A 144179-nucleotide genomic window follows, 5' to 3' on the forward strand; every position below is an offset into this window, starting at 1 on the left:
TTTTGGGCTCTAAATTTAGGGGTACACTAGTGAGACTCAGGCAAAAAAGCTCCTGACTGTCAGCGACTGATTCAAAACGCCACCAAAAAACTGTTAGCGATCGCAGGGATCAGGCCTGACTTTGCGAACGCTGCAGTTATGTGTGCTTAGTGTTTTGTAAGTGACAGTTATCGATCGATACTGCACTTGGGTGGGCTGGGCTGGGTTGGGCCGAGGAGCAAAACGCAGGTGCTAGGAGGTATCTGGGCTGATCCCGCTAACACTGCGTTTTTGGGAACCCTAAACTGCTGGGGAGTATAAATCTGATCGGATCAGATATCGATCCGTTCAGATACTAGAGCACTAAGGGAGGTGTATGCTGCGTGCGTGGGTTTTAGTGGTACTGGCTCTAACCTGACGCTGCCTGGGGCGACGCAGACCTTATCTGATCCTAAAAACGTAACTTATATCACCGCCGGGCAATTAGGGGGTTAAACCTTTATAAGGTAATTAACAGCGGGTGCCCTAAAACTATAATAAACTATAAAAAACTATAAAAAACAAACTAACTAACCAGCGTCACCCGTAACACTTATACGGTGATCACTGGTGAAAGGGTTAACTAGGGGGCAATCAAGGGGTTAAAACCTTTAGTAGGTAGCATATGGGGGTCCCTGTCGCTATAAAACACTGACAACAAACCTATTTACTTACCTCCCTAACTAGCGTCACTTGTGTCACTTATACAGCGATCAGAAAAACGATCGCTTAGCGACACTGGCGACGGGGGGTGACCACGGGGTTAACCTTTATTAGGGAGGGTTAGGGGGGTACCCTGGACCTAAAGGGGGGTACCCCAGACCTAAAGGGGGCTAACCTAACTGCCCTAACACTTATAACTGTCACAAACTGACACCAATGCAAAAAAAAAACAAACTGCTATTGGTGTCAGTGTGACAGGGGGTACAGGGGGGTGATCGGGGGTGAAGGGGGGTGACAAGTGTGCCTGGTGTGTTCTACTGTTAGTGTAGTGTTGTGCAGACTTACTTGATGTCTTCTCTCCTCGGTGCCGGATCGAAAAGACCGGCTCGAGGATGGATGACATCACTTCCTCTTCCTCTGTTTACATTACAGAGGGAGAGGAAGCATTTTCATTCGCCAGGAGCGATCGGGAGGGGGTGGCCAACAATGGATGGCCTCCCCCTCACCTCTTATCGCCCGCGAACTCGAGCCGACCGCCTCTGGCACCGGGGGGGGTCCGATCGGACCCCCAGCCCACGGGAAGGCAATCACGTACCAGGTACGTGATTTTGCCTGCCCGTGCCATTCTGCCGCAGTATATCTGCGTTAGGCGGTCGGCAACTGGTTAAAGACTTTGCTACTGCCTGCTCCAGTGTTTGACCCCGGCCTGTCTTGGACTCTCCCATTTTATTGATTCCTGTGTATGACCTTGGCTTGTTTAAACGGACTTCCTTCCTACCGGCTTGCTGTGTTTGACCCCCTGGCTTCTCTACATACTTTGTTCCAGTTGTCTACCTCAGGACCAAGGTGTTGGAGCCCCAGTCTGCTTCCTCTGCCGATCACCATCCGGGTGTACCCTGCACAGACTTACTACCAGACAGAAGTTCAACACGCAAGCCCCTACTAGTGCCTGGCGACCCGTGCCTCTCTGTGCCCGATACCCTCTGTGCCACCTCCGGGGTAAAGCGCACTCAGCTGCAAGGGGAGCCGCTCTCAGCATCTCGGCCCTGGTGAGTACCTTGACAGCGCCACATCCCTTATTTTTAAATAAAACATGGAAAAAAGGAATGGGGACTTATTGATGATTGCAACTTTGAAAAAATCTGTTCAAAAGTGATCAGTCTACATACACAGTGTTTATTGTAACAGAATCTCCTGAAGAAGCCGTAAAAGGCGAAACATGTAGAGATACAATTACATTACATAATTAATTTTGTTGGTATTTTTTACTGATCTATTGTGGAACTTTCATATTTATATTTATGAATTTTTAATTAAAATACATTTTCTATTTTTCTAAATTCGTTGTCTATGTATGCACTTGAAAAGTCCCAATTCCTTTAATCCATGTTTTACCATCTTGAACTAATATGCATAGCATGAATATTAACAGTTCATTTACATAAAATATAATAGGACAATATAATAATGTGCAAAAAATCTGACTGATAAAGCAGTTTGAAGCATAAAAGTCAAATGAGCATCCAACACATTCATAACATCATGTGGCAAAAGGAACATAAGCGCTCTTTTGTCCAGTGTTGTTTACCCATATGTGTATATTAAAGTAGAACTATAGGCAAAACTTTTTTTCCCATTTTGTATAGAGTAAGGGAGGTTTATAACCCCTGTCATATTTTTTTTTTCACCATCTTTGTCCCACTGCAGAGTTTTCCTCCACTTCCTGTCCCATAGCCAAACAGTAAGTGATAGAAAATCCCTGCAAATTAAGGGAATTGATTGGACCCCCCCAGGTCACCAGAACTAGTGTCCTTATTGGAAAATGTCCCCTCTATTTTTGGGGACAACCCAAAATGTGAGGTTTTTTTACTTACACTTTCAATGATAATGGTAAACAGGACAAATCTCCTTAACAAGACAGCAATGAAAACTGACAGGGGTTCTAATCCCTTATAATAATCCCTAATATATAACTAAAAAAAATGCCTTTAGTTATACTTTCCTTGTCAAAAGAAGTTTATTGAGTATACAATGTTATAAATATACATAAAGTAAGTTTACAAGGATCTATAAAGTAAGCTCATTGTTTTACAGTAGGGTTTATATAGGTAAATATCAAATATTAAACATTGGGTTCACGTAAACCAAAATTAAAGATATATATCATTTCCTTAGTTACTTTTGTAGGTATTTAAATGATTTATACCTACTATACATATTGTTTACAAGTAGAGTGTATATAGGTCAAATAAATTCTGATAATGAGCTTTAATCGTAAGGTGGAGAAAAGGAAAGAGAAAGAAGAAAAAGGGTTGAAAGGTAGAGGTATGGTCCACAAGGTTGTCCCGCTCGTCAGTTTATTATTCTTTTTAGTTCTCTTTGAAACCTTAGAATGGGTGTCTCTGTAAGTCATTTAATCTGTTACCATGGCAACAGGACAGAGTCATTGAAGTTTGACAGGAACTGTTGTTTTATCCAAGGATGCCAAAGTTTTTCAAATTTTGGAATTTGATTTTGATCGATAGCTACCATCTTAGCATGGGACATTGTATTATTCATTCTGTGAATTGTTTCTGCTAGTACCAATGTAGGAGATTTCCATGCCTTGGCCACTGTTTGTTTTGCAGCAGTTATTAGTTGGATCATAAGTTTGAATTGAGAGAGTGTTAACCATTCCGGTTTTAGATTAAGTAAAGTTAAATATGGATCTGGTTGTATTATTTTTTTAAATATTTTAGATGCAATCACGAAGACTTCCTTCCAGAAGGTTTGGATTACTGGGCATGTCCACCATATGTGTAAATATGTGCCTATTTCTGGGCATCCTCGAAAACAAAGATTTGAGGTATTAGGTGAATATTTTGCCACTCTAGCGGGTACAAGGTACCAGCGAGTTAGGACTTTATAATTTGTCTCCAGTGCTAAGATGTTGAGTGAAGATGACTTAGATGTGAGCCATATGTTAGACCAGTCCGTGTCTTCTAAAGTTTGTCCCAGGTCCTCCTCCCACCTCTGAACGTAAGAGGGTCTATTAAGATTTGCTACTCCATATAATTGATTATAAAGTGATGAAATTGTACCTTTAGCAAATGGATCTTTTGTACAGATTGATTCAAAAATGGATAATTGGGATAATGGTGTATCCCCCTTTAGGAATGGTGTATAGAAATTTTTGATTTGGAGATTTCTAAATATCTCAGAGTTTGGTAGATCATATTTTTCTCTAAGCGATGGGAATGAAAGGAATGATTTAGATGCTATGAAGTCATTTAGTGTCTGAATGCCTGATGTTGTCCAAGCTTTAAAAGAATTTGGATAGATCCATGCCGGATAAAAGGCCGGATTTCTGATAAAAGAAAGGAGAGGATTGTGTGGAGATTGTAACTGATATTTGCCTTTTAGTTTATCCCAGAGAGATAAGAAGTGTTTAGTTATGGGATTATGAATTTTAAAGCGGTCTTTAGGATCAAGCCATAATAAATTTGATATTAATAGAGGGTCATTTTCTGAAGCCTCTATAAATACCCATAATGGGATTTCCTGTTTTGCATGGTATTTGGACAGACTGGCCAAATGTGCTGCTCTGTAGTAGTTAGTAAAATTAGGGTATCCCAGGCCTCCTTTATTTTTGGGAAGATGTAGTGTGTGTATAGGTATACGTGGTTTAGAAGAGCCCCATATAAACGAAGTTGCTCTTTTTTGTACTATTCTCAAAAAATAGGAAGGAATTGGAATAGGGAGGACTCTGAATAGATAAAGCAATTTGGGTAGAATAGTCATTTTGATTGCATTAATCTTCCCTATCCAGGATAAAGGAAGTTGCGACCATTGTTTTATTAGATTTGTGATCTGTCTTAATACAGGAGGATAATTGGTTGAGAATAAGTCAGAATGAGATGCTGTTAAATGAATTCCAAGATATGGGATTGATTTTTCTGCCCATGTGAATGGGAGTGCAGCCCTAGCCGGGATCAATTCCATGTTTGTGAGTGAAATATTAAGCACTAGGCATTTCTTAGGATTAATCATAAGGCCGGATAGGGCTGCAAATCCATCAAGAGCTGGTATTAAGTTAGGACCAGAGACCTGTGGTGATGATAGAAAAAGTAATATATCGTCTGCAAATATACATAATTTGTGTGTAATACCTCCTACTTCAATGCCAGTTATAGTTTGGTTTGTTCTGATGTATTGGGCCATGGGTTCGAGTATAAGGGCAAATAATAAGGGAGATAATGGACAACCCTGTCGGGTACCTCTTTCGATATTAAAGGCTTCAGATTTGTATCCAGCATATTTTATATAGGCTTTGGGTTTATTATATAATGCCTTGATCCATGTTAAAAAGTGGGGTCCAAAACCCCATTTTTGTAATGAATATTGCATATATTGCCAGGATACTGTGTCAAATGCCCTCTTAATATCGAGAGATAAAAAACATAATGGGATTTTCCGTTTTTTAGCAATATGTGCCAATAACACTGCCCTGCGTATATTATCGCCTGCCTGTCTATTTGGCATGAAGCCTACTTGATCTCTATGTATTAATTTTCCTATAATGCTATTGAGGCGTTTTGCTATTATTTTTGCTAATAATTTAATATCGAGGTTTAACAGAGAGATAGGCCGATAATTCACACAGGAAGTATCATCAGAAAGGGGTTTTGGGATCATACAAACAATTGCCATTAGTGTTTCTTGCCGAAAAGAATGTCCATCTAGAAGTTTGTTAAAAGTTTCAGTGAGAATGGGAGAGATTATTTCTGAGAATGTTTTATAGTATAAAGCCGAGTAGCCGTCTGGGCCTGGTCTTTTGTTAAGTTTTAGGTCTTTTATGGCGTTAGCAACTTCATCTATAGTTATAGGCTCATCCAAACTGCTTTTTTGATTCTGAGATAACTCAGGTAAGGTTATTTTTGAGAAGAAGGATTCAGCTTCTGTAGGATTAAATTCATTGTTTGTCTTGTATAAAGTTGCGAGATGTGAGTGAAATTTATGGACTATTTTAACTGGATTACAAGTGTAAACATTTTTTGATAATTTCAAACGTATTGGTTTGAAAGATTTGTTAGTTGAATTTAATGCCCGAGCCAAATATGTACCTGGTTTGTTTGTATTCATGTAGAAATTGTGTTTGGAGCGTTTGAGGGATTTATCAACTGACTCAGTGAGAAATAGATCGTATTCCAATCTAGATTTTTCCAGTTGAGATTTTGTACTCTGAGATGGATTATCTTGAAATGATATGTAGGCTGCATTAAAATTGAGTTCTAGTTTTTTTGCTAGATTTTTGCGTTCCCGTTTAAATAGTGCCATTTGTCTTTGTATTGTACCACGCAAGACAGGTTTATGAGCTTCCCACAGTGTTATTGGGGAGATGTCTGTTGTAATATTAATTGATATGTATTCCTTTAAAGCTTGTTCAATGGCCATCTGATGTAGTGGGTGTTTGAGCATTATGTCCGGTAAGTACCACGTTGGGTCATGTGCTTTTGGTATGGCTGAGGCTATAGTAGTGTATACTGCATTATGGTCAGACCACGGAATCGGAATTATATCTGATGCAATAATTTCTGGTATCATTCCTATTGTTAGAAAAATATGATCTATTCTGGTGAAGGTTTGATGAGGGTGCGAGAAATAAGTGAATTTCTTTTTTATTGTGTTACTTTCTCTCCATGAATCTACCAGATTGTATTTGGAAAGAAGTTGAGAAAAAGGTAATCTAGAGGTTATTTTGGATGGTGTAAAAGGTGATTTATCTAGAAATGGGAGGAGGACCTGGTTCGAATCCCCACACATTATCACTGTTCCTATTTTGTGTGTATTAATCACTTGTAATATATGTGAGAGGAATGGTGTAGGTTGTTTGTTAGGAGCGTAGTAGGAAATCACCGTGATTGCTATATCCATTGTATAACCCATGAGTATCAGGTATCTACCTTCTGGGTCTTTAATTTCTGATGATAAGGTGAATGGTGTGGATCGGTGAAATGCAATTAGAGTTCCCCTTTGCTTGGTACAGGCAGAAGCCGTGTAAATTTGTTGATAAAAAGGAGAAATATATTTTGGAGTAGAATCTTTGGTGAAGTGTGTTTCTTGGAGGCATACTATGTGAGCCTTCTTGTTATGGAAAGTACGGAAGGCTTTGGTCCTTTTTTGAGGGACATTTATTCCCTGAACATTCAGGGAAAGTATATTCAGTGGTGCCATGGCAATAGATCAAATAGTTTTGACTTACTTTTTGTTATGCAGAGCTGACTGCGCAGATCAACCTGTGTGGACTGAAGAGATGAATAGATAGAAAAGAAACCAGTGAATTCTGGAGTAAAGAGTAAACAAAAAACATATGAGATTAGATGATACATTGTATAAATTATTTTTTGCAAGTAATCACAATTTACCCGTGAAAGAGAATAAATATCTCTCTCAGGGGAATAAGTGCCTTCGTCACACTCCCACATAATATGGTTGGGAGAATGAGGAGGGCTAATGGGGGTACAGGGATCTTCCGCTTACAGGGGAGAAGTGCTATGTCAAAAGACATTAAAATGATGTTTCATTAATTGGAGTGCAGAATATAGTTTTTGTTGAAATTATTTATTCCAGCGTGGTTGTATATGGTTAGTCTTGCCCTAGGCTAAATAATTCAGTTAGAAAGGTACTGTTAATAACTTTGGTATTGATGAAGATAGTTTGAATTATTTTGGGATTTTAACCCTTTTAGAGTAAACAATTACATATTTTATTCATATGTAACTGTTTAGATATGTTAACTCATAAAATTGAGGTTGTATTGCTTCAGATTAGAATAAACATAATTCTTGGAACTAGTTAGGTAATAATATATTTGTTTTAAGAAAAGAAAGAAAAAGCTTCCATTACTTCTGGATTATTGAACATATTTGTCCTAAAAAGTAATAAATCTATTGTTATTACCTGATAATATATAACTGAACAAGAATTTCCTTATTTCACTTATATATTCTAAGGCTATATGAATCAGAAGTAATAAGAAATATAACTGGAATGTAACATGATCCCACACAGTGTGTGACTATCAGAATACAGTTACATTCAGTTATAAATATAGGTTTTTTATAGAGAACCATCTCTTAGTATAATAAATGAAGAGATATCAGGAATTAGGATGTCAGTCCATTGAATCTTCTTGGTCCATGGATGATGTGGCATAACGGCCTCTTTTGTGAGAATGATGATTCCCATTTTGTTCTGAAATTTTCTGGGTGCTGCCTGAAGGTGAAGATGATACCATTCTTCTGCGTGTGGGAGAGTTGCTGCTTGTGGGTTCTGTCAGATTTAATTTTAAAAGGGTTTGTTGTAGTTCATCTGCTGATCTGCTTCTGTAAATTGTACCTTGGTAGTTAAATCTGACTGAAAAGGGGAAGCCCCATTGATACATAATGTTGTGGCGTTGCAGTTCCATTAGTTGGGGTTTCATGGATCGTCTTTTAGTAATAGTAAGTTGGGATAGGTCAGCAAAAATTTGATAATTGTGTCCTTGAAAATTAAGTTCCTTTTTTTCTCTTGCAGCAATTAGTATTTGTTCTTTCGTTCTGTAATAATGAAATTTTGTGATTATATCACGTGGGGGTCCATCTTTCTTTTTGGCTGTGAGGGCTCTGTGTACTCTGTCCAGTTCTAAACGTTCAATAGGGATATCTGGCTTTAGTTCTTGTAATAGAGCAGTAATAGTAGATTGCAGGTCTGTCACAGTTTCAGGTATTCCCCTTATGCGCAAGTTTGAACGTCTGGCTCTATTTTCGTAATCTTCGAGCTTAGTTTGAAGTATTAAATTCTCTTTTTTTAATTGTTCCAATTCTGTTATATTTTCTTGGGTTGTAATTTCAATTTCATCCATTTTTATTTCTAAGGCTGCGGTGCGGTTTCCCAGCTCTCTTATTTCTTTGGTTAGGCTTTTTGTTATTTGGTCTGAGGTTTGTTTTAAAGCCTTATGAAGCATCTTTTCAAATTGTAATAATATTACTGGGGATACTGAGGAGGCTTGTGGAGAAGTTTGTGAGAGGATTTGTTCTGTATCTGAGTCAAATGGAGAGTCTTGCTGTGACATTTTCTGTCTGTGAGAGCGCCCTGATGCTGTATCTTGTGAGGTGACTGGAGCTGCTTCAGCTGCAGTGAGTGCCTGTGAGCTCTTTGTGAGGTGATTTTTATTTCTGCCATGGTTTCCTCCCAGTACCATATTTCCTGCCCAAACTTTCACAGTTTGTTCCCTGGGGCAAAAAGGTTCAAATGGATACCTTTTGAGCCTGCAGGCTCCGCTTTGTCCTTCTCTTCTCTCCTCAGCGGTGTGGAGCTCTAACAATGCATGTCTGCTCTGCTAGGCTCCGCCTCCTGCCCTCGCCTTTAGTTATACTTTAAGCACTTAAGGACAAGAAGGATTTACCCCCTTAATGGCCAGACCATTCTTTATGATATGGCACTGCGTTGCTTTAACTGACAATTGTTCAGTTGTGCGACGTTGTAACCAAACAAAATTTATGCCCTTTGTTCCCCACAAATAGATCTTTTTCTTTTGGTAGCATTTGATCACCTCTGCGGTTTTTATTTTTTGCGCTATAAACAAGAAAAAAGAGCGACAATTTTGGAAAAAAAGCAATATTTTTTACTTTTCCATATAATAAATATCCCAAAAAAGATATATATAAAAAATATCTTCCTCAGTTTAGGCCAATATGTATTCTTCAACATATCTGTGTTAAATAAAAAAAAAAATTACAATAAGCGTATATTGATTGGTTTGCACAAAGGTTATAGTGTCTACAAAATAGGGGATAGATTTATGGCATTTTTATTATTTAATTTTTTTTTTTTACTTGTAATGGCGGTGATCAGGTATTTTTAGCAGAACTGCGACATTGCGGCGGACAGATCGGACACTTTTTTGGGACCAGTGACATTTATACAGAGATCAGTGCTATAAAAATGCACTGATTACTGTATACATGACACTGGCAGGGAAGGGGTTAACACTAGTGGTGATCAAGGGGTTAAATGTGTTCCCTGGGAGGTGTTTCCAACTGTGGGGAGAGTGTACAGACTGGAGGAGGAGAGAGATCGCTGTTTCTAATCACTAGGAACAGAAAATCTCTCTCTACTCCCCTGTCAGAACGGGGATCTGTTTGTTTACATTGACAGATCCCCGTTCTGGCTCTCTGTGGAGTGATCGCCGGTGGCTGGCGGACATCGCGGCCGCCGGTCACACGTTACAGCGATTAGCGCAATAGAGCCAACCTGTCGCAGTATAATGACGGCAGCTGGTCGGCAAGTGGTTAAGAGTAGATTAGATCCATAATACTAATGAACCATAGCAGGCCTAATGCAAGCAAAGTGTGGAGGTAGCAAATGCATCTATAAATATACTGTATGTGTAAAGCTGGCTACACATTATATAATTCTTTTGTTCAATTTCCTTTAGATGTACCTTCAACCAAAGTGTTTAGGATTGATCTCATATTATATGATTTTGGTAAATCTAAAGGAAAATTGTACAAAAAAAAAAAAAAATGTATGTATGGCCAGTGTCAGCAAAATACAGTGCCATGAAAAAGTAAAAATGTTACAACCACAAATGTAAATGTAATTTATCCAAAGTGGCACATAATTGTGAAGTGGAAGGAAAATTATAAATGGTTTTCATTTTTTTTACAAACAAATATCTGAAAAGTGTGGCGTGCATTTGTATTCAGCCCCCTTTACTCTGATACCCCTAACAAAAACCTAGTGGAACAAATTGCCTTCAGAAGTTACCTGATTAGTAAATAGAGTCCACCTGTCTGTAATTTAATCTCAGTATAAATATAGCTGTTCTCTGAAGCCCTCAAAGGTTTGTTAGAGAACCTTAGTGAACAAACAGCATCATGAAGGCCAAGGAACACACCAGATAGATCAGGGATAAAGTTGTGGAGAAGCTTAAAGCAGGGTTAGGTTATAGGTTTTACCGTGTTATTTACCTGTTATGTATACAGTTTGTTAATAAAAGGCTGCTATGACCATTTAATTCCAGATTGTGGTCATGTGGTTATTTATAAGGGATGAAGGGAGTTATGGTCTGAGCAGAATTGAGACAAATCATCTTTAATACCCTAGTCATGTGAGTCTGAGCTCACAACTAAAGCTCAGAACTGATGCTAGAATAGAACTAAAATTTTAAGCATCCCCAACTGCCATCAGCACATAGTTGGCAAAGCATTACTCATATCTTCTCTGGTCCAATCACAATTTAACCTCTTCAGATCCGCGCTATTGCCAAATGACGGCAACAGTGCGGATCTACATTGCCTGGACGACGTCTATTGACGTCGTCCCGTGCACGAGCGGCCTGCGCACGGCACGCTCGGTGATCAGCGAGTCTATGAGACTCGCCTGATCACAGATCAGAGTAAGGGGTCGGTCCCGACCCCTTACCACATGATCAGCTGTCAGCCAATGACAGCTGATCATGTGATGTAAACAGAGCCGGTAATCGGCTATTTTTCCTCCTCGCGCTGACAGCGTGAGGAGGAAAAAAAAACCCGATCACCGGTGGCCGTGAGAGGGACATCAGTCCCGATCACGGCGATCATCTGCCCCCTGCCAGTGACACAGCAATAGGCAGCAGTGCCGCCTACCAGTGCCCACCAGCATCACCTATCAGTGCCCACAGTGCCACCCATCAGTGCCCACAGTGCCACCCATCAGCACCCACATCAGTGCAACAACAGTGCTGCACATCAGTGCCACCTATCAGTGCCCATCAGTGTCACCTACCAGTGCCCATTAATGCCCATCAGTGCCGCCCATCACTGCCCATCACTGCCACCCATCAGTGCCCCCATCAGTGCCACCCATCAGTGTCCCCCATCAGTGGTACCTATCAGTGCCCATCAGTGCCACCTATCCGTGCCACCCATCCGTGCCACCCATCAGCGCCCATCAGTGGCCATCAGTGCAGCCTTATCTGTGCCCATCAGTACCGCCTTATCTGTCCCCAACTCCCCATCAGTGCTGCCTTAACTGTGCCTATCAGTGCCGCCTTAACTGTGCCTATCAGTGCCGCTTTAACTGTGCCTATCAGTGCCACCTTAACTGTGCCTATCCGTGCCCATCAGTGCAGCCTATTAGTGCCCACCAGTGCCGCCTCATCAGCGTATATCAATGAAGGAGAAAAATTACCTGTTTGCAAAATTTTATAACAAACAATTAAACATGATTTTTATTTTTTTCAAAAATTTCCATTTTTTTTTGTTTGTTTAGCAAAGAATAAAAATCCCAGCTTTGATTAAATACCACCAAAAGAAAGCTCTATTTGTGGGAAAAAAATGATAAAAATTTCATTTGGGTACAGTGTAGTATGACCGCGCAATTGTCATTCAAAGTGTGACAGCGCTGAAAGCTGAAAATTGGTCTGGGCAGGAGGGGGGTTTAAGTGCCCAGTAAGCAAGTGGTTAAAAGGTACCTTTATCCTAGAGTTCCACTTTAAGCTTTTATATGCATGGCTGCATAGCACAAATGCAAATTGACTAAGTTATTGACTAACGTGTCCTCTTGCTCATTAGTAAAGGGGAACAGGGAATTTTTTTGACTTTATGAATTTTATTATTATACAGGAGTTATATGGTACCAGCAGTTTACAACATGAGGGCAGACAGTACAGTTATAATACAATTCAATACAGAAAGAATCAGAGGGCCCTGCTCGTTAGAGCTTACAATCTATGATGCACTTGATGAAGGCCATTCCCATTGTGCATCATCCATGTTAGTTTTCAACTGCCAAATTTTCAGGTATAATAGGGCAATATTGAAAAATTAAGGCAGCAAGTAAACACAATAAATAAGCAGCTAATACTATTCAGAAAAAAATGCTCTCTTTTTGTATAATACACTGTAAATAGACTAAGATGGCTTTCTATAATGCACATCCAGCTCTTGTCAAGTGATTCCACTTTGTGTAGACTCTTCTTCTGAAAACTAGAGAGGGTGGTACCTGGAACATCATTTTATTTAAAACATAAGATATTGTCAGCTTTAAAGCGGTAGTCAACTGCTGGGTGTGATTTTTGTAACCTGAAAAGTAATGTCATAATGTGCTAGTATGCATCGCATTATGTTAAACATACCTGAAAACAAAGCCTTCTATTGCCGCACTGTCACCGCTGAAGGCGTTTCTATCTTCACCCGGACTTTCTTCCGGTTTCGTGGACTCCGGCTGAGCGAGTGACCGGACCCGTGATGACGCACATGTCGCCGTTTATGACAAAGGACTCTGAAGGAACAGCCTGGGTGACCGTTCCTTCAGAGCGCATGCACCGGTGATGTCCCCGCCTGCATGTACAGTAAATATCTCCTAAACGGTGCAGGTTTAGGAGATATTTACTGTACTTATAGGTAAGCCTTATAAAAGGCTTGCCTACAGGTAAAAGTCAGAGATGGGAGCTTACTCCTCACTTTTTACAAACTGGTTAGTCAGGTATACCTGATAAATGCATAGCTGCCAACTGTCCCGAATTTCCCGGGACATTCCCGGGACTTGGACTTCATTCCCGGATTTGTGTCGTCCCGGGAAATGTCCCGAAAAATTCGGTTCCGGTTTTTGAAACCGCCGCCGCCGCCGCCGCCGCTAGAGGTCGGCGGCCGGCGGAGACATTGTCTCCGCCGGCCGCCATTTTGTTGGAGTTCAGGAAGACGGCTGGGGGGGGGGCTAGACGAAGCTTCTGCGTCGCCGCCCACCCCCTGCCCCGCTCCGCCTCGGCCCGCCCCGCTCCGCCTCGGCCTGCCTCGGCCCGCCCCGCCTCGGCCCGCTCCGCCTCGCCCCGCCTCGGCCCGCCCCGCCTCGCCCCGCCTCGGCCCGCCCCGCTCCGCCTCGCCCCGCCTACCCCCCGCCCCGCTGCCAGTCTGTTATGGAAAGGGGCGGGGGTTCTAGGTGGGGGGTGAGCGCGCGCACCGCTGTGGGACACGATGTGAGTGGGGGGGGGCATTGGGGACACCTGATGTGAGTGGGGGGGGCACTGGGGACACCTGATGTGAGGGGGGGGGGCACTGGGGACACCTGATGTGAGGGGGGGACACCTGATGTGAGGGGGGGGCACTGGGGACACCTGATGTGAGTGGGGGGGCATTGGGGACACCTGATGTGAGTGGGGGGGGGCACTGGGGACACCTGATGTGAGTGGGGGGGGGCACTGGGGACACCTGATGTGAGGGGGGGGGCACTGGGGACACCTGATGTGAGGGGGGGACACCTGATGTGAGGGGGGGGGCACTGGGGACACCTGATGTGAGGGGGGGACACCTGATGTGAGGGGGGGGCACTGGGGACACCTGATGTGAGTGGGGGGGGCACTGGGGACACCTGATGTGAGGGGGGGAGGGCACTGGGGACACCTGATGTGAGGGGGGGACACCTGATGTGAGTGGGGGGGGGCACTGGGGACACCTGATGTGAGTGGGGGGGGCACTGGGGACACCTGATGTGAGTGGGGGACACCTGATGTGAGTGGGGGGGGCACTGGGGACACCTGATGTGAGGGGGGGACACCTGATGTGAGTGGGGGGGGCACTGGGGACACCTGATGTGAGGGGGGGGCACTGGGGACACCTGATGTGAGTGGGGGGGGCACTGGGGACACCTGATGTGAGGGGGGGCACTGGGGACACCTGATGTGAGTGGGGGGGCACTGGGGACACCTGATGTGAGGGGGGGGGCACTGGGGACACCTGATGTGAGGCGGGGGCACTGGGGACACCTGATGTGAGGGGGAGCTCCGCCGGGGACTCCTGATGTGAGGGGGGGCTCCGCCGGGGACTCCTGATGTGAGGGGGGGCTCCGCCGGGGACTCCTGATGTGAGGGGGGGCTCCGCCGGGGACTCCTGATGTGAGAGGGGGCTCCGCCGGGGACTCCTGGTGTGAGGGGGGCTCCGCTGGGGACTTCTGATGTGAGGGGAGCTCCACTGGGGACTTCTGATGTGAGGGGGGCTCCGCTGGGGACTCTTGATGTGAGGGGGGCTCCGCTGGGGACTTCTGATGTGAGGGGGGCTCCGCCGGGGACTCCTGGTGTGAGGGGGGGCTCCGCTGGGGGCACCTGATGCAAGGACGGACTCTGCTCGGACATCTGAAGCAAGGACGGACGGCTGGTGGCAGGCGACGTGGCAGGTGACACGCTCAGGGCTCCCACTGATTCTGCATTATGGTGAGTTGAATGATTTCATTTTATATTACAATGTAATAATAGAAATAATGCGCTTCAATCATCCTGACACCATAACAACCATGGTGCCGGGATGATTGAAGCATTAACACCAGGTGTTTGGAGTATCTTTATCTGCTGATTGTTAAACTTTCTAGAATACACATATTTCTATTGTGTAGGATCTGGGGCTGCTGTCCCGTCATTTCCCTCTCTCTCCCCCTCTCCCCCCCTCTCCATCCCTCATTCATTTCAGACTCTAACCACACCCTCTAGAGCCACGCCCATTTAAGCCACGCCCACAATTTCGCGTAAACCACGCCCATTTTTCGGCGCGGCGCGCTTCGCGCGCCGCACTTGTCTGTTTTTGATAGGCCACGCCTGCTGGTGAATGCCCCGCCCCCTAATTATTGGACAGCTCCGCCTACAGCCACAAAAGTGTCCCACATTTTTTTTTTTACAATGTTGGCAACTATGTAAATGTTAGGAATAACATTTTCATTTGAGAAAACGTGGAATAGACTCCGCAAAGGGTTGGTTCTGGCCAGATCAGAAGATTGTTTTAAGAAAGGCCTGGATTCATTCCTAGATACACATAATATAACTGGATACTAACATTTACAGGTTAAGTTGATCCAGGGAATATCTGATTGCTTCTCGGGGGATCAGGAAGGAATTTTTACTGGAGCAAATTGGATCATGCACAGGGATTAGTAGGGTTTCTGTACACGGACACTGGTGAATGTGAGCGGTCCTTGCAGGGTCCGCGGTCGCCCGTTTCATCTGTATTGCGTTGGGCTGCGGGGAGTTGGTCAGAGGAGCAGGACAGATGAATATGCTGATTGACAGTCACAGCATCCACTGATCCACCTCCCCTGCCGCTGCCCACAGGTTGGTAGAACCATCCTATCAACAAATCAGGTGCTTGAGATGCTAATTAATAGTCCTGTGAGCCTCCAGGTGGTTGACCAAATCAGGTCTCCAAAGGAGTGTATCTTACAAATGATCAGCTGCTAACGTTACGCATGTCTCATATACCATTCAAGATAATCAAATCAAGTTATAAAACGCTGCTCTATCAAAATGATAAATATAAATATATAATTAATAAAGTGGTATTGTGATCTCTCGTGAAATGTATAAAATGTCCAAAATACTATACATTAATGTGCAATAAACTTCAATAAATAAATGATCTAATAAGAGCGCTTCAATAAGCCTGTGAAAAATATATATAAATATTCCAAAATATTTGTGCAATATTCAAACAAATAATAAATAAATATTTCAAGAAAAAAATCATCCATGCGATTCAGTGTTGCATGCATGCAATGCAGTGCTGTATCTCTGTAATTCAGTGATAGTGCAATGTTCAAACAATATTAGATAAAAAATTCCAAGTGCGATTTGGTGCTGTGTAGCTTAGTGCTATGATCAAATTAACAGTCCATAAACATTCCAAAATCCATTCATGTGTTTCAGTGAACACAAACTAAAGTGCTGTGTGCTCATATAAGTGTTCCCCCCAGGTGATATCCCCTCACCTTAGGGCGTGTGACCTTGCGATTAAGCTTGGTCAAAATGCGCCTTAGAACCTCTATGGGTTCGGTATTGTATGCTGGATCCTGGATAGGTTACACTTTTGCCTCTGTTCCTCACGGCAGTCCAGTTTATACCTCGGTATATCAATATAAAGAGAACTTCATGGTGCAGTATGTATTACCTTTATTTAAAATCACAATAAAAACCCACAATGGGTACGCACAATGTCAAGGCGATTACAGTGCGCCACTCTAAAACAGCGGTAACGATCGGGTGACGGCGGCCGGTAATGGGGTGGCGTACTAATCACTCCCAACAGATGGTGTGCGTAGCGTTCCGTCCTGTCCCCTTCCCCTACCCGTGTCGATACAAGGGATATTTCGTATCTTCATCAGGGGGTGATTTAATTGGACGATGAACCTGTCAGTTAATATATCCCATCCGCTGCCATTTTGTTGTGGCCTGGAGACACTCTAGTGCACAACTCATGTAATGCTATGGAAGAAATGTCTATATGCAGAAATAGACGGATACAAATGGTGAAGGATAATAGTATTCCCCATTTTGCCTGTTACATATAATGAAAAACATTTAACGCTGACAGTGCTGCGTTAAACTACTCAGGACAAACGTGGGAAGATCAGACCGGCACTCCATACTTAAACTGGCAAACATGAGACATAGAACTATATAAGTATACAATATATCAATACATTTAGAAGTGAATATATTAAAAATATTAAAAATAGATAAATAAAAGATAAATACATAACATAGTTACCAAGAATATTGGTGTATGTGTATAAAATGACATAGTCATACATAAATATATATGCACTTAAAAACCACATCTAGGAACATAAAAAAAAATATATTACTAGCAAACCCTTACTTAAAATGTATTTACCCATAGAGCTTCTAAGGCGCATTTTGACCAAGCTTAATTGCAAGGTCACACGCCCTAAGGTGAGGGGATATCACCTGGGGGGGAGCACTTATATGAGCACACAGCACTTTAGTTTGTGTTCACTGAAACACATGGATAGATTTTGGAATGTTTATGGACTGTTTATTTGATCATAGCACTAAGCTACACAGCACTGAATCGCACAGATGCAACACTGAATTACATGGATGTAGCACTGAATCGCATGGATGATATTTCTTTGGAATTTTTTATCTAATATTGTTTGAACATTGCACTATCACTGAATTACAGAGATACAGCACTGCATTGCATGGATGCAACACTGAATCGCATGGATGATTTTTTTCTTGATATATTTATTTATTATTTGTTTGAATATTGCACAAATATTTTGGAATATTTATATATATTTTTCACAGGCTTATTGAAGCACTCTTATTAATTTGTTTATTTATTGAAGTTTATTGCACATTAATGTATAGTATTTTGGACATTTTATACATGTCACGAGAGATCACAATACCACTTTATTAAATATATATTTATATTATATATAATATATATCATTTTGATAGCACAGCGTTTTATAACTTGAACAAATCAGGTGCTTGCCCCTCCCCCAGGGCCTGACCTTCAGAGGAGGAGAACAGAACTTCCTCTAAACCTGCCCATGCCCGGTCTCAGTGCCCCGGCCCCCAGCTTCCTCGTGAGTCATAAATGTGTCCTATTCCTATAGCTCCACCAGAAGAATTGGATCATAATGTAGGGGTATCTATGGGGGACCCTGCTCTAAAGGGGGATTTATGGGGACCCTGGCCTGCTCTAAAGGGGGATCTATGGGGACCCTGCTGTAAAGGGGGATTTATGGTGACCCTGCTCTAAAGGGAGATCTATGGGGATCCTGCTTGATGGTTTTAATTTGAAATGTACCTTGGTGTCCTTCACTAAGGTCTGTACAGGGTGGCACAGTGGTGTAGTGGGTAGCACTCTCACCTAGCAGTAAGAAGGGTCGTTGGTTCGTATCCCAACCACGACACTACCTGCCTGGAGTTTGCATGTTCTCCCTGTGCCTGCGTGGGTTTCCTCCGGGTACTCCGGTTTCCTCCCACACTCCAAAGAAAGGCTGGTAGGTTAATTGGATCCTGTCCCTAGTATGTATGAATGTGAGTTAGGGACATTAGATTGTAAGCTCCTTGAGGGTAGGGACTGATGTGAATGTACAATATATATGTAAAGCGCTGCGTAAATAGACGGCGCTAGTAACATAAAATAAATACTTTGGAAAATGTCCACCACAGCCTTGGTCCCTACCTATCCCTGATCATGCTTTATTGTTTTTTTTTTTGCCTTCCTCTGGATCAGCTGAGGGTATAGTATTGTATATATAGGATTGTAATTTTTTTTCCCTTCTATTGGTTGAACTAGATGAACTTTTTTCAACCAGACTAACTATTTAACTATGAGGCACTCAGTCTACTGGAGTGTGTCTGTCATGTAGATATTGTACAGCTTTCCTTGCTTCTAATGCTTCTAATGCTCATGTTTGTAAAACCCTCTTTGGCCGCTATGCCATCTTTCTCATAAGCAGGTCAGCAGCCATGGTTCATTGAAATTGTTTAGATTGATTTGAGATAATAAAGATTATTAAAGTTGTGTTTTTTTCCGATGTATAGCTTTGGGAAAGTCCTTACTATATATACACTATAGTGTTTAAAGAATGAGGACAACCTGCATGCTTTTTTCTACAAGCTAGTTTTTCCATTTCCTAGTTTGCACAAATAGCTTCAGGAAGTAAACAAATGCAGTGACCCATGAGGAAAAGACAATTTTACACTTTGTATTTGTTGGTGACTGAACATGGTAACATATTGCACGCAATTACAAGCTGTTTAGGTAAACCAAATCGCATGCAATTATTGTTCTAAAAAAATATAATTTTTCCTAACAAGCTTTGCAATTTTGACTTTGCCTATATAGTACTGTATATGGCAACCTTTTCCTGAAGTCTCTTGGATTAGGAGAAGGCCCATAGAAAGCAATGTGGTTGGAAGTATAAAACTATTAGGGCTAATTAGCATGTGAGGTTGGGAAGGGTTAAAACCATGCAGAGGCAGTGGCCGGGGTGTACACATGCCACAATAGGAATGATCCCCCCCCCCCCCCATCACACTACTGCCTGCTGAATACAACCTATTCAAATGAATGGAGCCGCTCTGCAACCGCCCAAGAACCATGGCTTAACTGCCTGTTTTAATGGCCCCCCTTCTGCCTGTGTAAATTAAGCTATAAGAATTGGTAAACTGCAATATAATACAATTTTAGTTTTGGGTTTGTCACCACTAAATGTACAAATTTATGCATTTGAAGCTGGATATGAAGTTCTTTGAATTCTCTGGTATTTTAATTTGATAAATAGTACTTTAGCTTTAATGTGACACCAAACTCTTGCCTAAAAAACATTTATATTTAAGTATGTATTCTTAAAGCAGTATTAAACCCAAAAGCAAACATTTATCATATCTCACTTTACTAGTTCTTAGATTTGATTTCTGCATTCATTTTCTTTTATTTAGGCTTTCCTTCCTTTATTTTCACTTGGTGATCTAGTCAGTAAATCGGTTGTTTTTCAACAGAACAAGTTGTTCTGCAGATGTAGCAGGTACAGGCATATTTACCGTCATTTTAGCTGTGCTTTTTGGCTGCTAGCGGGGCACTTTTAACCCACGCTAGCGGTCAACAAAGGGTTAAAAGTGCAGACGCTTTGGCGGCGCTGCCCATTGATTTCAATGGGCAGGGGCACCTTAGGAGCAGTGTACACACCACTCCAAAAGTGCCTCAAAGATGCTGCTTGCAGGACTTTCTTTAGCATCCTGCCAGCGCACCGCTCCATTGTGAAAACACTCGGGCTTTCCCACTGGAGTGAGAGGAGAGACTCTTTACAGCTGCTATTTTAGGGCTGTAGCGCCTGTAAAGCGCCTCAGTGTGAAAGTAGCCTTAAGATAAAAAAACCTTTTGACTTTACAACCACTTTAAAGTGTTACTAAACCCACAACAGTAAAATCCGTCTGTATTGTGCAGCATAGCATGCTTGTTATACTCACTGTGAAACCTAAGGGGTTAATCCTTTGCATTGTGTATAAAGGCTGTTTGACCCTGTCTTCTCTGATCCTCCCCTTCTTCCACTGTCTCCAAAAAAATAACCTGATATTTACAGAACCAGGGGACGGGCTGCACATGCTCAGTTTGTTGTGTATTGCTAGAGAGTTTTTTTTTCTTGGGAGCGTGCATGCGATCAGCACAGGGCCAATCAGCACTGTCCAGACAAAGGGTCAGGGGAGAATGAAAACTCCTACAAGCTTTACTAAGAACTGATATCAAAAGGCTGCTATATACTGCTGCTGAGAAAGAGTATTTATCAGTTTATATTTACTAAAATAATTGCATTTCCATGTTCTGTGTACTGTGGGAGACCAGATATAGTGAATGCAGGCTGCTGGGTTTGGTAACACTTTAAGTAGTGGATGTTACGATTTGATTTTTAAAAATAAGGATATTTTTTAGTGTCACTTTAAGGACACACCACTCACACGTTCCAGAAACGATTTATAGGAGGATGACAAGCTGAATGTAAATGGTAAATAAAGCTACACCTTCCACATCTGGCCTTCCTGAGAAGTGGGCTCCAGTCTAGCTCCTGGCCATCCTCGGGAACTGTCAATGCTGTAGTCCAGCCTATGCCTGTGCATGTTAGTTGCTTGTGTTCTCTGATGAATGTTATGACTTCTATAACATCATAACATTTTTTCCTTCGTGGCATAACTCGGGATAAATGACTTAGAAAGATGCTGGTATTTGTATATCTCTGAAATTTATGATGTTATCTGTTCTGCTAAGTTTATCCTGATCTCACGCACAGCCGCCTCTGTCATCTCCCTCCCCCTTCTCCCGGCCGTAATTAAGATGAGCAATTACTTTTTGAGAAATGACTCCCTCCACCAGCCACTGGGATTCCTTGACTTAGCAATTCATATATTTAGTAGGAACTATTATCACATATCCTGCATTACAGATTTGATTTACGATTGATTTCTTTTAAACGTTCCAAGCACCTAAGGCGAAAGGCCTGTGTTATTTCAGTTACAAATTTGGACTAAATGCATTGCTTGATTTTTTCTTCTTTTCTTTGTAACTACTTTAGTTATAGAAAACTATTTTCCAGAAGATGAGATTGGTTAATTTTAGCAGTGTTGTATGAAGTATGAATGGTGACATTGTCTAAACCAGGTGTCTCCACATTTTCTAAACAAAGAGCCAGTTTACTGACATAGACAATGTCTCAGGATTGGTGGTCAGTAGGAGTAACAAAATGACATCGTGTCTGTGGCCAGTAGGAGGAGGTATAGTGTCCCATCATTGGTATTAGTGGGTGGAATAGTGCTCCATCGTTGGTATTAGTGGGAGGAATGGGGCCCCATCGTTGGTATTAGTGGGAGGAATAGTGCCCCATCATCGGTATTAGTGGGAGGAATAGTGCTCCATCGTTGGTATTAATGGGAGGAATGGGGCCCCATCGTTGGTATTAGTGGGAGGAATAGTGCCCCATGATCGGTATTAGTGGGAGGAATAGTGCTCCATTGTTGGTATTAGTGGGAGGAATAGTGCTCCATTGTTGGTATTAGTGGGAGGAATAGTGCCCCATCATCGGTATTAGGGGGAGGAATAGTGCCCCATCATTGGTATTAGTGGGAGGAATAGTACCCCATCATTGGTATTAGTGGGAGGAATAGTGCCCCATCATCGGTATTAGGGGGGAGGAATAGTGCCCCATCATTGGTATTAGTGGGAGGAATAGTGCTCCATTTTTGGTATTAGTGGGAGGAATAGTGCCACATTATCGGTATTAGGGGGAGGAATAGTGCTCCATTGTTGGTATTAGTGGGAGGAATAGTGCTCCATTATCAGTATTAGGGGGAGGAATAGTGCTCTATCGTTGGTATTAGTGGGAGGAATAGTGCCCCATCATCGGTATTGGGGGGGGGAATAATGCTCCATCGTTCATATTAGTGGGAGGAATAGTGCCCCATTATTGGTATTAGGGGGAGGAATAGTGCTCCATCGTTGGTATTAGTGGGAGGAATAGTGCCCCATCATCGGTATTGGGAGGGGGAATAATGCTCCATCGTTAATATTAGTGGAAGGAATAGTGCCCCATCATTGGTATTAGTGAGAGGAATAGTGCTCCATTGTTGGTATTAGTGGGAGGAATAGTGCTCCATTGTTGGTATTAGTGAGAGGAATAGTGCTCCATTGTTGGTATTAGTGAGAGGAATAGTGCTCCATTGTTGGTATTAGTGGGAGGAATAGTGCCACATCATCGATATGAGCAGGGGTGATTAACTAAAACTGGAGAGTGCAAAATTTGGTGCAGCTGTGCATGGTAGCCAATCCGCTTCTAACTTAAGCTTGTTCAATTAGGCTTTGACAAGAAAAAACCTGGAAGCTGATTGGTTTCTAGGCAGAGCTGCACCAGATTTTGTATTCTCTAGTTTTAGTAACTCAACCCCTGTGTCTGTGAACAGTAGGAAGAGGAATAGTGCTCTGTCATCGATGTCAGTGGGAGGAACAGTGGCGTCGCTAAGGGGGAGCGGGGAGTGCGGGCCGCACACGGGTGAAACCCGTCAGAGGGGTGACACCCCTGGGTAGTGGCACCACTAACACTGCCCGCTGCCCTACACGTTCAGATCGCGCGGCTATGTCCCTCAGCGGAGTTGGCCGAAGCTGCCTCCTCCTCCTCCCACATCCACACAGGAGGAGGAGGGGACCGAGGGACACACACCGCTGTGTGTATCTGTCCGCACTGTTCTGAGGTCTGTACACTTTACTATGTGTAGTCTAGATGGACATGTGCGGGGGGGGGTGCTATGGAAGGGCAGAAGGGGTGTCTATACTGATGGGGGGGTCTGCATTGACGGGGGGTGTTTATACTGAGGGGGGGGTCTGCATTGATGGGGGGTGTTTATACTGAGGGGGGGTCTGCATTGATGGGGGGTGTTTATACTGAGGGGGGGTCTGCATTGATGGGGGGTGTTTATACTGAGGGGGGTCTGCATTGATGGGGGGTGTTTATACTGAGGGGGGTCTCCATTGAATTGGGGGGGTGTTTATACTGGTGGGGGGTCTGCATTGAGGGGCTATCTCAGTAGCATGACTAATGACCAAAATGAGATAAAGCTATGAACTGGCAAATCACAAAGCAGATAGAATGCAAAAGGCTCAATTTACAACAAGTAAAACAACTGGATATTTATTCTCAGCTAATGGGTTTAAAATTACAGTCACATAAAAAAGATATTTAGCTTTGTATAAAGCTTCATCAATTGAGTCTAAAGTATAAATTCTGTGTTTTGGTTCTGCTTTCCTTCTCTACCCAATAAGCACACCTATAATCATGGTGTGTAAGATTTACCTTTGGCTGGTGCGTGGTAAGTTACCCTGATCACATTTCTGATAAGCAGGGAAAAGGTTACTAAGAATTCATTGCTCACTGGAAACCCATAAAACTTAGGCGTATTTAATTAAAACAATTATAAAAACCATTAGTGTTAATAGATCGCTAATGCCTTAAAAATTACCAGAGCTTTGTTCAAAGGTTCGAATTCCCTACCACTTGTGCTTCCTTTAGTTTTTGTGTTTTGCAATAGAATAGTAAAACATTAGGGATGAGCCTCAAGTTTGGGTTCCACCCAAACTGAAGTCTTTTGCAGTTTGGGAATGGCAAACTAATAAGGCCATTCACTGCTATAACAACTAATTACCAATCATGCGCTTCCTGGCTTTGAACATTGGTTAGGTGGCTTAGAAGGGCAATAATGGGGGGTTTCATATTGGCCATCCCTCTTCTTATAAGGGACCTTTTATACCAGGTGTATTCAGCTGTGTTGATCAACATTAATTAATGCGTGTTTATCACAAGGGCACAAAGAAAACAATTCTCTAAATCACCTGTGTCAAACACAAGGCCCATGGGCCGAATCTGGCCCTCTAGGCCATTTCATGTGGACCTTGCACCCAGGAGGAAGGGTGGAAGTGAGATGTGAACAGCCTGTAAAAGAGAGCTGATTCTTGCACGCTGTGCATAGCAAAACCCTAAAACTCTGCACTTGTATGTAGCAAACTCCTCAACACTGCACTTGCCACCTGTATGGTTTTCTCCCAGACAGTCCGAATTTTGAATTCTGTGTTTGGGTTTACTCCTGCCCCAGACCCGGACACATCAGTCACATGGACTGCACCAAGAGTGACAAGTCTCCCCTCTCCCTGACAGCAGCTTGATTCGGCAGAGCAGAACACAGTGTCAGTGTATCAAAGCTCCTCCCCTTCTCCTTCTTCTCATTCTGTACACACACAGGAGGAGGCGGGAGCAGGGACAAGCTGATATCAGGCCTGTAGAAAGTTTTTATTATGCTCTGTAGATGGAGGAGGGAGGGGGAGAGAGCAGCTGGAAAGGAGGACAAGGTAGAAAATATGTGGAGTGATCAAGGGGTTAGGAGGATATGTGCTGGGGGGCTTTGGCAGGAGGAAGATATGCTAGAAGTGTGGATTGGATTTGAAATCTGACAACCCCTCTTAGCACTATCTCTCTTCCTTCCTAAAGGACCCCTCCAGCGCACATCCTACTCCCCTACCCATCCCTCTTGCACTGGTCCTCTTCTCTCACAAAGCACCCCAGCACATATCTGACCCCCCAAGCGTCCCCAGCACATATGGGCACAGGCTGCATATGATGGGCACAGAGGCTGTATGATTGGCACAGAGGCTGCATATGATGGGCACAGTGGCTGTATGATGGGCACAGATGCTGCATATGATGGGCACAGTGGCTGTATGATTGGCACAGAGGCTGCATATGTTGGGCACAGTGGCTGTATGATGAGCACAGGTTGCATATGATGGGAAAAGTGGCTGCATGATTGGCACAGAGGCTGCATATGATGGGCACAGTGGCTGTATGATGGGCACAGAGGCTGCATATGATGGGCACAGGCTGCATATGATGGGCACAGAGGCTGTATGATTGACACAGAGGCTGTATGATGGGCACAGGCTGCATATGATGGGCACAGAGGCTGCATATGATGGGCATAGGTTGCATATGATGGACACAGAGGCTGCATATGATGGGCACAGTGGCTGCATATGATGGGCACAGAGGCTGAATTTTTTGGGCACAGGGGCTGCATTTAATGGGGAACAGTGGCTGCATTTTGTGGGGCATAGTGAGGCAGCAATTGAACAGTGCCACGCGCACTGTTTGCTGCTGCGATCTATGTGCCACATTACTACTCTCTTTCAGGTCACCAAAAACGTCCCAGGTCTTTTACAATCGTATGACGCATACACACGATCGGATTTTCCAACAACAAATGTTCCATGGGAGCTTGTTGTAGGAAATTCCGACCGTGCGTAGGCTCCATCGGACATTTTTCGTTGGAATTTCCAACAAACAAAGTTTGAGATCTGGATCTCAAATTTTCCGACAACAAAATCTGTTCTCGTAAATTCCGATCCTGTGTACACAATTCGGACGCACAAAGTTCCACGCATACTCTGAATCAATTACGAGACGGAAGCGCTCGGTCTGGTAAAACTAGCGTTCGGAATGGAAATAACACATTCGTCATGCTGCAAATTTTTAAATCTTTTAATGCAGCACTTTCTCTTCTTCTTTATAATGCTAGAATAATGAAGTTGTTTTGCTGCTGATATTCACACAGAGTTCTGAAAAAATGATTTCTTTATTATTTCTTGTGATCTCATGAATAATATTAGTTTTTTTTTTAGTCAGATCTCCATAATAATGCTTTGTATTTATTTTTATAGTGTTTTTGCTTTTTTATCAAGATCTCCTGTTTTATTAATTTTTTTCTAGTGTTCTCCATAATATTTTTTTTCCTTTTGTGTGTCAAGTTACCACAACACCATTATTATCTTGTATTTTTTAACCTCAAGGAGGTTGGTTAGTGTCAGTTGTTAATTTGACATTGTATTATTGAAATGTACCTGCCTACTCATAAACAAACTGTCCTTTTTGAGGTAAAACACATAGGCAACTATTTAAAAAAAAATAAATAGCCATTTATTATGGGTCATAACAAAATAAAGAGTAAGGCAACACTGGATAAACTGGTGAAATTTGCAAAGCCTTTGTACCCCATGGCACACATCAAAACTATTTTACAGGCGAAATTAGTGGCCTGAGGAGTCCATATAATAGTGAGCACAATCTGGTCCAGGAGTCCAAGAGATCAGGAACAGCAGAAGATGACATATATGTCACCAGACTGAACCCAGGCCATCACAATTTTGTCTTCCTTAGAAGCTTCCTTATAGGCTGTGGCTCTGGTGTTGGAGTTGTGGCCGGAGGTGGAGGAGGACAATGGTCGACCTCCTGGCTGCCACTTACCCCCGTCAACTCCTGGCTGAGGCTTTCTGTGTATGAAAAAGGGACATAGTTTTAGTTTTTTGTTCATCAATCACACACAATTTTGAGCTCATGACTGTTGCAAATTGAATGGTAGCCTCCCTGACGGTATTAGCGGTAACCCCATGCCACACTCAGGATTGCATTGCAGGATCCTGGTGCGGTATACTTACCTTGTCCCCAGGATCCTGCGATGTCCCCACACGGTGTCTGCGGGCTCTGTCCTCCCCCCGAAGCCTCTCTGTGCCAGGCTCCGTTCCCTGCGTGCATCGCAATGCACAGCGGCGGAGCCTGGCGGCAAATTCAAAAAATTAAAAAATCATAACACATACAGTACTGTAATCTTACAGATTACAGCACAGTATGAAATCATTTCACGTCCCTTTTGTCCCCAGTGCTTTGTCCAATGCCCTGCATGCAGTTTTATATGATATATACTGTTCTTTCTGCCTGGAAACTGTAGATTGTCCATAGCAACCAAAAACTGTCCCTTTACATCAAAAGTGGCTTTAGACCAGCTAGAAAACAGCAATAGTAAATTAGAACACTTGCAGAATCGTGGGGAAATGTATTTTATTATTATAATTTTTTTTTTTTTTTAATTATTTATATTTATTTATTATATTATAATTTATGATTTTGTGTTTCAAACTTCATCATACCCGGTATATCTTGGTGGAAAGATTTAAGTGTTTTATTGTTAAGAATTACAGGCCTACAATATAAAATGCCAAATTTCCATGCAAAATAATTGTACCGCTTTCAGCACCTAAAATCTGAAATAATTATACCGCCAGGGAGGTTAACAAATATAAAAGACTATCGTTCTGAGCCCAGCATTTTTCATTCTTGTCCCAATCATTTTTGGCCACTACTGTCTATTAATATGTAAACCACTTTGTTAAATCAGCAATTAGTGATCAATAATAACATCTAGTTAACATCATTAATTTTACGACAAGAAATATTTTGAACAATGCTATACATGACTCGAGCTGGGCTCCTCCACATCTTCCTGGGTGGAAGGCCCAGGTTGAACATCGGAAGCCTCAGCTAAGGTGGAAGGAAGCCTTGAAGGAAGAGTGGAGAGTGCTGGCCTGGTTCACTCTGGTCTGACAGAAAATGCAGTCTGTCATAATACCACAGCCTGGGGACATAAACGTCATCTGCTGCTCCTGATCTCTGGGAATTCTGGACCTTCTTTCGCTCCCTAAGATAAGTACTCCTCATGCCACCAATTTTGGCCTTCAAATAGGTGATGTCTGCCGTGGGGATCAACAGCTTCACAAATTCAAGCAGTTTCTCCAGCACTGCCTTCTTCTTTCTTAGCTTATTAAGAAATCACAGATCATACGTACGATGCACGCGTGTTACGCATTATATATATGCATGCATGAAACTCCACCCGCCCCTGAAGTTCTTTCTAGTCTATTCCCCGCCCCTTGTATTTTGGTGCAGTGGGAGAGCACATGGAGGAGACAGAGCAAATGCATGAGGACAGCAGCTGCAGCAATGACGAAAGGCCGGAGCCATGAACGTCCCGATCCCGGAGGAGGTTTAAGGCTTCAAATATGTCCTTTATAGCAATGGTCGAGATGGTGGACATCTTGAAGAGGGACGACTATGATGGGAAGCATGGACCTTACCCAAACCCAAATGTGAGAAAGGCCAAGATCATGACTAAAGTTGTGAGAAGTCTGCACAGGAATTTTGGGGTAGGACGATCCAAGGATCAATTGAGGAAACGTTATCGGACCTGAAATTGAGGGAGCACGATTAGTACAGAAAGATCAAGAGAGTTCTTCAAAAAAGTAAGTAGTTGTCGTGTGTTCCTATTATTATTATTACTTGCATGCTGCTCCATGTGCTTTTCTTTAATGTTGTACAGTTTAAAATGGCAACTTTCAGGTTCGTGGGCACAGTAATCGTTCGTAGTAAACATTGTTCGTTCGCCCACTAATACAATGCTTTTGGCAGATACAGGTTAACTACATTTGGTCATGCCTATTTGTATTCAAAGAAGTTTAGTACATTGTTGTCTAGATGGGTTTGTAACTAGAATGAAATGCCAACTTGATTCAGTGGAAGGAGAGGACACCCAGCAGCTGTTTACACATCTGGACACAGGAGCACTAGTGTGGGACACCAGAACACCCTTTTTAGGGTGTCCCACACAGGTGCTCCAGTGGATACTAGGGGTGTCTCCATGTGTGAAAATTGGACAAAAAAGGTAAGTATTCCAGCTTTATAAAGGGAAAAAAATAATATCTTCAGCTTGGAACTCTGCCAAAAAAGACAATTGTAGGACACTTCCAAGCAATGTTTCATATTACTATTTCTCGCCTCAAATATCTGTGTGCTAAGTATACCTTTTTTTTATTCACATAGGGGAGAAAAGACTTGGGACATCTGAGGACACCAGAGACCCCCCCCCTCCTAAAGAAAAGGAAATCCCCACACCACAACCAGAAGATGTGGAGGAAGGAGAGGTTTATGAAGTGGGCGAAATAGTGACCACAACAGGTGAGTGTCTGAGACCACAGTTTCAGGTAATAGATGGATGCCTGCATATTTATAATACATGGTGTGTTTTTTTTATTTTAGGTGATGTGAATATTGTGGAAGAAGAATCTCATTTCACAAGTGCAAGTGCACACGTCCTCATCAGGGAGATCATGGTGTGCAATCGTGATTTACAGAAGATCAAGGAAGACATCAATGATGTGCAAAAAAGACTCAAAAACATATTGATGTTTTAGGCAGAATCTAAAACACCCCAAAAATTTTTCACACATTTTAAATATTTTTTAGAATGCCAAATTTTGAAGATGCACACAGTATGTCAACATGTGCTATCTGCCATCACCGGATATCAAGGTACGTGTCTTGGGGGTGCAACCCCTTCCTTGCAACTAAAGTAGATGAGAGGAAGGAGTTGCACCCCCGAAACATGTCCATTGATCCCCCATGATGGGAGCTAGCATATGTTGACATTAGGCATGGGATCAGGAGGGAAATCCCCATCTTGACTCTCAATTTGTGTGCATCTTCAAAATTTGGCTTTCACAGGGGTGACATCACCCCATCTGATGAAGGCAATATCAACATAGTTTGGACATACTAATGTCTGATATTGCCTTCACTTTGTTAAAGTTGAACTTTGTAAGTTCCTGAGTTGTGTATTGTTTTATGGTTTTAAACATGCCTGTTTTAACACAAAAAAGGCTATTTGTACTGTCAAAAACAAAAATGTTAATACTAAAATATGTTGGTTTGTTCAAAAACCCTTTTTCTAACGCACATGTGAATGTGCACAGAGTAAAACGTTTTCTACTCAACAATGTGTGGCTTCTTCTTTCAATGCTCAATATCATTTTTTGGACTAAGTTGGCGTTTACACTGAAATGGGGGTTATTTACTAAAGGCAAATCCACTTTGCACTTCAATTGCAGTTTCAAGTGCACTTTTGCAGTGCACTCAGAGGACAAAGTGGATTTTCCTTTAGTAAATAACTCCCACAGTACTTTATAATTTGCCACAATCGTGCCATTTTCGTGACTCACCAAAATTCATTCATGGTGCTGAAAATGATGTATATTTTTATCAGTAATGCATTACATACATTAACAACAAAAACAAAGTGTATGTGTAGCAGACCCACAACATAATAATAGTTTGATGAAGAAGAGATTGTCACCTCATGTACCAAATAAATTATGTAAAAAAAAAATCCCACTGGATAACCTAGGAGACAGCTATAAGAAACACAAGCAGTAAATCAAAGGAAATATTATTTCAGTTTAACTTAAAAAAATGTATTTTTAAAATGTTAATTAAACATTTTCTGGCATATCAATGGCCCCCCTACCCACAAAGTACTCCATATATTTTATACGGACCTCGCGTGCGCTTTGGGGGGGGCAAGCACTGAAAACCAGATACAAACCCACAAGCACAAACTGAAGAGCAGTAACGATCTGAAAAGCACGAGGCTGAAAAGCGTGAATCGTCTCCCACCAAACTTCTACTAACAGCACTGGCTATTGAACTTCCCTTTTCTAGTGCCATCGTACGTGTTGTACGTCACCATGTTCTTGATGTTCGGAAGTTCCGACAACATTTGTGTGACCGTGTGTATGCAAAACAAGTTTGGGCCAACATCTGTCGGAAAAAAAACATGGATTATGTTGTCGGAAAATGTGATCGCGTGTATGCGGTATAGTAGCGTATACCCCACAAAAAATACCGCTGCTAAAGTGTTCCCGTTTGGCTTGAAGAAAAGATGGCAACCCTAAGTGCACTCCTGAACTCTGCACTCTGTATGTAGTGCACTTCTGAACTCTACACTCTGTACGTAGTACACCTCTGTACTTTACACTCTGTATGTATTGCACCTCTGAACTCTGCACTCTGTATGTAGTATACACCTGAACACTGCACTCTGTATGTAGTACACCTCTGAACTCTGCACTCTGTATGTAGTACACACCTGAACTCTGCACTCTGTATGTAGTACACCTCTGAACTCTGCACTCTGTATGTAGTAGACCTCTGAACTCTGAACTCTGTATGTAGTACACCTTTGAACTCTGCACTCTGTATGTAGTACACCTCTGAACTCTACACTCTGTATGTAGTACACCTCTGAACTCTACACTCTGTATGTAGTACACCTCTGAACTCTACACTCTGTATGTAGTACACCTCTGAACTCTGCACTCTGTATGTAGTACACCTCTGAACTCTACACTCTCTGAGAAAAAAAACCCTGCATACATTTATATAGCCTTACAGATACAAGCCGCCCTTTGAGGACAACCATAATTCTGATACGGCCCCCAATGAAATTGAGTTGGACACCCCGGCTCTATATGAACAGTTCACACAATACATATGTGGTGGTGTGCTGCATTTTTTTGCAGCGCAACACACATCAGCACATGTCAATGCACTGCAGCACGTGCCTATATTAAGTAGCTTAAGGCAAATTAAGTGTTTTTATGTAACTATCGCTCAAATTAAAAAAAGGAAATAGAGGTACAATTGCAGTGTGGTGGGCTACATTGTTTTTACGCCCAATCCCCCTGTGTTCAGTGTTCTGTACATTGCACCATATCCTAGTCATTCTCCTAGAGGGTACCCTAGACTAGTTACAGTATTGGTATTAAAATTGCAGTTAATGCTTATATGCACTGTTTATTGTTGACTTTGTTGATTCATGATAATTTACCACTAAACGGTCTTGTGTCTATTTTCTGGTGCTAATTCACAGCCGAGTTAAAGGTATCTATGCTCGTGGTACCATCAAAGTACCATTAAAAGAGGCAACCAGAATAGTAAGCCACTGCTTACACCACTGCTGCCCTGCCATCATTACCAGCTCCTTCCACCACTCCTGGCCTGACACCTTTACCAGATCCTGTTACCTATGCTGGCATGCCACCATTGCCATCCTCTGCCACTGCTTCTGGCCTGCTGCCATTACCATCCCCTGCCACTGCTGCTGTCCTTTTACCATTATGAGTTTTTACCAGCACTGCTGATTACCATTTGCAGCTCTTGCAGCCTTTCCTGCATTTTTTTTGAAGCGTCAGTTCTGCATTGCCTACTCCGCTGCTTTGGCACTGTGCCATACATAATGTTTCTGCACCTGGGCCTCAGTTGCAAAAAAAAAAAAATTCTGCAGAGTTAATTTCGCGTTGTGCCTAAAAAGTCTGCAGCTTATTCCAGTAACTATGGACTTTAAGGGTCGGTTCCCACCACAGGAACACGGTCTGGGTGTATTCCTGCATGTGCACATGATTGGATGATAAAATCAGCAGAGCTTCCCCTCATTTCAGATCTTCCCCTCAGATCTACAGCGACTGCACTTCCAAGTGCAATTGAAGTGCACTTGTAGTGCAAAGTGGATTTGCCTTTAGTAAATCAACCCCACAGTGCACATCTCCACTGCGGTGAGGAAACTGAATGCTCTGCCTCCGTTCAGCACAGGGCAGAAAGGAGCAGCCGGAATGAAGAGCATTCAGCAGGAACAGTGATGCTGCTGAAGACTTTGGGGTTGAGTTACTAAAGACAAATTCACTTTGCACTACGAAGTGCACTTCAATTGCACTTGGAAGTGCAGTCGCTGTAGATCTGAGGGGAAGATCTGAAATGAGGGGAAGCGCTGCTGATTTTATCATCCAATCATGTACTAGCAAAAATGCTGTTTTTTATTTTCCTTGCATGTCCCCCTCAGATCTACAATGACTCCACGTCCAAGGATTTGCCTTTAGTAAATAAACCACCCTGAGTCCAGCTAGCTGCTCATTACTTCCTTCTGCTGCACTGAGGCAAATGGAATTTACTAAAACTCTAGCAGCCAGAATCTGGAACAGCCATGCATAGTAACCAATTAGCTCATAACTTCAGATTCTCCAGTTAAGCTTTGAAAATGAATGCTAGAAGCTGATTGGTTCTCATACACAGTTGCAGCAGACTCTGGCTGCTCCAGCCTTAGTAAATTCCATTAAGTGTGTGATGGCTGTCATTTCCTCCTGACTGCACTTTCCAGCACTGTTAATTCCTCATAAGCTGCTTAGTTTACACCCTTACACTACACTATATCCCACGCTGCCTCCAACCTTAGCGATCTCCCACATGCACTATCCCATACAACATAACACTGCCTGATCTTCCTATCTGCCTCCAACTCCTGTGTTCTCCCTCTGCAGCCACATTCCACACACAAATTCATGCGGCTCCCTGCTCCTTGCCTCCTATACAATGCTGCTTCCACTTCTACTACTACTTCTCACCCCCTCCATATACCACTGTTCTCCCCAGCTTCTCATTCTTCCATGGATGTTGCTGTGCCCCTGTTCCTCACCCAACATCAGATGGTGCCTCCACTCCACTCCTCATCCACCCATCAGCAACTGCTGCCCTCTTGCTCCTCACTCCCCCATCATATGCTGTCACCACCACATTCCTTATCCCAGATCAGACTCCTTTTTTCCCCAGCTTCTCACTCTCAGATGTTGCTCCTCTGCTCCTCATCCCACATCTGATGCCCCTGAACACCCGCTCCTCACCCTCCATCACCCTCCATCTGACACTGCTTCCCCCCTGCACCTCACCGCTCTTTTACATGCTGATGCCTTCCTACTTGCCTTCCTACTTCTCACCTCCCATCCTTGCCCCTGCATCCAACACAGCAGTCCAGTGCTTCCTTACCACCCCCATCCAAAACTGTGGTCCCTTGCTCCTCAGCACCCATCCAATGCTGCAGTCCCCTACTCATTATTTGCCACCCCCACCCTTCTCACACCCTATCCAATACAGCTCTTAACCCCCCACTCCCCAATCCTATGATCCTATTGAACAACCACTTCACTTCATCAAGCATGTGAAGGGGTCCTGTGTGGCTCCAAAACATTGCTATCCTTTGCTGTGACATGATTGTTCAATAAAACTTCAGACCCTTTTATGGTGTCCTTGGTGTGCTGGTGACATATTCCTTGCTCTGGGTTGTTCCGGTTTCCTGCCTGTAGTTGCTACAGCACCCACCTACTCCTCTGCCATTCTCAGGAATGTGGGCATAGGGAATATTCCTCTGAGCTTCATGAGGCTATATACACATACATGTTAAATGAACATGGTCATAAATGCCTTGTCTAACATACTACACTACATAATTTTGAGAGCTGTGGGGAGTATAAAGCTCTATAGTGGGATTTACACAGGGAGAGGGAGGGGGAGCAGATATACCACCCTGGCCTTTTCATACAGGGGTGAGCAGTCCCTGGGGACTGGGGGGCAGCCTCAGAGAGTCCAACATATCCACTGCCAGTCAGCCAGTTAATTTTTTTGTTTTTCCTGTCCAAGGACCTTAACATATGGAAGAAAGTGCAAACTGTACATTTACGGATGGTTGGCAACCCTGTCCTCTACTTTGGTCTAGAAATATAACAAACTATGTAATAAATGGTCACTAACATGTTGTATTGGGATAAAAGAGATCTGTGTGCCAAAAAAAAGCATACAGGTAAGGTGTTCCTGCAGCACACCATGTACTAGAAGTGTACAGAGCCATATAGCCTATTTTATGAAGCTTTGGCTTTGCTTTGGCTCATTCCAAAAGGCACATGAGCTGTGTAATTTATCCTCATTGATACAATAGTCCCTGTTCATTTACATATTTTTACTGGAACCTCTCCTGCCCAAGGTAAATTGTTACTTAGGTTGAAAAAAGAAAAATATGAATCAAATTTAGTCAAAGGGAAAAAAAAGTATACAGTTGATTCATAGGAATGCAAAAGAAAAACCCATAAATGTCCGTGAAATTTAACCAAAGAAAAAAAAAACCTAACCTTTAGTTGATCCAGGGGAAAGCCAAAAACTATTAGAAAATCCTGTCTGAACCACAAAAGGAATCTTTGCTAGAGAGAACCTTGGGCAAATTCCCCGGATGAACATTCTTCTGTGTTATTTCTTGAAATATCCGTATCCATTTGCATTTAAAAACAATTAGGGGCTTTTTGATGCAATCTATGATGTGCAGCATCTTCTCTTTCAAGTGGTGGATGTGCCTTACACATCTTACATCTACAGGTAGAAGGATGTATTGATTGTTTTCTGCAAAATTAATTGCTTAGAAAGGTAAGCTATATACAGTAATTATTAGCTTAAAAAATTATAAAAGTTATACCATCTTGAGCACGTCATCTCAGGGTTTTAGCTGCTCTACAATTTACTCTGCCATGGTATATTCCTAGGACAATTTTGGAATAAGCATGACTGAACCACTGATGTCCTGATCTAGCCAACATTTGCAAAACCCTCTACTACTCATTTCTGGTGTTCTCCTACTGTCCCGATCTACAGGGTGTGTTCATCAATACTCGGCAGTTATGGGTATGGGAGAACATGTGACACCTCACATCTAACAGTGCAATGCCCAGTGTCAATCAGGGCTACACACAGATTGAAATTCCACCGTTCCCTGCTGAACCAGACAAACTTTGATTTATGTGTACCTAGCTTAATTGTAGATGTTTTAGTATCCCTATAACTAGGGCAGAATTTACATCTCAGGAGCCTATAGGCAGAAACTTCTGAAGTGCCCCCCCCCCCCCCCCCGCAAAAAAGACAGTAAGGCCAACTTTTTTTTCTTTAAGAATAAATTACCGCAGAGGTCTAGCAAAAGCAAAATTTAATTAAAAAGCACACTAATGTGCTTATGTTTATGACTGGTTTCTGGAGGCCTCCTCTTCCTGCTCCACCGCTCTATTGAATGCTCTTAATGGCCCCAGGGCCTCACTAGTGGACACATTACACAGGTCCATGCCTCGACGTTGTTCTAGGGGCTCGCTGATTGAGGTGGGCTGACTAGCCTGGCATGAGGGTAATAAAGTAATCATTAACCAGATAGGGGTGTCCCCCAATGCTCCTCTATGGCATAATCCTAACTTTCCAGAGCTCCTGGGCCATCCACATTCTCAGTGGTGGATAAGACTTGGTATTACCCACGTCTCTCAGATCTACTCAAACGACTCTTTTTTCTCATTTGTGGATTTGAAGGCTAAGTGTGGTGTAACAAACAGGTTTTATTTTAGGTATCTTTCACTGCACCATGCCATCAGGGCACAATTTTCTGGTTTGTCCCTGGAGCTCACTGAATCACCTCTAGAGGTGCTATTGTCATATCCCGATATTGGGAAAATTGTTACTACTATATATTCTCGCCTTCAAGTGGCGGGGGTTAAACCCTTTCAGATTGCTCAGCGGAAATGGGAAAAGGAAATTCCCAGGTTGTCAGAGGAGGGGTGGGAGGAGGCCTCAGAGGTGTGCTTTCTGGACCTTATTGGATCAAATGACCAATATGTACAATATAAATTTATACATCAGATGCATTACACTCCTGCTAGGCTGGCCCGTATGGGATATGACTCTGCAGCCTCCTGTGTTAGGTGTGGCTTCTCAGAAGCTGGATGCATGCATATGTTTTGGTCCTGCCCTGTCCTGTCCACCTTTTGGAGGGACTTATTTTCCTTTTTTGAAAACACACTACAAATAAAGGTGCCCTGCACCCCGGAGGTTGCACTATTGGGTGTGCTGAACGATTTCATGCACAGGACTCATACGCGAACTCTTGTCCATATAATACTGTTTTATGCCAGAAAATTAATTTTGATGCAATGGAAGAATGCAACTGCCCCAGATATTCAAGTTTTGTATCGTATGATGAATAAAGTTATACCAATTTTTAAACTGGTTTATAAGGGTAGGGCCTGCCCAAAAAAATTTGCTAAGATCTGGCAGCCCTGGCTTGATATATCAGACTCCTTTTGGAAGGACACTCCGCTCTCACAACAATAACTATATCCGGCCTCCCCTTGATGGGTTTTTTTTTTTTCTATTTGTTTTTTTGTTTTGTTTGTTTTGACGTCTAGGGGAGGCTGTAACCTTTGGATGGTGGGTCGTTTGTATACCTGGAGGGACGGTGTGGTGGAGGCGGGGTGGGACAAGGCTTGCCTTTTTGTGTGAATGAGTATAGATGGGTGCATGTATGGTGTGGATGTTGTGTTCATGGAAATATCCCTGCTGTATATAGCATTGTGATTTTAGGTTGTGGTGCCCTACGAGGTCCACACTCATTACCCTTATGTGACCAGTGGTATACTTCATTCCTCCGTTGAGGAATTTGGTAAATATGATGTATAACTATAACAGTTGGCCCCCGTTGGGCTATTGCACTTTCTTTTATATTTTGTAAAAGAGATTTGTTTATGGATGCATTTGTACTATCTGAACCTGTAAACTACTTTCTATCAAAACAAATAAAAAAAACAATTTTGTAAAAAAAAAAAAAGCACACTAATGTGAATTTTAGGGCAAACAAACACAATAAACTATCCACATTTTTGGTAAAATATAAAAGACGAGGTTGAACCAAGTAAATAGATGCCCAACATGTCAAGCCTTAAATTTGTTGTGCCTGTGAAATGGTCACATACAATTGTTCTCAAAAGTTTGCCTACCCTGGCAGAAATTGTGAGTTTGTTAGCTCTCACATGGATGCACTAAGCAGGCTAGACACGAAGCCATGAGGAGGTAGAAAAGAACAGTCAAAAGACCTGCGTAACAGAGTAATGAAACTTTACAAAGATGGACAAGAATATAAAAAGATACCCAAAGCCTTGAATATGCCAGTCAGTACTGTTTAATACCGGGAAAAGCTTTTTCTGGCAACTTGACCATGCAGCTCTTTTTTGTTCAAGTATCATCATATTGTGCGCCTTAAAAACAACCACACTGTCTTTTTCCAGAGCAGCCTGTATTTCTCCTGAGGTTACCTGTGGAGTTTTTCTTTGTATCCCGAACAATTCCTGTTGCAGTTGTGGCTGAAATCTTTCTTGATCTACCTGACCTTGGCTTGGTATCAAGAGATACCCACATTTTCCACTTCTTATTAAATGATTGAACAGTACTGACTGGCAAATGCAAGGCTTTGGATATCTTTTTATATCCTTTTCCATCTTTGCATGTGAGAGCTAACAAATTCATTGACTATATTTATACACAGACACTAATTGCGATTTAAAAAGCCACAAATGTGGGAAATTAACCTTTAATTGCCATTTTAACCTGTGTGTGCCACCTTCTGTGTCTGTACCAAGGCCAAACATTCCAGGGTATGTATACTTTTGATCAGGGCCATTTGGGTGATTTCTGTTATCATTATGATTTTAAAAGGAGCCAAGAAACTATGTGATAATAAATGGCTTCATGTGATCACTATCCTCAAATAAAAGACAGTTTTTTGGCATGATTACTCATATTTTCACTATAAATGCCAAAATTTCACAATTTCTGCCAGGGTATGCAAACTTTTGAGCACAACTGTACTTCTGTACCCTATAATTTCTATAGGCAACGCTTCAAAAGCCCATATAGGTCATCAGTTTAGTGTTACAGAGGAGGTCTTATGCTAGAATTGTTGCTCTCCCTCTGGTGTGCGCGGTGATATGTAACATGTGTATCACAAAGAACGTTTTCACGTGTAGGCGCCCCTAATGTGTGCGTTTACGTTCGTTCGTGAGTAGATTTGGGGATGGGAGGGGCCTCAAAAAAAAATTTTTTGGGGGGGGGGGATTTTATTTGCTTGGGTGTAACTTTATTTTTTGGGGAAAAAAATATATATTTTGCTTAACCTTTTTTTTTCCCATCACATAAGGAACAAAAAGTTCCCAATGTAATGATTTTTAGGTGACAGGTTCTCTTTATTGAGACATGCTGGGTCTAAAAGACCCTGTATGTCTCCTCTAGGCTCCTCTGAATGTATTGGAATGCATTACAATGTCATACACGTCGCTTTCCAGGTCAAAGCAAAAAGGGCAGGAGAGCAGACATGTGTCTTCTCTTCTCCCTCCCCTCCACCCGCCGACATCGGTTCCCAGCCTGCAGATAGGCAAGTGGAGCCTGGAATACATGGCAGTAGTGCAGGGGGGGGCGGTGCCGGGGGTGTGTGGAATGCCAGTCAGTTTCACACACAATCCCGGTGGCTGCAGCAAAAGGGTTAAAAGAAAGAAAAAAAAAAAAACTTATACAGACAGGCGCCCCTCTAGGAAGGGCGCCTGTAGGCACATGTCTACAATTCCTATTGGGAAATCTGGCCCGGCCCAGACCACACCCAAATCACTTCTGTACTGCCTGAAAATCACATGTTGCAGCGAAAAATCCACAGTGGTCTGCAATACTTTTTTGATTGCACGGAAAGACACTGAGTATCTCCCTAAAATTGGCTTTTATTCTTACTATCCAAAATTCAGAAGCCATTTTGTGGTTAAAGAGAAACAAAACTTCTTCAATCAGCATTAACTATTTTTATCCTTATGCTGCTTTAGTAAATAGATAGGAAGGTTTAGTACAATGACTTGTTTCAAACTTTTTTTTTTGAACATTTCTTCAGTTGCTTCCTGGTTTCTGTCTTAGGCCAATATGATGTCATACATCCCAGGAGTCTTCATGGGCATTTTTTTTCTTTCATCTGGAGGAGAGGAGGGGCTTTCTCAGCTAAGCACACTACATAGCTCCCAACTGTCCCTGATTTGGAGGGACTGGCCCTGATCTGGAGCAATGTCCCTCTACCCCCTTCCCCCCTCATTTTGGTCTGATCCATATACTTGAATATAAAATGCACTTTTTATCTTTCAAAAAGTGTTTCCCAGCGCTAAACCATTCATCCAATTTCTAAATTGCTGCATTTGTACATTTTAAAAGCCAATATAAAGGAATAGTGGTGGTAAAAAAACAGTCCTTGTGGATTTAATTAACCTTTTTTTGTTAATTCTCCTTTAAAGGGGGTGTGTCCTATGCCTACATACATTTTGTTAGTAGGTGTCCCTCATTCTCATCTCAAAATGTTGGGAGGTATGACACTATCCTGTCTGCACGCCTGAGTTAAGGGCAGATGGATTCCATGAAGTAAATGCTACATGAATCATCTGCCCTTACTCAAGATGGCTGCAGCTATAAATGCTAGGGGGTTGTTTATCAATGTGATTTCTTCAAAATAAAGCATGAATGGAGAGCATGATTGAATGGGGAAGTTTGCTCTGAATATAAAAAAATGAATTAAATGGCATGTTCGGTTTGTGGTGCTCAGATATAGGTGAGTTCTGCTTTAAAAATCACTATTTTAGTCCAGGGTTTCTGATTACAGTGACATACCTCCCAACTCCCAAAAGTGTGCAGACATAGGACACACCCCTTGCCACGCCTCTTTAAAGGAGAATTGTACAAAAAAAACAAGATTGGTTAAACCTACAAGTACTTTTTTTTACCACTACTATTCCTTTATATTGGCTTTTGGAATTTATAAACGCAGCAATTTAGAAATCAGATGAAAGGTTTTGCACTGGGAAACATTTTTTATAGATAAAAAGTGCATTTTATATACATCTATATCGATCAGACCAAAATGAGGGACAAATGAGGGACAGAGGGACATTGCTCCAAATCAGGGACAGTCCCTCGAAATCAGGGACAGTTGGGAGCGATGCAGTGAGTTGTAGATTAGAATTGCAAGTTTTTTCCCCAAACTTTTCCTATTATTGTAATCTATCTTTCCTTAGGTCTGTATTATAGGTAAACAGAGAGGGCATGGTATCCTTTAAGGAGAATGATGGCCTATTGAGGAACACTGGTATGATACTTATAGATATTATGATAAAGTGGGTAATGGAACAGGGGAGGGAAAAGTATACGCCCTGGTTTCCCATGTCCTTATTTCGCCATATATTTTCATAAATTGTTTGCATCTCCCTATAGGCATTAACATTCTGTGTGTGATTGTGTTTCTTTTGTAGATTTTCTTCATAGAATATATAACAGAGTGAGATGAAAAGACATCTGTGGGAAAAAAAAGCGTTATCTATGAACGATCAGTATGTCAAGTAAGCTAGCTGTCAGCATTTATAGAACATATCAGTTAAAGCAATATTTTGCAACTTGTCCCCAGATGTTTTGAGATCTCTTCAAGCAACAATTTTTAATGGATCCAGCTAAATCATGTAAGGCAAATAATCACACTTATTCTGCGATTTAGACCACCATGATTTGCATAATTTTGCTGCTTAGTGTCTGCTTGTTCTGACATTAGAATGGGGTCCTTACCATCGCAAGCACCCGCCGCCCTCCTTGCCCCAGGAAGAAACGACTCTTCTAAGTGCATTAACCAGTCATTAGTGGAGAAATGCATGGTCACTCCTCTATAAAAAGCATTGGACTGCATTTTATGTGTGGAGTGGGAATAGGGTTTTGTAGCAGTGCGGCTGCTATAAGCAACAGGAACTGTATGCAATTTGGCATCACTTACACATAGGAATGTGGAATGCTGCTGTTGTCATGGTATATTTCTATAACTTACAAACAGTAGAGGGCAAGGCAAACAACGGCATGACATTCCACATCTGAGACTGCATGCAGGTGGTATTCTTAATCTGGAGCCAGGTATCTATATTCACACCAGTGGCATTCTGCTGGTGGCATTCAGCATCTAAGACTTCATACTGGTGGCATTCTGCATCTGAGTCCCCATGCCAATGACACAGATTATCTGAGACTACAGTAGGATGGCATTCTGCATCTTAGACTACATGCCAGCCGCATTCTGCATCTGAGACTACATGCCAGCTGCATTCTGCATCTTAGACTACGTGCCAGCTGCATTCTGCATCTGAGACTGCAGGTCAGTGGTATTCAGCATGTGAGACTACGTGCTGGTGGCATTTTGCATATGAGACTACACACTGGTCCCATTGTGCATCTGAGACTAAATGCTGGTGGTATTCTGCATCCGAGCCTACAACCAAGCATTTGGCATCTGAGACTACATGCTGGTGGAATTTTGCATCTAAGACTACATGCTGGTGGCATTCTGCATTTAAGACTACATGCTGGTGGCATTCCGCATCTGAAATTACATACTAATGGCTTTCTACACCTGTGACTTTACGCCATTGGCATTCTGCGCCTAAGACTACATGTTGGTGGCATTCTGCATCCGAGACTACATTCTGGTGGCATTCTGCATTTGAGACTACAAGCTGGTGGCATTCTGCATCTGAAACTATATGCCAGTGGTATTCTTCTTCAGAGACTACATGCTATTGGTAGTCTTCATCTGAGTCTTTACCTGTGGAATTCTGCATTTGCATACTAAACATCTATTTTGCACTGAACGTGGCAATAAATCCGATGAGGAGATGGCTGTCTGAATAGGGTAACCACATCATGGGGATGAGGAAGATAATGACTCAACAGAGGAGGAGGGTGAAGGCAGGTTGTACACTCCACCTAATTTTCCTTTTGAATTAGATTAGTGATGGCATTGGGCTTTGATGGTTTTGCCTTGTTACCAAAAAATCTCTCAACTTCTCCCTATAGGTAAGCCTATAATAAGGCTTACCTATAGGTACTGTAAATATCTCCTAAACTTGCACCATTTAGAAGATATTTACCGTATACTGAGCAATGATTTAATTTGGGCATGCGCTCTAAAGGAATGGCTGCCCATGCCATTTCATCAGAAGCCTGTGCTGTGACTGGCGGCTCCCGTGTGCATGTACGGGAGTGACGTCACACGTCTCTGGCCAGTGACATAGCCGGAGTCTGCGGACACAGAAGGCAGACGGGTGAAGATGGATGCGGCCTCCAATTGGGACAGAGCAGGCTTTGTTTGCAGGTAAGTGTCACATAATGTGCTAGTATGCGAAGGGAAGCTGATAATCTGATAAACTTGGTGTGTTCCACTTATGGTCTGTATTTTTGTTATGGCGTACAGTATTTAGTGAAAAATCTGGAGAATAAGATTACAAAGTAGAGTAGATCAGAGAACACTATGGTGAACCATGCTGCTATACTGTTGTTATGGTACTGAGCAGAAGCTGTACCTTGGAAGAGCAGTAAAAAGGTATTACATACAGTGCCTTGAAAAAGTATTCATACCCATTAAAATGTTCAATGTGTGATAGACCAACAGAGAGTGGCACATAATTGTGAAGTGGGAGGAAAATGATAAATGGTTTTCAACATTTTTTGCAAATAAATATGTGAAAAGTATTCAACCCTGTATTCAGCCCCCATTACTCTGATACCCCTAACTAAAATCTAGTGGGACCAATTGCCTTCAGAAGTCACCTAATTAGTAAATAGAGTTCCCCTGTATGTAATTTAATCTTAGTATAAATGCAGCTGTTCTGTGAAACCCTCATAGGTTTCTTAGAGAACTTTAGTGAACAAACAGCATCATGAAGGCCAAGGAACACACCAGACAGGTCAAGGATAAAGTTGTGGAGAAGTTTAAAGCAGGGTTAGGTTATAAAACAATATCCCAAGATCTGAAAATCTCACAGAGCACTGTTCAATCCATCATCCGAAAATGGAAAAAGTATGGCACAACTGCAAATCTACCAAGACATGGCCGTCCACCTAAACTGACAGGCCGGGCAAGGAGAGCATTAATCAGAAAAGTAGCCAAGAGGTCCATGGTAACTCTGGAGGAGCTGCAGAGATCCACAGCTCAGGTGAGAGAATCTGTCCACAGGACAACTATTAGTCGCGCACTCCACAAATCTGCCCTTTATGGAAGAGTGGCAAGAAGAAAGCCATTGTTGAAAAAAAAACATAAGAAGTCCAGTTTGCAGTTTGCGAGAAGCCATGTGGGGGACACAGCAAACATGTGGAAGAAGGTGCTCTGATCAGATGAGGCCAAAATATAACTTTTTGGCCTAAAAGCAAAACACTATGTGTGGGGGAAAACTATTATTATTATTATTATTATTATTATTCAGGATTTATATAGCGCCAACAGTTTACGCAGCGATTTACAATATAAAAGGGAGACAATACAGTTACATAGGATTAAGAGGGCCCTGCTCAGAAGAGCTTACAATCTAATAGGGTGGGGCAGGTGGTACAAAAGGTTGTAACTGTGGGGAATGAGCTGGTGGAAGTGGTAGGAGATTAGTTGGAGACGTGATAGGCTTTCCTGAAGAGATGAGTTTTCAGGGATTGCCTGAAGGTAGCAAGAGTAGGGGATAGCCGGATAGATGGAGGTAGCGAGTTCCAGAGGATGGGAGAGGCTCTGGAGAAATCCTGGAGACGAGCATGCAAGGAGGAGATGAGAGAGCTTGAAAGCAGGAGGTCTTGAGAAGAGCGGAGAGGACGATTTGGGTGATATTTGGAGACAAGACTAGTGATGTAGCTTGGGGCAGAGTTGTGAATGGCTTTGTATGTTGTGGTTAACTAACTAACACTGCACATCATCCTGAACTCACCACCCCCATTATGAAACATGCTGGGGGCAGCATCATGCTGTGGACATTCTTTTCTTCAGCAGGGACAGGGAAGCTGATCAGAGTTGATGGGAAGATGGATGGAGCCAAATACAGGGCAATCTTAGAAGACTGGGACTGGGGCGGAGGTTCACCGTCTAGCAGGACAACGACCCTAAACATACAACCAGAGTTACAATGGAATGGTTTATATCAAACCATATTCATGTGTTAGAATGACCCAGTCTAAGTCCAGACCTAAATCCAGTTGAGAATCTGTGGCAAGACTTAAAAATTGCTGTTCGCAGATGCTCTCCATCCAATCTGACAGAGCTTGAGCTATTTTGCAAAGAAGAATGGGCAAAAATGTCACTCTCTAGATGTGCAAAGCTGGTAGAGACATCCCCAAAAAGACTTGCAGCTGTAATTGCAGTGAAAGGAGGTTCTACAAAGTATTGACTCAGGGGGGCTGAATATAAATGTACGCCACACTTTTCACATATTTACAGGCAGACCCCAGGTTACAAACAAGATAGGGTCTGTAGGTTTGTTCTTATGTTTAATTTGTTTGTAAGTTGGAACTGGTACATTGTTTAAGTGTAGCTCCAGCCAAAACAATATTTTTTAAAGTTTTTTGGATAACATAGTGAAGGGTTAACACCCCGGTAACATTTGTTTTGCTGACTGTGTCCCTGTCCAGAAGATTTCACCTCACTTCCTGTTGTCTCATTTGTAAGTCGGATGTTTGTAACCCGGGGACTGCCTGTATTTGTAAAACATTTTGAAAACCATTTAGCATTTTCCTTCCACTTTACAATTATGTGGCACTTTGTGTTGGTCTATCACATAAAATCCCAATAAAATACATTTACATTTTTGGTTGTAACATGACAAAATGTGGAAAATGTCAAGGGGTATGAATACATTTTCAAGGCACTGTATGCCTTTTGGTTAGGCTCTTCTATGTTTGGTGGCTGTCCACATGCAGTTTAGCTCTTCATGCAGATCTGTGGAGAGAAGCGAAATCCACAAGATTTAAAGCATATCTAAACACAAAAGCAAATATAAAATATTTAGCAGTTTACCAATCCTTAAAGTGTTTCTAAGCCCACAACAGTAAAATCCGTCTATATATGCAGTAAAGCATGCTTGTTATACTCACTGTGGGACCTAAGGAGTTAACCCTGCGCATTGTGTAAAAAGTCTCTTTGATCCTGTCTTCTCTGATCCTTCTCTGATCCTCTTCTTCTTACAGTCCACAATCCGTCTCCTGATAGTACAGAGCCTTTGGAGGCACTCTGCACATGCTCAGTTTGGTGTGTATTGCTAGAGAGGTTTTTTTTTTTTTCTTTCATGGGAGGGTGCATGAGATCAGCACAGGGCCAATCAGCACTGTCCAGACAGAGAGTCAAGGGCCCTGCAGCCTCATAGGACAGTCAGAGTAGAATGAAAACTCCTCCTACAAACTTTAACCAGTCACTGATAGAAGTCACAAAGCTATATACTGCTGATGAAAAAAGGTATTTAGCAGTTTATATTTTCTAAAACAATTGCTTTTCCATGTTCTGTGTACTGCGGGAGACCAGATATAGTGAATGCAGGGCCCTGGGTTTAGTAACACTTTGAATGTGGTAACTGCATTATTTTCCTTTTTTTGGAATTTTCCCCCTTATTTTCACTTGGTGATCTGGCCAGCAAAGCCATTATTTCCATGGCAGCATATGTGTGGGTAGGCTCCGCCTCCATAACTACCCAATAGGACCCCTCTCCCATAAATCTTTGCTCTAGGCTGCTATCCATGTTCCTTTTTTGTCCTCCTCCGTAGGACCAGGTGTTGGTTCTCCTACCTGAAGATAATCCTCCCTACGATCGAATCAGCCGATTGCCAATTTTTCCTCCGATAGGCCCTGACTGTTAAGCAAGGTATGGAGTGTATAGCAGCAGAGTAGCGCTGAAGATTGGGCCGGCTCATCTATGTGCGCACGGTCTGTTTGCCTATTGTTCCAGGCGACCATTATCTGCTGCCAAGTCCGGTGTGTGTGTGTGTATGGCGGTTCCTCGGCCCAGGTGATCGTAGGTGGAGGGGTAAGTTTTCAAATTTATATACATGGCAGGTACCAAGTACCCGGCCACCTATTTTCCCTTTGGAAAAGAGTACCACTCCAGGAAGGGTATCGTATGGCTGGTCTTTTCATAAACTGCTTATTTCAGCGTGATATAGAGACACCATTAGAGCCTAGTACCCTTACCTAGTATTGTGTCATCCTGGTTCACTGGGACAATAACCCAGGTTATGAAACCACTGTTGGACTAATTTCCAGAATATGATCAAAGCATTAGTCTGTTCCGGGTCCCCATAAAACCATAAGGTGTCCAAGGTTGTTGGTACGGTTTCAAAACATTGTTATCCCTCTTTGAAATCAAAGGAGTGTAGCTTGAACAATTACCACACAGGACTTGTTTTTGTCAGCTATCAGGGAAATTCTTAGAACCGCCTTTCTTCTATCAAGTTCTGGTCTAATATACCCCACAGCAACTTTTTCCCCTTGATGCAATTTTTGTTCCATCATCAGTTCTTTAATACCGGCAACACAGAACTGACATTTTCTCCCTTCTTTTATTGGGGGTCATTTTCTATTTCCATGACCCCACTGGTTATCTTCGGTTCATTTGCATATCTTATCTTCCCTTCTTCTCTCTCCCTTTAGTACTTTATGGGCTCCAGTCTTCAGGGGACCTCCACATGGATACCCCTGCCTTATTTGCAGACTCATGCAATTTAACTATTAAACGACCATTTGTCGTGGCATAGATATCCGTGTATAGATCCTTGGCATCCAGACGATGGTTTATATGTTTTATGTGTAGTGTGTTTTGTTTTTTGTCTATATGTTGCCACATCTGGAGATTACATGACACTGGAATCTCTGGATGCTATCTAGTTGCATGTGTTCATACTGTTATCTCCCATTGAGGAGTGTTTTGTATTAATCTATTTAATAATAAATCTAAAACTTTTTTACTATCTTCACATTGTACGTTGTGACACTCATTTGGTCTTCTGGTTCTTGTCAGTCTTGACAAGGACAAACCAGGTTTTTTTTAGAGGCGAGAGAAGACCTGCAGCCGGGCACAGCGCTGGATAGATAGAGGACTCAAGTAAATGTTTAGGGGAGGAACGGGAGGAAGGACATTTTTACCTTTAAGCAGAGAATGCATTAATGTAAAAAAATTTACTTTAGAACCCCTTCAATACCGGGCACTTTTAACTCCTTCCTGCCCAGACCAATTTTCAGGTTTCAGCGCTGTCGCACTTTGAATGACAATTGCGCGGTCATACAACACTTTACCCATATGAAATTTCTATCATTAATTTCACACAAATAGAGCTTTCTTTTGGTGGTATATAATCACCACTGTTTAAAAAAAAAAATTTAAACAAACAAAAAAAGGCCAAAAAATGTTGAAAAAAAATGCTTTTTTCTTCCTTTCTGTTATAAAATTTGTAAAATAATAATCTTTCTTCATAAATTTAGGCCGATGGTATTCTGCTACATTTCTCTGGTGAAAATAGCCCAAATCAGTGTATATTATTTAGTCGGCAGGAAATTTATAGAGACCACAAACTATGGTACATATCTGAAAAGTAATCCCTCCAAATGTACTGAAGGCCTATCTAATTTCTCGAGGCCCGAAAATTCCAGGACCATAAAAATACTCCCCAAATGACCTTTTTGGAAAGTAGACAGTTTGAGGTATTTAATAAGAGGCATGGAACGTTTTTTGAAGTTTTAATTTTTTGGAAAATGAAGGAAAAAAAAAAAGTTTTTACGGGTATATCAGGAACTGAAAAAATACCACCATGTAAGCCATATAACTATGTTTACAACATCTTACGAATATATTGACGTGAAATGATTTGTACAAATTTTAACCTATGATTGTTTGTTTTAAGATATTTTTGTCTGTACCCTCACAATCAAATGGTCCTGAAGAAGCTATTGTTTAGCGAAACGTTTTGACCACCCTTTGGACAAGAGCATCTGGATGATATGTATCATATTTAGTGTAATGATTATCACCCTTGTCCATGATTTAGGTTTCTTTTCCCCTACTGGCAGGCTTTGCCTCAAAGCCTATTTTTTATTCATATGTTTTTACTGATGTTAAATAAAATTGAAATTTTATAGAAACTAGTGTGTATTTGTCTCATGTTGTGCCTCAAAAGTCCACCTTATACTCACAGGAATTTTCCATGTAAGAGAAGTTTGTTGTTAGTTGAATTAGGATGTTGGCACACTCTAGAAAGCTGATTTTTGTGGGTTTTTTTACTTTTTTTTTTACATACTGTCAATACAGTGTCATCATGTAATTGGTGTGGTGGTTACCAGGGACACTGACTGGTGACAGTATGTAAAAAAATATATTAATATTAATAATAATAGTTTTTTAAAATTTTTTTAAAAATTTCTTCTTTTTTCTTTTATTTTTTTATTTTGCATGTTGTTTTTTTTTTTTTTTTACATACTGTGACCAGAGCAATACTGTGTTACCATAGTAATATTTTACTGAATGGCAGTGTGTAGAGTTTGTCGATTGTTGTGATTAGCTGTGATTGGTCACAGCTAATCACATGGTAAAAATTGGCTGTGATTGGCCGTGTCTGTACCATGTGATCACTGTGGCCAATTACAGCTAGTAACACAATTGTATACAATGAATGCCATGAAAGGAAGCCATTCATTGTTTACAACTGTCATGTGATCTGCTGTGATTGGTCATAGCGATCACATGACACTGGCAGCGGGCTGGTATAGTGATCAGTCATCCGCTGTGTGCGGTGGACCCTTCGGGTGACAGAACACGGCGAAGTGCGGCCCGTTCTTGAAAATACGTCATATGATGTCCTCCCAGAACAATAGGGTTCCCGCCCACCTGTCAGTTTACAATGACGCGGGCGGGAAGCAGTTAAAGCAGTTTAATGGTCACAGTATACATTTTCATTCTATAACATTAGAATTATAACAGCAATACATACAATAGTTATATTTGAAAATCCAATATAAGCTTACTTCAAATATCTCCTTTGGTTCTGCCTGTCAGCACAAGTCCATATAAAGTGCAGTGCTATGAATTCAAGTAATTAATATGAACTGAAACTAATTTGGTTATGTCCACATGGCATGGCTACCATGGACATATGATAGTACGCTATGCCTGGTCCCTGGGAAGTGTGAGAGAACAAGAGAGACCAAAAAATATGGGATTTGATGGGCACCGTATCAATGAGTAGACATATGTAAAAATTAAATATAGTAATTTATTAAAGAATAATGTTAAGAACATCATAAAAACACCTAAAACATCAACAATAACAACCCAATGTTAGATGAGCATACCCACCCCCTAAACATAAGTAAATGTAAAGAGTGGTGAATCTGTAACATAATGACAAACATCACCAAACACTGGTAGTGAGCATATGGAGCTATATCTGTATTGTTGATGTTTTATGATGTTCTCAACATTATTCTTTAATAAATTACTATATTTAATTTTTACATATGTCTACTCATTGATATTATGCCCATAAAGTCCCATATTTTTTGGTCTAACTAATATGAACAAATAACGTAGTCCATAAAAATAGTCCATAAAAGTGCAGTGGTACTTTTAAAAAAAAATAGAAGCGGCCACTCACCAGATGAAGATGCTGTCTCAATCAAGAGAACAGCCCTCACACTTAATGCAATAACATGCAGATGTAATTCTTCATGTAAGTTCACGTCTGGTGTCAAATGTTGTCACTTCCTCCAGATCACATGCAATCAAATCCAACTATTATAAACAAAAAATGTTTTATAGTGTAGTATTTAGTGAATATTCAGTGGAACAGTGAAATAAAACACCCGTGATAATAACAAACACATGAATCCATTTGTCACTCTGCCTTCCCCACATGGAATAAAAACTCACCAGAAGGAGTATATAGCAGTATACAGGACTCTCAATCTGTTATCTTTTAGGGGACACACAGCCGCTCACACCAGCAAATGATACCAATAAGCAAAAGAAATAAGGTATCATAGTGTAGTAGTTTTTCTATTTAAGCAGCTTAAAATCACAATACCAGCCAGATAAAACGCTAGGGCACACAACTATAAAATAAAGCGCCTCTTGTAACTCACATACATACGCCGCAGCCAGTACAAGGTGCAGCAACATGATGCCACGTGGACAACTCCACCCAACGCATTTCCATTCTCCAATGCTCGTCTTCAGGGGCCAGATTGGAAACGCATTGGGTGGAGCTGTCCAAGTGACATCATGCCACTGCACCTTGTACTAGCCGCGGTGGCCTTTGTATATGAGTTACAAGAGGCACTTTATTTTATATGTATGTGCGCTAGAATTTTATCTGGCTGGTATTGTGATTTTAAGCTGCCTTAAATAGAAAAATGAGTACACTATGATATCATATTTCCTTTGCTTATTGGTATCATTTGGTGGTATGAGCGGCTGTGTGTCCCCTAAAAGATAACTGATTGAGAGTCCTGGACTTAGAGGATATCGGAGACTGACACTGTCTGGGTCCATTCATCTGCTTAACCTCCCTGGTGTTATGATTATGTCAGATTTTTGATGCTCAAAGCAGTACAATGGTTTGCATGGACTATAAATAATTATAACAAATAATAATATAATAATAATAAAAATTATTCAATAATGTAATCAAATCAAAAACACTGAAATTTGCTCAGTTGCAGAATTGTCTCTGTCATTACTTCCAGTGTTTGATGACGAATTTCCCCACAAATCACTATCGCTCAATTCTGCAAGTGATTCTAATTTACTATCGCTGTTTTCTAGCTGGTCTAAAACTGCTTTTAATGTAAAGGGACACTTTTTGGTTGCTATGGACAATCTCCAGTTTCCAGGCAGAAAGAACAGTATTTATAATATAAAACTGCATGCAGGGCTCTGGACAAAGCACTAGGGACAAAAGGGATGTGAAATAATGTGATACAGTAATGTAATCTGTAAGATTACAGTGTACTGTATGTATTGTGTGTTTTTAACTTTTTGAATATGGCGCTGTGCTCTGTCCCCGTGCGTTGCAACGCTCGCAGGGAACGGAGCTTGGCACTGTGATAGATCCGGCGGAGTACATGGCTCGTACACAGCGGGGAGACATCGCAGGATCCTGGGGACAAGGTAAATAACTTTGCCTGGATCCTGCAATGCGATCCAGAGTGTGGCTCGGGAGTGCCGCTTTTGGTACTGAAAACTCACCACGAGCCACACTCAGGAATACCGCTAGGGAGGTTAAAAGGGTTGTAAACCCTCCTGTTTTTTCACCTTAATGCATCCTATGCATTAAGGTGAAAAAACACCTGGCAGTGACCGGCCCCACAGCACCCCCATCTTACTTAGCTGATCCCTGGAATTTCCGACGGCGAAGATTCGCTGTCCCTCTGCCCGGTGTTCTCGGCTGTTGATTGGATAGATTGATAGCAGCGCAGCCATTGGCTCCTGCTGCTTTCAATCAAATCCAATGACGGGGGCCCAGGGGGGCGGGGCCATGTCATTCGCCGAATGATGGACTCGGGAGCGTGCCCGCAAGGTAACCCCCCCCGGGAGAGCGCTTTTCCTAGGGGGTTATCTGATAAGAGGAGGAGCCGCGAGAGCCACCGAGGGACCCCAGAAGGCGAGGTTCGGGGGCCACTATGTGCAAAACGAACTGCACAGCGGAGGTAAGTATGATATGTTTGTTATATAACATTGAAAAAAAGAAATCGAAGCTTTACAATCACTTTAAGTGGGCTGTATAATGCATGGCTATATACTCCCTCTGGTGAGTTTGCATTCTATGTGGGTAAGGCAGAGTGACACACGTATTTAGCAGTGTTTGTTATTATCATGGGTGTTTTATTTCACAGTTCCACTGAATATTCACTAAATACTACACTATAAGAATTTTTCTGTTTGGATTGGATTGCATATGATCTGAAAGAAGTGACAACATTTGACATCAGACGTGAACTTATATGAAGAAATACATCTGCATGTTATTGCCTTAAGTGTGGGGGCTGTTCTCTTGATTGAGACAGTATCTTCGTCTGGTGAGTGGCCACTTCTTCTATTTTTTTTAAAGTACAACTGTACTTTTATGGACTACTTTATTTGTTCATATTATTAACCACTTGCTGACGGGGTGGCGGCTCTCCTACATGAAATCATGTACAGGTACGTGATTTTGCTCTTCCGGGTCTGCGGCGCGCATGCACGTCACCGGCAACCAGCTCGGCGTTTGGACACAGCAGACCCGATGTCCGCCGGGACCCCAATGATTGTTCACGAGAGAGGCAGAACGGCGGTCTGCCTATCTAAACAAGGCAGATCGCCGTTCTGCTAGTAGGGGAGACAGAGATCCTGTTTTTCTGCTAAGCAGGAACACAGATCTCTGTCTTCTTACAGCCAAAGCAGCCCTCCATGACTTCATAGCACTGCACTTTATATGGATTGTATGGACTATTTGAAATTTTGTTTCTATGCTTATTTGAAGGTGGTGCATTTCCTCTATTGCTAGCAGCTATCTTTAGGGTGTAGCACTGATTATCTGTTTACAGTGGGGATGGAAAGTATTCAGACCCCCTTAAATTTTTCACTCTTTGTTATATTGCAGCCATTTGCTAAAATCATTTAAGTTCATTTTTTTTCCTCATTAATGTACACACAGCACCCCATATTGACAGAAAAACACAGAATTGTTGACATTTTTGCAGATTTATTAAAAAAAAAACTGAAATATCACATGGTCCTAAGTATTCAGACCCTTTGCTGTGACACTATATTTAACTCAGGTGCTGTCCATTTTTTCTGATCATCCTTGAGATGGTTCTACACCTTCATTTGAGTCCAGCTGTGTTTGATTATACTGACTGGACTTGATTAGGAAAGCCACACACCTGTCTATATAAGACCTTACAGCTCACAGTGCATGTCAGAGCAAATGAGAATCATGAGATCAAAGGAACTGCCTGAAGAGCTCAGAGACAGAATTGTGGCAAGGCACAGATCTGGCCAAGGTTACAAAAAAATTTCTGCTGCACTTAAGGTTCCTAAGAGCACAGTGGCCTCCAAAATCCTTCAATGGAAGAGGTTTGGGACGACCAGAACCCTTCCTAGAGCTGGCCGTCTGGCCAAACTGAGCTATCAGGGGAGAAGAGCCTTGGTGAGAGAGGTAAAGAAGAACCCAAAGATCACTGTGGATGAACTCTAGAGATGCAGTCGGGAGATGGGAGAAAGTTGTAGAAAGTCAACCATCACTGCAGCTCTCCACCAGTCGGGGCTTTATGGCAGAGTGGCCCGATGGAAGCCTCTCCTCAGTGCAAGACACATGAAAGCCCGCATGGAGTTTGCTAAAAAACACCTGAAGGACTCCAAGATGGTGAGAAATAAGATTCTTTGGTCTGATGAGACCAAAATAGAACTTTTTGGCCTTAATTTTAAGTGGTACGTGTGGAGAAAACCAGGCACTGCTCATCACCTGTCCAATACAGTCCCAACAGTGAAGCATGGTGGTGGCAGCATCATGCTGTGCGGGTGTTTTTCAGCTGCAGGGACAGGACGACTGGTTGCAATTGAGGGAAAGATGAATGCGGCCAAGTACAGGGATATCCTGGATGAAAACCTTCTCCAGAGTGCTCAAGACAATGACCCTAAGCACACAGCTAAAATAACGAAGGAGTGGCTTCACAACAACTCCGTGACTGTTCTTGAATGGCCCAGCCAGAGCCCTGACTTAAACCCAATTGAGCATCTCTGGAGAGACCTAAAAATGACTGTCCACCAACGTTTACCATCCAACCTGACAGAACTGGAGAGGATTTGCAAGGAGGAATGGCAGAGGATCCCCAAATCCAGGTGTGAAAAACTTGTTGCATCTTTCCCAAAAAGACTCATGGCTGTATTAGATCAAAAGGGTGCTTCTACTAAATACTGAGCAAAGGGTCTGAATACTTAGGACCATGTGATATTTCAGTTTTTCTTTTTTAATAAATCTGCAAAAATGTCAACAATTCTGTGTTTTTCTATCAATATGGGGTGCTGTGTGTACATTAATGAGGAAAAAGATGAACCTAAATGATTTTAGCAAATGGCTGCAATATAACAAAGAGTGAAAAATTTAAGAGGGTCTGAATGCTTTCCGTCCCCACTGTACTTTTATTCTACCTGTCTGCTGGCCGTCTCTTTCTACAACTTCCTGGATTCCTTACATGGATTGCAGCTTCTCCTCTGTTGCTTACTTTCCATTTCAAGTAGAGATCCCTTTACTGACTCCGCCTCCTGAAACTCCTCCTATCGGCACCTCTGTAGTTCAGAAGGCAGGTGTCAGAATCGGCGACCCGTCAGATTAGGTAATGAAGTGACGTTTCGTCAGCTGCACATGTGTTCCTCCACCGCTACCAGCTTTGCTAATCTGACAGAACACCTGCAGTCAGAAAAAGGCGGCAGCAAATATCTTAGTACACCCAGCTACGTCTTGAATTATACAGTCATTTAAGCAATAAAGTGAGCGTGTATAAATAAATACAGTATATTGACATCTGTGATACTGTTTTCATGTTAAATTTTGAAAGAAGCTGGATGCCGGTGTTTCATCAGATTTGGCGACCCGTGTGTGTAACAGAAGTGACGTTCCGTCGCCGCCATCTTGCTACACCCCGCACTCCTCCATAGTAAGGATACACTGAGAAGGGGGAAAGCGGACATCTTGTTACATCCACTGGAGTTTTGCATTTTACTCTTATTTTTAACAGTACTTAGAGTTCCGTCTGACTGGTTAGATGTTGAATTTTAAAAGCAGCACGCCTACTCATCTCATAGGTTTACTAATCTGACAGAAGTTCGCTGCTTTTAAAATTCAACATCTAACCAGTCAGATGGAGTTCTAAGTACTGTATTTCACTATATAAACTCACTTTACTGTTAAAAATAAGTGAAAAATGCAAAACTCCGGTGGGAGCAACAAGATTTCCACTTTTCCCCTTCTCAGTGTATCCTTACTATGGAGGAGTGCCGGGTGTAGCACAATGGCAGCGACGGAACGTCACTTCCGTTACACATTCTGTTAGGTCGCCTAATCTGATGAAACTCCAGCAGTAGGAAGGTGGCGGAGGCCATGTTGGTACACCCCGCACTGTTTACCGCTAAACCTTTAGGCTTTCAAAATTAAACAACCGAATAGCATCACAGATGTCAATATACTTTATTTATTTATATACGCTCACTTTATTGCTAAAATTATTGTGAAATTCAATACGTAGCTGGGTGTAATAAGATGTCCGCTGGAGCCTTCTGACTGCAGGTGTTCTGCCAGATTAGCAAACCTGGAAGCGGTGTGCGCATGCGCAGCTGACGCAACGTCACTTCCGTTACCTAATCTGACGAGTCACGGATTCTGACGGAACACAGGGTCTTTGACATGTGTGACACAACATAGTGACTAAGTGTCACAGAACTCAAGGAAGTAAATGTGTGGAGATCTTCACGAAGTAAGTTTACAGACTTCAAGATTGTTCAGATTAATAGGTGTAGGCTAGAAATAATTGAAATACAATGTGGGAATGAATATATGATTTTACATTTTTACCACAGATACCTTTTTAATCTGTGCCATCTCATTTTCTCTCCATCTCCTTGCTGTATCACCAGATTTCATCTTCCAAGGCAGTATTAAATGTGAGAGTGCCTGATAGAAACTTCTTAGTAATGACACTTTGATACATCTGGATTTCTGTATGTGGAAGACAACAAGGAACGTGCAGTGAGTGTTTGGAAATAATTTTGCAATCATACCCTGTTTCCCCGAAAATAAGACCTAGCGTGATTGTCAGTGATGGCTGCAATATAAGCCCTACCCCCCAAACAAGCCCTACCCTGAAAATAAGACCTACAAGGACTTTAACTAGGGCTGATTTAGGGGGTAGGGCTTATATTGCAGCCATCACTGAGGATCACGCTAGGTCTTATTTTCGGGGAAACAGGGTAGGAGGAAGGGATCAATAGATTAAAGTGGAACTTTACCCATAACAACTTGATAAAAAAGAATGTTCTTTAGCAAGAAACATACATTCCACATTAATAATTATGCTTCCAAAATTATTGTGTGCTGTAAATTGCTTCAGCATTGTTCCTGTTTCTTCTTGATGGAAGCTTCATCTTGATCCAGCAAAGTGCACAAGAGCCTCGGCTCTCCCAGGACTGTCCCTCCTCATTGGCTGAAAAGGAAGTGTCACCAGCACACCAGGATCTCCAAATGGGTCCAAAACTTTAATCACATAGTATCAAAAAGTAAAAGCGACGTTTCAGAGCCACGCAGGACCCCGTCATGACGGCACCCAATTTAAAATACAACCGTTTGTGCAGGAATGTATGTGTTGGGAGTATTGCATTGGATCCTCATTGGCTGATTCACAGCCAGTGAACCAATGAGGAGAGAGAGTGGGCGGGGCTGAGCTGCGGCTCTGTGTGTGAATGGACACACAGAGCCGTGGCTCAAGAACGAGCTTGTTTAGATGCCCCCATTTCAAGCTGCTTGCTATGGGGGCACTCGGAAGGAGGGATGGGCCAAGATCGCCAGCGAGGGACCCGAGAAGAGGAGGATGTGGGCTGCTGTGTGCAAAATCTCTGCATAGAGGAGGTACGTATAACGTGTCTGTGCGTTACTTTAACTGACAATTGCACGGTCGTGCGACGCTGCACCCAAATAAAATTGATGTCCTTTTTTCCCCACAAATAGAGCTTTCTTTTGGTGGTATTTGATCACCTTTGCGTTTTTGTTTTTTTTTGCTCTAGAAACAAAAAAAGGCCCATTTTTAAAAAAAAAAAACAATATTTTTTACTTTCTGCTATAAAACACATCCAATAAAAAATGTAAAAATTCAAATTTCAGCAGTATTATCAGTCTGAGTGAGGGCGTTAGATGTACTAGTAGATTTAGATGCACTATCAAATTGAAGCCAAACTCCAATTACTAGGTAGTTACAGCAACTTTTTTTTACCTTTTGGGTTAAAGGTTTTACATAAATAAATAAAGGTGACCATTGTAAGCAGAAAATACGGATAAAATTAATCTGAATCCAATTTAGTTAGATGATGAGAGGGCTCAACCAGTAGTAGAGTGTTACCGATTCGTCAGTTAGGACGGGATACCTCCAAAGCAAATAAATCACTGGAATATAGGAAAGGGGGGTTTGGATAAAGAGCTATCCCAAGAAAGCAATAAGGAGAATCCACCATGGTATATCATTGAAAATATAAAACAAGCTTTATTGATCTTTAAATAGTATGTTAAAACCCACTAAAAAATGACAACATTAATGTGGAGTAGTTTTCCCAAATACCCAACAATAAAAAGAAACACACACGTGCAAGTGGACAACGTTGTCACAAAGTGGCACCAGAACTTAAAACCCCATGCACACTGCACATGCACACCCAGTACACAATGGTATTCTATGGTGCTGCTTTAGTATTGAGCCAAAAATATCACATATATATATATATATATATATATATATATATATATATATATATATATATATGCATGTATCTCTCACATGTTTAAAATAGAGCCTGGATATGCTAATATGCTCATAGCTAGATATCCAGTAGCCTCCCTGACGGTATTCCCAAGTGTGGCTCGGGGTTAAATTTCAGCACCATTAGCAGTAACCCCGAGCCACACTCGGGATTCCATTGCTGAATCCTGGAGCGCTATACTTACCTTGTCCCCAGGATCCTGCGATGTCCCCCCGCTGTGTCCATGGGCTCTGTCCTCCTGCCGAAGCCTCTCTGTGCCAGGCTCCGTTCCCTGCGAGCGTCACAACGCACGGGGCGGAGCCTGGTGGCAAATTCAAAAAAATATAAAAATCATAACACATACAGTACACTGTAATCTTACAGATTACAGTACAGTATGAAATCATTTCACTTCACTTTTGTCCCCAATGCTTTGTCCAATGCCCTGCCTGCAGTTTTATATTATATATACTGTTCTTTCTGCCTGGAAACTTGAGATTGTCCATCACAACCAAACTTCATCATACCCGAGATGTCTACTAGGCTCTTGGTGGACAGATATAAGTGTGTTATTGCTAAGAATTACAGGCCTACAATATAAAACGCCAAATTTCTATGCAAAATAATCGTACCGCTTTGAAACGCAAAAATCTGAAATAATCATACCGCCAGGGAGGTTAAAGATTAAATATTGGGACCAGTGTCCGTTAGTTGATGGAATTGATGGACCATTGTAAGCACCCCTGTCAGTGGTTAAAGGTTTGTCTCAACTGCCACATCTGTAGGACAGCTTGTTCTGTTGAAGAACAACAGACTTACTGGCTAGAACACTAGGTGAAAATAAAATTAAAAAAGCCTAACAAAAAAAAAAAAAAAAAAAACGATTGCAGCTGTCACATCTAAGCAGTATTACATCAAATTAGTAAGCTGCCATATAATACATGTTTGTTTTTGGGTTTAATACACTTCAACCAAGGTTGTTTGAAGGGGCATGATACCAGGTTGCCAAATTCTGTTGGGCATACCAAAGTAATTTTTTTTTATATTTTTATTTTTTACAATAAAGCTTTTAGAATATATCCTGATGATATACATTGCATGATGCAGTGGCACTCTGCAAGGTATAGTTTGCTCACACAGTGGTGTATAGACTATGTAGAATGTGTACATGCATGTTACATTGCAAGCAGCATCCTTCCCATCAGAACAGCAAGGAAATGGTCTTCCATGCTTCTGAATCCCAAAGGAGCATCAAGAAAACCATGTTACATCGACTCACCGAGAGACAGTCCCCTCCTCTCTGCCTCTCCACCTCCCTCCTTTCACCATTAGACTGGTAGTTTAACATAAGCCTTCCTTAGTGTAATGTCTTTCACCAGCAGCCCAGCCCATTTTCTCTTGTCTCGTTCCCTTAATCATCTCTTCTTCCACCTGCTAGAAAAAGGCTTCATGTGAAGAGCACGTTGGCCGGTCACCCCATCACTCCTCCTGCAGCCTGACTACTTATCAGGGATAACGGAATCAACCCATTGCATGAAGCAGCATGTGACTGGTAAGATGCATTCCTGTTCCTTTAAATTCTCCTTCACGTCTAAGTGCCTTTGTGCAAAAAAGATTGTTAGCTCCGCCGTACACTGAATATCTTACTCAATTGCGTTAATAGGGCAAGAGCTTTGCTCATTTGCACAGGGCTGGCTCCTCTTTGAGATGCACAGCAGATTGTAGTAAGTCTGTGAACACATGACAACCACAATACATGCCAAGATTATCAGCTGTGCCTATAACCACATGATTGTTGTAAATTCTTCTAACTGTATCTGGATAATATTGGGTAGCAGACTGTTGCTGTTATGAGGTTTTATAGGTATGGCAAGCTAATGGTTAAAAATAATGAAAAATCATTTTGCATTTCAACTTTTCAATTTAAAGTAAGTGACTGCATCGTAGATACGCCTCATGTAATATATATAAGGAATATGGATTCCCTATGTTATAAAAGATTACAAAGAAGAAAGAGATATTCGTCTCATCCTGGGTTGGGCATCCTTTGGTATACCAGGTGTTACTCAACTGTATCTCCCATAATGCATAGCCAGTAGCATCCCAGAGGTTTCCCACAGAGGTAATTAAGTGGCTCGGCATACCTGTAGTTCATTGCTGCTATGTCTTTTTATAGTATAATATAAAATATATAGGTGCTATACTGAATTTGATGAAAACATTTTTTGAACGTACTTGAAAGCATTATTTAACGAGCAATGAGGTGCACTGCAACCAATTAGAGTGGACATGTTAATGAAGGCTGTTTTCTCAACGGTGTCATTAGTGAAGATTTTTGCATGAGTGAAGTTATTATAGGATCTGATGCCAATGTACAACAGTTGTATGGATTAAAATCTATGTCTAGCAACAATTATTGAATATATAAACCTCCACTGAAGCCAATTGTCTCCTGACACAGCAAAGTTCTCTGCCGACAGTAGGGTTGCCACCTCATCCCTTTAAACCTGAACACCTTTGAATTACACAGGTTCTGAGGCTAATTAAATGCAGATAAGGCACCAAGTGAGTTTTAATTACCACCTTCATCAGCCACAGAACCTGTGTAATTAATATTTTTTTCCGGTTTAAAGGGATGAGGTGGCAACCATAGCTGACAGGGCAAAGATAAGTCAGCACCACACAACAAGCCTAGTTGGGTCTTTGCTCCATGGTATCTATTGGATCTGCTAGTCAAGTAATAACTGGATTTTCGAAAAATCTGATCAGTTGTAACCAAGTCTTTTGCAAACCGAAGGTTTATCTATGTTAATATTCAGACCTCCAAGAATGATATCTAAAAAATTTTATTTTCAAAAAAATCTGATCAGTTGTCACCAAGTCTCTTGAGTAGCCCTTGCAAACTGAAGGTTTAACTATGTTAATATTCAGACCTCCAAGAATGATATTTTAAAAATGGAATATTCAAAAAATCTGATTGGTTGTAACCAAGCCCCTTGGGCAGTCTCTGTGAACCAAAACTTTACCTATGTTGATATTCAGACCTCCAAGAATGATATTTTAAATATGGAATATTCAAAAAATCTGATCAGTTGTGACCAAGTCTATTGAGTAGTCCTCGTCAACCAAGCCTTTACTTATGTTAATATTCAGACCTCCAAGAATGATATTTTAAGAATGGAATATTCAAAAAATCTGATTGGTTGTAACCAAGCCCCTTGGGCAGTCCTTGTGAACCAAAACTTTACCTATGTTGATTTTCAGACCTCCAAGAATGATATTTTAAAAATGGAATATTCAAAAAATCTGATTGGTTGTAACCAAGCCCCTTGGGCAGTCCTTGTGAACCAAAACTTTACCTATGTTGATTTTCAGACCTCCAAGAATTATATTTAAAAAATGGAATATTCAAAAAATCTGATCAGTTGTGACCAAGTCTCTTGAGTAGTCCTCGTCAACCAAGCCTTTACTAATTTTAATATTCAGACCTCCAAGAATGATATTTTGAAAATGGAATATTCAAAAATTCTGATTAGTTGTAACCAAGTCTCTTGAGTTGCCCTTGCTAACCAAAGCTCTTACCTATGTTAATATTCAGACCTCCAAGAATGATATTAAAAAAACTGTTTTTTTAAAGAATCTGATCCATTGTGAACTGAACCTTTACCTATGTTACTATTCAGACCTCCAGGGATATTTACTTATTTCCTTATTATTATTGTAATCCTTGTCATCTACCTGTCTCTTTGAATTTCTTTAAACTCCCATTCCCTGTAGTTCTTTATAAATCTGTGTAGCTCAACACAAGAGAATCCAATGTGATTGCTGAGCCATCAGATCACGCAAAGCAGGATTTCCTAACGGAGATAACGGGATCTCCTTTTGGTGTGAAAACGGCGTGAAAAGCTGAATGAATTTAATGAATGCTTTTAATATCTTGACTTACATGTAATACAGCAGATCCGTTGCTGGGGGATAGTCAAATAATGCTGTGGATGATTACAGAAAATAACACTGTGAAAATCACATTATCCTGTCCACTGGTATTATATGCTACGGTGGTCAAGGAAAGGGGGGATTCCTGTATTTTCAGCTGCAGTTTTAAAAGGCTGCGATTCTACAGCAGCTCCTGTGCTGTTCTCAGTGTCAGGTTTGGTAACCATGGAGAGAGCTGGAACAAAAACCAGAAGAGATGAGGGTGGGGTGTAGGATTCCAGAAGTCCTTTAAAAGCATATGCTGCTATTTCTACAAGCATCATGCTGACATGACTACTCGCATTCACCCCAAATGTGACCCTGTAACTGATCTCTTGCTGTGAGCTAAGGGACTCCTCATTATTGTCAGCTATTTTGTTTCTTTATAATAAGACATTTTATACTATGGAGTGCAGCGTGTGAAAAATAGGAATAACACGCAAAGCTTTTGCAATATTAATGAAAACATATCATTCTACATCTAGGTATTTGATTTAAACACCCGACTGACACCGTTTGTGGCACCTTTACAGATGGGAGTGCCAAAGCTTTTATGTTATAGCTGCAGTTTTATTGATGAACTTCCACTTTTTTTCTTGTTTAATTTCTTCATTAAAGGTTTTCAAAAAGTACAAAGGTTGCACAGATAAATTTTCGTATAGAAAATACATGGATAGTACCTTTTTTAAAGATATCAGATCAGTATAAATAACATACGGACATTAACACTACTGACGTATACTGTAACTCTTACATAAGGGTAGAAAAACAGTAGGACGGTTAAGCTGGCTATAGACTGATCGAAACTCAGCCAGTTTAGCTGGAATAAGACACATTTTATTTAGTGTTTAGCATTCCCTGCTCAACAGAAGTCAATTGTTTGGTCAACTTCTGTTGAAGGAGAATGTTGGAAATTTTTTCTCAATCAGTGGCTGCAGCCGGGAGGAAGGAATCATTTTTTTTTTTTTCATTCAGCCTGCTGGCAGAAAAAAAAAACTAACGATCTATGGTCAGCTTTAGAGATCCTGATATGTTGGGGTGAAGAGGGAGAAGGAAAGAGTGGGATGAGGAAGGGGAGAAAGGTTTGGCCAGGGGCAACTCTCAACAGTTATGTGCCACAGTAGTGATAAGTAATGTACCTCATCAAGATCAAGGAGGTGACAGTTAAAGTTGGCTGGTCATAAATGTGTGACCCAGGGTGCCCAGAACTTGTAAAATTTGGGCATTGTTCCTTGCAATTTTGCTCTCAATTTCTTACTGATTAATGTCCACTGTAGCCTGGATTTGACCTCTGCAAAGTACAGAGTAAAGATGAGCCACGCTTTTGCTTATTGTTTGTTTTGTGGTTGTGAAAGCGTGGATCAAGTTTAAACTGTTATTTGGAGATATTTGAGGGTTTCAGATTTAGTAGCACTTTATATGGGTTCATAGGGAATGATTGCTGAAAATGTACACATAAGGGAGGCGGAATGTAGCCAGTGAGAGTAGAAAATGCCCCAGCATCAATGGGAGTAAACCATGCCCCATCATTGGTGTCAGTGGGAGGAATAGTGCCCCATCATTGGTGTCAGTGGGAGAAATAGTGCCCCATCATTGGTGTCAGTTGGAGAAATAGTGCCCCATTGTTGGTGTCGGTGGGAGGAATAGTGGCCTAGCATTGGTGACAGCGGGAGAAATAGGGCCCCATTTTTGGTGTCAGTGGGAGGAATAGTTCCTCATTATTGGTGTCTTTTGTGTCTTTGGCAGAAATTATACCTCACTGTTTGTGTCAGTGGAAGGAATAGTGCCCCATTGTTGGTGTCAGTGGAAGGAATAGTGCCCTATCACTGGTGTCTGTGGGAAGAATAGTGCCACATTGTTGGTGTCAGTGGGAGGAATATTGCCCCATCATTGGTGTCAATGGGAGGAGTAGTGCCCCAAGGGCCAGATACTGGCAGGCAAAGGGCCACAGTTTGGAGACCAATGCCCTATACAGTCAAAGAAACGCTTTATAAGTAGTTTCCATGACAGCAGCATTTTGTGAGCAAGATTTAGTGGTATCCCAAATTTGGGCCCAATCATCAGGTTCTAGTGCTGTTCCTAAGTCTGATTCCTATGTTCACTTGTTTTTAAGAGGTATTAAGCCGCGTACACAAGATCGGACTTTCCGATGGGAAATGTTCGATGACAGGCTGTTAGCGGTAAATCCGACCGTGTGCATGCTCAAAAAAGAAAATATAAAAAAATGAAAATAAAAATAACGCTCCACATCCCTTAGAGCCCTTTCACACTGGGGCGGTTTGCAGGCGCTATTGCGCTAATAATAGCGCCTGCAAACCGACCCGAAAGTGCCGCTACTTTCATTCCAGTGTGAAAGCCCCGAGGGCTTTCACACTGGAGTGATGCGCTGGCAGGACGGTAAAAAAAGTCCTGCCAGTAGCATCTTCGGAGCGGTGAAGGAGCGGTGTGTATACCGCTCCTTTACCGCTCCTGCCCATTGAAATCAATGGGACGGCGCGGCTATACCGCCGGCAAAGCGCCTCTGTAGAGGCGCTTTGCGGTGGTATTTAACCCTTTCTCGGCCGCTAGCGGGGGGGTAAAACCGGCCCCTCTAGCGGCCGCATAGCGACGGTAAAACGCCGCTAATAATAGCGGCGTTTTACCGCCGACGCCGCCCCCGCCCCAGTGTAAAAGGGCTCTTACATAGAATAGCAAGGTCCACTCAAATACAGATAAAACTATAGCATTAATAATTGGAAATAAAACAGTTCAAGTCAAACTCTATATTAAGACCTGGGGGGCAAAAGATTGCATTTTGTATATTCAACAAGATTCTGCTTTACTGAGAGTAATAACTTTATTGCTTCCCCTCCAATGAGGTTTGTACTTTTCAATACCCCAAAAGGAGAGAGAGCTCGGGTTATTTCCATAACATTCTGCATAGTGTCTGGATACGCTATGTTTGGGATAGCCCGACTTTATATTTTGAACATGTTTCTTTAATCGTTTCCAGAGGGGTCTTTTTGTTCTACCTATGTACTGGAAATGGCATGGGCACTCCAAAACATAGACCACCCCTTCAGTTTTACATGACATGAAATCTCTGATGTTATATTTCTTTCCTGTGGTAGTAGCACTAAACTCTTCATCTTTTTTTTTTTTCTAAATGTAGTGTGTCGGCAGGCATAGCAATTTTTACATGGGTAAAAACCTTTTCCCTCAAAAAAGGTAAATCCCTTCCCTTCCATTTTTCGCTATCAAGTCTCTAAGTGTAGGAGCCCTTCTATATATAAAACTAGTTATACTCGTAATTCTCCATTACAAATGCTAGTTTACAAGACCAACCGATTCCGGCTCGTCCTTGCTTCCGAGCATGCGTGTTTGTACTTTGGACTTTTGTCCGACGGACTTGTGTACACACGCTCGTAAAATCCGACAGCACACATTTGTTTGAGGAAAATTTTAAAACATGCTAGCCAACATTTGTCTGCAGAAAATCCGACAACAATTGTCCGATGGAACATATACATGGTCGGGTTTACCGCCAACAGCCTGATATCACACATTTCCCATCGGAAAGTCCGATCGTGTGTACGAGGCTTTAGTCTCTTACCTGACAGGCCATTTTTTTTAAATGTAAAAGGTGTGCTCAAGCCTGCCTAAGGCTGCTTTCACACTGGGGCGGTAGGGGGCGTCGGCGGTAAAACAGCGCTATTTTTAGCGCTGCTTTACCGCGGTATTCGGCCGCTAGCGGTGCGGTTTTAACCCCCCGCTGGCGGACGTAAAAGGGTCAAAACAGCTCGTATAGCGCGGCTATAGCCGCGGTATTGCCGCGATATATCCGCGCTGTCCCATTGATTTCAATGGGCAGGAGCGATTTAGGAGCGGTGAATACGCCGCTCCTTCACCGCTCCAAAGATGCGGCTTGCAGGAATTTTTTTCTTCTCCTGCCAGCGCACCGCTTCAGTGTGAAAGCCCTCGGGCTTTCACACTGAACTAACAGCAGCGGCTGTTTTGGGTCGGTTTGCAGGCGGTATTTTTAGCGCAATAACTCCTGCAAACCGCCCCAGTGTGAAGGGGTATTGAACAGAACTGGAGGAAGTGAAGTGATGTTGGATTTTTTTTCTGATCTGCATCAGAAAACTCAATTGAATTTAATTGGTTCATGTAAGAAACACCTCTTCAGTTTCAATGCATTTTTTTTTTTGCTTTCAATAGGTCTTTATTAAAGTTTTGGAAGATACATGGTATAACCTGTACAAGTGTTCAAATGTAATCAACATTGTAAAAAAGAAAGTACCGAGTGCGGCTATGAGAGATATAAAACAGTAACAGCTTTGATGATGCAGATCAATAAGTATGGCGTGATATGAATTAGGTTTACAATACACTTACAATACATTTTTTTAATGAAAACGTTTCAGTAATAATACACAGATGCACATGGTAACTTCAAAATATGAAAGTACACAAGGGGGAGATTTTAATAAAGTTGGTGCACACAGAATCTGGTGCATCTGTACATAGTAACCAATCAGCTTCTAAAGTCAGCTTGTTCAATTAAGCTTTGACAATAAAATCTAGAAGCTGATTGGTTACTATGTACAGCTGCACCAGATTCTGTGTGCACCAGTTTTAGCAAATCTCCCATACTTCTGCATAGTAAACATAGGAGAAATCTAGATGCAAGTGCATTGAGTTATCATGCACTTGTTAGTGTGCCAGCCCCCTAGTGATGCATTGATGATAAGTACAGTGGTTAGGGAAAGGACAAATTGCTACCCAAACCGGGGTCTGCAAACAGCTGACTTAGTGCACCTCTGAAGAAGGACTGGGGGAAACTTCATAACAGTTGACCACTCTGAGGTCCTGTTTCTGGGCAAATAGAAAATATAGAAAGTTGGAGCCAGTCATTCTTTGACATCGCTACACAAGATAGCGCATCGACCCTCAGTATGAGTTAGGGTTAAATTGTCCATAAGGAGTTAGAGCTGCATGATTCTGGATAAAATGAGAATCACAATTTATTTGCTTAGAATAAAGATCACGATTCTCAGCGTAACATCTTTCGCATTATACAAAAAGAATTGGGATAACTTTACTGTTTAGTTTTTTTAATTTATTGAAGTGTGTTTTTTCCCAAAACATTGCACTTGGAAGACCGTTGCGCAAATACAGTGTGACATAAAATATCGCAACGCCATTTTATTCTCTAGGGTCTCTCCTAAAAATATATATAATGTTTGGGGGTTCTAAGTAATTTTCTAGCAAAAAATACTGATTTTTAACTTGTAAGTAACAAGTGTCAGAAAAAGGCTTATGCCGCGTACACACGAGCGGACTTTACGGCAGACTTTGTCCGGCCTACTTTTCGACGGACTTTCCGAATGAACGGACTTGCCTACACATAATCAACCAAAGTCCGACGGATTCGTACGAGATGACGTACGACCAGACTAAGACAAGGAAGTTGATAGCCAGTAGCCTTTAGCTGCCCTAGTGTCGGTTTTTGTCCGTCAGACTAGCATACAGATGAGCGGACTTTTCGACCAGACTCGAGTCCGTCGGACAGATTTGAAACATGTTTCATTTCTAGGTTCGTCAAACGTTTGAGAAAAAAAAGTCCTCTGGAGCCCACACACGATCGAATTGTCCGACGGACTCCGGTTCGCCGGACCAAGTATGCTGTAAGGTGCGGTCGTTTGTACGCGGCATTGGTCTTTAGGTGGTTAAACTGAAACTTAATCTTAAATGAACAGAAAGATATGTTTCTTTTTATCTCTTTCGGTGCTAAGCAATGTTGTTGATAAACCTTGCCGGCTGCTTTTTTTTTTTTTTTTTTTGACAGCTGTGAATAGGGAACTGCTCTGCACTTGTTACATGAATCGTGGAAATGCTGCATTAAGATTGTGTGGGGGGTTGAATCGAGATCGTGATTTTTTTAACGATTAATCGTGCAGCTCTATAAGGAGTCATTAAGATCTCCTGAGAAAAAATGAAAGATCCACAGGTTCCACATTTTTCTAAATTGTTTGACTTTGTCATGGAGAATTACATTTTCATTAAACAGATACTATAACATTTTTCGTTTACCCGTGTAACTGTCAGGGTACCAGACAACCCAGATCTGGCCAAGGTCTGCTTGGCAGCTGTACAAATGAAGATCAGGAGCCTAAATTAGTCGAGGGTGCAGTCTGCTGATTTAAGATTCAGTAGAGCTTCATAGGGATTCTTGGGGAACCTGGGGATTCTTGGGGAACTAACAGTATATACTAATTGGTAGACCCTGGTCCAAAAGCATTTGACTCTAGGGCAGTTTCACCATATATGCACTAAAGGGCCACCTACTTAACAACCCCAAAAACAATAGTCTGAGGACCCCCAAACTAATTTTGCCTTGGAAAGTGGAAACGCCTAATAGAGATGACACTCAGCGATAAAACCAGTCAAGGTAAGGAAAATAGAGGTGATGATAATAACAGTAAACCAGACTCCAAATGCTATTACATAAAGTAGAGCTTTAAAGTTATTCTCTACTCAGTAACTTTTTAGTTCATTCATTACCCCTCCCACTTGAAGAGCATGCCACCTTTTTTCTTTGCCTTTTTGTGGCCTCTGAGACATCTTTGTAGGGGCTCCCTGGGAGGATTATGGTGGGGGGTTGTTTTTCAGGGGTTGGGCTTGGCCTCTTAGTTACAGTGAAGGGAACACTTAAAGGAGTTGTAAAGGCAGAAGGTTTTTTATCCTAATGCATTCTATCTATTAAGATAAAAAGCCTTCTGTATGTAGCAGTCGCCCCTGCACCCCCTAATACTTACTTGAGCCACCTCTCTGTCCAGCGATGTCCATGAGTCCCCCAGCTGTCTGGGACTCTCTTCCTGATTGGCTGAGACACAGCAGCGGCGCCATTGGCTCCCGTGGCTGTCAATCAAAGTCAGTTAGCCAATCAGGGGAGGGGGCGAACGGCAGCTCTGTGTCTAAATGAGCACATGGAGCTGCAGCTCGGCTTGGGTGCCCCATAACAAGCTGCTTACTGTGGGGGCACTCGAAAGGAGGGAGGGTCTAGGAGCAGTGAAGAGGGACCCGAGAAGAGGAGGATCTGGGCTGCTCTGTGAAAAATCCCTGCAAGAGAGCAGGTGAGTTTAACTTTGTTTGTTTGTTTGTTTGTTTGTTTTTTTAAACAAGACTTTACAATCTCTTTAAGGCATCAGCATAACATTTTGGACAATTTCATGCTACCAACTTTGTGGGAACAGTTTAGGAATGGCCCCTTCCTGTTCCATCATGACTGTGCACCAGTGCACAAACAAGGTCTATAAAGACATGGATGTGCAAGTTTGGGGTGGAGGAACTTGACCGGCCTGCACAGAGTCCTGACCTCCACCTGATAGTACACCATTGGGATGAACTAGAGCAGAGACTGCGAGCCAGGCCTTCTCTCCAACATCAGTGCCTGACCTCACAAATGCACTTATGGAAGAATGGTCAAAACTTGCCCTAGACACACTCCTAAACCTTGTGGACAGCCTTCCCAGAAGAGTTGAAGCTGTTATACAGCAAAGGGTGGACCAACTCAATATTAAACATGGACTAAGACTAGGATGCCAGTAAAGTTCATGTGCGTGTAAAGGCAGGCGTCACAATACTTTTGGTAATATAGTGTATATCCACTGGGGTTTATTTACTAAAGGCAAATAGGTGGTTCACTTTGCAAGGAAGTTTCCACCTACCCTAGTAAATGTGGTGAAAATTCACTTTGCAATGAATACCCAATCACATGCAAGGAAAACTAAAAAAAACAAAAACAAAAACTGTATTTTACTTGCTTATGTTTAGATGATAGAAGTCAGCAGAGCTTCACCTCATTCATCAAAGAAAAGGCAAAATTCACAAGCAGAGTTCAAAGCCTATTTGTCTTCAGTAAAACAATCCCAATGTTTCCTCTTAGCAGTGAAAACCAAATGACCCAAATCCATGTGTTTTGTATAACGCACATCATATGCTCCTGAAGTCATGGTTATTCTTTAGTTTTATTCTTTTTTAGAAGCTAACTAGATTTTTTTCTATAACAGTAATCACTGGGCGATGTTCCATAGTTCCATAGCATTGCCTTGCTGTTCACTAGTTTAGTACACAGAGAGAACAGTAATACAGCAGGATAGGATTATGATACAATAATAATAATAATTCACATAGCCACAGCATCTTCCGTGGTGCTGTACGCAGCGATACAGCAAATCTAACAAATTCTCTGTGGAAGATCAATCTATCTAATGGAGAATTCCAACTTTGCCCCCCCCCCCCCCACACTTATTTCGAGTGTCTGCTGAGATTAAGATCATGTGTAAGGCCCATAGACACTCCCCAGTTTGGGCAAATTGCAAGTAGTGGGCACACCATTATGATGAATGAGAACAGAAGCAAGAAAAAATGGTAATAATATTTATACTATACTATACTATAATATACTATAATATTTATTTTGTTCTTGTTTAGTCATTTAGTAGATACAAGTCTTTATAGGCTCCTAGACTGTATCACACCAGGTCTGTCCGTCACCTTACATAGATCACATTCATTGCTCCAGTAATAGAGAACAGAATGATTCAATTCCGTAGAGGAAGATGTACTGATGGTTTTAGCTTATGATGTGAATTTTATTACACATAATTATATGGTTGCCTGAAGAGGTGACTTTTTGGCATCCATCTAAAATATAAAGCTGTATAATGAGCATTTGGTGACATTAGTATTGAAGCATCAGAGAATGGGTACAACACATGAGAAATCTGAAGGGCGTAAGAACTGGGCAAAATGAGAGCCAAAAGAGAGCCAATGGTCATTCAAGTGTGATTTTGAAGTTTGGGAAAATGAGATGAGAATGCATGGGGCATGCATTAAGGTGGCACCTTCCTGGTTTAGAACAAAGGAAGCTGCATACTAATGCATAATCCAGACTGCAATTTGAATTGACACGGTTAAATAACAAATGGCATCTCTAGAGCATAAGTGAGAAGAACTGGGAAAACTGAAATGAGAGCAAATGGGCAAACGTGAGTTGAGATTTGGGAAAATTAGAAGGTAACGCATGGAGCATGCATTAAAATAGAAGTATGGGGTTTGGCTTTTTGCAGAATCGTACTTGCCTAGCTGGATGCTGTATCGGTCCAATCTTTCCCAAGTCTGGACCGGCTCTGTGACGTCAGCTGACAACGGGCTTCAGCCTGCTGAAAACTGGTCACAGGAGTGCAGAATGAACTGCATTCCTGTGATCCACAGAGGAAGTAAAGGCAAACAAGCTTTGGCTGTACTTCTCCTTTAAGGCAGCACCTTTATGGTTTAGACCTAAAGCGGAGTTCTGGCCGAAATATAACTTTTTAGATAAAAAATACCCCTAAAATACTCATGCCTCGTGCAATGTAACAGATGTATGCTGTAAACTATGCCCAGTTTTCTATCTGCGCAGCATTGTTTTCTTACTTTGTGAAGTTTGTGCACAATGCGTCCATCTCCAGTGTGGGCATCTGAAGCCACAGTTTCCATCTTCCTGGATTCCGTGCATGCTGGCTACCCAACATTCACCTGCCGATCCCGCACATGTGCAGTGCGTTGCAATTAGGGTCAGCTTGGCATGGCAGAGCCATGCCAAGCTTACCAAGATTTTCCATAGATGCCAATGTTAAATGCTACTCGAGCCGTGCAATGCCAAGCTGGCCAAGAATTTCCATAGACGCCAATGTTACATGTTACCAGAGCCGTGCAATGCCAAGCTGGCCAAGAATTTCCATAGACGCCATGCCAAGCTGACCAAGATCTCCCAGGAGCCAATTCAAAGCAGGAAATGATGCACGGCGCCGCAGCCCCCTAGAGGAGGAAGTGAAATTAGATCAGGTAAGTGAACAGAAAAAAATAAATAAATTGCCAATTCATTTTAAGGATGCACATTAGTGCTGCATGGCGAGGAGTGAAAAACGTGCGTGAAACTCTGCTTTAAGGTTTTGATATTATTTTGTTACTGCCTAAATAAAAGAGGAAGCTACTTCTTTGTGGATAGACTCCCATGGCCCTTTTTATTTTCCTGTAATGGATTGGGGGAATAGAGCACCTCTATCTTTGATCACTTTATGTATTTCAGTGCTCCCCCTCGTTAACAGTTTCTGCTTTCGCCATTTTATATATGTGACCATTGTTTATACATTTTGCACTATATCTTGAATTTTGTCCATCCAATGTGTGCTTCGTTCCACTCTATTGTCTAAATGCTAGCTGCACATTTTTTTTTTTTTCATTAAAAAAACCTTTGAAAAGGAAAAAAGGAAACTACATATTCCAAGCTGCAATATGCACCGACATCAAGGCTGGAACAAAGGGAGGGTAAGAGGGGCGGTTGCCCCTGGCACAGTGAACTCATGTGAGGAAAGGGGGTGAGTTCCCACCCCTGTAGCATTTTAGGTCTGTAGGTTTCAGGGAAGGAGGGATGGTGAAAGTGTACTGGAGACACAATGAGGGGGGACTGGATTTTTGATGGGGGGGGGGCTGGACAGAGGTGTTTGACAGGCGGTGAAGGTGATTTGTGCTAGGAGGGGGAAGATTTGTGGTGGGATGGGTCTTTTGGGGAGGGGATAAAATTGTGTCAGGAGGGGGGATTTGGTAGGGATTTGTGCTAGAAAGGGACATTTGGAGGGGAGAGGATTTGTGATAGGAAGATTTTTAATTTGGGGGGGGGGATTTGTGTTAGGATGTTGGAATTGCGAGGGAATATTTGAATTGGGAGGAGGGGACAAGTTAGCATTTTTTTCATTTTTATTTGGGGAGGATACTGGCTTGCAAAGGGAATTTATGTTTGGGAAGGAGGAGGAGATCAGAGCTGGATTTCTTTTTTTTTTTTTGGGGGGGGGGACATGATGCTCAGGTTTTTCAGGGGGTGGGCAAACTTTGTCTTCTTTGCTCTGAGCACAAGATGACTTTGTCCCAACACTGACTGAGGTTTTTAGATATCAAGTGTTATGATAATAGTGGCTGCTAGATTAAGCTTTTTTTTTTTTTTTCTATCACGGTCATGCTGATCGTGCACCAAGTCCATGGTGTGACATAATGTTATGCATCATTCTATCAAAACTGACATTAAAAATTCACTAGCTGGTCTTTCAAGGGTTGAACAAAGCAAGCTAATCGTGTAATTTACAGTTTACAAGACAGCAGTATTACATTGTAATTTTATCATACCATCATAATCGTCATGATTGATATAACAATTGCCCTCATCTATAGGGACTGGGATGGAACTTTTTATTGGGTTCTACTGCTGCATGTATTATCTGGTGCACAAAGTAAATCTGTACTAGGGCTACTAAAAGAAAATGGCAATTTGTATCTGGTAGACATAAGCTTATTTCTTAGATTCTTGGCATGACTTGTGGATGTTTTATTCTAGGCTAGAGTAGTCAAGCAAAACCACTGCAAAATAAGTTCTCTATATGTTAATAGATTTTTATGCAGTGCTTGGGGTGAGCCGCTATTCAACAACCTTACAATAATCCTGTAGACAGTAAGAGAGTGAGATACTTGAATTCAATTCAGTTTGATGGCTATGCTGAAAATTGTTTTTGAGTTGGTGTAGTGTGCCATTGAAAAATTTGTGTGTATGTGAAAAAAAAAAAAAAAAAAAAAAAAATATATATATATATATATATATATACACACACACACATGTATACACACACATATATATATATATATTCACACACACATGTATACACACACACATATATATATATATATATATATATATATATATATATATATATACACACACACACATGTATACACACACCTGCTCCAGGTGCCCTAGCAAGTCGTGTGCTATGGGGGCACCCAAGCTGGGCTGTGTGCATCCATAGACACACATAGCGCCAATATGCCAAGTTTACCTGAGAATAGCAGGAGCCTATGGCTCTTGCTGACCTCAGTGTCTCCTGTGAACCCAAATTTGGATACCTTTGGCCTTGGTCTTGCTGATCCTTTTGTATTAACTTTTTATCCTTTTTCTTTTTGTGTGTGTTTTTGTGTTAAAAGCGGCGTTACACTCGGTTCTATGTTTATTAAAGGTCAGCTGCTACAAAAAGTGTAGCTGCTGACTTTTAATAAACACACTTACCTGTCCCACGGTCCAGCGATGCAGCCTTGGTTCTCTCCCCCGCCTGTCTGCTGGGCTGGCATTTCTACTGTAGGCACCCGGTTGTGACAGCTTGCGGGTGCACACTACGAGTGGCGCTGCACTTCCTGAATGTCTGTGCAATCTTCTGGGACCTGTAACGTGTCCCAGTATATTGCAGGGAGGGGCCGCCTAAGGAGAAAAGAAGAGTCGCCTAGGCGGCCCAAGCGGAAGTGGGAGCTGGTTACCTGTCAAAACTAGGTACCCGCTCCCCCCCCCCCAAAAAAAAATGACATGCCAAATGTGGCATGTCAGGGGGTAAGAAGTACTTTAAGCGGAAGTGGGTTTTGGGTGGAACTCCACTTTAAATACTCAATAAAATGTATTCTTAATATAATTCAGATATATTTTACAAGATATATGTATAGATTAGTCTGGTTATGATATCTTTTTTGAAAAAAGACCTAATACTGTTTAAATTTATTAAGGGTCATATTGTCCACTACACATTTATATCATGAAATAAAATATATTCTTTTTACCTGTAAGGTAGTAGATTTTGACACATATACTGTACTCTTTAGGGTTGATTTACTAAAGACCAAAATGCTGTTCACTTTGTAAGGGAATTTTCCCCAGAGCTTAGTGAATGAGGTGACGTTCTGTTGACTTCCATCATCCAGTCATGTGCATGCAAAAAAATATATTTTTTTAATTGTCCATGCACATGTTAGGGCTTTCTTAGCAAATTAAATTTTACCAAATTTGCTAAGAGAAATTTCATTGCAAAGTAAAATTTTGTTTGCGAAATGAACGGTCTATTTGCATTTAGTGAATCAACCCCTTTGATTTAATAACACTAAGACTCTCAAAACTGACCCCGTCTTAGTGCCTGCCGGCATATGTGCATTGAATGAAAAAAATCAATGGCAGCTAAGCCATGTAATTAAGAATTATTGAGAGCTAGTGATGACTATTAACAATAAACATTGAGATGGATGGATGATGATAGAGATGATAACGATGATGCTTAAAATATTATGGCACTGAATTAGATGTGATCATTATTACACATACCTCCCAACAGTCCCGGATTGGGTGGGACTTTCCCGCATTCACACCTTTGTCCCGCTGTACAGGGGCTTTGCCCCACATAATTCTATTGCTTATATGTCAATTTCTAGCTGAATAGGGCCTGCAGCAGTGTGAACATCCAGCACATCCAGGGATTGGTGGGCGAGCAAGCCAGCTGGATGTGCACTGTGCTGCTCCAATGAGAGACTTCACCTGTCAAATCCAAGCTGTGATGTCCGGTATGGGCGGGACAGCTACCCAGACCTGCCTCTTCTGTCAAATAGCCAGTGTAATGAAAGAGCTGGCTCCAGAATCCTGCACTCTGTACATAACGCACTCCAGAACCTACCTCCCTGTACATAACACACTCCAGAACCTTGCACCTTGTACATAACTCCAGAACACAGAGCACCTTGTGCATACCGCACTCAAGAACCCTACACTCTGTACATAACGCACTCCAGAACCCTGCAGTCTGTACATAACACACTCCAGAACCCTGCACTCTGTATCTAGCACTCTCCTGAACCCTGCACTCTGTGCGTAACACACTCCAGAACCCTGTTCCCTATGCCAAATGCCCCTCAGAAACCTGCAGTCTGTACCTAGTGCTCTCCTGAGCCCTGCACTCTGTAAATAAAGCACTCCAGAAACCTACTCTGTGCATATCAAACTCCTGAACAAGGCATTCTGTACATAGCACACTCCTGAACCCTGTACGTTATGCATTCCTGAATCCTTCCACACTTTGTGTAACACACACTTCCGTAGTTTATGCAAAAAACATTTGTAATGAAAACTTTTTCTTTTTTTAAATCATAGTGCTGGGGTTTGTATGTGTCAATGAGACTCTGTCTTGTGGCACAGCAATCAAAGCATATTTTAGAGCAGGGTCTCAAACTGGCTGCCCTCCAGCTGTTGCAAAACTACAAGTCCCATCATGCCTCTGCCTGTGGGAGTCATGCTTGTAACTGTCATCCTTGCAACGCCTCATGGGACTTATATTTTCTCAACAGCTGGAGGGCCGCCAGTTTGAGACCCCTGTTTTAGAGGTACAAGGAAACTTGGGTTTTGTTTAACCACGCCCATTGTTAAGAGTTTGACCACACCCACTTTTTTCACAGTCCACGTAGCGCGCCGTTGGTCGCTTCCTCCCTCAAGTGCCCCTCATTCTGAAGTTCATAAGTTGGGAGGTATGATTACATGTAATAGAGGGGAACACTGGAACTTAGCAAAAGCACTCTTTGTGACTGCAGTGAATTTTAAGAATATGTAAGATTCAGGGCTTGACAAATCCCAGACGGCAGGTCGCCATGGCGACTAGAAATTGCTTCCTGGCACCTGGGCTTTTGTCAGCCCATTCACTGTTGCAGGGATGCACAATCTGTATCACCCAACGCCCGGGACATGCAGTTCCGGGAAGTGGGTAGGTAGTTTTTTTTTTCTACATTCAGCCCTGTTGTAGGCAAGCGGCATTTAAATTGGCTCTGGTACCATCCGATTGCTTCCATACACTTGGGTCTTTTAGACCCTACATGATTTAAAGAGAACCGTCACCAAAAAATCATCACATAAGGGACTTTTTATCACCTATGTGATGAAAAGCATAAGTGTTTTTTAAATGTAAAAAATTTAGGTTACACCCAAGCACCCCCCCCCAAATGTTAGAGGTCCCCCACCCCCACATATACACACATACAAACGTAAGTGTGTGCGTTGGTGCGCCCACACATGAAAATGTTGATTGCGATACACATGTTGTATATCACTGTGCACACCCGCAAAGTGGCTCCTAACTTTTTTAACTGGTTCCTACATTCAAAGCAAACTCTTCAAGCCCTGGTAAGCAGTGGCGTAGCGTGGGGGGTGCGAGGGGGGCCACCGCCCCGGGCGCAAAATTTAGAGGGGCGCTGTCATGAGTGTGGACCGTCTAGCACGGCAATAAAAGCCCCTTGTTAAACTTATGATGCAGGAGAATCCACGTTGCTCAGCAACAGCGGCCGTTCTTGGAGTGCGGGCGGGCGGCTGGGGGATCAGTCTCACGGTGGTGATCAGCGAGGGGCCGAGCCGAGGACAGATAGGCTGGCTGCCTGAGAGCCCGGGACTGGGGAGAATAGTTCCATCACAGCCGCCTCCTCCTTGACCTAGTCCCTCTGACCCCGCCCCCCAAGAGATGAGAATCGGCGGGCACAGCATTTCCCGTGCCTCCAGAGCATGGATTGCTCGAACTTCCTCTCCGCACTAACATGAGGCCCGGAGAACAGGCTGACTGAGGACCCAGACGACATGCAAGGAGGCGGACGTTGCCAGGGAGCTGCTGGAAGGATCAAAGCACCCCCGGATCAAGGAGACAGACTGGCATCTGGCATGGAAGGTAGGGCTAGCAGTCTCTCTCATCTCCCCCGCAGGCCCCTCTCCCTCTCTCAGCCCCCCCCCCCCCCTTTTCCCTCAGCTCCACCGTCTCTCTGATCCCAATGTCTCTCTCTGCCTTTCTCTCAGTGAATCCAAATCACCAGTGCTGCAAAAACACACAATTGTGCAAATATATAAATAAATAAACAAACTCATTTTATATAATAATCAATAAAAAGTTCATCCATAGCCATAAAGTCCATTCATAGCCATGTTTTTTGGATGCTTTTTATTGATTATTACATGAAATTAGTTTGTTTATTTATATATTTGCACAATTGTGTGTTCTTGCAGCACTGGTGATTTGGATTCACTACCCAGTAGGGCTATCTTAGAATTATTGTATTTGATGAATTGTTATATTATTATTATTATTATTATACAGGATTTATATAGCGCCGACAGTTTACGCAGCGCTTTACAACATTAGGGCAGACAGTACAAGTACAATACAATTCAATACAGGAGGAATCAGAGGGCCCTGCTCGTTAGAGCTTACAATCTAGGAGGGAGGGTCAAGTGATACAAAAGGGTAATAGCTGTGGGGGATGAGCTAATGGAGAAAATAGTGCAGTTGTTAGATGGATGCAGGATAGGCTTCTCTGAAGAGGAAAGTTTTCAGGGATCGCCTAAAAGTGGATAAAGTTGGAGACAGTCTGACAGATTGGGGTAGGGAATTCCAGAGGATGGGCGAGGCTCGGGAGAAGTCCTGGAGGCGGATATGGGAGGAGGTGATGAGGGAGCTAGAGAGCGGGAGGTCTTGGGAGGAACGGAGATGGCAATTAGGTTGGTATTTTGAGACTAGGTTAGTGATGTAGCTGGGGGCAGAGTTGTGGATGGCTTTGTAACTTATTGTTAGTATTTTGAATTTAATTCGTTGGGCGAGTGGTTATATGACATTTCCTGTGCTTTATTTGCACAATGAGGTTGAGGTTTCTTGCAGCACTGGGGATTTAGGACTCACCACCCAGTAGGGTTTTTTTTCTCAATATTTCAGTTAATGGGAGCTACATACAGTATGTCATATTCACACTAATAACTTGTTGCAGCACTGTGCCGTTGGGGTATTGATCCCGGCACGGTGCTGCAACAAGTATTATAGTGTGAATATGACATATGTAGCTCCCATTAACTGAAATATTATAAAATCCCCCCTCCTAATGCCTATGATGGCTAACCTGTGTAGAAAAGATGTAAACACCTATTTTCAGGCTGTCCAGTCATGTTATCCCCTGTGTGAGCCAGTGGTGTATGCAGGAGAGAGGAGGGAGCGCCAACATCAGATGGGACATAGGAACCTATGCATGATGTCACCACTCCATGCTTTACCAGTCATTGTCAAGCACACTCTCCTCTCCCCTACAGCCATCACTGTCTCACACAGGAGATCATGTGACCAGACTGGAGCTAGCTGAAAATAGGTAAGTCTGTGGGTCAAGGGGGCGCAAATTACTGGCCTCGTCCCGGGCGCTGACAACCCACGCTACGCCACTGCTGGTAAGATGTAAGAATTACTGCTAGTTGTAGGCAAAACTGGCAGATAGTAAATGTACAGTCTAGAATTGTGATGATGCTAATGACATTTATGAGACAACGCAGCACCCAATGCACCTTGACCAATGCTGGTCTGTAGAATTTTGTTTGAGCATTCAGACGAGAAAATAAAAAAACACTCATCAGACCATTCAATGGTGCCTTAATGGACTCGACTGATCTCAAACAACTTTCTGTTCAAGTTTTATGTTGATGTCTTGTTTTTCATAGAACGAACATTCTACTTCTGGATTAACTTTGACAAGTGCACGCGCATAATATGAGTTAGGATTTTTTTTTTTTGGCTGGGAGCACATTTTACAAAAAGAATAGTCATTTTCATTTGATTCAACAAAATTTTCCATCCTTGTCCTTGAATTTTTTTGCTCGCTCTGTTAGAAACCGATTGTTGAATTGTCCCCTTTAACTCCTAGTTAATCAAATGAACACCATGAAAATGAAATTCCAGAAATGTAAGGCCAGCTTTAATGTCACCTTGATAGTGACACTGACAAATAGGGATGAGCTTCGTGTTCGAGTCGAACCCATGTTCGACTCGAACATCGGCTGTTCGATCGTTCGCCGAATTGCGAACGTTATGGGCCGTTCGCGCTAAATTCGTGTGGCGCGTCACGGCCCATAATTCACTGCGGCATCGCAGTGCATTGCTGGCTGATGATTGGCCAAGCATGCACTATGACCCGCATGCTTGGCCAATCACAGCGCTGTCAGTAGAGAGAGCTGTAATTGGCCAAAGCCAGGGTGGCTTTGGCCAATTATGGCTCAGGGGATTTAGTACACACCCCACACTATATAAGGCCGCCTGCACGGCGGCCCTGTGTAGTGTGTGTTCCGGTGTGCTGAGAGATAGAGAGAGAGAGAGACAGTGTCATTTGATTTGAGTTAGATAGATTAGGCAGAACAGTCAGTCAGTTAGCTGCACTTACAGTGTATTGTGTATATATATGCATCCCAGGTGTTGCATATATATATATACACTGTATTCAGTTTAGCTAGATCCGTTCCTGTTATCTTCTATCTAGACTATTTACATTTAATGCAGTGCGTCCTGCTCACAGTGTTCAGCTAGATCCGTTCCTGCTATTTACATTTAGTGCAGTGCGTCCTGCTCACAGTGTTCAGCTAGATCCGTTCCTGTTATCTTCTAGACTATTTACATTTAGTGCAGTGCGTCCTGCTCACAGTGTTCAGCTAGATCCGTTCCTGCAATTTACATTTAGTGCAGTGCGTCCTGCTCACAGTGTTCAGCTAGATCCGTTCCTGCTATTTACATTTAGTGCAGTGCGTCCTGCTCACAGTGTTCAGCTAGATCCGTTCCTGCTATTTACATTTAGTGCAGTGCGTCCTGCTCACAGTGTTCAGCTAGATCCGTTCCTGCTATTTACATTTAGTGCAGTGCGTCCTGCTCACAGTGTTCAGCTAGATCCGTTCCTGTTATCTTCTAGACTATTTACATTTAGTGCAGTGCGTCCTGCTCACAGTGTTCAGCTAGATCCGTTCCTGCAATTTACATTTAGTGCAGTGCGTCCTGCTCACAGTGTTCAGCTAGATCCGTTCCTGCTATTTACATTTAGTGCAGTGCGTCCTGCTCACAGTGTTCAGCTAGATCCGTTCCTGCTATTTACATTTAGTGCAGTGCGTCCTGCTCACAGTGTTCAGCTAGATCCGTTCCTGCTATTTACATTTAGTGCAGTGCGTCCTGCTCACAGTGTTCAGCTAGATCCGTTCCTGCTATTTACATTTAGTGCAGTGCGTCCTGCGCACAGTGTTCAGCTAGAGCCGTTCCTGCTATTTACATTTAGTGCAGTGCGTCCTGCTCACAGTGTTCAGCTAGATCCGTTCCTGTTATCTTCTAGACTATTTACATTTAGTGCAGTGCGTCCTGCTCACAGTGTTCAGCTAGATCCGTTCCTGTTATCTTCTAGACTATTTACATTTAGTGCAGTGCGTCCTGCTCACAGTGTTCAGCTAGATCCGTTCCTGCTATTTACATTTAGTGCAGTGCGTCCTGCTCACAGTGTTCAGCTAGATCCGTTCCTGTTAAATTCCTACTGACCGGCAGGCTTGTCTGGTTACAGTATATAAAGCTACCTGAAGAAAATTACAGGTGTTCTATTTGATCCTATTAGTACCACGGTCAGGCAGCTAGACTATTTACATTTAGTACAGTGCGTCCTGCTCACAGTGTTCAGCTAGATCCGTTCCTGTTATCTTCCTACTGACAGGCAGGCTTGTCTGGTTACAGTATATAAAGCTACCTGAAGAAAATTACAGGTGTTCTATTTGATCCTATTAGTACCACGGTCAGGCAGCTAGACTATTTACATTTAGTACAGTGCGTCCTGCTCACAGTGTACAGCTAGATCCGTTCCTGTTATCTTCCTACTGACAGGCAGGCTTGTCTGGTTACAGTATATAAAGCTACCTGAAGAAAATTACAGGTGTTCTATTTGATCCTATTAGTACCACGGTCAGGCAGCTAGACTATTTACATTTAGTACAGTGCGTCCTGCTCACAGTGTACAGCTAGATCCGTTCCTGTTATCTTCCTACTGACAGGCAGGCTTGTCTGGTTACAGTATATAAAGCTACCTGAAGAAAATTACAGGTGTTCTATTTGATCCTATTAGTACCACGGTCAGGCAGCTAGACTATTTACATTTAGTACAGTGCGTCCTGCTCACAGTGTACAGCTAGATCCGTTCCTGTTATCTTCCTACTGACAGGCAGGCTTGTCTGGTTACAGTATATAAAGCTACCTGAAGAAAATTACAGGTGTTCTATTTGATCCTATTAGTACCACGGTCAGGCAGCTAGACTATTTACATTTAGTACAGTGCGTCCTGCTCACAGTGTTCAGCTAGATCCGTTCCTGTTATCTTCCTACTGACAGGCAGGCTTGTCTGGTTACAGTATATAAAGCTACTTGAAGAAAATTACAGGTGTTCTATCCCAGCTTAGTGCAGCTACAGGCCATTAGTATGTCTGGAAGGCCAAGAAGGAGAGGCAGACAGTCACAAGCCAATAAGAGAGGGCAAGCAGGCTCTGTGTCTAGTGCTGGTCGTGGAGACGGTGCATCCTCATCAGCACGTGGCCATGGGACACGCTTGGCCTTTTTTTCGGCAGCTGGCCATGTTGAGCCGCAACATGCGGAAGACTTGGTCGAGTGGATGACCAAGCCGTCCTCATCCTCCTCATCCTCTCTCACCCATGCCCAGGGTGCTTTGTCTGGCAAAGCAGCGGCCTCTTCCCTCAGCTCAATGTCATCAGTGACTCCTTCCCTAGCTCCACCATGTCCTCATGAGGATTCCCTCGAACTGTTTGACCACAGTGTTGGGTACATGCTCCAGGAGGATGCCCAGCGTTTGGAAGGCTCTGATGACGATACTGAGCTCGATGAAGGCAGTAACATGAGCGCGGACAGAGGGGGTGCCCAAGAAGGACAGCAATCTGGCAGTCATGCTCCCCCTGCTGCAGCATACTGCCAGGTTTGCTCCAGTGATGAGGAGGGAGGGGATGATGAGGTCACTGACTCAACGTGGGTGCCTGATAGGAGAGAGGAGGAGGAGGAGGAGGAGGAGGAGGAGGCGGCAGCACATCACCAACGAGGCAGGATGCCCTCCAGGGGCCAGCCTAAGGGCAGCACATTGACTGCATCACACCCCAAAGCTCCACATGTGCAGGGCGCTGCAGTCTCTGCGCGTTATTCAAAAAGTTCTTTGGTGTGGGCCTTTTTTGAGACGAGTGCATCAGATCGCACCGCTGCTATTTGCAACATATGTCTCAAGCGTATCTCGCGTGGCCAAAATATCTCCCGCTTGGGTACCACATGCTTGACCAGACATATGTTGACCTGCCATGCAGTTCGTTGGCAAGCGTATCTAAAAGACCCACACCAAAGAACAAAGAGGATCTCTCCTTGCTCCTCATCAGCTGAGATTTCCAACCCCACTAGACCTTCAGTCCTCTCTGAGACCTGCAGTGAGAGGAATGAAGGTGTAGAATTAGGTGTGTCACAGCCAAGTACTTGTGGGCAATCTGCTTTTGGTACACCGACGTCAGATTGTACCAGGCAAATTTCCCTGCCCCAGCTGCTGCACCGCCGAAAGAAGTTTGCTCCCAGCCATCCACATGCCCAGCGGTTGAATGCTAGCTTGGCAAAATTGCTAGCACTTCAACTGCTGCCTTTTCAGTTGGTAGACTCTGCCCCCTTCCGTGAGTTTGTGGAATGTGCGGTTCCTCAGTGGCAGGTACCCAAACGCCACTTTTTCTCACGGAAGGCGATTCCGGCTCTCTACCGGCATGTGGAAGGCAATGTCCATGCCTCGCTGGACAGGGCGGTCAGCGGTAAGGTGCATATTACCGCTGACTCATGGTCCAGCAGGCATGGACAGGGACGTTACCTAAGTTTCACGGCGCATTGGGTGACTCTGCTGGCAGCTGGGAAGGATGCAGGACAAGGTGCAGTAGTGTTGGAGGTTGTTCCGCCACCACGCCTCCAAAATGCTGATTGTGACACACCTCTCTCCTCCACCCCCTCCTCTTCTTCTTCCTCCATGGCCTCTTCCTCGGAACCAGCGGTGCTCCGTAGGCGTTCAAGGGGCTACGCAAGTACGCAGGCCAAAAGATGCCATGCGGTGCTTGAGCTGGTGTGCTTGGGGGACAGGAGCCACACTGGGGCAGAGGTTCTGTCAGCTCTGCAGGGGCAGGTTCAGAGGTGGTTGACGCCACGCCAACTTAAGGCAGGAATGGTGGTTTGCGACAATGGCACCAACCTCCTCTCTGCCCTCCGACAGGGACAAATGACCCATGTGCCCTGTTTGGCTCACGTCCTTAACTTGGTGGTGCAGCGGTTCTTGGGCAGGTACCCGGGCTTACAGGATGTCCTGAGGCAGGCCAGGAAAGTCTGTGTGCATTTCCGCCGGTCATATAATGCCAGTGCTCGGCTGACGGACCTCCAAAAGGAGTTTAACCTGCCCAAGAACCGCCTAATCTGTGACATGCCCACCAGGTGGAACTCAACGTTGGCCATGCTGCAGCGGCTGCACACGCAGCAGAGGGCCATAAATGAGTACCTGTGCGACTATGGCACCAGGACAGGGTCAGGGGAGCTTGGTTTTTTTTCCCCACGCCAGTGGGCCATGATCAGGGATGCATGCACTGTCCTGTCACCATTCGAGGAGGCCACGAGGATGGTGAGCAGTGACAGTGCATGCATCAGTGACACTGTCCCCCTTGTCCACCTGTTGGAGCACACGCTGCGTGGAATAATGGACAGGGCACTTGAGGCAGAACAGAGGCAGGAAGAGGAGGACTTCCTTAGCTCTCAAGGCCCCCTTTATCCAGACAGTGTTCCTGCGTGCCCGCCGATCACACAGGAAGAGGACGAGGAGGAAGAGGAGGAGGAGGAAGATTGTGTCAGTATGGAGGTGGAGCCTGGCACTCAGCATCAGCAGCAGTCTTTAAGGGATCAGTCCCAAGAAACACATGGACTTGTACGTGGCTGGGAGGAGGTGGCTGCGGACCATGTCGTTCTTAGTGACCCAGAGGACTCCGGACCGAATGCCTCAGCAAACCTACGCTGCATGGCCTCCCTGATCCTGCAAAGCCTGCGTAAGGATCCTCGTATTCGTGGTATCAAGGAGAAGGACCAATACTGGCTGGCAACCCTCCTTGATCCACGTTACAAGGGTAAGGTTGCGGACCTTATCTTGCCATCGCAGAGGGAGCAGAGGATGAAACATCTTCGGGAGGCCTTGCAGAAAGGTCTGTGCAACGCGTTCCCAGAGACTGGGAGGTTACAAACTCCTGTTTCTGGACAACGTGTTGCTGAGGCTTCGGTCAGTCAAAGAAGGAGCGGTGGAGAAGGTGGCCGTCTGACCGATGCGTTCAGACAATTTTTTGGTCCGCAGCCCCAAGGTATGATCGGTTCCAGCAACCATCGCCAGCGTCTGTTTTACATGGTGCAGGAATACCTAGGGGCAAGATCAGACTTGGACACCTTTCCCACCGAAAATCCTCTGGGTTACTGGGTCTTGAGGATGGATCACTGGCCAGAGCTTGCACAGTATGCAATTGAGCTACTGGCCTGTCCTGCATCCAGCGTTCTTTCGGAACGCACATTCAGTGCTGCTGGAGGCGTGGTAACCGATCACAGGGTGCGTCTGTCCACCGACTCGGTCGATCGGCTGACCTTCATAAAAATGAATGAGTCTTGGATCACCACCAGCTACCAAGCACCTGATGCTGATGTAACCGAATAATTTTTTTTGAAATCTCAGATCCCTTCAAAGACTGCCTATGCTGATGCTGAGTGACTATCCCTGAGTAATTATCCTCTTCCTCCTCAATCATCACGCTGATAGCTTGTAAGAACATTTTTGGTTCTGGGCGCCACCACCAGTGCCTAAGGCACAATTTTTCAGCCCCTGTTTAACAGGGGCGTGTAATTACAATTTTTGATGTAATACTTTGCAGCAGGGCTCGTTCCTGCATTCCAACTAGAGTGTCTGTGAGGGGTTGCAGTGTTGTGGCACCAGCACCAGTGCCTAGGGCCCAATTTTTCTGCCCCTGTCTAACAGGGGCGTGTAATTACAATTTTTGATGCAATACTTTGCAGCAGGGCTCGTTCCTGCGTTCCAACTAGAGTGTCTGTGAGGGGTTGCAGTGTTGTGGCACCAGCACCAGTGCCTAAGGCCCAATTTTTCTGCCCCTGTCTAACAGGGGCGTGTAATTACAATTTTTGATGCAATACTTTGCAGCAGGGCTCGTTCCTGCGTTCCAACTAGAGTGTCTGTGAGGGGTTGCAGTGTTGTGGCACCAGCACCAGTGCCTAAGGCCCAATTTTTCTGCCCCTGTCTAACAGGGGCGTGTAATTACAATTTTTGAAGCAATAATTTGCAGCAGGGCTCGTTCCTGCGTTCCAACTAGAGTGTCTGTGAGGGGTTGCAGTGTTGTGGCACCAGCACCAGTGCCTAAGGCCTAATTTTTCAGCTCCTGTTCAACAGGGGCATGTAATTACAATTCTTGATCTAATATTTCACAGCAGGGCCCTGTGAGGGCTTACAGTGTTGTGGCCACAGCAACACCTAAGGCCCAAATTTCTGCTGAGTATATAGGGCAGGACCCTACTTTCAAACATCTAACTTACAAACGACTCCTACTTGCAAACGGAAGGAGACAACAGGAAGTGAGATGAAATCTACCCCTAGGAAGGGAAATTCTCTCCTGTAAGAGTTAATATGGGAAAACAAGTTCTCCTTTCCACTGATGCTTTCCAATCCTTGTTCCACAAAAAAACCCAAATTTTCAAAAAACATTTTTCATTGGGACAAAAAAGTGAGGTGAAATCTTCTGAAGAGGAGGAAAGACAGCAAAACAAATGTCACAGGGGTGATAACCCTTCCCTATGTTTTCCAAAAAGCTTAGAAAAGATTTTTTGGCTGGAGCTAAACACGTTAAAAATGTTCAAAATTACAAACAGATTCTACTTAACAACAAACCTACAGTCCCTGTCTTGTTTGCACCGCCTGTATACTGCTGTTCAGAGTATATAGGGCCTGGTGGCCCCACACCTTTCCTTATTTTAATTTGGGTGCGGGGTTCCCCTTAATATCCATACAAGACCCAAAGGGACTGGTAATGGACTGGGGGGTACCCATGCCGTTTGTCTCACTGATTTTCATCCATATTGCCATGACCCGACATGACATTAAACCCGCAAGCAGTTTTAAATGAGATTTTTTCCTTTAAAAATGACATTTGGTGCAGGGACTGTTCTAAACATGGGAAACACGCGTCACTTTACAGGCATACTATAGACACCCCCCAGGTACGATATTTAAAGGAATATTTCACTTTTTTTTTTTTACTTTAAGCATCATTAAAATCACTGCTCCCGAAAAAACGGCCGTTTTTAAAAGTTTTTTTTGCATTGATACATGTCCCCTGGGGTAGGACCCGGGTCCCCAAACCCTTTTTAGGACAATACCATGCAAATTAGCCTTTAAAATGAGCACTTTTGATTTCGAACGTTCGAGTCCCATAGACGTCAATGGGGTTCTAACGTTCGTGCGAACTTTCGGTCCGTTCGCGGGTTCTGGTGCGAACCGAACCGGGGGGTGTTCGGCTCATCCCTACTGACAAACCCTTCAGTTTCTGCCATCCCTCTATGCCAATCCCTCCACTGGCTTTGCATTGCCCAACGAATACATTTAAAATACTTACAACAACATACAAAGCAATTCAAAACTCTGCCCTCAGCTACACCACCAATCTTGTCTCCAAATATCACCCAAACCGTCCTCTCTGCTCCTCCTGAGACCTCCTGCTCTTAAGCACTCTTATCTCCCTCTCCCATGCTCGTCCCTGGGACTTCTCCAGAGCTTCTCCCATCCTCTGGAACTTTCTACGTCAATCTGTCCAGTTATCTCTTGCTCTGACCACCTTTTGGAGATCCCTGAAAGCTCATCTCTTCAGGGAAGCCTATCGCACCTCCAACTAACAATCAAACTTGTAATTCTCTCATCAGCTCATCCTCCAAACTTATAACCTTTTGTACCACTTGCACCACCCTATTAGGTTGTAAGCTCTTATGAGCAGGGCCCTCCTAAACCTCTTGTATTGTAACTGTACTGTAAGGATAGAAACAAGAAAAAGAGGGCAGAGGAAGCCCTAGGTCGGACTTTAGAGGCACATTGGATGGTATTTACTTAAAAAATATAAGCTTTATTGATACAAAAATACATTGTGCAAACAGAGCAAAAAACAGTAAGAATTAAAAACATGCATATAGGATTATAAACATGAAGTACACGGCACAGAAAATAAGGTTTGCACCATGTAAACACAGTGAGCCCCTGTGCGTCAACGCGTTTCACTGTTTTGCTTCATCAGGACACATTCAGGGGTTGTTTAACCACTTAACAACCGGCCCATAGCCGCATGACGGCTGCAGGGCGGTTGCTTAACTCTGGGAGGACGTCATATGACGTCCTCCCGGAATTCCCCTCTCGCGTGCCCCCTGGGGCGCGCACCCGAGCACATCCGTGACCGCCGGGTCACCATGTGATCGCGCCGTCAAATGATGGTGCGATCACATGTAAACAGCCGGCGTCATCTGATGACGCCGGTTCCTCTCCTCCCCTCCTGTGTACCGATCGGTACATTGTGAGCGGAGAGGGGGATGTTTGGCTGGCTGCAGCGCTGTGGGCTGGATGTGTAGTGCCCACAGCACTGCACAGAGACATCCAGCCATCCATCCATCCATGCTCAGCCATCCCTATTGCCCTGCACTAATCTGCAATGCTGTGCAATACTCTGCAAAGCCCCACATTACCCTGGAATACCCCCACAGTACTCTGCAATACCCCGCCATACCCCGCAATACCCCGCCATACTCCGCAATACCCCGCCATACTCCGCAATACCCCGCCATACTCCGCAATACCCCACCATACTCTGCAATACCCCACCATACCCAGCCATGCTGAGCCATGCTCGGATGTACTCGGCCTCTGTATGTGGCCAGGCTGTGGAAGTCTCACACATGTGGTATCGCCGTACTCAGGAGGAGTAGAAGAATCTATTTTGGGGTGTCATTTTTGGTATGTACATGTTATGTGGTAGAAATATTGTATAAATAGACAACTTTGTGTTAAAAAAAAAAATGCGTTTTAACCACTTCCCGCCCGTCGGCCGTCATACAACGTCCTTGAATTTGTGCGGGGATATCTGAATGATGGGTGCAGCTACAGGCATCATTCAGATATCAGCTTTTTCAGCCGGAGATTCCCTACACCATAAGAACGATCATAGCGGCTGTTCCACTGCTTGATTGTTCTTACGGGAGGCGAGAGGGGATGTCCCCCCTCCCGCGCTTCTACCGACTCACCTCTACGATCGAAGCCAGGATCGTTTTTTTTTTTTTTTTTTTTTATTTCAGGCTTCCCAGCCTAGAGGTGAGATGTGGGGTCTTATTGACCCCATATCTCACTGTAAAGAGGACCTGTCATGCCATATTCCTATTACAAGGATGTTTACATTCCTTGTAATAGGAATAAAAGTGGTCAAAATGTTTTTTTTTTTGGAAAAAAGCATCAAACTAAAATAAATAAAGTAAAATGAACAATAAAAAAAAAAAAAAATTTTTTAAAGCGCCCCTGTCCCTGTGTGCTCGCATGCAGAAGCGAAAGCATACATAAGTCCCGCCCACATATGAAAACGGTGTTCAAACCACACATGTGAGGTATCGCTGCGATCGGTAGAGCGAGAGCAATAATTTTGGCCCTAGACCTCCTCTGTAACTCAAAACATGTAACCAGTAAAAAATTTTAAAGCGTCGCCTATGGGGATTTTTGAGTAGCAAAGTTTGGCGCCATTCCACAAGCGCGTGCAATTTTGAAAGGTGACATGTTGGGTATCTATTTACTCGGCGTAACTTCATCTTTCACATTATGCAAAACATTGGGCTAACTTTACTGTTTTGGTTTTTGTAAAGCACAAAACAGTTTTTTTTCCAAAAAAAAAAATGCGTTAAAAAAATTGCTGCGCAAATACCGTGCGAGATAAAAAGTTGCAACGACCGCCATTGTATTCTCTAGGGTCTTTGCTAAAAAAACATATATAATGTTTTGGGGTTCTATGTAATTTTCTAGCTAATAAATGATGATTTTTACATGTAGGAGAGAAATGTCAGAATTGAGTTGGGTGCTCCAGAACGCCTGAAGTTGCTCCGTGCATGTTGGGCCTCTGTATGTGGCCACGCTGTGTAAAAGTCTCAAACATGTGGTATCGCCATACTCAGGAGTAATAGCAGAATGTGTTTTGGGGTGTAATTTGTGGTATGCACATGCGGTGTGTGAGAAATACCCTGCTAATATGACAATTTTGTGGAAAAAAAAAAAAGTAAAAAAAAAACCTTGATTTTGCAAAGAATTGTGGGAAAAAATGACAACTTCAAAAAACTCACCATGCATTTTTCTAAATACCTTGGAATGTCTTCTTTCCAAAAAGGGGTCATTTGGGGGGTATTTGTACTTTTCTGGCATGTTAGGGTCTCAAGAAATTAGATAGGCCGTCAGTACTTCAGGTGTGATCAATTTTCAGATATTCGCACCATAGCTTTTGGACTCTATAACTTTCAAAAAGACCAAATAATATCCACCGATTTGGGTTATTTTTACCAAAGATATGTAGCGGTATAAATTTTGGCCAAAATATATGAAGAAAAATTACTAATTTGCAAAATATTATAACAGAAATGAAGAAAAATGTATTTTTTTTACAGATTTTTCGGTCTTTTTTCTTTTACGGCGCAAAAAATAAAGAACCCAGCGGTGATTAAATACCACCAAAAGAAAGCTCTATTTGTGTGAAAAAAAGGACAAAAATTTCATATAGATACAGTGTTGCATGACTGAGTAATTGTCATTCAAAATGTGAGAGCACCAAAAGCTGAAAATTGGTCTGGTTAGGAAGGGGGTTTAAGTGCCCAGTGGTCAAGTGGTTAAAGAAACAGGTCTCACAGGTTATTGTTCCTCCCTGGGGTACACTGAGTATTTCAGTTATATGGTAGCTCTGGTGGGCCATTGAACTCTATGTAGTTTCAATGGTATTTGTTATTTGTAGGGTAGGTTGTCACAGGGTCTTTAAGGACTTGGCTGGTGATGGTCAGTATACAGTCCATTGAAATACTAGCAGCTTTGTAGATGTTTCCATACCTCCCCTATACCCTGGGATACTGCAGTAATATATTTGTATAGAGTGATAGCCAGAGTCACCTGCCACATGGTTATAAATACTTGGAAAATAGAGTACCCACATGGTGATGTTTGACATCTGACAGGGAAACTTTTTGTCCTCATCTGCATATGCTTTTATGCTGACTAGATGGTGAGAACTTTTTCTTTAAACAAACCCTGAAATTTGTCCTGACGAAGCAAAACAGTGAAACATGTTGACGCACAGGGGCTCACTGAGTTTACATGGTGCAAACCTTTCTTTCTGCGCCGTGTACTTCATGTTTATAATCCTATACTCATGTTTTTAATTCTTACTGTTTTTTGCTCTGTTTGCACAATGTATTTTTTTTTTATCAATAAAGAATATCTTTTTTTTTAAGTAAATACCATTCAATGTGCCTCTAAAGTCCGACCTAGGGCTTTCTCTGCCCTCTTTTTCTTGTTTCTATCCTTACAGTTTACGGATGTGGCCATAGGAGTGTTCTTATTCTACTGTAACTGTTGTACTGTCTCCCTTTCTCAGGGCTCTCAAACTGGCGGCCCTCCAGCTGTTGCAAAACTACAAGTCCCATCATGCCTCTGCCTGTGGGAGTCATGCTTGTAACTGTCAGCCTTGCAATGCCTCATGGGACTTGTAGTTTAGCAACAGCTGGAGGGCCGCCAGTTTGAGACCCCTGCTTTAGATTGTAAAGCGCTATGAAAAATGTTGGCGCTATATAAATCCTGAATAATAATAATTGACACATGACGGTACTGAGCAACACTTAGAAGAACTGTCCATTGCTAGTGCACTTAGCCAATGAGAACTGAAATTATTAATACAGAAAAAGACTCTTTTCGAAGATATTTATATATCGTTTTTTTAACTACTTGCTTACTGATACCTGCTATCAAAATGTCAGATAAAAAATGTCATATTCTGCTTGACTCAACCCATTCAAATTAAAGAAAAATTTGCTCAACGCTTATATATAACTTTTTTTTATGAATTTATTAAAATCAGCGCTTTTTGCCGGAAAACTAGTTATTTACAATTATTGTGTATCATTGTATAGAAAGCACCCAGCAATTTTTACAATCTTTGATGTAAATCCACTCTATCTTCCAATCATCCCTATTTTATTACCACTAGGATAGTTTATGTATATTAAAACTTCTGGTAGCTTGATTAGCACTGCAGAGCCTGCCTAAAACTGCAAACAAGACACATTTAACCAGATTATTGTAAAAATTTGCTGTGAGGTTTACCATTAAAACATCACTGAATCGCTGAAAGGACTTCTGCCTCCAGTAACTCGGGACAATTGTGTTTTGTTATCTGCTGAGTAAGTGTGGACAAGAAATAACAGTACAGTCTATTCCAGGAGCCCATCAGCCAGCTTGCTGGCGTTCACTGAAAATTTGCTGGAATGGCAGTTAGCCGTATTGTGTAAATGCTTTGCGTCTGCTCACATCGAACAATGGGAAGCGGAGATATATTCCAAAGGGAGTACGGTGAGATTCCTGCAGAGAAAGAGCAATTTTCAGTAATTTCGCCAATGGTGTCAGTATCGAGGTGGTTGCTAAGTAATTATTTCAGTGTTTCTGCAATTTTATCATGATGAAGTCACTAGGATCCAATGCGAGAAGACATCATTTTGGATATTCAGAGCATTTTCATTTCTTATTTTAATTCTAAATGCATTTTGTATTTCTGTTTTGTTGATGGCTGCATCTAGACAGCTAAATGCACATTAGAAACACACTGTGCATAGGAAATCTGTTCTTCCAACATATTAGCAAAGCATTACACATATTCTTTATATTCATTACTCATATTCTCCTCCTGCTGTGCTTTATAGATACAAAACATAGTGACAAATGCAAATACCATGCCACTGCCCCGCCTTTACTTTGATGTGTTTTTAGTTTTATGAAAGGAGACCATCTCCTAAAAAATCGTAGAATAAAAATTTAAACAGGAACGCCACTTCGAAGAATGAACCCTTTTAACAGTGTTTACCGTTCATCTTGTTTTTTTTTTTGTTTTTTTTGTCATTGCCAACAAATTTTTGTCTGAGGTTTATCCAAACAATCCCTTCACTTTCAGCTACCTAAGAGTATTTATTTAAAGGGGTAAACGTAGTTCATAATTTACTTATACTCAACCGCAGTCTTTCTCAACCTTTTTGCCCCAGAGGAACCCTTGAAATAATTTTCAGGTCTTGGGTAACCCCTGATAAATCCAATTTATTGGTGGTCAGTGGTAAAAATGCCCCTTACTATTCATTGGTGGTCAGTAGTAAGAATGCCCCATTTACAGTGGTGGGCAAAATGCGGGCAGACAGCAAAATAAGCAATTTTAAGAGTCATTTTTAAATCTGTGGCTTTCATTAAACGAATACCTGGTTAATCCTGTGTAAAATATAAATAAATAAATAAATAAAATAAAAAGATTATTGGTGGCATGAAACAGCCATAGTGTGGTTGGACCTGGAACTACACAGGCTAAGTAATCTAAAATCTTAAAGCAGAACTAAACCCAATCACTGAAATCCCATATAAGCATTAACATATTTATGTCATTTCAAGAATCATTTTTAAATCTGTAGCTTTCATTAAAAGATTGCTTGGTGACAAAATCAATGGTGTCATAAAGCTGACTCTGCCAAGTGGTGTTGGACCCAGAACCATGCAAGCATCATCAAATGGGAGATTAATCAGCCACAGCTCAAGGAACATCTGGCAACCTCTGACAGAACCTTAGGGTTTCATGGTTTTCCTGGTTTAGGCGCCTTTCACACGGACGGCTATTCTGCCGCAGTTAAAAGCATGTTTTTTTTTTTTTCTGTGAAATTCAAGACTCCAGGCACTGCGATCAGCTGCATTTGTACAGTGCGATTAGCTACAGTTGCGTTTAGCTGCGGTTTGTCATTTCCATAGAAACCCGACAGGGTACCGACTCCTATTGAACGGGGATCGACTTGGATCCCCACCAATGCCAGGCACTGTTTGGTATGAATCCTGAGGGGGAACTCCACGCCAAATTTTAAATAAAAAAACGGCATGGGTTCCCCTCCAGGAGCATACCAGGCCATTTGGTCTGGTATGGATTTTAGGGGAACCCCCTCCTGAACCATACCAGGCCGCATGCCCTCAACATGGGGGGGTTGGTGCTTTTGGGCAAGGGTGGGGGGGCGCGCCCTGCCAGCCCCTCCACCCCAAAGCACCTCGTCTCCATGTTGATGAGGACAAGGGCCTCTTCCCGACAACCCTGGCCATTGGTTGTCGGGGTCTGCCAAGCTGCAATTTGCTCGCTTTGGAAACTGCAGCTTGGCATTGCATGCTATTATTACGCTTATGATCTACCAAAACACCCAGTGCCTTCTCCACTATGGATTCCTCCAATTAGACAGTGCATTGAGGTCGGCTTGTAAGTTGGAGACATCCTGTAAGGACGTTATCCCACTGCATAGCTTGGTGTCATCTGCAAAGACTGAAATGGTAATTTTAATCCCAGACCCAATATCATTTATAAAGATGTTAAAAAGCATAATAATCTGGCAAACAGGAATTGCAAAGGCATGGCTTAACCACATCCCGCCCGCCCTATAGCAGAATGATGGCTGGGCGATTGGTGCTGTTATCCTGACTGGGCATCATATGATGTCCAGCAGGATAACATGCCGGCGTGTGTCCGCGGGGGTTCGCAGCGCGGCGATCAGTGGTGCTGTGTGTCAGTCTGACACACTGCATCCGATCGTGGTATGGAGCATCTGCCGGAGGCTCCTTAACATGTGATCAGCTGTGACCAATCACAACTGATCAGCTCTCCCTGTCAGAAGGGGGGGGGTCAGCACATGGGTAATCAGCACAGCCCCCATTAGATGTGCCCAACTCCTGTCAGTGCCAATCAAAGTGCCAATCAGTGCACACAACAGTGGCAATCAGTGCCCATAAATGTGCCAATCAGTGCCCCATCGGTAATGCCTGTCAGTAGCTCCTCATTAGTGCTGCCTATCCAGTGCCGTCTATCAGTGCCCATCAGTGCCACCTATCAGTGCCCATCAGTGTTGCCTATCATTTAGCAAAAAATAGAAAGCCCAGTGGTGATCAAATACCACCAAAAGAAAGCTCTATTTGTGTGAAGAAAATCATGGGTACAGTGTTGTATGACCGCGCAATTGTCATTCAAAGTGTGACAGCGCTAAAAGCTGAAAATTGTCCTGAGAAGGAAGAGGCAAAAGTGCCTGGTATTGAAGTGGTTAAATAGGAAGTTTATGGGAGGAGCAGTTCAAGGTTCACAAGAAACAAGGTACAAGGCAAGGTTATTTAAGGGATTGTCCAAGGAGCTGTCCAGCATCCCAGGTGGCTCAGCAAGAAGAGACATCACCAGACACAGCAGATGTTGTAGGTTCAGACCTGGGTCCTGACACCTTTAGTGATGTGATCACTTTAATAAACATTTACATGTTATTTTGAAAATCTATGGTGTGCTGGCAATATATGCCTAGACCTAATGGGACGTCACCTGCTGCATTTACACATTTCGGGAACCATTACTGACAAATGACTTCAGAAACTCCAGCTACTAATAGCACGTTCAACTGAATAAGGCAGATCATTTACAAAGCTCCATTCAGGTGGTGGGGGGCTGTTGGTGGCTCATTAATTTTATCCCTGGAGAGCCTGGCAGCTCATAGTTAGATCCTTGTTTTAGATCATCCCGGATGCAGAAAAGCAGAATAACAGGTCCCCTACTAGTATTTAGAAAGTTTGCCAAAGAATATGAAGTTCAACAGGAAAGTTAGAGTGTTATATTTACTACTTCAGATTCAGAACAGGAAATAGTTGAGACTGGATTCTCCCCTTGAGCAAACCTGGACTGTTTGTAATTTTGAAAGAGCTGAAGTTTGCAGAAAAGCTTATCTGAGCCTCATATATTTTTGGTAGAAGATTTGACTTTGTACTTCAACAGCTAAGATATATGAATGCTTCATAAACCCTAAGAGTAAAGCACAGTATGATGATCAAATGCCTGGAACTCACAGCTATTCAGAGGACCGAACGTGACTTTCCTCCCATTTTGGGCTCCTCCAGCCAATGTCATGATTACATAGAATGGGAGCAGAAGCTGCAGCTCTGTAGAAGACATCACTGGAAAGTGCAAGATGTTAAACTGATTTTCCCCAGAAAGCCAGACGTAAAAAATTGTTTCTCCAGATGCTTCTTGGCAGCGTTCAGAAAATCTGCTGAGCTCAGTACTGCTCACATAAAAGACGTAGAGATTAAGAAGAAACATATTAATAATATAGCTTCCTGTTATCACTTAGGTCATATCCTTGTTTGCGGTACAATCTAAAAAACAAGTGCCAATTCAAAAAAAAAATTAAAAAATACAAAAATGGTGAAGACCGGTAAAATAAATTTATTGGAATAAGGAATACATTTAGATATTGGATACATTTAGAACAGGAGTCTCCAAACTTTCTAAACAAGGCCAATTTACTGTCCTTCAGACTTGAGGAGGGCAGAATTGTGGTCAGTGGGAGTAGAAAATGTCCTGGCATCAGTGGGAATAAACAATGTGTGCCCTATCGTTGGTGTCAAAGTAAGGAATTGTGCCCCATTGTTGGTGTCATTGCTCCCTATGACACCAACAATGGGGCACAGTTCCTTCCTTTGACACCAGTGATGGGGCCCTATCGTTAGTGTCAGTGGGAGGAATAGTATCCCATTGTTGGTGTCAGTGATGGGAGTTATATCCTATTGTTGGTGTCAGTGGATGGAATGGTGCCCCAAGGGCCGGATAAAGGCAGGCAAAGAGCCACATCTCACCCTCAGGCCGCAGATTGGAGACCATTGATTTAGAAAAGTTCTTCATTAGCTAGGAGTTGAAATCCCAAAACGGTGCATCGTATCACCAGACAATATTGTCCAATCCCACAACAACTTTCCCATCATTATTCTTTATTATAAACAGGTTAAACATAAAGACAAAAATAGTTACACAAAACGAAAGAATTGAAAATACAACACTGTGGGTATTTTGTGCCTTAACATCTGTTTCCATCCCGTGTCACCTTCCTGTAATTTTTATAAACCTCATTCCTAAGCAAATGAACCCCTGTCCACTCTATATTTCAATTTTCGGTAGCTCTGTCCCCTGATTTTTCTTTCATTTGGAAATACAAATGTAGCAAAGTCCATTCCCCAATGCTGTCAATCAAAGCCTAATGCCTGATAGACCTGGTAAGTTTTTTTTTTTTTGTTCAACGCAGTGGGCTTTCCTATTGTGTTCTGACAGGGGAACCGTCATTGGCTGCAAGCGCTGATTAGATGCCAATTGGCTATTGGTTTTCCAGCATGCTCGCTCGACAGAAGCCGGTCATGAGATCAGCTTCTGTCGGACAAGGACCTGTACACAAGGGCCAGATGTTGGCTGGTTTTTACTGTACTGGCTGATTTTGGTCGATATTTGACCTGTGTGTACGAGGCTTCAGTTAAGCCAAACATTTTACAAAAAATGTACTATCAATGCGAAGTGTCCCTTGTTTATGTTGATGAATGCCGCTTTCGCTGAAATCTTTCATCCTCTGAGATCCCCGTACCGCCACAGAGGAAATCTTCTGGTGCAGCATGGGATATTATATCAAGAGACCTGTGACAGGTACTCATCAACAGTTCCAACTATGCCTGATGTTTCCTGTCCCCTCCTCCATTCATAGAAGCTGTACTAAAAGCTTCCATAAATGAAAACCTATCTATAAATGGGAATGGAGGAGGTGGACATTTCATTCATCTATCCTCCATTCATAGATCCCTTTTTTATTATTGGAAGCTTTAGTATAGCTTCTAAGAATGAGGGATGGGGTGGAACAGGCTTCTCTTTGCTATTAGGTATGTAACATTAGTAAATGATGGCATGTTCCCTGACACTTGCATCAGTTGCAAACAAAAGATTTGGTCAGATTAGAATCCATTGCAGTGGTGGAGGTGGTGAATCCCTTGGAGTCCTTTTGGATGACCCTGAGAGACCCTAATCCAAAAGTAAAATTTTCGATTTTAACTGAAATAAACCTTTAAGATTTCTTACATAAAACAGTTTTTGTCTTGTTTAGTTATAAATACAAACTTTGTCTAAAAAGTTTGGTGAATGTTATCAGAAAACAAACAAAACAGAAGATACAAACAAATTGCCTTTTTTGGCCTTCAAAATAATCGCCGTCCTTCACAACACACTTTTGGCAACGTTCATAAAGCTTCTGGAACTCTCAACAAAGGCCTCTTTAGGAATCGATTGCAGAAGTGCTGTCACACTTTCTTGGATTGCCGCCGACATTGTCTTGACCGTGGACTTTTGCAGGCGACTCTCTTTGGGTCATGGGAAAGATGGTGAACGCCATTCCATCAATTACTGCTTGGATTCCAGATCGAACTGATAGCACCAGGTCTCATCCCCTGTGATGATGGTTCGCAGAAAGGATGGATCCTGGTCACACATGGTGATAAAATCTCCAGAGGTTTCCATCCGTTTTGCTTTCTGTTTGTCTGTCAGCTTGTGTGGCACAAATCGGGAACAGATCTTCCGCTTACCCAAATCTTCACGGATGATGGCCGCACTGTTGTCCTGGCAAATGCCCAATTCCGCCACCATCAATCGTAGAGTCAGTCACCAATCTCATGCCGGCATTTGTCGCACTCGCTCGATCATGTCTGGGGTTCTGCTTGTGGACGGCCGAAGCGAACGTGGTTCACCCTTGTTTCCTTTCCATCGCAAAATTGTTTGAACCAATAGTAATCACATTTTCTGATCATGGCTTCTGGCCCGTACACTCTCACCAACATTTCATGTGTTTCCGTCGCCATTTTCACCAATTTGAAGCAGAACTTGATGTTCACTGGTTGCTCCATTGCACTGTGACCCTACCTCTCACTATGTTCAACTGCCCGCAGTAGGTTTACCCTGACAGTCACGTGTACTCCACGCTAGGTAGTGCTTCTCAACTTGTCTCTGGATAGCCATGTGCATGCGTGCGCACCTGGCCCATGTTGCCATTGAGATATTAGTTCATTCACTGAACTCTTTAAACACACCCCGTATTAATTCATATTTAACCCCATTCACGACCAAGGTCAAAACAAAACGTAACACCCAAACCCAATTTTGCAACTTTGACGTGTTAGTTGAGATTGGGATGATATGTAGAGTTTTACTAATTACTGTATTTAGGTGGATTATACCTTGTGTTTTTTTTTTTTTCAGGACAGCTTTAACTTTTAGTTATTTGGTGCATAACCTTAATGATTATCTCCCGATTTTGTTTTATTATCAAAGGAAAACTGGTTTAAAATAGTAAGAAGTATCATATTTTAAAATTTGGTTGAATATTTTTATGCCAAAACTACAACCCACCACCAAAAAACTAAAAAAAATAATTCTACTACTCCTGACAATCACAGCGATGGCACATATATGTGCGTTATTTGTTCTTTGTTCCCGTAGTAGGGCCAAGAAATAATAGCACGCTTTTTCTTTTTCTTTTTTTTCTTCCTACCTAAACACACTGACACTAAATATAAAACCTTTTTTACCTACCTAAAACACTCTGACCCTAAAACTGACACTAATTGACACTTATTCTGACACTAACTGCCACTTACAGTAACACTAAATGACACTTATACTGACACTTACTATAGTAGATCAAGCCCTGATCTAGTTAACCTTTTTTTTATTTTATTTTTTTCAAGACTTTTTTTTTTTTTTTTTTTTTCAGACTTCTTCTCTAGTAAGGAGAAAAAGATAGATGGCTAACAGTGATCACATGATCATTAAAACGAGACCCAGAGCCATTGGTAACATCAAGCACAACAAACAGGAACATATATAAAGCTCACTTCCTGGACCCCACATTTATGTGTTACTCAGTCATAACTGAGTTAAAGTATAACTAAAGGCAGAACTTTTATTTTTATTTTGCATTGAGTAAGGGGAGGTTATAACCCTTTTAAGTGTTTGGTTTTTTTGCCATCTGTGTCCTATTAGGGAGATTTCCCTTCACTTCCTGTCCCATAGCCAAAACAGGAAGTGTGAGGAAGTTCCTCCAAAGTGAAGGAATCCCTGGTTGTCATCAAGGCCACTAGAACTGATTTTCTCATTTGAAGGTTTCCCCTGCATGCCTGTTCTGGTGACAACTCAAAATTTGTGATTTTCTTTCACTTTCACTCCTGGTGACAATGGTAAACAGGAGATATAGAGAGGGTGAATCTCCCTAATGGGGACACAGACAGCAATAAAAACTGACAGGGGTGCTAATCCATCTCCACTCTATCCAAAACTATAAAAACAAAAATTGCCCTTTAGTTATACTTTAACTGCTTCAGCCCCGGAAGATTTTACCCCCTTCCTGACCAGAGCACTTTTTGCGATTCGGCACTGCGTCATTTTAACTGCCAATTGCGTGGTCATGCAACGTGGCACCCAAACAAAATTGACGTCCTTTTTTTCCCCACAAATAGAGCTTTAGAGCTTTCTTTTGGTGGTATTTGATCACCTCTGCGATTTTTTTTTTTTGGGCTATAAACAAAGAGTGACAATTTAAAAAAAAAAATGAATAATTTTTTTATTTTTTGCTATAATATCCCCCAAAAATATATAAAAAACAAATTTGTTCCTCAGTTTAGGATGATATGTATTCTTCTACATAGTTTTGGTAAAAAAAAATCGCAATAAGCGTATATTGATTGGTTTGCTCAAAAGTTATAGCATCTACAAAATAGGGGATAGTTTTATGGCATTTTTTAAATTAATTTTTTTTTTTTTAATTAGTAATGGCGGAAATTTGCGATTTTTATCGTGACTGCGACATTATGGCGGACAGACTGGACACTTTTGACACTATTTTGGGACCATTGACATTTATACAGCAATCAGTGATATAAAAATGCACTGATAACTGTGTAAATGACACTGGCAGGGAAGGGGTTAAACACTAGGGGGCGATGAAGGGGTTAAGTGTGTCCTAGGGAGTGATTCTAACTGTGGGGGGATGGGCTACTAGTCACATGCCAGCGTTCATTGCTCCCGTTGACAGAGAGCAGTGATCTCTGTCATGTCACAAGACAGAATGGGGAAATGCCTTGTTTACAGGCACTTCCCCATTCTGCGGCTCCGTGACACGATCGCCATGATACCGGCTGACATTGAGTCTGTGGGTCCCGCCGGTACGGTCACGCTGTACGCTGCGGGCGTGCACACGCCCACTGGCGCCGCCAATTAAAGGGGATGTACAGGTATGCCCATTTGCCCACTGCTGCCATTGTGCCAACGTATATTGGCGTGCAGCGGTTGGCAAGTGGTTAAGGCCCTGTTTAGACTTGTGCCTGGAGGGTGCCAAAAGCACTTGGCTGAGCCCCCCCATCTCCCTTCCTTGCAGTGACAGCAAACAGGGGTGTTCACATATCGCGGTCACAATGCTTCGAGTCCGTAGCAAAAACTATCCAAAAAAGGCATAATTGGCAGGTGGCAAGCCCGAGGAACACAACTCATTGAAGTGTATGGTGAAGTGCTGCCAACACAGAAATGTGGTTTAAACAGGTGGTGAGGAGGCAACACTAGGGTTGCCACCTTTTCTTTAAGCCAAACCCGAACACTTTAGCCACCTTGGACACCTTTGGGTGCCCCAAGGAGAGCAGTAATACGGTGTGCATAGCGCACCGCAGCAAAAATGTGGGTGTGGCCAAATTGCTCTTGCTGACATCATCACCCTGCACCCCAGTGATGCCGACAGCCGCCAGCATTTCCTGGATGGCAGCAGATTTGTGTGCGACTATCTTGGTTACTTGGGGAGCCACAGACCAGTCTGAATAATGTGTCCGGGTTTCAGTCCTCCTGAAACCCGGACACATGATTCAAAACCTGGACTGTCCGGGTGAATTCTGGACAGGTGGCAACACATCACCTCCTCACCACCTGTCATTTGACTGTTAAAAGGGATCTGAATGGGGATTACTGTTCAGAGGAGCAGCGGTTTTAGATGCACGTCTAAACCGAGCTTATAAGTGTTTTTGTGCCTTGTACCTGGGATCATATATCTCAATATACTTCTCTTTAAGTTCAGTTAGGAAGATATTGGTCTTCGAATAGTACTGGATGTATTTAGAAACTGCAGCATATCTTAATAAGCCACCTGCTTGTAAACCGTACAATACAGTCCATTGCCAGTAATTACACACAAAATGGGAAAATATATTATGGATTTTTTTATGCACCAGTAATACAGTGAACTATAAAAGCAGAGAACAAAGTCCATAGGGTTCATCAAACTGCCATATGTTAACATATTTATTTTACCATTAGTGTTTTAGGAGAGCGGAGAGGTGGTCACAAATCAATATTTAAATGCAGAGCAGCCATTCCCCGTGGTTACATAATCGTTACTTGGCTGGGTTCATTGGGACGGTAATGTCAGCCTTTGTGCCAGACTGTAGATTGTCGAGGAAGAATCCCACTTGTCCTTCTAGAGGAAGGTAAAAATCTATACATGGAACGTTTCTACTGATCCTCCTTAGCGTTTGTAGGAAACTTCAAAGTAGCACATCGCTAAAAGCCAAAGCTGTTAACCTCAAGACTTATACCCTGAAATTCATAAAGGGCTTTGTCGAATGTGCGGCTATATTGGCGTCCCTCTGAAAAACAATCAACAGTGGATTGCTTTTTAGAGGTCATGTGACAAAAGGTGTCACTTCCTCATCGCCTGCTGTAATCCTCAAAAGAGCGACCCACTGCGCATCAACCGCGTGCAGTGTATGCCGTTGCAGGGCAGTTGCAGTGCAGCCCCATTCCCTTAAATGGGATGCGTTCAGCCAGTGCTGGATTTATAAGGGGACAAAACGGGCAACGGTCCTGGGCCCCCTGACAGAAGGGGCCCCCTCTATAAAAAAGAAAAAAATATATATTATATATATAGATGTATATAGATAGATATAGATAGATATATATATATAGAGAGAGAGAGAGAGAGAGAGAGAGAGAGAGTTATAGAGATATATAGAGATATAGATATATATATCGATATATATAGATATATATATCGATATATATATATATATATATATATATATATCTATATTTTTTTTTTTTTCTTTATAAAAATATATATAAATAAATAATAATGAAATAATACAAAATATATAATAGTAAAAAATGACTTTCTTTTATTAAATGTATCTTGGGAAGCCATATTTTGCCGGCCACCATCTGTAAATGTTTTTACTGTGGACTGGTATCGATTTTAAAAACACATTTTGCCAACGAACCACACATAGGGCGCTTACGCTCGTAAAGAGGAACTGCAGTCTGCTCACATAATTTGTAATAAAAACATATTTGCCATTCTGAAGCTTCCCTCCAACCACAATGCATATTATTTTATATATACTGTGATTCTTGCTTGCCAAATATGCTGCAGAAATCTCCCTCCACTGAGTCTGGCTGCAGCCATTTTAACTGTGGGCAGCTGAAGCTGCTGCCTGTTCACTTCCTGGATTTACACAGAGGCACACCTCCAGCTCTGCAGCCCTGCAGCTTTCATTGGCCCTCTTATAACTCACCCTCTCCATTCCTGGCAAACTCTCACGAGAATGAGAGAGAGAGCTGTGCATGATGTCATAAGCCTAGGCTAATGACCAGACAAGAAACAGGAAGTGGGCTGTATAAGGTATTTACTGGCTGAAAAAGAACGTTTTACTATCCAAATTAAAATAGGGCAGAAGATTTAATAGATGGAAAGATGAAAAAAATGACCGAAGTTCCGCTTTAACCACTTGCCTACGAGGCACTTTTACCCCCTTCCTGCAAAGGCCAATTTTCAACTTTCAGCTCTGTCACACTTTAAATGATGCAACACTGTACCCAAATTACATTTTTAACATTGTTTTTTACACAAATAGAGCTTTTGGTGTTATTTAACCACTTACAGACCGGAAGATTGTCCTGCTTAATTACCAGGCAATTTTTTGCAATACGGCACTTCGCCGCTTTAACTGACAATTGCGCGGTCGCAAAACAAAATTGATGTCCTTTTTTCCCCACAAATAGAGCTTTCTTTTGGTGGTATTTGATCACCTCTGCGGTTTTTGTTTTTTGCGCTATAAACAAAAAAAGAACCACAATTTTGAAAACAAAAAAACAAAAAACAATATTTTTTTACTTTTTGCTGTAATAAATATCCCTAAAAATGTTTTTAAAAAAACAAATTTCTTCATCAGCTTTGGCCAATATATATTCTTCTACATATTTTTGGTTAAAAAAAATTGCAATAAGCGTATATTGATTGGTTTGCACAAAAATAATAGCATCTACAAACTATGGGAAAGATTTATGGGATTTTAATTTTTTTGACTAGTAATAATGGTGATCTGCGATTTTTATGAGGACTGCGTCATTGCGGCGGACAGACTGAACACTTTTGACAAATTTTTGGGACCATTGACATTTATACAGCGATCGGTGCTATAAAAATGCATTGATTACTGTGTAAATGTCACTGGTAGGGAAGGGGTTAACACTAGGCGTCCATCAAGGGGTAAATGTGTTCCCTAGTTAGTGTTTCTTACTGTGGGGGGATGGGACTGACTGGAGGATGAGACATATCGCTGCTCCTACTAACTAGGAATAAACAATCTGTCTCCTCTCCCCTGACAGAACAGGGATTTGTGTGTTAACACACACAAATCCCCATTCTGGCTCTCGTTCCCGCGATCGCAGGTGGCCGGTGGCGATCGTGCCCACCGGCCACGCGTATCAGGTCCCTGTAGTGCAGCATGCGTGCCTCTGGCGGCTCTTAAAAGGGACGTACTCATACGTCCTTTTGTGGGAACGTGCCACTTTGCCGATGTATATCGGCACAAGCTGGTCGGCAAGTGGTTAATAACAACTGGGTTTTTTTTATTTTTTGCTAAATAAACAAAAAAAAGACCAAAAACTCAATAAAAAAACAAACTTTTTCATAGTTTGTTATAAAATCTTACAAACAGGTAATTTTTCTCCATCACTGATGTGCACTGATGAGGCTGCACTGATGGGCAATGATGAGGCGGCATTTATGGGCACTGATGAGGCGGCACTGATAAGGCGGCACTGGTGGGCGGCACTGATAGGTAACACTGATAAAGAGGCACTGGTGGGCCTTGTTGAGACTGCACTGATAATCAAGACACTGATAATCAGTACCCTGATTATCAGTGTACATGTCCCTTTTACACAAGCCGATTATTGGCTCTCTTCTCCTTTCCTCATGCTGTCAGCATGAGGAAAGGAGACCTCTATGGCCTTGGAGGACCAGAGCGACATCATGAACTCACTTCCGGGCCAGGCTAGAAGTAAATCATTTTTTTTTTTAAAGCAAAAGATCTCTCCAGTTCTTTCCATAAAGAGGATCTGCCATCCCTATTTCTATTACAAGGGATGTTTACATTCCTTCTAATAGGAATAAAAGTACTAAATAAAATAAAGGGACAGTGTAAAAAAAAAAGTAAAATAAATAAAAAAAAAGAAAGCATCCCTATCCTTCCATGCTCGCGCACAGAAGTGAATGCATAGTTAAGTTGCGCGCGCATATGTAAATGGTATTCGCACCACACATTTATTGCTGTGAACATTGGAGCGAGAGCAATAATTCTAGTGCTAGACCTCCTCTGTAAAGCCTCGTACACACGATCGGATTTTCTGCAGACAAAATTTTGGACTTTTGTCCGAAGGCGTGTGCCTGGATTTTGTCTTGCATACAAACGGCAAGGAATTGTCGGCCAACAAACACGAACGTAGTGACGTACTACATGGTTTTTCAGCTCTTTAGCACCACCCTTTGGGCTCCTTCTGCTAATTTCGTGTTAGTAGAAGTTTGGTGACTGTTGATTTGCGCTTTTTCCTTTCGCGCTTTTCAGTTTGTGCTTTTCATTTCCTGCTTTTCAGTTAGTTTCTGAACGGCCGTTAGTCAACCAGACATGTTGCGGAATCAGGGGAGATAACGTGTTATTTATTATTGGCCTTGGAGTTATTGCTTTGACCCAAGTCCAGTCCAGGAATAGGAGGAGGAGTTCTTGGACCGAAAATTGGTTGCTTTATTAATTGTGACCAATTATGTCATATTCCTTTGCTGCGGGAGCTCCAGGAGAATAATCCGGATGATTTTTGGAATTATCAACTCTTGGCATTGCTGACCCCCTATATTAAGAAGCAGGACACATGCATGAGGCTTTTATTTTATTTTTTTGGTTGAATAATGATTTGATTTGGTATATTTTCTATATTTTTGGATGCTTTGAATGCACTTTTTGGTTAAGTTCTATTGGCAGATAACATGTCTAATTTTATTTGTTTTCTTTTTTTAATACACAATAAAAAAATTGTGGAGAATAATACTTGGTTATGTGTTTTACTTCAAGTGACATTTTGGGAGTAGGCAGTTACATTTAAAAAAATACAATGTAAAATTGACAAGGGACACCAACATAGTTGTATATTTGATCTTAAAAACTACAGGATAATGATGTTGTGGTAACTTGCCCAAAAAAAAAAATAATAATAATAATAATAATAATATTATTCTTGATATCACGAGAAAAAAAATCCTTTGAAAATTCATTTGCAATAACTCCATCAGTATCACCAGCAAAGCAGCTTCATTATTATCCCATTAAAGAAGAAGAGAATTGTGCGCTGCATTTGGAAATTTTATATTTTGCCACGTTATGAATGTTAATTCTCCATTACGACCGCAAGTTTACAAGACTGAAAGCTTCCAGCTTGTCCTTGCTCCCGAGCATGTGTGTTTGTACTTTGGACTTTTGTCCGACAGACTTGTGTACACAAGCTTGGAAAATCCGACAACACACACTTGTCAGCGGAAAATTTATAAAGCTGCCATCCAACATTTGTCTGCGGAAGATCCGACAACAATTGTCCGATGGAGCGTACAAACTGTCAGATTTTCCGCCAACAGCCTGTCATCACACATTTCCGTTGGAAAATCCGATCGTGTGTACGAGGCTTTACTCTAAACAGGTAACCTATAAAGCCCCTTATGGAGATTGTTAAGTACCATTGTTTGTCTCCATTGGGGTATATATATATATATATATATATATATATATATATATATATATACATATGTATATATGTATATATGTATATATATATATATATATATATATATATATATATATATATATATATATATATATATATATATATATATAATGTATGTGTGTGTGTCTATATATCTATATATATAGATATAGATATATATAGATATATATACAGTATCTATATCTATAGATATATATATATATCTATATATATCTATATCTATAGATATAGATATATATAGAGATATAAAGAGAATTATATTAACAAGTGTTGTGGCGCTTCCTATGGGGTAATAGATGGGAGGGGTGGTTACCCAGATGGTTTCCCTCAATAAATCCCAATAGAGGTACCTGGTATCTACCAGGGAAAAAACTTAGTTGCCGTAAGAGTATATATGTCTGTGCCTACACACATACACATATATATCCACATACACCCGTGTGTATCAGCAGATATAAATAAATAAATAGATAGGTAATGTCTTCAAGGGGTCTGGCCTGAGGCCCCTAATACTGTGGTAAATCTGCACCATATACCACCACTAGGTGAAAATATCTATACCATATATACGTGAACCTTATATGCTCTACTGATCCAAAATAATTCAAACCATCAAAATAAACCTCTGCTCCCCGTGCAGAAAAAGCATGTGTAAATATGAGTAGAAGGACTTTACATATTATATCAAAATAGTGCAAATAAACGTATTATACTCAAATAAGTCCAAAGAAAACCAAGGTTAACAATTTTGCAGTAATTATAGTCCTTAAAGTGAAAAAACTTTTGTGAAAAAACTTATTTTTGAAAAAACTTGTTCAGATCCAATGTTTCAACAATTTCGTGACTTGAGTGCTCTCGGGTAATTCCTGTGACTTTTGTGCACCCCCTTGCGGGTCCCCACTCACCAGATCCAACAGCCCCAAAAGGGGCGACCAGCATAAGATGTCTCAATCACGGTCTCCTCTCCGCGGCAGTTTTGCGGGCTCCTCAAGGTGGTTTCCGTGCCGTTGATTTCCCCAATGGATTCCTCCAATCTCAGATGGAACAGGTTGCAAGGGGAGTTGCGATCCCAATATTCTCTCCCCCACCTTCCTACCGAGCATCCAGATAGTTTCCTACCATTGGGTTCAATATTCGCAGTGGCTCCCTCATGCAAAGAAAAAATAGGAAGCTCCCATGGTGTAGTATATATAAAAAAGCTTTTATTCAAAAAACTCCATCAGCTTACAGCGGAGTAAAAAATAATATTAAAATTATTATAAATTTACTAAATGAAATAACCAGTGGGTAAAAACAAATTAGCTAACTCAGGAATGACCCTGAGAACAGACCCGTAGCGGTAAAAAGTGCGTGCCGCTGGTTAGAGCTGTTTGCGCTCCACCTGCGTTCCAGCTAGGGTCCGTACCCGGAAGTGACGTAGCGTGCGTGGCGTCGTTGTACGCGTTTCGTCATAGGACGTCTTCAGCAACGATGCCAGCACGCCACGCGCTACGTCCATTAGTAGGGAGCCATCAAGCTAGATCCGCCCCATATTCCTGACAGTACAATCCAAACGTAACAAGGCGGAGTGCCACTCCCACCTTGTCTGGAGTGTCAGCAGAGGTGATCATTCTGCTTTTCTCGTAATTAGCCCAGCTACTAGCATTACAAACTATATTGCCATCCTGTATTTTACACATTGTCCCTAGGACAAATAGGTAGTGAAAACCCATTAACTAAGGACAAATAAATAAATAATGAAAAATCTAGCCCAGATAGAAATAAAAATAAAAAATAAAAATAAAAATAATATAAATGCCCAGAGGGACTATATATAAAAAGAGAGAAGGTCTTGACATTTATTATGGACCATATATGTAAAGAAAAAAGGAACCTTTCCATAGGCTTAAGTTAGCCTTAATCTCAACCACTTTCTATACTCCCCCTATGCCCTCATATTGTATCATCAAGCGGTCAACCTAATATGAGTCCTACTGAGGGAAAAAAAAAAGGGGGGAATTGTTTGACCAATATTTCCCTGATTATAACTCATCAAGGGGCTTAAGCACTTTCCCAGTGCCTAAACTTATAGGGAGTATTTTTGAGCCCCATTTTTTTAAACCTAAGAGAGGTCCTCCTTGGGGGTAATGTTACCCAGATTGTTACAGATCGAAACTAACACCAGTAATTCTAATAAAAACATACAGAAATTATCTATGTTCCAAAATTAGGGAGTTCGGGCTTTTGGAGTTTTTGCCATTAGGCCTAATCAATTCTAGAAAGAGGTTTGGGGTCATCCCCATATTCTTGGTGTGGGTGATCAGGGGGCTAGATGTCCACTACCTAACCACTTGGGTCCATGAAGGAAACAGCAATAGGTGAGAATGTTGCCATGGTTAAATATGTGTACCCCTGTATCTTACGGGTTGGCCAGAAAACAGTTTAAATCGATATCCAGGTTGAGGCCCCTGGGAGCAAGGGACCTCAACCTGTATATCCATGCAGTTTCATTTTGTGATATGAGTGTGGTTTTATTACCCCCTCGCCAGTGATCCCTCACACAGTCAATCCCATAAAAGATCATTCCTGTGGGGTCCCGGTTGTGTACTATATCAAAGTGGCGGGAAAGATGGTGTTTCGGGAACCCTTTTTTGATGTTTTTAATGTGTTCCCGTATTCTCACATATAGGGGTCGGGTGGTTCTGCCCACATATTGCATTTGGCACGGGCATTCGATGACATAGGTCACGTGCGTACTCTGGCATGTGATGAGTTCCCTGATCTGGTATTGTTTGTGATCTGATCTTGATTTGAAAGTTTCCCTTTTCCGGGGTTGTTTTTTGGTGACCCTGCATGGTAGGCATTTTTGGCACTTATAAAACCCTTTCATGTCTGGAAAAATCCGAGTCGTCTTAGGGGGGTTAATAACGTGTACTAAAAGATGTCGTAAATTGGGCGCTTTTCGATATACTATCTTAGGTTTCTTGGGTAATATACCTGCTAGTGTTCTGTCCTCTTTTAAGATAGGCCAGTACTTCTTCAGGATCTCCTCGAATTCTTTATATTGAGAATTGAACCCTGTAATAAACGTCAGTTCTACGTTATTTTTCTTCCTTTTAGATTTTGTTAATAAATTCTTGCGGTCTAGATTTGCTATATCCCCCTTCAGCTTATTCAACGAATCTAGGTTATATCCTTTTTCATGGAACCGCTCCACCAGGATGCTTGCTTGTTCCAAATAATCATCCATGGTTGCGCAGTTCCTCCTTAGTCTCGTTAGCTGGCCTTTGGGGATGTTACCCTTCCACTGGGGGTGATGACAACTGTTAATAGGGATGTACCCGTTTCTGTCGGTTGCCTTAAAGAAGGTTTTCGTACACAGGCCATCATTCTTCTTGAATATTTCAAGGTCAAGGTATTCAATCCTTTGGGGGTCCCATTTCCCTGTGAAGGTTAAACCATATCTATTATTGTGCAACTCTTGCAGGAAATTTTCAAAGGTCTCAGATGTTCCTTCCCAGAATATGATTAAGTCGTCTATGTACCTCCGGTACAGTTTCACTTGTGGTATATCCCTAGCGTAGATGTATTCCTCTTCCCACATGTTCATGAGTAAGTTGGCCACACTAGGTGCGTACCTTGCGCCCATAGCGACTCCCTTGGTTTGGACGTAATAGTTATGGTCATACCAGAAATAATTACAGGACATCGCTAATTCCAGGCCTTCAAGTATGAAGTCTATCTGTTCTTGCCTCATGCTGGTAAGCTCATGGAGAGCTTTTTCCACACCCAACAAGCCATCCTGTTGTGCAATGCTAGTGTATAACGAATTCACGTCAATAGTGGCTAGCAAGTAGTTTTGTGTCCCATCTATTTGCTGTAGTTCTTCTAAAAGTTGGGCACTATCACGTAGATAAGATTTTCCCTTCTTAACAAGTGGTTTGAGGAATACGTCTAGGTACTCTCCCAACCTGGAAAACACTGAATTAATACCACTAATTATAGGTCTTCCAGGTGGTTTATGTAATCGTTTGTGAATTTTAGGTGTATAATAAATCACCGGAGTTTTCGTGGAACTTGAGACCAGATATTCTGCTTCTTTAGTGTTTAGGATCCCAATCTGTTTTCCTTTGTTTACATAAGCTCTCAGTTTCTTTTCATACATACGTTTAGGGTTCTTCCTAAGTTTGTTATAGGTGTTTTCTACCTGAAGCAGGTTCCCCATCTCCTCTTCATAATCTTTCTTATTTAGTATTACTAGCCCTCCCCCTTTATCTGCGGGTCTTATGACCACCTCCTTTCTTTTACTCAAAGACTTTATTGTTTTCCAGACATTTCTTGCTTTGTGATTGTTCCGTTTTTCTAGCTTCCTCAGGTCGTCTTCCACCATTTTTTGGAATGCTTCCATGCATTGGTTCCCAGATGTTTTAGGGTTAAAGATGGAGTTGTTTTTCAACCTTGTTTGCTCGTATATTGCTTCTCTCCTAATTCTTGTATCAGTTTTTGTTAGGAAATGTTTTTTAAGGTTGAGCTTCCTCATAAACTTTTTCAGATCAATATATGTTTCGAATTTATCCAGATGTTTTTCAGGGGCAAATTTGAGTCCTAAATCAAGAATTTTCATCTCATCTTCAGAAAATTGGACATCACATCACTTTTCTGAAGATGAGATGAAAATTCTTGATTTAGGACTCAAATTTGCCCCTGAAAAACATCTGGATAAATTCGAAACATATATTGATCTGAAAAAGTTTATGAGGAAGCTCAACCTTAAAAAACATTTCCTAACAAAAACTGATACAAGAATTAGGAGAGAAGCAATATACGAGCAAACAAGGTTGAAAAACAACTCCATCTTTAACCCTAAAACATCTGGGAACCAATGCATGGAAGCATTCCAAAAAATGGTGGAAGACGACCTGAGGAAGCTAGAAAAACGGAACAATCACAAAGCAAGAAATGTCTGGAAAACAATAAAGTCTTTGAGTAAAAGAAAGGAGGTGGTCATAAGACCCGCAGATAAAGGGGGAGGGCTAGTAATACTAAATAAGAAAGATTATGAAGAGGAGATGGGGAACCTGCTTCAGGTAGAAAACACCTATAACAAACTTAGGAAGAACCCTAAACGTATGTATGAAAAGAAGCTGAGAGCTTATGTAAACAAAGGAAAACAGATTGGGATCCTAAACACTAAAGAAGCAGAATATCTGGTCTCAAGTTCCACGAAAACTCCGGTGATTTATTATACACCTAAAATTCACAAACGATTACATAAACCACCTGGAAGACCTATAATTAGTGGTATTAATTCAGTGTTTTCCAGGTTGGGAGAGTACCTAGACGTATTCCTCAAACCACTTGTTAAGAAGGGAAAATCTTATCTACGTGATAGTGCCCAACTTTTAGAAGAACTACAGCAAATAGATGGGACACAAAGCTACTTGCTAGCCACTATTGACGTGAATTCGTTATACACTAGCATTGCACAACAGGATGGCTTGTTGGGTGTGGAAAAAGCTCTCCATGAGCTTACCAGCATGAGGCAAGAACAGATAGACTTCATACTTGAAGGCCTGGAATTAGCGATGTCCTGTAATTATTTCTGGTATGACCATAACTATTACGTCCAAACCAAGGGAGTCGCTATGGGCGCAAGGTACGCACCTAGTGTGGCCAACTTACTCATGAACATGTGGGAAGAGGAATACATCTACGCTAGGGATATACCACAAGTGAAACTGTACCGGAGGTACATAGACGACTTAATCATATTCTGGGAAGGAACATCTGAGACCTTTGAAAATTTCCTGCAAGAGTTGAACAATAATAGATATGGTTTAACCTTCACAGGGAAATGGGACCCCCAAAGGATTGAATACCTTGACCTTGAAATATTCAAGAAGAATGATGGCCTGTGTACGAAAACCTTCTTTAAGGCAACCGACAGAAACGGGTACATCCCTATTAACAGTTGTCATCACCCCCAGTGGAAGGGTAACATCCCCAAAGGCCAGCTAACGAGACTAAGGAGGAACTGCGCAACCATGGATGATTATTTGGAACAAGCAAGCATCCTGGTGGAGCGGTTCCATGAAAAAGGATATAACCTAGATTCGTTGAATAAGCTGAAGGGGGATATAGCAAATCTAGACCGCAAGAATTTATTAACAAAATCTAAAAGGAAGAAAAATAACGTAGAACTGACGTTTATTACAGGGTTCAATTCTCAATATAAAGAATTCGAGGAGATCCTGAAGAAGTACTGGCCTATCTTAAAAGAGGACAGAACACTAGCAGGTATATTACCCAAGAAACCTAAGATAGTATATCGAAAAGCGCCCAATTTACGACATCTTTTAGTACACAATGTTATTAACCCCCCTAAGACGACTCGGATTTTTCCAGACATGAAAGGGTTTTATAAGTGCCAAAAATGCCTACCATGCAGGGTCACCAAAAAACAACCCCGGAAAAGGGAAACTTTCAAATCAAGATCAGATCACAAACAATACCAGATCAGGGAACTCATCACATGCCAGAGTACGCACGTGACCTATGTCATCGAATGCCCGTGCCAAATGCAATATGTGGGCAGAACCACCCGACCCCTTTATGTGAGAATACGGGAACACATTAAAAACATCAAAAAAGGGTTCCCGAAACACCATCTTTCCCGCCACTTTGATATAGTACACAACCGGGACCCCACAGGAATGATCTTTTATGGGATTGACTGTGTGAGGGATCACTGGCGAGGGGGTAATAAAACCACACTCATATCACAAAATGAAACTGCATGGATATACAGGTTGAGGTCCCTTGCTCCCAGGGGCCTCAACCTGGATATCGATTTAAACTGTTTTCTGGCCAACCCGTAAGATACAGGGGTACACATATTTAACCATGGCAACATTCTCACCTATTGCTGTTTCCTTCATGGACCCAAGTGGTTAGGTAGTGGACATCTAGCCCCCTGATCACCCACACCAAGAATATGGGGGTGACCCCAAACCTCTTTCTAGAATTGATTAGGCCTAATGGCAAAAACTCCAAAAGCCCGAACTCCCTAATTTTGGAACATAGATAATTTCTGTATGTTTTTATTAGAATTACTGGTGTTAGTTTCGATCTGTAACAATCTGGGTAACATTACCCCCAAGGAGGACCTCTCTTAGGTTTAAAAAAATGGGGCTCAAAAATACTCCCTATAAGTTTAGGCACTGGGAAAGTGCTTAAGCCCCTTGATGAGTTATAATCAGGGAAATATTGGTCAAACAACTCCCCCCTTTTTTTTTCCCTCAGTAGGACTCATATTAGGTTGACCGCTTGATGATACAATATGAGGGCATAGGGGGAGTATAGAAAGTGGTTGAGATTAAGGCTAACTTAAGCCTATGGAAAGGTTCCTTTTTTCTTTACATATATGGTCCATAATAAATGTCAAGACCTTCTCTCTTTTTATATATAGTCCCTCTGGGCATTTATATTATTTTTATTTTTATTTTTTATTTTTATTTCTATCTGGGCTAGATTTTTCATTATTTATTTATTTGTCCTTAGTTAATGGGTTTTCACTACCTATTTGTCCTAGGGACAATGTGTAAAATACAGGATGGCAATATAGTTTGTAATGCTAGTAGCTGGGCTAATTACGAGAAAAGCAGAATGATCACCTCTGCTGACACTCCAGACAAGGTGGGAGTGGCACTCCGCCTTGTTACGTTTGGATTGGACTGTCAGGAATATGGGGCGGATCTAGCTTGATGGCTCCCTACTAATGGACGTAGCGCGTGGCGTGCTGGCATCGTTGCTGAAGACGTCTTATGACGAAACGCGTACAACGACGCCACGCACGCTACGTCACTTCCGGGTACGGACCCTAGCTGGAACGCAGGTGGAGCGCAAACAGCTCTAACCAGCGGCACGCACTTTTTACCGCTACGGGTCTGTTCTCAGGGTCATTCTTGAGTTAGCTAATTTGTTTTTACCCACTGGTTATTTCATTTAGTAAATTTATAATAATTTTAATATTATTTTTTACTCCGCTGTAAGCTGATGGAGTTTTTTGAATAAAAGCTTTTTTATATATACTACACCATGGGAGCTTCCTATTTTTTCTTTGCATGAGGGAGCCATTGCGAATATTGAACCCAATGGTAGGAAACTATCTGGATGCTCGGTAGGAAGGTGGGGGAGAGAATATTGGGATCGCAACTCCCCTTGCAACCTGTTCCATCTGAGATTGGAGGAATCCATTGGGGAAATCAACGGCACGGAAACCACCTTGAGGAGCCCGCAAAACTGCCGCGGAGAGGAGACCGTGATTGAGACATCTTATGCTGGTCGCCCCTTTTGGGGCTGTTGGATCTGGTGAGTGGGGACCCGCAAGGGGGTGCACAAAAGTCACAGGAATTACCCGAGAGCACTCAAGTCACGAAATTGTTGAAACATTGGATCTGAACAAGTTTTTTCAAAAATAAGTTTTTTCACAAAAGTTTTTTCACTTTAAGGACTATAATTACTGCAAAATTGTTAACCTTGGTTTTCTTTGGACTTATTTGAGTATAATACGTTTATTTGCACTATTTTGATATAATATGTAAAGTCCTTCTACTCATATTTACACATGCTTTTTCTGCACGGGGAGCAGAGGTTTATTTTGATGGTTTGAATTATTTTGGATCAGTAGAGCATATAAGGTTCACGTATATATGGTATAGATATTTTCACCTAGTGGTGGTATATGGTGCAGATTTACCACAGTATTAGGGGCCTCAGGCCAGACCCCTTGAAGACATTACCTATCTATTTATTTATTTATATCTGCTGATACACACGGGTGTATGTGGATATATATGTGTATGTGTGTAGGCACAGACATATATACTCTTACGGCAACTAAGTTTTTTCCCTGGTAGATACCAGGTACCTCTATTGGGATCTATTGAGGGAAACCATCTGGGTAACCACCCCTCCCATCTATTACCCCATAGGAAGCGCCACAACCCTTGTTAATATAATTCTAGTTAGTAGAGAATCCCTAGGGAAGCTCTTTTAAGGGAGGCAGCACACCTAAATTACTGTTCTAAGCGCAGCTCTTTGTATTCAATTCTATATATAGAGATATATAGATAGATAGATAGATAGATACATACATACATACACACACAGTTTCTGAAACTGATGCGCAAGTACTGTGTGACATGTAAAATTGCAACGATTGCCATTTTATCCCCTAGGGTCTCTGCTGAAAAAATGTATAATATTTGGGGGTTCTAAATAATTTTCTTGCAAAAAATACTTATACTGATACTTGTAAACAAAGAGTGACAGAAAAAGCCTGGTCTTCAAGTGGTTAAGGATATTTATGTTCCAGGACATTTTTTATGTGATTTGCTGTGTTCCATATAGAAAAATTGCAACATGTTCTACTTTTGCTGACTGCATGGGAACACGCTACACTGGTGTGAACTAGGGCCACTGGAATCCATGTTAAGCACTGTCTATGCTTTTTTGATGCAGAATAAAAATGCACTGGACTGCATTTGGAGTAAATCAGCCCTTAGTCATGACAGCTCAGTATCTCACATGGGCGTTACATCAAAACCTCTTGTTTCAGGAAGCTATGTACAGCACCCTACTAACCTTTCCCACAGGGGCAGATCCAGGGGGGGCAACGGGGCAATTGCTCCCCCCAAGAAAATAGTGAGCAGGCCAGGGGGCTGGCGGGTGAGCGGACGGGGAATTGGGTCAGTAGGCGGCCGGCAAGTGAGCGGAGTGGGCGAGCAGGCCAGTAAACGGGACGTGAGTGAGCAGAGCGGGCGGGCAGTCATGCCACTAAGTGAGCTGCTGGGTGAATGGGAAGGCAGTACAGTGAGCGGGCGGATGTGGGAGCAGAGAAGTGACATCATCTCTCACTGCCCGCCCTCACATGTGTTGAAAAACTGGGGAGAGAAGCCTGTTTCTCTACTGTCACTGTTGTTGCAGGATAGTGACAGGCTGCATCTGGTGGCAATTAACGTGGCAAGTGACAATCCGCATCTGGTAGCAATTAACGCGGCAAGTGACAATCCGCATCTGGTGGCAGGTGACGGTGGCAAGTGACACGCTCGGGGGGTCCCACTGATTCTGCATTATGGTGAGTTGAACTATTTCATTTTACATTGCAATGTAATAATAGAAATAATGTGCTTCAATTATCCTGACACCATAACAACCATGATGCCGAGATGATTGAAGCGCCAACACCAGCCATTGTCCTGACAAATTGCCCGTGAAAAACCTTATTTTCTGGCAGTGCCCCTCCCTAGACTAGACTCTGGATCCGCCCCTGCTTAACCATCAAGCAATGATCAGCCTGCATTACATAGAGAAGCACAGAGAATTAGTGATGATGTCACTGGGTCTAACATTAAGGAATGTCATGAAAAAAGGTTTCATTTAATGACTCATTAACATGTTGACGAGGGGGCACAGGATGAATCCGGAATGACAAAATTAAACTTCAGCTTTAAGGTGCAAATAAAACTGCTGCACTCAGTAATCACACGGAGGTGTGTGCAACCCACACCACGGTGCAGCTAGAATAAATAATGAGAACCTTTTCAATACTTACAGCTGACATTTCTACTAAATCCCTGGAGGTAATAATAAAACAGATAATATACAATAAAATCATTTATCTAGTCCAAGGGATGCCTGCAGACAGAAAGGTTAGCAGGGTTCTGAAAAAAAATGAATTAAAGCCTATAAAACAATTCAGTTCAGGATTATGTTAATATAATTCTAAACTGCAGTGTAACTTTTTTTTTTTTTTTAATAAGAAATACAGTCCTTATAGCATATCTAATACACTACATATGTGCTTAGTCATAACACTGTAATGACTAAGCAGAGCACTGCGCCCTGAACCCACCCACTTGTGACAATAGCGACTCAATATTCGCTATTGTCTTCCGGCTTCTCCTCCTGGCCAATCAGGACAGGAGGCGGATCAGGTTGGCCGGGAGGAGAAGCCAAGGAAGAAGCGGATGGACCCAGGGCCGGATTTCCCACAAGGCCACCGAGGCCAGGCCTCGGGGTGGCAGTGGTACAGGGGCGGCGCCGCTCCTGCAAAGAATTCTCGGCCGCCCCCCACATTAACATAGCAGCATGTGATGCAGCGCACCCGGGTGCCAGAGAGGTGGGGGCGCTGAAGCACTAGAGTGCTCCTCTCCCTCCTCCTCCTCTCTGTGTCCAGACTGAGGCGGCTTCCTCCGCAGGTCACCGCCGCCGCTGCTGGTTTTTTCGAGGCTCAAGCCTGTCCCCCCTCCCTCCTCCTGTCAAAGGAGAGCAGCCGCCGGAGATCGGAGCGGCTGGTCTCTGTGCGGGGGGGGGGGCGTGTTCTCCTGTGTCTCTCACTCCCGCCCAAGCCTGTCTCCATCTGTACACTTATGGAGGGGGGGTGTCCTGGGGGGTCTGTACTAATGCAGGGGGGGTTGTCCTGGGGGTCTGTACTAGTGAAGGGGGAGTTTGTCCTGGGATGTCTGCACTAATGGAGGGGGGGTTGTCCTGGGGGTCTGTACTAGTGAAGGGGGGGTTTGTCCTGGGATGTCTGCACTAATGGAGGGGGGGTTGTCCTGGGGGTCTGTACTAGTGAAGGGGGGTTTGTCCTGGGATGTCTGCAGGCCCGGATTTACTCCCTTTGCCGCCCCAAGGCCGGGCCCTTCAATGCCCCCCCCCCCCCACACACACACACACCACCAGAAAGAGCCCCCAGACATAATACGGTCAAAGACTGCAGACATGATACAAGAGATGGTCAGAGACTGCAGACATGATACAGGAGACGGTCAGAGACTGCAGACATGATACAGGAGACGGTCAGAGACTGCAGACATGATACAGGAGATGATCAGAGACTGCAGACATAATACAGGAGATGATCAGAGACTGCAGACATAATACAGGAGATGATCAGAGACTGCTGACATGATACAGGAGATGATCAGAGACTGCAGACATACTACAGGAGATGATCAGAGACTGCAGACATAATATAGGAGATGATCAGAGACTGCAGACATAGTACAGGAGATGATCAGAGACTGCAGACATAATACAGGAGATGATCAGAGACTGCAATCATAGTACAGGAGATGGTCAGAGACTGCAGACATAGTACAGGAGATGATCAGAGACTGCAGACATAGTACAGGAGATGATCAGAGACTGCAGACATAGTACAGGAGATGATCAGAGACTGCGGACATAGTACAGGAGATGATCAGAGACTGCAGACATAATACAGGAGATGATCAGAGACTGCAATCATAGTACAGGAGACGGTCAGAGACTGCAGACATGATACAGGAGACGGTCAGAGACTGCAGTTCCTATGGACATTAGTAGATAATGGCTGATCGGCCCTCTCACCTGACCCAGCGATACAGCAACGGTTCCTCTGATCAGGAGTCAGCTCACTCTGAATTGCCCGTGGCGACTCCGCTGGGTAGCACCCAGATCTGTATTCCTGCAATGACTCTATTCCTTTCTCCGCCAGGGATGGCACCAGGCTGTGTGGCTTTCCCTCTGGTGGCGCAGGGCAGCGGGGTTCTCTCTCTAATGGTTTTCCCTCAGCAGTGTCCTCTCCCTCTGGAGCCCTGGGTGTACTTTCCTGGGTGTAGACCCCCCCCCAGGACAAACCACCCCCCTCCATTAGTACAGACCCCCCCAGGACAAACCCCCATCCATTAGTACAGACCCCCACCAGGACAAACCCCCCTCCCTTCATTAGTACAGATCCCCCCAGGACAAACCCCCCTCCCTTCATTAGTACAGATCCCCCCAGGACAAACCCCCCTCCCTTCATTAGTACAGACCCCCCCAGGACAAACCCCCCTCCCTTCATTAGTACAGACCCCCCCAGGACAAACCCCCCTCCCTTCATTAGTACAGACTCCCCCCAGGACAAACCCCCCTCCCTTCATTAGTACAGACCCCCCCCAGGACAAACCCCCCTCCTTCATTAGTACAGATCCCCCCAGGACAAATCCCCCTCCCTTCATTAGTACAGACCCCCCCAGGACAAACCCCCCCTCCCTTCATTAGTAAATAGGGATGAGCTTCGAGCTCGAGTCGAACTCATGTTCGACTCGAACATTAGCTGTTCGCAAGTTCGCCGAACACCGAACAATTTGGGGTGTTCGCGGCAAATTCGAATGCCGCGGAACACCCTTTAAAAGTCTATGGGAGAAATCAAAAGTGCTAATTTTAAAGGCTTATATGCAAGTTATTGTCATAAAAAGTGTTTGGGGACCTGGGTCCTGCCCCAGGGGACATGGATCAATGCAAAAAAAAGTTTTAAAAACGGCCGTTTTTTCAGGAGCAGTGATTTTAATAATGCTTAAAGTCAAACAATAAAAGTGTAATATCCCTTTAAATTTCGTACCTGGGGGGTGTCTATAGTATGCCTGTAAAGGGGCGCATGTTTCCCGTCTTTAGAACAGTCTGACAGCAAAATGACATTTGGAAGGAAAAAACACATTTAAAACTACCCGCGGCTATTGCATTGCCGACAATACACATAGAAGTTCATTGATAAAAACGGCATGGGAATTCCCCCCAGGGAAACCCCGAACCAAAATTAAAAAAAAAAAAATGACGTGGGGGGGTCCCCCTAAATTCCATACCAGGCCCTTCAGGTCTGGTATGGATATTAAGGGGAACCCCGGCCAAAATTTTAAAAAAAAATGACGTGGGGTTCCCCCTAAATTCCATACCAGACCCTTCAGGTCTGGTATGGATTTTAAGGGGAACCCCGCGCCAAAAAAAAAAAAAAAAATGGCATGGGGTCCCCCCAAAAATCCATACCAGACCCTTATCCGAGCACGCAACCTGGCAGGCCGCAGGAAAAGAGGGGGGGACGAGAGTGCGGCCCCCCCCCTCCTGAACCGTACCAGGCCACATGCCCTCAACATTGGGAGGGTGCTTTGGGGTAGCCCCCCAAAACACCTTGTCCCCATGTTGATGAGGACAAGGGCCTCATCCCCACAACCGTGGCCGGTGGTTGTGGGGGTCTGCGGGCGGGGGGCTTATCGGAATCTGGAAGCCCCCTTTAACAAGGGGACCCCCAGATCCCGGCCCCCCCCCCTGTGTGAAATGGTAAGGGGGTACTTACCCCTACCATTTCACTAAAAAACTGTCAAAATAGTTAAAAATGACAAGAGACAGTTTTTGACAATTCCTTTATTTAAATGCTTCTTCTATCTTCCTTCATCTTCTTCTTCTTCTGGTTCTTCTGACTCTTCTGGTTCTTCCTCCGGCGTTCTCGTCCAGCATCTTCTCCGCGGCGTCTTCTATCTTCTTCTCCTCGGGCCGCTCCGCACCCATGGCATGAGGGGAGGCTCCCGCTCTTCTCTTCATCTTCTTCTTCATCCTCTTCTCTTCTTCATCTTCTTCATCTTCATCTTCTCTTCTTTTCTTCTGCGGGCCGCTCCGCATCCATGCATGGAGGGAGGCTCCCGCTGTGTGACGGCGTCTCCTCGTCTGACGGTTCTTAAATAACGGGGGGCGGGGCCACCCGGTGACCCCGCCCCCCTCTGACGCACGGGACATGACGGGACTTCCCTGTGGCATTCCCCGTGACGTCACAGGGAAGTCCCGTCAAGTCACCGTGCGTCAGAGGGGGGCGGGGTCACCGGGTGGCCCCGCCCCCCGTTATTTAAGAACCATCAGACGAGGAGACGCCGTCACACAGCGGGAGCCTCCCTCCATGCATGGATGCGGAGCGGCCCGGAGAAGAAAAGAAGAGAAGATGAAGATGAAGAAGATGAAGAAGATGAAGAAGAGAAGAGGATGAAGAAGAAGATGAAGAGAAGAGCGGGAGCCTCCCCTCATGCCATGGGTGCGGAGCGGCCCGAGGAGAAGAAGATAGAAGACGCCGCGGAGAAGATGCTGGACGAGAACGCCGGAGGAAGAACCAGAAGAGTCAGAAGAACCAGAAGAAGAAGAAGATGAAGGAAGATAGAAGAAGCATTTAAATAAAGGAATTGTCAAAAACTGTCTCTTGTCATTTTTAACTATTTTGACAGTTTTTTAGTGAAATGGTAGGGGTAAGTACCCCCTTACCATTTCACACAGGGGGGGGGCCGGGATCTGGGGGTCCCCTTGTTAAAGGGGGCTTCCAGATTCCGATAAGCCCCCCGCCCGCAGACCCCCACAACCACCGGCCACGGTTGTGGGGATGAGGCCCTTGTCCTCATCAACATGGGGACAAGGTGTTTTGGGGGGCTACCCCAAAGCACCCTCCCAATGTTGAGGGCATGTGGCCTGGTACGGTTCAGGAGGGGGGGGGGGGCCGCACTCTCGTCCCCCCCTCTTTTCCTGCGGCCTGCCAGGTTGCGTGCTCGGATAAGGGTCTGGTATGGATTTTTGGGGGGACCCCATGCCGTTTTTTTTTTTTTTTTTGGCGCGGGGTTCCCCTTAAAATCCATACCAGACCTGAAGGGTCTGGTATGGAATTTAGGGGGAACCCCACGTCATTTTTTTTTTAAATTTTGGCCGGGGTTCCCCTTAATATCCATACCAGACCTGAAGGGCCTGGTATGGAATTTAGGGGGACCCCCCCACGTCATTTTTTTTTTTTTAATTTTGGTTCGGGGTTTCCCTGGGGGGAATTCCCATGCCGTTTTTATCAATGAACTTCTATGTGTATTGTCGGCAATGCAATAGCCGCGGGTAGTTTTAAATGTGTTTTTTCCTTCCAAATGTCATTTTGCTGTCAGACTGTTCTAAAGACGGGAAACATGCGCCCCTTTACAGGCATACTATAGACACCCCCCAGGTACGAAATTTAAAGGGATATTACACTTTTATTGTTTGACTTTAAGCATTATTAAAATCACTGCTCCTGAAAAAACGGCCGTTTTTAAAACTTTTTTTTGCATTGATCCATGTCCCCTGGGGCAGGACCCAGGTCCCCAAACACTTTTTATGACAATAACTTGCATATAAGCCTTTAAAATTAGCACTTTTGATTATTCATGTTCGTGTCCCATAGACTTTAACGGTGTTCGCGTGTTCGAGCGAACTTTTTTCCTGTTCGCATGTTCTGGTGCGAACCGAACAGGGGGGTGTTCGGCTCATCCCTATTAGTAAAGACCCCCCCAGGACAAACCCCCCTCCCTTCATTAGTACAGACCCCCCCAGGACAAACCCCCCTCCCTTCATTAGTACAGATCCCCCCAGGACAAACCCTCCTCCCTTCATTAGTACAAACCCAACCAGGACAACCCCCCTCCATTAGTACAAACCCCCCCAGGACAACCCCCCTCCATTAGTACATACCCCCCAGGACAATCCCCCCTCCATTAGTACAAACCCCCCAGGTCAACCCCCCCTCCATTAGTACAAACCCCCCCCCAGACAACTCCCCCTCCATTAGTACAACCCCCCCAGGACAACCCCCTCTCCATTAGTACAACCCCCCCAGGTCAACCCCCTCCATTAGCACAGACCCCCCCAGGACAAACCACCCCTCCCTTCATTAATACAGACCCCCCCAGGACAAACCCCCCTCCATTAGTACAGACCCCCAGGGCAAACCCCCCCCTTCATTAGTACAAACCCCCCCGGACAACCCCCCTCCCCTTCATTAGTACAGACATCCCAAGACAAACCCCCCTCCATTAGTGCAGACATCCCAGGACAAACCCCCCCTTCACTAGTACAGCCCCCCAGGACAACCCCCCCTCCATTAGTGCAGACATCCCAGGACAAACCCCCCCTTCACTAGTACAGACCCCCAGGACAACCCCCCCCTCCATTAGTGCAGACATCCCAGGACAAACCCCCCCTTCACTAGTACAGACCCCCAGGACAACCCCCCCTCCATTAGTACAGACCCCCCAGGACACCCCCCCTCCATAAGTGTACAGATGGAGACAGGCTTGGGCGGGAGTGAGAGACACAGGAGAACACGCCCCCCCCGCACAGAGACCAGCCGCTCCGATCTCCGGCGGCTGCTCTCCTTTGACAGGAGGATGGAGGGGGGACAGGCTTGAGCCTCGAAAAAACCAGCAGCGGCGGCGGTGACCTGCGGAGGAAGCCGCCTCAGTCTGGACACAGAAAGGAGGAGGAGGGAGAGGAGCACTCTAGTGCTTCAGCGCCCCCACCTCTCTGGCACCCGGGTGCGCTGCATCACATGCTGCTATGTTAATGTGGGGGGCGGCCGAGAATTCTTTGCAGGAGCGGCGCCGCCCCTGTACCACTGCCGCCCCGAGGCCTGGCCTCGGTGGCCTTGTGGGAAATCCGGCCCTGGATGTCTGCACTAATGGAGGGGGGTTTGTCTTGGGATGTCTGTACTAATGAAGGGGAGGGGGGTTGTTCGGGGGGGTTTGTACTAATGAAGGGGGGGGTTTGCCCTGGGGGTCTGTACTAATGGAGGGTAGTTTGTCCTGGGGGGGGTCTGTACTAATGAAGGGAGGGGTGGTTTGTCCTTGGGGGGTCTGTGCTAATGGAGGGGGTTGACCTGGGGGGGTTGTACTAATGGAGAGGGGGTTGTCCTGGGGGGTTGTACTAATGGAGGGGGAGTTGTCCGGGGGGGGTTTGTACTAATGGAGGGGGGGTTGACCTGGGGGGTTTGTACTAATGGAGGGGGGTTGTCCTGGGGGGTATGTACTAATGGAGGGGGGTTGTCCTCGGGGGGTTTGTACTAATGGAGGGGGGTTGTCCTGGGGGGGTTTGTACTAATAGAGGGGCGTTTGTCCTGGGGGGTCCGTACTAATGAAGGGAGGAGGGTTTGTCCTGGGGGGATCTGTACTAATGAAGGGAGGGGGGTTTGTCCTGGGGGGGGTCTGTACTAATGAAGGGAGGGGGGTTTGTCCTGGGGGGGTCTTTACTAATGAAGGGAGGGGGGGTTTGTCCTGGGGGGGTCTGTACTAATGAAGGGAGGGGGATTTGTCCTGGGGGGATCTGTACTAATGAAGGGAGGGGGGTTTGTCCTGGGGGGAGTCTGTACTAATGAAGGGAGGGGGGTTTGTCCTGGGGGGGGTCTGTACTAATGAAGGGAGGGGGGTTTGTCCTGGGGGGTCTGTACTAATGAAGGGAGGGGGGTTTGTCCTGGGGGGATCTGTACTAATGAAGGGAGGGGGGTTTGTCCTGGGGGGATCTGTACTAATGAAGGGAGGGGGGTTTGTCCTGGTGGGGGTCTGTACTAATGGATGGGGGTTTGTCCTGGGGGGGTCTGTACTAATGGAGGGGGGTGGTTTGTCCTGAGGGGGGTCTACACCCAGGAAAGTACACCCAGGGCTCCAGAGGGAGAGGACACTGCTGAGGGAAAACCATTAGAGAGATAACCCCGCTGCCCTGCGCCACCAGAGGGAAAGCCACACAGCCTGGTGCCATCCCTGGTGGAGAAAGGAATAGAGTCATTGCAGGAATACAGATCTGGGTGCTACCCAGCGGGCAATTCAGAGTGAGCTGACTCCTGATCAGAGGAACCGTTGTTGTATCGCTGGGTCAGGTGAGAGGGCCGATCAGCCATTATCTACTAATGTCCATAGGAACTGCAGTCTCTGACCGTCTCCTGTATCATGTCTGCAGTCTCTGACCGTCTCCTGTACTATGATTGCAGTCTCTGATCATCTCCTGTATTATGTCTGCAGTCTCTGATCATCTCCTGTTTTATGTCTGCAGTCTCTGATCATCTCCTGTACTATGTCTGCAGTCTCTGATCATCTCCTGTACTATGTCCGCAGTCTCTGAACATCTCCTGTTTTATGTCTGCAGTCTCTGATCATCTCCTGTACTATGTCTGCAGTCTCTGATCATCTCCTGTACTATGTCTGCAGTCTCTGACCATCTCCTGTACTATGATTGCAGTCTCTGATCATCTCCTGTATTATGTCTGCAGTCTCTGATCATCTCCTGTACTATGTCTGCAGTCTCTGATCATCTCCTGTATTATGTCTGCAGTCTCTGATCATCTCCTGTAGTATGTCTGCAGTCTCTGATCATCTCCTGTATCATGTCAGCAGTCTCTGATCATCTCCTGTACTATGTCTGCAGTCTCTGATCATCTCCTGTATTATGTCTGCAGTCTCTGATCATCTCCTGTATCATGTCTGCAGTCTCTGACCGTCTCCTGTATCATGTCTGCAGTCTCTGACCGTCTCCTGTATCATGTCTGCAGTCTCTGACCATCTCTTGTATCATGTCTGCAGTCTTTGACCGTATTATGTCTGGGGGCTCTTTCTGGTGGTGTGTGTGTGTGTGTGTGTGGGGGGGGGGGGGGGGCGGCATTGAAGGGCCCGGCCTTGGGGCGGCAAAGGGAGTAAATCCGGGCCTGGATGGACCGTGCAGTGGATTGGTGATTGCGGGGACTGTGCCTTGGACCTGGGGGGGTGTTTGCCCCCCAAAAGTCACTGATTCAGACCCTGCCACTGATTCAGACCCTGCCTCTTTTGCTCCCCCCCACTAACTTCTAGAAGTTTCCATGGACTTCCAAAACCAGGGGGAAGCAATAGAGGCCTGGTCTGCAGAGCCTACCAGCCTGACCCTAATCTGGCTAAACCCACAGCAATTACTCAGATTCACTTAACTACTGTGAGTCAGCATAAATTTACCTAATGAAACTACACTAGAGGGTGTTACAGCCACCCATCCTGATTTTTCTGCTTACACACTACGTTATGCCATCATCTATTATCTCAGATTGTGTTATATTTCTTATAACAATTGTCCTCCTTTTTTTTATTCTATCCTATTACCAATGCTTTGAAGAACTCTAATTTTACGATTCTTACATTTGATTATGTATAGTTAATTGTATGGAATCCTTATATATTATTATTTCCCTGTATTGTTATGTGTTATAATCAAATAAAAGTTTGCAAAGAAAAAAAAACATAATAAAATCCAGCATTGGAGCTTTTAGATAATGTTCCTCCTGGATATAGGTGCCTGCACTGTACAACAATAGGAGCAATACTGTTCGGTTTGGCTCCTGAGGTGCCGACTTGTCTCCTTCTGTTTGCTGTTGTCAGCTCAGCAAAGTTGGTGGCAGCGGTGTCCTCCCCTACCATCAGACGGCAGCACCATCCATTGACAGCGGTGTCCTTCCCAATGATCAGATGGTAGCACTAGTCCGTGACAGTGGCCTTCTCCCCCACAATCAGATGGCAGCACCACTCAGCGACAGTGGCATTCTCCCCAACAATTAGATGGCAGCACCACTCAGCGACAGTCCCCAAAGATCAGACAGCAGCACCAGTCAGTGACAGTGGCATTCTCCCCAAAGCACAGACAGCAGCACCAGTCAGCGACAGTGGCCTTCTCCCCTACAATCAGATGGCAGCACCAGTCAGTGACAGTGGCCTTCTCCCCCACAATCAGATGGCAGCACCAGTCAGTGACAGTGGCCTTCTCCCCAACGATCAGGTAGCACCACCAGGCAGCGACAGTGGCCTTCTCCCCAACAATCAGATGGCAGCACCAGTCAGTGATAGTTGCCTTCTCCCCAACAATCAGGCAGCAGCACCAGTCAGCGACAGTGGCCTTTTCCCCAACAATTAGATGGCAGCACCAGTCAGTGACAGTGGCCTTCTCCCCAACAATCAGATGGCAGCAACAGTCAGAGACAGTGGCATTCTCCCCAAAGATCAGACAGCAGCATCAGTCAGTGACAGTGGCATTCTCCCCAACGATCAGGTAGCACCACCAGTCAGTGACAGTGGCATTCTCCCCAAAGATCAAACAGCAGCGCCAGTCAGTGACAGTGGCATTCTCCCCAACGATCAGGTAGCACCACCAGGCAGCGACAGTGGCCTTCTCCCCAACAATCAGATGGCAGCACCAGTCAGTGACAGTTGCCTTCTCCCCAACAATCAGGCAGCAGCACCAGTCAGCGACAGTGGCATTCTCCCCAATGATCAGGCAGCAGTACCAGTCAGCGACAGTGGCATTCTCCCCAATGATCAGGCAGCAGTACCAGTCAGCGACAGTGGCATTCTCCCCAATGATCAAACAGTAGCACCAATCAGCGCCATTGGCATTCTCCCCAACCATCAGATGCCAGCATCAGTCAGCGCCATTAGCATTCTCCCCAACAATCAGATGGTAGCACCAGTCAGCGACAGTGGCCTTCTCCCCAACAATGAGATGGCAGCACCAGTCAGTGACAGTGGCATTCTCCCCAACAATCAGATGGCAGCACCAGTCAGTGACAGTGGCATTCTCCCCAATGATCACGCAGCAGCACCAGTCATTTATTTTAGGAGGATACCATTTAAATTGTATATTACCCAGCAGTATGTTCTGCTGTATTCACAGTGCCAAAGGCTCTACAGGCAGGTTAAATAGTGTAATAGCTTTTATTAAAAAAATGAAATAAAATAAAAAAAGAATTATATGTAATTAAATGTTAATCCTAGGTCGATGTCTGGAGGAGATATATCTGCAGGGATTCCCTTAAGAAAAATTAATTTTATTTGACATTTTTTTAAAACATACATATTAATAGACTTTACACTGTAATGAACTTTGTAATTCATTGTTAATCCTGTCAGCTACTGATAGACGTGCCATGCTTCTGTAATGGGGCTGATTTACTAACACTGGCAAAAAAGAAAGTGAACAAATAAAAGAAATTGTTATCAATCGAGTTTCAATTGTATTGAAGCTAAAACAAGAATTTGGGCTCTATTTATGATATTTTTTTCCTCCAATTGTACTTTTGCATGGGCAGACAGGGATGCATTGTAAAATAGACAGTTGGTCTGTGTTTTTATGGGTCCCCAACCACCCACCTGGAAGCAGGCATGGCAGCCAAAGGGTCTGTACACATGCCCCCACATGCCCCTAGGCTTGCTGCCTGTCAAACTCACCAATTAAGGTCTGTGGCACTGCACTATAACTGGTTTTGGCGCAGTATTTCAACATACACACAATATACAATACAAAATACCCCTTGGGATTAAAAAACAAATACGCATTTAGGGCTTTTTCACACACGCATTGAATTTTAAAGCAGCCTTTAATGTGCATTAATGCACTTATATCATTAATGAGCGTATCCGATCTGTTGCACAGTTTAACCACTTCAGCCCCGGAAGATTTTACCCCCTTCCTGAGTACTTTTTGCGATTCGGCACTACGTCGCTTTAACTGACAATTGCGCGGTCATGCAACGGTCATGCAACGTCGCTTTAACTGACAATTGCGCGGTCATGCAATCCAAACAAAATCGATGTCCTTTTTTTCCCACAAATAGAGCTTTCTTTTGGTGGTATTTGATCACCTCTGTGGTTTTTATTTTTTGCGCTATAAACAAAAAAAGAGCGACAATTTTGAAAAAAACGCAATTTTTTTTACTTTTTGCTGTAATAAATAACCCCCAAAATTATATATAAACATTTTTGTTCCCCTCAGTTTAGGCCGATATGTATTCTTCTACATATTTTTGGTAAAAAAAAACTCGCAATAAGCGTATATTGATTGGTTTGCACAAAAGTTATAGCGCCTACAAAATAGAGGATAGTTTTATGCACTTTTATTTATTTATTTTTATTAGTAATGGCGGCGATCTGCGATTTTTATCGGGATTGCGACATTATGGTGGACACTTTTGACACTATTTTGAGACCATTGTCATTTATACAGCGATCAGTGCTATAAAAATGCATTGATTACTGTGTAAATGACACTGGCAGGGAAGGGGTTAACCACTAGGGGGCGATCAAGGGGTTAAGTGTGTCCTATGGAGTGATTCTAACTGTGGGGGGGATGGGCTTCAACTCACATGACAGCAATCACTGCTCCCGATGACAGGGAGCAGTGATCTCTGTCATGTCACAAGGGAGAACGGGGAAATGCCTTGTTTACATAGGCACTTCCCCATTCTGTGGCTCCATGACACAATCGCCGGGAGACCAGCGGACATCGAGTCCGTCAGTCCCGCGGGCACGGTCACGATGTACGCAGCGAGCACCTGCTATCCCCATCTCTTAAAGGGAATGTACAGGTACGCCCTTTTGCCCACCGCTGCCATTGTGCCGACGTATATCGGCGTGCAGCGGTCAGCAAGTGGTTAAGTTGCGTCAGGGGACGCTCCTCAAAAGCCCTCTAGACTCGTTCGCACATGCTTTATTCTCTGAAGAGAGATCCACGTTTGGGTCACAAGTATTTGACAGGTGGTGAGGAGGCATTACATCACTTTAACCCCCTGAACCCCACACTAGCACACAAAAATGAATGCAAAGCCCAGGAGCCCAAGCCACGTGTAAGTTTGTTGGATAGTAGGTTACACGGGTTGATCTTCTTCCTTGGCTCTGGATCCTGGGAGGAGGTCACATACTCCTTTATACTTGGTAGGACTGGGTATTTTCATCAAAAGCTCTGAGTGATGGTGGAGCACCGTGAAGGTATCAGTGAGTAGAGGGGTTGTTCTTATGTAGGAGGCCAGTTTTAGCACGCCCTATGCCGCGTACACACGAGCGGACTTCTCGTCGTACTGAACTCCGAAGGACTTTTCGACGGAGTTCCGACTAAACGAACTTGCCTACACACGATCACACCAAGAACGTAATGACGTACGACTGGACTAGAAAAGGAAGTTCAATAGCCAGTAGCCAATAGCTTCCCTTGCATCGTTTTTGGTCCGTCGGACTAGCATACAGACGAACGTTTTTTTCGATAGGAATCGAGTCCGTCGGAAAGATTTGAAACATGTTCTATTTCTAGGTCCGACGGAATTTTCGACAGAAAAGGTCCGATGAAGGTCCGATGAAGCTCACACACGATTGAAATGACCGCCGGAATCGTTCCGTCAGACCTTTGCTACCGGAAAGTCCACTCGTCTGTACGCGGCATTGAGTTCCATGGCAGCTTGATGTATCAGGCCTATACGCCCTAAAAATACCTCCATGTTCAGACATTACAATGCAGAGCTCAGTATTGCGATGATGTCTGGTTCACAGGGAGCTATTTTCAGTTGTGGTCTTGGATTATTTTCCAGAGATGCAGCGGGGGGTAATTACAATGATGCTTATTTGCTGTAGGCGTCATGGCCCCCTGTGCTGAAGAATTTCCTACAGCTGAGCACCTGTTAGTAAGGGACAACAACAAGTGGTCACCACGAGGGCTAGGTTCATTGGAATGAATGTTATCACAGGCAATCTGCATGTTAAAATGCATAAAGAACTACATAAAAGTTCTTCCCCTGGAAAGCCAAAACTAAAAGAGCATGTTAAATTGCCCTAAATCAAACAAAACTGCATTAAAATGCATTTAACATGCATATTAAAGTGTAAATAATTTTTTGTAAGTTTTGGATGAAGTGGAGAAGACTAAGGCCTCTTTCACACGGGGCAGATCAGTCATGATCCGCCCCGTGAACATCCGCTTGCTCAGCGGGGATCGCTCCGCCGATCCCCGCTGAGCAGGAAGATGACAGGTGCATCGCTGCACGCTGTGCAGCGATGCACCTGTCAGAGCGCCGCTCTCCCCTATGGGGGGATCGGATGATGACGGTCCGTAGTGTCCGTCGTCATCCGATCCGATCCGAAAACGGAGGGAAAAGTAGGTTTTTCCTCCGTTACACTTTTCGGATCGGAGCGGGGTCGGATGTCAGCGGACATGTCACCGCTGACATCCGACGCTCCATAGGGATGAATGTATGTCCGTTTTTCATCCGAAAATGGAAGGATGAAAAACGGACATACGGATCCCCCGTGTGAAAGAGGCCTTAGATCATCTGCCAAGATTTTATTTTTGTCTGTATCCCCTTTGGAGTGAATAAAGTAGAACTGAAGGCAAAACATTTTTTTCATTTTTAGATAGATTGGAGAGGGATTAGAACACGTGTTGGGTTTATACTGCTGTTTGTGCTCTGTTAAAAGAGAAGTATAGTTTTGTTTTTTTTTATATCCAGTATCATACTTACCTAGGTGGATGCAGCATCGGTCCAACGCTGCATCTGTCCCCCAGTGCCTCCTACACTGAGAAACGAGCGATCAAACACCGCCGATAGCTCGGTTATGACAGCTCCCCGAGCAGAGAGCTGCAACTGTCAGTCACAGCTCTCTGCTCTGCTCCCTCCTCTCTCATTGGAGCGCTGGGCTGTGGAGCGGGTAGGGCGTGGCCATCTCAGTCTCTCAGCGGCTCGCTGAGAGGCTGAGCCAGGTGTCAGTCCAGGCACCTGGCAGATCCCGACTTTATTGTCGGGATGACGCAGTGCCTTGACTGACTTCTGTGACGTCAGCAGAGAGCGGACTTCAGCCGAAAACGGATCACAGGAGTGCAAAACAAATTGCGCTCCTGTGATCCATAGGAGAAGTATAGCCAAATGAGCTCAGGCTATACTTCTCCTTTAAGGAGATTTACCCTCTCTTTGTCCTGAAAGTGAAAGAAAATCTGGAGTGGTTACTGAAGTGGTGGGAAATCTTCCAATGGGGACAGTAGTTCTAGTTACCCTGGTGACTACCAGGGATTGCCATCACTTTGGAGGGATTTCTTCTCACTTCCTGTTGAGGCTATGGGACAGGAAGTTAACCACTTCAGTCCTGGAAAGATTTACCCCCTTCCTGACCAGAGCATTTTTTGCGATTCTGCACTGCGTTGCTTTAGCTGACAATTGCACGGTCGTACGACGTTGTGCCCAAACAAAATTGACGACTTTTTTTCCCCACAAATAGAGCTTTCTTTTGGTGGTATTTGATCACCTCTGTGGTTTTTATTTTTTGCGCTATAAACAAAAAAATAGAGACAAGTTTGAAAAAAAAGCAATATTTTTTACTTTTTCCTATAATAAATATCCCCAAAAAATATATAAAAAAACAAATTTCTTCCACAGTTTAGGCTGATATGTATTCTTCTACAAATTTTTGGTAAAAACAATTGCAATAAGTGCACATTGATTGGTTTGCGCAAAAGTTATAGCATCTACAAAATAGGGGATAGATTTATGGCATTTTTATTATTATTTTTTTTTTTTTTTACTAGTAATGGCGGCAATCTGCGATTTTTATCGGGACTGTGACATTATGGTGGGACACATCGGACACTTTTGACAATATTTTTGGACCATTGTCATTTATACAGCGATCAGCGCTACAAATAGCCACTGATTACTGTATAAATGACACTGACAGGGAAGGGGTTAAATGCTGGGGGGCGATCAAGAGGTTAAGTGTGTCCTAGGGAGTGATTCTAATTGTGGGGGGGTGGGCTCACTACAACATGACAGAGATCACTTCTCTCGATGACAGGGAGCAGTAGATCCCTGTCATATTGCTAGGCAGAATAGGGAAATGCCTTGTGTACATAGGCATTTCCCCGTTCTGCCTCTCCTCGCCGCAATTGCGGGCCGCCGGCGAACATCGAGTTTGCGGGACCCATGGGCGCGATCCCGCGGCACGCGCGCGCCCAATAGGTGGCAAATTCGAAGGGATGTACAGGTATGCCCATTTGCCTGCCTATACCATTCTGCCGACATATATGTGTGCGCGGCGGTCGGCAAGTGGGTAAGGGCAATCTCTCCAATGGGACGCAGATGGGACAAAAAACTGTCAGGGGTTATAACCTTCCTTTACTCTATTCCAGGGCTTCTCAACTAGGGTTCCTCCAGAGGTTGCTAGGGGCTCCTTGAGCAAAGAGCAATTTCCCACTGACACCATTGATCTTTTTCGCTATCTGTAAGGGGGTAATTCTTCTCAATGACCACAAGTGTAAGGAGCAATCTTCCCAGTGATTATCACATTATTGTATGATGTATTGTGTATATATAGTCATTTTAACAGGGTTTCCCTGAACCTGGAAAGTTATTTCAAGGGTTCCTCTGTGTTGAAAAGGTTGATTCTACTTTCACATTCACTATTTGTTCTGGTGACTAAAGATGAGCTGGGTACGGCAAGAACTCAGTCCAAACCCAGTTTGGCAGAACCTGTGGGAAGTTGTCACATAATCGCATCCACGTAATCGTCTCCTAATCAGCCAGCTCCACCCCACAGCTTCTTGTAGACAAAGGGACAAGGATGCTCATGACATAGAGCCTAATGCTGCGTACACACGATCGGAAATTAGGCCAGCAAAAGTCCAATGTGAGCTTTTGGTTGGAAAATGCGACCGTGTGTATGCTCCATCGGACTTTTGCTGGCCGAATTGCAGCCAGCAAAAGATTGAGAGCATGTTCTCAATGTTTTGGTCGGAAAAAGTTCCTATCCGAAAATGCGATCGTCTGTAGCAATTCCGACGCGCAAAATTCCTATGCATGCTCGGAAACAATTCGACGCATGCTCGGAAGCATTGAACTTAATTTTCTCGGCTCATCGTAGTGTTATACATCACTGCGTTCTTGACGGTCAAAAGTTCAGCGAACTTTTGTGTGATCGTGTGTATGCAAGGCAAGCTTGAGCGGAATCCCGTTGGAAAAGCCGTCATATCTTTTTTCCTACCAAAATCCTGATCGTGTGTACAGGGCATAATAGGATAATATGAATATATTAGGTCAATACCATTGACCAAGCAGTCATGTAACAGCTTCCCATTCTGTTCTGCCAAAGTAAGTTTAGTCTGAGTTTGGACCAAACCCAGCTCATCCCTACTGCTGACCATTGCTACTGAAGCAGAAAGTAATAGAAAATCCTAGGTTTCAGAGTTGTCATACGGGCAACACATGAAGGTAGATCCGCCAATGGGGATAAATGTTCTGAGGACAACTGTTTAGGATGGGAATTCCCTTCAATCTGGAGAGACTTCCTCTTACTTCCTGTTGTATCTCCAAGACAGGAAATGAAGGGAAATCTCTCCAGCAGGACACAGACATCATAAAATAAACTGATAGAGGTTTTAGTCCTCCCCCTACTCTATCCAAAACCAATAATTAAAAGAGATTTTGGCTTTAGGTATACAGAACACATGCGGTTTAAAGTGTAGAAGTACAAACAAGCCAAAATGAGGCATTAGAAGCTAAGAACCACATGTTTGGCTCTCAGATTATTCCAGATCTTGATGCTGTTTAGCAGCTGGAGAACAAGAAGATATCCGAGACTGCATTTTATGTGCAAAATCTCAAACTTTCTGCTGGATGGCATAGATTACTTACTATACATATCAATTTCCAGATTCAGTATATGCGGAGAAGAAATTATTCTGTGGCAAAGAAGGCAGAGTGCCAGCATTGAAATGAATGGCAGATGGTAACAAGTAAGTGTATGACACTCCCTCCTATGGGTGTAGTCCCTACTTCTATATCCAGCTCCGCAGTGTTATGCTACCCAAGCCATCTGTGTCCTAGTTTTCATGTTCTTCACCCTGTTTGTTTTGGATCAGGCTGAAGCCGGAAGACGTCTCATGTGGGTTCTTATTGCTTAAAAAAATGTGTGTAAATGAGATGTGTAAAAAAAACACCCAACTATTGCCAGTCGAGGAAGTTCAAGGAGATTAAAGTAATAATGTTGGTGTGTGGGACGATCCAAAAAATAAAATCTCCTTCAATAAACTGCTTGATGATCCAGTTCTAGAGTCTTCCCATACCTGCCAGGAGATCTTCCGTGCAGCTAAGAGACTAATGCCCCGTACACACGGTCGGACATTGATCGGACATTCCGACAACAAAATCCATGGATTTTTTCCGACGGATGTTGGCTCAAACTTGTCTTGCATACACACGGTCACACAAAGTTGTCGGAAAATCCGATCGTTCTGAACGCGGTGACGTAAAATACGTACGTCGGGACTATAAACGGGGCAGTGGCCAATAGCTTTCATCTCTTTATTTATTCTGAGCATGCGTGGCACTTTGTGCGTCGGATTTGTGTACACACGATCGGAATTTCCGACAACGGATTTTGTTGTCGGAAAATTATATATCCTGCTCTCAAACTTTGTGTGTCGGAAAATCCGATGGAAAATGTGTGATGGAGCCCACACACGATCGGAATTTCCGACAACAAGGTCCTATCACACATTTTCCGTCGGAAAATCCGACCGTGTGTACGGGGCATAAGACCCCTTTCACACGTGGGCCGCCCGCGCGCCAGCGCTAAAGCGGCGCTCATTTTAGCGGCGCTTTAGCGCTGTTCAATCGGCGCTTTTTAACCCCTGCTAGCGGTCAAAGAAGGGGTTAAAAACGCCCGTGTTGCGGCGCTTCGGAGGCGCTTCCCATTCATTTTAATGGGCAGGGGCATTTTGGGAACGCTGTATGCAGCGCTCCCAAACCGCCCCAAAGATGCTGCTTGCAGGACTTTTTCTAATGTCCCGCAAGCTCACCGCCCCAGTGTGAAAGTACTCGGGCTTTCATGTTCGGGCGGTATGGGTGGCAGTTTTCGGGTGCTTTACAGGCGCTATTTCTAGCGCTAAAACGCCTGAAAACTGCCTCAGTGTGAAAGGGATCTAATTGAAGTGAGGAACATTGAGGGTTATGTAAAAAGCACTACATGTGTACTATTAGTATGACCATGTCTGCTAATACACAATTTAAGAAGAAATCAATACCGGATTATAAGGCCTCATGTACACTGCTGTTAGTAAACGGATGTTCAGAGGCAGTTGGATGCTTTTTTCAACTGCCCCTGAACTCGTCCAATGTTATGTTATGTGTACATGTACACAGGTTCGTTTAATGTCGTTTTTAGGCAGTTCCGGTTGTAGGCTTTTCTTTGAAGGCAAAAAAAATGAGTTCAGACGCCAAAATTTCCAACGCCAAACGCGGTAACTCGCTTTTAGCCGCATTTCGTTTACAGGCGTTTTTCATTTTTGGCTATTTTGAAAAAAATAAATAAATACATTTTCTAACGTTTCTAAATGCAAACGCGGCTAAACGCAGCATGTAAACACAGCAAAACGGACATTTTAAACATGGGTAAAGCCCCATACACACTATCAGATTTGCTGCTGATTTTTGTCTTCAGATTTACCAAAACCATGTAGTGCAAGAGCCTGCCTGATTGCATACAAATTGAAACTCTTATGCCGCGTACACACGGTCGGACTTTTCGTCTACAAAAGTCCAACGGACGCTGACGGACTAAAGCTGGCTGGTAATCCGATCGTGTGTGGGCTTCTCCGGACTTTCAACGGACTTTTTTAGCCTCAAATCCGACGGACTTTAGATTTGAAACATGCTTCAAATCTTTACGTCGTAAGTACGACGGACCCCGAAATCTGCTCGTCTGTGTGCTAGTCCGACGGACAAAAACCCATGCTAGGGCAGCTATTGGCTACTGGCTATGAACTTCCTTATTTTAGTCCGGTGTACGTCATCACGTACGAATCCGTCGGACTTTTGTGTGGTCGTGTGTAGGCAAGTCCGTTCGTAAGAAAGTCTGCCGCAAGTCCGCCGAAGGTACGTCGGAAGTCTGTTGGACAGGCTGTCGGACTTTTGTAGACGAAAAGTCCGACCGTGTGTACGCGGCATTAAGGTTTGACCTCATATTATATGGTTTTGGTAAATCTGAAGGACAAAATCAGCAGAAAATCTGATAGTGTGTATTTACTATCTGTCAAGTTAAATTGTTCAGGAGAGGTAGTAAAAACGTCCCGTGTACGTTAAGCCTTAGTGTGTATGCAAAGGTTGCAAATGCACTATCCATTTATTTCACTTTATGCAGTACCTTCCAACCTGTTGCAAATATCATTCTATAGTTGTACAAAACCGATCATTATGGAATGCATCCATACACCATATTTTAGGCTACTTTCACACTGAGGCGCTTTACAGACGCTATAATGGTAAAAATGGTGCCTGCGAAGCACCTTGAAAGAGCCTCTCCTGTCACTCCAACGTGAAAGCCTGAGTGCTTTCACCCTGGAGCGGTGTGCTGGCAGGACGGTAAAAAAAGTCCTGCAAGCTGCATCTTTGCAGCACTGTAGGAGCGGTGTATAAACCGCTCCTAAAGCGCCCCTGCCCATTGAAATCAATGGGCAGCGCCGCCGACCGCCGGCAATGCTCTGCTGCAGTGGCGCTTTGCGCGCGGTTTTAACCCTTTTTCAGTCGCTAGTGGGGGTTAAAAGCGCCCCGCTAGTGGCTGGAAACCTCTGCAAAAACTACGGTAAAGCGCCGCTAAAAATAGCGGCGTTTTACCACCGACGCCCCCAACACCCCAGTGTGAAAGTAGCCTTAATGTATACCGTATTTATCGGCGTATAACACGCGCCGGCGTATAACACGCACCTCAAGTTTAGGAGAGAATTTTAAGGGAAAAAAACTTTTAGGAGGGAAGTTTAAGGGAAAAAAAACTTACATTAAAATGCCCTTCAATGCAGCCTTATCGTGTCCATCTGCAGCCTTGTTAGTGTCATTGCAGCCTTTTCAGTGTCAGTGCAGCCTTGTCAGTGCAGCTTTGCCCCAGTGCAGCCTTGTCAGTGCAGCTTTGCCCCAGTGGTCAGTGCAGCCTTGTCAGTGCAGCCTTGTCAGTGCAGCTTTGCCCAGTGGTCAGTGCAGCCTTGTCAGTGCAGCTTTGCCCCAGTGGTCAGTGCAGCCTTGTCAGTGCAGCTTTGCCCCAGTGGTCAGTGCAGCCTTGCCCCCAGTGTCCATGCTTGGACAGATCGCTGCCGATCACATAGCATGTAGTTTTAAATATGGCGCCGCGGAGTTCGGAGGGACTCGGCGGAGCTGAACGAACGCTGCCGAGATACACATAGTCGAGTGTACATTATTTTCAGTCAGTGTATAGTATCCTATGCACAGTGTGCAACTAAAGCTAACTGTAGACAACTGCTGGTGCTCTCTTCCTAATAATACCACAGGCAGGCAGCTGCAGTATTTTCAGTCAGTGTACTGTATCCTTTGCACAGTGTACAACTAAAACTAACTGCAAACAATAGCTTGTGTTCTCTTCCTAATAATACCTCAGGCAGGCATCTGCAGTATTTTCAGACAATGTGTACTTTATCATGTGTACAGTGCTCTTTCCGTCACCGCTCACAGTCCTGCCCAGTCCCGCCCTATGATGGACATAACACAGGTCCAATGGCGGGACTGGGCGTGACTGTGAGCGGCGCTGGAAAGAGCCGAGAACACTCGACTATGTGTATCTCGGCTCCGCCCAGTCACTGTGATTTCATATTTAAAACTACACGCTTTGTGAATGAATAGATCACAATTAGCGGGGATCGGCGTATAACACGCACCCACGATTTTCCCCTGATTTTAAGGGGAAAAAAGTGCGTGTTATACGCCGATAAATACAGTACTTCCAGTCTTTCAGTTAAATCGGGATAACACTTTATGTTTGTTACGTGTTCCTATTCATATAGCTTAAAGGGTAACTCCACTTTTGTAGGAAAAAAATATAGTAAATTTAGAGAAATAATAATATAACATATACAATTGTGACACAAGCCATATTGCAAGCTAAAGCTTGCATTTGAGAGGTGAAACAAATGAAGGGAGAGATAGAAGGTACATTCTACGTATATTTAAAGAGTAACTCCACTTTTGTTGTGAAAAAATCTTCTCTCTTTTCACCCTCTCTGGGTGATCTATGTACATGTTGTACAAGGATTTTAGCAAACTTCGTTGCAGATTCCTACTTTTTGTTATTCTGAAGAAATCCCTGTGTGTTTGTCTGTATCCATGTGGGAAAGTAAATCTAATGGGATTGGTTTCATAATTATCAGTCAGCTGTGCACCTGCAAAGCTCTAATGAGGAAAGCTGCTAGGCCTGCATCCCTTTAGACCCCGTTTACACTGAAGCGCTGCTAAAACAGCTCTATAGCGCCGCTCGTTTTTGCAGGGCTTTAACTGCATTTTAGCAGCGCTTTTCTGGTGCTAGCAGGGCGTTTTTTTTAAGGTCACATGACAATGTGACCTTAAAAAAATCCAAACACCCATTTTGCGGCGCTTTCGAAGCACTTTTAATGAGCTCTTTACAGCGCTCCAAACCCGCCCCAAAGATGCTGCTAACAGGACTTTTTCTAACATCCTGCAAGCGCAGCGCCCCAGTGTGAAAGCACTCATGCAAATGAATGGGAGGCAGTTTTCAGGCACTTTTCTGGCGCTATTTCTAGCGCTAAAATGCCTGAAAACTGCCTCAGTGTGAAAGGGGTCTTGAATGTGTTCCTATTGGAAGTATCTCATCAAAAATTACATTATTGTTGCAGGGGATGCCTGAAATCTGACTTGTATTATAGTGCAGACTTCTGGGAAAATCAGTGAGCCAATCACACAAGCAGAAAATGATGTTTCTGGGGAGTGGTCAGTACATATTGTGTGTACAGAACACCTCCAGGTAGCCATATTGCATTTTCTGAAAATTACAGTGTCTGCAGATTGAAAAGGAACGGTAATTGTGAATAACATTCTATTACAATATGACTTGTATCGCAATTGTATATGCTATATTATTTTTTCTTTATTTGCTATTTTTTTTCCCCACAAAAGTGAAGTTAACCTTTAAGCTTATTACATTTATTTTAGTTTATAAAAAAATGTAAGTTTAGTGTCACTTTAATGTTTACCCTGTTTGCACTGAGTTGGTAGGTCTCATTATCAGCTGTAAACTAGATTTGAATACGTTCTGTTTTAACAATGGATTAAATATATAAAAAATGAAAAACAGACTCTTCCTCCAGCTCAGGTTCATATTGAGGTCAGGAACATCAGAGCTACAGTTTCCTCTGCCATGGTGGCAGATGGGACTTGTAGTTTTTTTTGTAGTTTTTTCATTCACATATCTGATATGAGGAGAACCCCTGAATTTTGTAAGTGAGGAGGGGGGCAGTTTCAAAGTGGGGGACTGTGGACTTCGACCATGTATCATGTTGCAAACTAATTATGGCTGTAACATGAACATAATCTGAGAAAATGGACTAATGCCGCATACACACGCTCGGAATTCTCGTCGGAAAAAGATATGACGGCTTTTCCGACGGGATTCTGCTCAAGTTTGCCTTGCATACACACGGTCACGTAAAAGTTTGCTGAAATTACGACCGTCAAGAACGCAGTGACGTACAACACTACGACGAGCCCAGAAAATGAAGTTCAATGCTTCCGAGCATGCGTCAAATTATTTCCGAGCATGCGTAGGAATTTTGCGCGTCGGAATTGCCACAGACGATCTCATTTTCAGATAGGAACTTTTCCCGACCAAAAAATTGAGAACATGCTCTCAATCTTTTGCTGGCTGGAATTCGGCCAGCAAAAAAACGATGGATCATACACACACAGTCGCATTTTCCGATGGAAAAACTCTCATCGGTCTTTTGCGGGCCGAAATTCCAATCGTGTGTATGCGGCATTACAGAACAGGAGCCCTGAAATACTTAAAATGTATTATATGCTAAAGAGTGGAAACTGAGTCTTATTCCTCCACTTTCATTTTTAAATTGTTAAGAATAGATTGCAATCTGTTCAAAGGCTTGCTCAAAAGAAACAACTAAAAGGTAGGAAATATTTAAAATATATATATATATATATATATATAAAATTAAATGCAATCACAAGTGAAATGTGCAGAATAAACATAAAAATGAATATAATAAATACAAATATATATATATATATATATATATATATATATATATATATATATATATATATATATATATATAATAGAGTCCCGTCCAATATATATATAATTGGGTATGTATGCTGTGTGAATGGGAACACATAACATACATACAGTGGGATTTTCTTTAAATTTGACTGCAAAAGTGAAAATACACTTTATACAGTATCTTCTTGCACTTCAGTGTTTGCTGTTTGTATTTGCTGTTTTTCTAATGGATGTCAAATGACCATCTAAATGGTTAATTAAGTTTCCACTTTAATGAGTAATGAACTTTTTTTTTAAGAATAACTGTCAAAATATTTTGGCAGAGTGGATTGTTATATTTTTGGAAAGTGAAGATTCTTTTTTGGGTGCTGAAGGAAAAATTCTTGTCTTACAGACTGATGTGTTTGTATTAAATCTGTCTTGCGTTTGATGTGTTGTATTTCTATAACAGATCAGTGACCCTGAACAGATTTGATTTATAGTTTAAAAAAAAAAATGGTTAGTTTGATCGGAACAGATTACGTTCAGTATGTTTCTTGGCACAGGTAACTGATGGAAACCATACAGAAAACAGAGTAAGCAGGACTGTTATTGCAGTGGAAATTACATTTCTGTAAATACTACTTACTATACATAATTACAATGGTCCCGCTTGAAACAATGTAACTACAGTATCTCACAATAGTGAGTACACTCCTCACATTTTTGTAAATATGTTATTTTCATGTGACAACACTGAAGAAATGACACTTTGCTACAATGTAAAGTAGTGAGTGTACAGTTTGTATAACAGTGTAAATTTGCTGTCCCCTCAAAATAACTCAACACACAGCCATTAATGTCTAACCCGCTGGCAGCAAAAGTGAGTACACCCCTAAGTGAAAATGTCCAAATTGGGCCCAGAGTGTCAATATTTTGTGTGGCCACCATTTTTTCCAGCACTGCCTTAACCCTCTTGGGCATGGAGATCATCAGAGCTTCACAGGTTACCAATGGAGTCCTCTTCCACTCCTCCATGACGACATCACGGAGCTGGTGGATGTTAGAGACCTTGCGTTCCTCCACCTTCCATTTGAGGATTCCCCACAGATGCTCAATAGGGTTTAGGTCTGGAGACATGCTTGGCCAGTCCATCACCTTTACCCTCAGCTTCTTTAGCAAGGCAGTGGTCATCTTGGAGGTGTGTTTGGGGTCGTTATGTTGGAATACTGCCCTGCGGCCCAGTCTCTGAAGGGAGGGGATCATTCTCTGCTTCGGTATGTCACAGTACATGTTGGCATTCATGGTTCCCTCAATGAACTGTAGCTCCCCAGTGCCAGCAGCACTCATGCAGCCCCAGACCATGACACTCCCACCACCATGCTTGACTGTAAGCAAGACACACTTGTCTTTGTACTCCTCACCTGGTTGCCGCCACACACGCTTGACACCATCTGAACCAATTAAGTTTATCTTGGTCTCATCAGACCACAGGACATGGTTCCAGTAATCCATGTCCTTAGTCTGCTTGTCTTCAGCAAACTGTTTGCAAGCTTTCTTGGGCATCATCTTTAGAAGAGGTTTTTTCTGAGACGACAGCCATGCAGACCAATTTGATGCAGTGTGCGGTGTATGGTCTGAGCACTGACAGGCTGACCCCCCACCCCTTCAACCTCTGCAGCAATGCTGGCAGAACTCATACTTCTATTTCCCAAAGACAACGTCTGGATATAACGCTGAGCACGTGCACTCAACTTCTTTGGTCGACCATGGCGAGGCTTGTACTGAGTGGAACCTGTCCTGTTAAACCGCTGTATGGTCTTGGCCACCGTGCTGCAGCTCAGTTTCACAGTCTTGGCAATCTTCTTATAGCCTAGGCCGTCTTTATGTAGATCAACAATTTTTTTTTTTTTTTCAGATCCTCAGAGTTCTTTGCCATGAGGTGCCATGTTGAACTTCCAGTGACCAGTATGAGATAGTGAGAGCGATAACACCAAATTTAACACACCTGCTCCCCATTCACACCTGAGACCTTGTAACACTAACGAATCACATGACATCGGGGAGGGAAAATGGCTAATTGGGCCCAATTCGGACATTTTCACTTAGGGGTGTACTCACTTTTGTTGCCAGCGGTTTAGACATTAATGGCTGTGTGTTGAGTTATTTTGAGGGGACAGCAAATTTACACTGTTATACAAGCTGTACACTCACTACTTTACATTGTAGCAAAGTGTCATTTCTTCAGTGTTGGCACATGAAAAGATATAATAAAATATTTACAAAAATGTGAGGGGTGTACTCACTTTTGTGAGATACTGTATCTACGGTATATACCATACCTGGCCAATGCCCCTGGAACCTGGAAATAAATGGTGTTAAACCCAAAAACAAACATTTTTTTTTATTGCAGCTTACCTATTCTTAGATGTGATGGCTGCATCATTATTTTAGGCTTTCTTTCCATTATTTTCATCTGGT

At 43.1% G+C, this 144179-nt stretch overlaps 1 long non-coding RNA gene across 2 annotated transcripts; it reads right to left on the reverse strand.

Moving 5' to 3' along the window:
• Positions 1–25931: 25931 nt before the first annotated feature.
• LOC141134433 (uncharacterized) lies at positions 25932–119980 on the reverse strand. 2 transcript variants are annotated; one of them, XR_012243148.1, is made up of 4 exons: positions 119659–119980; positions 71854–72062; positions 56323–56457; positions 25932–26846 (listed from the first exon to the last, which is right to left on the reverse strand). It is a non-coding gene; the product is annotated as an uncharacterized lncRNA (long non-coding RNA). The 2 variants fall into 2 exon arrangements; XR_012243149.1 differs by lacking the exon at positions 71854–72062.
• Positions 119981–144179: the final 24199 nt, after the last annotated feature.

This window comes from Aquarana catesbeiana, linkage group LG03 (genome assembly GCF_042186555.1).
Source record: "Aquarana catesbeiana isolate 2022-GZ linkage group LG03, ASM4218655v1, whole genome shotgun sequence".
NCBI classification, from domain to species: domain Eukaryota; kingdom Metazoa; phylum Chordata; class Amphibia; order Anura; family Ranidae; genus Aquarana; species Aquarana catesbeiana.